Genomic DNA, 113,565 nt, shown 5'->3' on the forward strand with positions numbered 1-113,565 from the left:
TGACCACAAGTCTCTCCCCCTGGTTAGTGTATGGATTATAAAGTGCTTCATAGTTTGACTTCCAGGGGAAACTGGATGTAATTTCATCTGGAACTCATTCTGTTCGCTGGTCCAACTATTCATTTTTTTCCTTATTTTTGGATACAGAAACATAATGGCAATAAGTTCATATCTTTCAGTACTCTGTCTAAATATCAATGGACTAAATTCTCCAATCAAAAGACACAGAGTAACAGAATGGATAAGAAAACAAGATCCATCTATATGCTATTTACAGGAGACCCATTTTAGACTGAAAGACACCTTCAGATTGAAAGTTAGGGGATGGAGAACCATCTGCCATGTTAATGGTTGCCAAAAGAAAGCCTGAGTAGCCATACTATATCAGACAATCTATATTTTAAAATAAGGACTATAACAAGAGAGGATGAAGGGCATTATAGCATAATTAAGGAACCTATCCACAAAGATCTAACAATTTTAAACACTTATGCCCCCAACATGGGGAACCCAAGTATATAAATCAATAATCACAAACATAAACTCATTAATAATGATATCATAATAGTAGGTGATTTCAACACCCCACTTATATCAATGGATAGACAATCTAAACAGAAAATCAACAAGGAAACAATGGCTTTGAATGACTCACTGGACCAGATGGAATTAACAGATATATTCAGAACATTTCATCCTAAAGCAGCGGAGTATACATTCTTCTCCAGTGCACATGGAATTTTCTCTAGAATAGCTCACATACTGGGTCACAAATCAGCCCTCAACAAGTACAAAATATCAAGATCATGCCATGCATATTTTCATACCACAACACTATGAAATTCTAAATCAATCATAAGGAAAAAAATTGGAAAGACAACAAATGCTTGGAAACCAAAGAACATCCTACTAAAGAATCAATGGGTTAACCAAGAAGTTAAAGAGGAAATTAAGAAGTACGTGGAAGCCAATGAAAATGATAACACCACAGTGCAAAAACTCTGGGATCCAGAAAAGGGGGTCATAAGAGGGAAGTATATAGCAATCCAAGCCTTCCTACAGAAGGAAGAGAGGTCTCAGATACACAACCTAATCTTAAACCTTACAGGCTGAAAAAGAAAGGGAAATAAAATGCAAAACCAACAGAAGACAGGAAATAATAAAGATTAGAGCAGAAATCAATGCTATTGAAATGAAAAAAACAGTAAAACAGATCAATGAAACTAAGAGCTGGTTCTTTGAAAGAATTAATAAAATTGATAATCCCCTAGCCAGTTTGATCAAAAAGAAAAAGGAAAAGGACCCAAATAATTAGAATCAAGAATGAAAAAGCAGAGATCACAATCAACCCTGAAGAAATACAAACAATAATAAGAGAATATTATGAGCAATTATATGCCAATAAAAAGGGCAATCTGGATGAAATGGACAAATTCCTAGAAACATATAAACTACCAAAACTGAAACAGAAAATTTGAACAGGCCCATAACCAGTAAAGAAATTGGATCAGTAATCAAAAGTCTCCCAAGAAACAAAAGTCTAGGGCCAGATGACTTTCCAGGGGAATTCTATGAAACATTTAAAGAAGACTTAACACCTATTCTTTTGAAGCTGTTCCAAAAAATAGAAGTGGAAGGAAAACATCTAAACTCATTCTACAAGGTTAGCATTACCTTGATTCCAAAACCAGACAAAGACCCCACTAAAAAGGAGAACTACAGACCAGTTTTCCTGATAAACGTGGATGCAAAAATTCTCAAAAAGAATGGAACCAGAAAAGACCTCACATAGCCAAAGCAATCCTGAAACAGAAAACCAAAGCTAAAGGCATCACAATCCCGGACTTCAAGCTATATTACAAAGCTGTAATCATGAAGACAGTATGGTACCGGCACAAAAACAGACACTCAGACCAATGGAACAGAATAGAGAACCCAGAAATGGACCCACAAATGTATGGCCAACCAATCTTTGACAAAGCAGGAAAGAATATCCAATGGAATAAAGACAGTCTCTTCAGCAAGTGGTGCTGGGAAAACTGGACATGCAGAAGAATGAACTTGGACCACTTTCTTACAGCATACACAAAAATAAATTGAAAATGGATGAAAGACCTACATGTGAGTCAGGAAGCCATCAAAATCCTAGAGGAGAAAGCAGGGAAAAACCTCTTCGACCTTGGCCACAGCAACTTCTTACTCAACATGTCTCCAAAGGCAAGGGAAATTAAAGCAAAAATGAACTATTGGGACCTCATCAAGATAAAAACCTTCTGCACAGTGAAGGAAACAGTCAGCCAAACTAAAGGCAACCATCAGAATGGGAGAAGATATTTGCAAATGACATATCAGATAAAGGGTTAGTATCCAAAATCTATAAAGACCTTATCAAACTCAACACTCAAAAAACAAATAATCCAGAGAAGCAATGGGCAAAAGACATGAATTGAATAGACACTTTTCCAAAGAAGATATCCAGATGGCTAACAGACTCGTGAAAAAATGCTCAACATCACTCATCATCAGGGAAATACAAATCAAAACCATGAGAAACCACCTCACCCAAGTCAGAATGGCTAACATTAACAACTCAGGCAAAAACAGATGTTGGTGAGGATGCAGAGAAAGGGGAAGAGTCTTGCACTGCTGGTGAGAATGCAAACTAGTGCAGCTACTCTGGAAAACAGTATGGAGATTCCTCAAAAGGTTAAAAGTAGAACTACCCTATGACCCAGCAATTATACTACTAGGTATTTATTCAAAGGATACCAAAATGCTGATTCAAAGAGACACACACACCAATGTTTATAGCAGCACTATCAACAATAGCCAAATTACAAACAGAGCCCAAATGTCCATCGACAGACGCATAGATAAAGAAGATGTGATATATACACAATGGAGTGCCACTTGGCAATCAAAAAGAATAAATCTTGCCATTTGCAACAACATGGATGGAACTGGAGGCTGTTATTCTAAGCAAAATTAGTCAGAGAAAGACAAATATCATATGACTTCACTCATGTAAAATTTAAGATACAAAATAAATGGACATAAAAGAAGAGAAGCAAAAATAATATAAAAAAAGGAAGGGGACAAAACATAAGAGACTTTTAAATATAGAGAACAAACTGAGGGTTGCTGGAGAGGTTCTGGGTGGGGGGATGGCTAAATGGGCAAGGGGCATGAAGGAAGATACCTGTTGGGATGAACACTGGGTGTTATACGTAGGGGATGAATCACTGGATTCTACACCTGAAATCATTATTGCACTATATGCTAACTAACTTGATGTAAATTTATATATATATATATATATATATATATATATATATATATATATATAATATGCACACACTTTGATAATAAAAAATGAAAAGGAAAAAGAACTTTAAATGAAAGAAAAGAATATTAAAAAGAAACTGGCTTTGAGAAAAAAAGTTGAGAAATGTTGCCTTTGAATTGGGTGAATCACAGTGGTTGCTAACCTTCACCACACATTAAAATGGAAGAACCCAGGCTGCAATTTAGACTGACTTAAATAGAAATCTCTGAGGAGAGTATCCAAGCCCCGGTATCATTATAACTCTGCAGGTGATGTCACATAAAAATAATAAATACGGAGAGTAGTTACACAGACTAGGGACCTATACGGATTGGAAAACTGAGGCCAACAGCGTTGAAGTAAGCTGCCGCGTCTTTCACCCTGCCAGCTGCAACCCATCAGGCCTTTGCTTGCGGGCAGTCTGACTACAGCCAGCACTTTTACATTGGTGCTAATACCATATAACCTTTGAGAATGATGTTTACAAGGCTCTTTGATGCTAGTGATACAATACCAAGTGGAAAACAGCATAATAAATAAGAATGAACCCAACTGTGTAAATAAAACATACAAGAATCACTGGATCGCATGACTGTGGTTGATTTTTTGCTGATTTCTGAAATGTTTTTTCCATATTTATTTCAAAAGCATTCATGATAAGCATGTATTCATTTATTTAGTTCCCCCCCAAATATTGTTTTTAGAATCATAAAAGGGGATATAATAAAAATCAGAAAAGGGCGTATAATAAACATAACATAAAAATAAGAAAAGGGCAATTCTATTACAAGATAGAATTGGAAGAATTCCCTGCATGAACTTTAAGATGCCCACCTAAAACTTTCCTTAGCATGGGAAGCAGATGAGATTAGCAGACTGTAGCTATTATCTATTTCTTCAAAACAACACACATTTCAAGACACATCATGGCCCTTATGGGTCCTCTTCCATGAAGTAACAATGAGAACATGTAACAACTTCCCTGTTTTAAATCCTTTTGGTTTCAACATTTTTCTTATGTACTTGTTGCTATATAAATATATAAAAGCAAGAGAAACCTGGCTTATCATTCCCAAATGAGATAAAAGAAGGCTATAATGGAATATTATATGGTCTATTAATTTCTGTCTTGCTAGAACAACAAAAGAGATCAGAATATTGTATTTTTAAAAGTTATTTTTTTAATGTTTATTTATTTTTGAGACTGAGGGAGACAGAGTGTGAGTGGGGGAGGGGCAGAGAGAGAGGGAGACACAGAATCTGAAGCAAGCTCCAGGCTCTGAGCTGTCAGCACAGAGCCTGATGCGAGGCTCTAGCCCAGGAACCGTGAGATAATGACCTGAGCCGAAGTTGGACTCTTAACCGACTGAGCTACCCAGGCGCCCCTAAAAGTTATTTATTTAAACTCAAGTTAGTTAACATACAGTGTAGTGGAGACTCTGGATCTAGAGTTCTTTCTTGTTTAGCAAGAAAGCGGGACACAGGAATAAAATGCGAGAGATTGCTAATGTTGGGAAGAAGACAAGAGCCCCGGTTAAAGGTCCTTGCTCCATTTTTATTAGGATCAGAAGGCTTACAAACAAGGTGATGGACATACACAAAGGGACAATGAATCTGTGAACGTTAACTCATGGATGTAAGGAAAAGGAGGGTTTGAAGATACTCCGTGTTAGGGATTTGGGTCAATATAAAACAAAATCCTGGCACAGGGCAGATGGTTGTTAACAGATGTGAAGTGCCATGTCTGTTTATCTTAGCCAGACTAGGGGATAAGACAGAGCATGTGACCTCAAGGTCAACAAGGCACCTTTCTTTTGTTAATTAGCTCCTCTCTGGGCAACTTCACCCTGCAGCGGCCTATAGCCCTATTTACCTGCTTATGTAATCTGTTCCTTCCTTCCGGTGAAAGCAGCTTTCTGCTATAATACTAAATTGGGGGGCGATTTCCACCCTGAATACCTAATCTTGTTTACCTCATATACCTTTGTTCTATATTGGGTATATTGGGGGCTTTGCCCCACCCTTTCTATACCTATTTACCTAATCTTGTTTACCCAAACTTGGGTGTGAGCATCCTGTGGCTTTGTAATTCTTTATGCCTTGTTAACCCATCAGTGTAGGCCCAGGGAATTCCTAAACTTATTCCCCACAGTGTAGTACTGGGTTCAAGAGTAGAATCCAGTGATACATCCCTTATATATAACACACAGTGCTCATCCCAACACGTGCCCTCAATGCCCATCTCCCAGTTAGCTCATCCCCCTGCCAACCTCCCATCTAGCAAACCTCAGCTTCTCGGTATTTAAGAGTCTCTTATGGTTTGCCTCCCTCTCTGTTTTTATCTTAGTTTTCCTTCCCTTCCCTCATGTTCATCTCATTTGTTTCTTAAATTCCACATATGAGTGAAGTCATATGATATTTGTCTTTCTCTGACTGACTTATTTCACTTAGCATAACACCCTCTGGTTCCATCCACATAGTTGCAAATGGCAAGATTTCATTCCCTTTGATTGCCAAGTAATATTCCATTGTGCATATATACCACATCTTCTTTATCCATTCATCCATCGATGGACATTTGGGGTCTTTCCATACTTTGGCTATGGTTGATAGTGCTGCTATAAACATGGGGGTGCATGTGTCTTTTCGAAATAGCATACCTGTATCCCTTGGATAAATACCTAGTAGTGCAATTTCTGGGTTGTAGGGTAGCTCTATTTTTAACTTTTTGAGGAAACTTCATACTGTTTTCCAGAGTGGCTGCACCAGTTTGCATTCCCACCAACAGTGCAAAAGGGTTCCTCTTTCTCTACATCCTTGCCAACATCTTTGTTTCCTGTGTTGTTAATTTTATCCATTCAGACTGGTGTGAGGTGGTATCTTGTGGTTTTGATTTGTATTTCCCTGATGATGAGGGATGTTGAACATGTTTTCATCTGTATGTTAGCCATTTGGATGTCTTCTTTTGAAAAATGTCTATTCATGTCTTCTACACATTTCACTTGATTTTTATTTTTGGGTGTTGAGCTTGATAAGTTCTTTATAGATTTTGGGTACTAACCCTTTATCTGATATGTCATTTGCAAATATCTTCTCCCATTCTGCTGGTTGCCTTTTAGTTTTGCTGACTGTTTCCTTGACTGTGCAGAAGCTTTTTATCTTGATGAGGTCCCAACAGTTTATTTTTGCTTTTATTTCCTTTGCCTCCAGAGTCATGTCTAGTAAAAAGTTGCTGCAGCTAAGGTCAAAGAGGTTGCTGCCTGTTTTCTTCTGTAGGATTTTGATTGTGTTTTGTCTCACATTTAGATCGTTCATCTATTTTGAATTTATTTTTGCATATGGTGTATGAAAGTGGTCCCAGTTCATTTTTCTGCATGTCACTGTCCAGTTTTCCCAACGCAATTTGCTAAAGAGACTATCTTTTTTCCATTGGATACTGTATCCTGCTTTGTCAAAGAGTAGTTGGCTATATAATTGTGGGTCTATCTCTGCATTCTCAGTTCTGTTGCATTGATCTGAGTGTCTGTTTTTGTGCCAGTATCATACTGTCTTGATGATTACAGCTTTGTAAAAGAGCTTGAAGTCTGGAATTGTGATGCCTCTAGCTTTGGTTTTCTTTTTCAAGATTGCTTTGCCTATTTGGGGTCTTTCCTGCTCCCATACAAATTTTAGAATTGTTTGCTCTAGCTCTGTAAAGAATGCTGGTGTTATTTTGATAGGAATTGTATTGAATATGTAGATTGCTTTGGATAGTATCGATATTTTAACAATATTTGTTCTTCCAATCCATGAGCATGGAATGTTTTTCCATTTGTGTGTCCTCTTCAATTTCTTTCATGCATGTTCTATAGTTTTCAGTGTACCGATATTTTACCTCTTTGGTTAGGTTTATTCCTTGATATCTTACAGTTTTTGTTGTAATTGTAAATGAGATTGATTCCTTGATTTCTCTTTCTGATTCTTCATTGTTGGTGTATAGAAATGCAATTGGTTTCTGTACATTGATTTTATATCCTGTGATTTTGCCAAATTCACATATCAGTTGTAGCCATTTTTTGATGGAGTCCTTTGGGTTTTCCAAGTATAGTATCGTGTCATCTGTGAAGAGTGAAAGTTTGACTTCTCCATTGCTAATTTGGATGTTTTATTTCTTTTTGTCTGATCACTGAGGCTAGGACTTCTAGTACCATGTTGAACAACTGTGGTAAGAGTGAACATCCCTGTCGTGCTCCTGACCTTAGTAAGAAAGCTGTCAGGTTTTCCTCATTGAGGATGAGATTAGCTGTGGGTATTTCATACATGGCCTTTATGATGTTGAGGTATGTTCCTTCTATCCCTACTTTCTTTAAGGTTTTTATAAAGAAAGGATGCTGTATTTTGTCAAATGCTCCTTTCTTTTATTAATGTGGTGTATCATGTTCATTGGTTTGTATATACTGAACCCTGCAGCCCAGGAATAAATCCCACTTGATCATGGTGAATAATTATTTTAGTGTACTATTGAATTCGATTTGCTAGTATCTTGTTGAGAATTTTTGCACCCAGGTTCATCAGGGATATTGACCTGTAATTCTTCTTTTTAGTGGGGTCTCTGTCTGGTTTTGAAATCTAGGTATTGCTGGCTTCATAAAACGTGTTTGGAAGCTTTCCTTACATTTCTACCTTTTGGAACAGTTTGAGAAGAATAGGTATTAATTCTTCTTTAAGTGTCTGGTAGAATTCCCCCATGGAAACCATCTGGCCCAGGACTCTTATTTGTTGGGAGATTTTTTGATAACTGATTCAATTTCTTTGTTGGTTATGGGTCTGTTCAAATTTTGTATTTCTTCCTGTTTCAGTTTTGGTAGTGTGTGAGTTTCTAGGAATTTGTCCATTTCTTGCAGATTATCCAGTTTGTTGGCATATAATTTTTCATAATACAGTAAAACCTTGGATTGCAAGTAACTTGTTCTGTCAGTGTTCCACAAGATGAGCAAATATTTCTAATAAATTTTAACTTGTTAAAAAAGCAATGTCTTGCAATATGAATAGTATGTGATGCTGAACATCACATGATCACAGCTGAACCAATGTTTCTTTTCTCTCTTTCTCTGCGGGATTGTGGATCATCTCCTATGCTCAGAGGCTTGATATCAGGCCCTGGTGTTTGGCAGCAGTCAGTGTTTTTTCAGCATATTGGAAGGTGCCCACAACTGGCACTGGTGTATTTTTTGTTACTTCAAAGCACCTATGGACAGTCCTTTGCTTTTCTGTACAAGTTAAGCTTAGGAATGCATTGCCTCATTTTAGGTCAGGTTGCCCGCAGATATATACCTTTTTGTCTGCTGCCTTATTGCCAACTACATTAAATACAGTATATGACAAGAATTTGTTAATACTGTACTGTAGTCAACATTTGTGCGAGCATATACAATGGCCCCCATGCAGAAAAATGTTGACAAGAAAGGCAGTAAGAAGAAGGAGATGATTACAGTGGAAGTTAAGGAGGGAATTGTTGAGAAGTATGAATGAGGTATGCAAGTGGCCATAATTGCAAGATTTTATAAGAAGTCTACGTCTGCATCTTGCCTACAGAGGAGAAGGAGAAAAAGGCAGAGGAATCCCCTCACTTCAAATGAGATTAGGAAGACGTATAAAATATGGGAAACAGAGCAAAATTTTGAAGAAAAGCATCACCCAAATAAGGCTGTAGCAGTGTGAGCAATGAATCTGTTTAACAACAATGCAGTATCACATTTCCACGAAATTGTTAAAAGAAGGCAAAAGCAAGTGTTATTGGATAGGTTTCTTGTTAAAGTTGCACAAAAAGAAAAAGATTCCATTGAGCCAATAGATAGCAGTGATTCCTTTAGTGATAGTGAAAGTCGTCCTACACACCATCCCTCCTCTCTCTTGTCTCTCACACCAGCCACGAAGGTTTTCAAAGGTAAGTGCAGGTTAATTTATTTGTCTTTCTATTTTTATTTTTTTATTATTTTGTATTACAGTATTTTAACCATTTTTATATGAATATTTTTGGATTGTGGAATGAAATCTGAGTTTCCATAATTTATTATGGGGAAATTCACTTTGATATACAAGTGCTTTGGATTACAAACATGTTTCCAGAATGAATTCTGCTCGCAAACCAAGGTTTTACAATATTCTGTTATAATTGTATTTCTGTGGTGTTGGTTGTGATTTCTCCTCTTTCATTCATGACTTTATCTATTTGAGTCCTCTGTCTCTCTTTTTTTTTTTTTTTTTTTTTTGAGAAGTGGCTAGGGGGTTATCGATTTTGTTTATTCTTTCAATAAACAGTTCTTAGTTTCATTGATCTATTCTACTGTTTTTTAAAATTATTATTCTATATCGTTTATTTCTGCTCTAATCTTTATTATTTCCCTTCTGCTGGTTTTGGGCTTTATTTGTTGTTCATTTTCTAGCTCCTTTAGGTATAAGATTAGGTTGTGTATTTGGGACCTTTCTATCTTTCTTGCTCTTGAGATAGGCCTGAATTGCAATGTATTTTCCTCTCAGGACTGCTTTTTCTGCCTCCCAAAGGGTTCAGACTGTCATGTTTTCATTTTCATTTGCTTCCATGTATTTTTAAATTTCTTCTACAGTTTCCTGGTTAACCTATTCATTCTTTAGTAGGATGTTCTTTAATCTCCATGTATTGGAGGGTTTTCCACATTTTTTCTCCTGGTTAATTTCAAGTTTCATAGCATTGTGATCTGAAAATATACATGGTATGATCGTGATTTTTTTGTACTTGTTTGGGGATGATTTGTGAACCGGTATGTGATCTATTCTGGAGAATGTTCCATGTGTACTCGAGAAGAATGTGTATTCCACTGCTTTAGGATGAAATGTTCTGAATAGATATGTTAAGTCCATCTGGTCCAGTGTGTCATTCAAAGCCATTGTTTCCTTGTTGACTTTCTGCTTACATGATCTTTCCATTGCTGTAAGTGGAGCATTTAAATCTCCTACCAGAAGCACCTGGTGACTCCGTCAGTTGTGTCCAATTTGTGGTTTCAGCTCAGGTCATGATCTCACAGTTTATGACTTTGAGCCCGGTGTTGGGCTCCGAGCTGACAGTGCAGAGCCTGCTTGAGATTCTCTCTGTCTCCCTCTTTCCCTGCCCCTGCTTGTGCTCTCTCTCTCTCTCTCTAAATAAATCAATAAAATTTTTAAAAAGTAAAATAAAGTCTCTTACTATTATGGTATTATTATCACTGAGTTTCTTTGTGTTTGTTATTAATTAATTGATTCATATATTTGGGTTCTTCAAGTTAGGGCCATAAATATTTACAATTGTTAGATCTTTTTAATGGATAGGCTCTCTAATTATGACATAATGCCCTTCCTCATCTCTTATTAAAGTCTTTCTTTTAAAATCTAGTTTGTCTGATATGCATATGGCTACTCCAGCTTTCTTTTGACCTCCATGAGCATGATAGTTTGCCCTCCATCCCCTCATTTTCAACCTACAGTTGTCTTTAGGTCTAAAATGAGTCTCTTGTAGACAGAACATAAATAGATCTTGTTTTTTTATCCACTCTGATACCCTATGTCTTTTGATTGGAGCATTTAATTCATTTACATTCAGAGTGGTTATTGAACAATATGAATTTATTGCCATTGTGTTACCTGTAGAGTTGATGTTTCTGGTGATGTTGTCTGCTCCTTTGTAGTTTTTGTTGCCTTGGTCTTTGTTTTTTGGGTTTTTTTTTTTTTCCTTTACACTCAGAGTCTCCCAGAAAATTTCTTATTTTAGTGGTTTAGTGGTCATGAACTCCTCCAGTTTTTGTTTGTCTGGGAAACTCTTTATTTCTCCTTCTATTCTGAATGACTGCATTGCTAGATAAAGAATTTTTGGCTGCATATTTTTCCCATTCAACACATTGAAAATTTCCTGCCACTCCTCTCTGGTCTGCCAAGTTTCAGTGGACAGGTTTGCTGCTAACCTTATGTGTCTACCCTTGTAAGGTTAAGAACCTTTTGTCCCTAGCAGCTTTCAGAATTCTCTTTATCTTTGTATTTTGCAAGTTTCACTATGATATGTTATGGTATTGAGCTGTTTTTGTTGGTTTTGGGGAGAGTTCTCTGTGCTTCTTGGACTTGTATGTCTGTTTCCTTCCCCAGATTAGGGAAGTTCTCAGCTATAATTGGTTCAAATAAACCTTCTGCTCCTTTTTCTTGTTCTTCTTCTTCTGGGACTCCTATGATACAGATATTGTTTTATTTCATGGAATCACTTAGTTCTCTGATATAATAATTTCCTTCCCTCTTTTTTTTCAGCTTAATATTTTCCATAATTTTATCTTCTCTTTTACCTATTCTCTCCTCTGCTTTTTCAATCCTTGTTGCCCCATATCCAGTTTGTTTTGCATCTCAGTAATAGTATTTTTTATTTCATCTTGATGAGTTTGTAAGTCTTTGATCTCTGCAATAAGTGTTTCTCTGGTGTCTTCTATGCTTTTTTCAAGTCCAGCTAGTAGTCTTATGAATGTTGTTCTAAATTATTTTCAGATAAATTGCTTATATCTGTTTTGATCAAGTCCCTGTCTGTGATTTCTTCTTGACCTTTCTTTCTTTTTTATTTTTACTTTTTGCAGAGAGAGACAGAAACAGAGAGAGAGAGAGTGAACACTAGTGGGGGAGGAGCAGAGAGAGAGGGAGACAGATAATCCCAAGCAGGCTCTATACTGTCATCAGGGTAGATCCCAATGCAGGGCTCCAAGTCATAAACCATGAGATCATGACCTGAGCAAAAATCAAGAGTCAGACACCCAACTGGCTGAGTCACACAGGCACCCCACTTCTTGACCTTTCTTTTGGGGAGAATTCTTCTGTCTTATCATTTTGGCTAAGTTTCTGTCTTTTCCATGTTTTAAAAGCTCATTGTGTCCTACACCTGAGAATACTGCTATATTAAAAAGGGCTTATACGCTGTCCAAGGCCTGACACTTCAAGAAGTGTTTCTGGTGTATGCTGTGTGCATTGTGCTTTGTGTTTTGGCTGTTTTTTCCCTCTTGTCAGTCCTCTGCAGAACTCCTCCTTGCTTGAAATGGTTGTGTGTTTGGACCTTTAATTAGGTGTGCTTTGATTTGTTTGTTGAAGTAACCCTGGAAAAAGTGGGGGGGAGGGGAACCTGATCCAAAAAAAAAAAAAGAGTAAAGAAAAGGAAACAAAAACCAAACAGAGAATAAAAAGACTATAAGGCTGTTTCCAAAGAAAAAGAAAGGAGGGAAAAAATAAGAAAATAAAAAAATAAGGAAAAAGAAGAGAAAAAAAAAAGCCTGATCCAAAAAAAGAGAAAAGGAAATGAAACAAAACAAAACAAAACAAACAGAAAGGAACTATGAGCCTGATTCCAAAAGAAAAAAGAAGAAGAAAGAAACAAAAAAAGCCTTTAGGTGTCATTTTGATGCCCTGGATTTCCAGTGCACTTGGTGCATTGGGGATGTTGGCTGTGCTGGTCTTCTGGAGGAGAGGTCCACTGCTTTGGCTTAGAGTCAGTCTTGCCCCAGTAAATAAGCAGTTGCCAGGAACGTAGGGTAGGGTTTGGTGTCAGCGGTCCTGCCTCCGCTGGACACTGCTGTTGCTCTCTGAAGTCCCATTGTGTTGGTGTTGGGGGAGGAATGGTGCCACCCCAATCTCTCAGCCCCAGACCAGGAAGCTCACACACCCACCATTCAGGCAGCTCTCACAGAATAATGAGGACAGTCAACTCACCCTGCACCACAGCTCTCCTGAGTTTTATCTTTGGTGCGTGGCTGGGATTCAAAACCCAAGGTCCCAAAGAACCTGGTACCATGTGGATCTGCTCCTCTCCTCCAGAGTAGAGCCTCTCCACACTAAGTGAAGTCCTCTGTCCCTGAGAAACAGTCCCACGCCTGCAGTGTATGGCATCTATGGTGTAGCACCACTAAAAGCAGCAAAGGCTATATTCCCTCTGGGTGCACCTCTGTCCCCCAGCAATGAAAGGCCTTTTGCTGGCACCTGTAGGGCCTTTTGTCCTTAGGTGGCAATAAATCCTCTTCCAAAAGTATTCCCAGTGTGCGCCATAGATCACTACACCACAGTATGCACCCCAGGGCCAGCTTCCTCCTCCCCAGGAGTGAGAGACACAGCTCCAGTCTGGAGAAAGTTGCACAACTCCAAAATCTTAAAGTTTGAGCTCCAAACATTGTTTGAAAAACAAACAAACAAACAAAAACAAAAACTGGGACAGTCAGTACTTCTCACTCCCCCAGTCCATGGTCCAGAGAGGTTTTCATTCTGTATGAACTCAGTGCAGCACTTTCTTAACCCCTCTCTCTTTCTCTCCCTTTTGTCTTTCCATAGAAAGGGTTTCATCCCCTCCAAGGCACCATCGTTTTTCTCTCCCCCAATTCACTTTCATGCACCTCACACCTGCCAAGCTGTCTCCCTCTCAACTGTGGACATCCTTCTGTCACTCTAAAGATCTATTTCCTTGGTTTTCAATGTGATCTGATCTCAATACAGCTGTGTTTGAGAAAAAAGGAAAGCCTGGGGTCCCCCCCACTTCTCTGCCATCTTAAGTTCTCCAGAGATCAGAATATTCTGACCCCATCCCACTTCCCACTTTGGAATAGCTGCCAGGACATGCTTCCAGAGGCTCAGATAAGTTGAGGGTAAACCCCTCAGTTGTCCATCCCCAGAACTAAGTAACCTGCACCATTTGGTAGTCCCATTGACTGATTAGATGAAAACTGCTTTTAGTCAGTTGGGTAGATTCAGGGTGAATAACAGCTGAATAGTGCTTTGCATTTGGAGTGAACACAGGATGACACTGGCTAGTCTCTATCACTTGGAGTTGTACCTTTTCTATCATCTTTAAAATGAAAGCATCATAGAAAGGGAAAGCTTTCTTAAATTTGGTGGACCCTAAGATATCACTAGAAATAATTAAGGAGAAATCTGAGCTTCTTTCTTCTTCTTCTTCCTCTTTTTTTTTCCTAAGAAAAACCAAGAAGGCCAATCGTACAATCCTATGATCCTGTGAAGGCTTTGCCAAGTCATAAGAGCTGAAATCAGATGGTTTGTGAGAAACAACAAAATGGATTTGAATTCCAGTGTGTCTAATATCACTTTTCTTACCAAAACGGTTTCCAGCACATGGGTGGGTTTTCTCAGAATTACATTTATGACTAGTTCTGAAGATCTCCCTGAAATCATTCTAATACTGTCTTTGATCTGCACAGTTGGAGGTAGGTGTAACTATTTCTTTGAGTTTGTTCTATGGATATATCTTGTAAATGTCGCCATATAGAATTGAGGACAGTAGCAGTGATAGAATATTAGAATTTTGTTCCTAAATTTATACTTTTAACCCAAGATTACCAACCAAATGAATCCAATGATAATCTGTCCCTGAGAAGAGACATGCAGAGTCTGATTCATTGTCTTCATCCTCTTTGGGTTCAAAGTGTTCATGTCTTTTTACTTGGTAGGTCATGGTTAGATTTAAATGATTGAAAGAATTGAAGCAGATAATCAAAAACTCAAGGGTTGGTGTATTTTTCTTGTTATCTGCTTTATCATAAACTATTCACATATTAAAGCTAGTCGTGTACTGCTTTGTTCACTTGAACAAAGAATTTTTGGGTCTTCTGAATGTGTCAGTTACTTTTTAAGCACTTGGTAGGGTGTCCCATAGGTTTTGTTCAAATGATAAATTATATCTAGCCTTTATAAGAAGAAAAGAATACTATAGAAATCAAAAGATTTTTTTTTGCATTCTTTGACTGATTAGAAATTATATTACAAAAAAGTGGAAAAAAGAAAACATTAAACTGAAGGAAATGCGATGATATTGCTTATTGTACTTTGATAGAAATTCATTATAGGCTGCCTAATGCATAGTAGATAACCAGTAATAGGAAGCTAGTTTTTCTCATTGGGCAAATTATTATACCTAGTTCCTCATATATTCCTCAAAAATTCCTATAAGTGTTTAGTAATAACCCAAGAGCCAGTGATTGCTAGCAATATTTACTAAAGATTCTAAGGAAATGAGATATTTCATACAAGAGGTAAATACAGAATCCAGCAGATTAGCAATTACACTGATTCAGTGTGCTTAAGTATGAGAGAGGGTTTTAATTACTGGAATTAAATAAGTAAAAAGTGGAACAGTATTTCATTGTCCTCAGCATTAAGAAAGTATATCAAATTAAAGTTCTGTAAGTGTCATATTTCATTGCCTCTCAGTAAAAATGTATTTTTCTGCAGCATTTTTGAACCTGCACTTAAAAGACTTTCCAATTCCTCTCCCTGTGATATTATTTTTAATTGGATGCAGTTTTGAAATATTAAGTTTTACATCTGACAAGGTGTGTATAGTAAATATTTTGTGTTATGCCTCAAATTCATACAAATTCAAAGATGGAATTTTAAGGAAATTTGTAAAAAAATACTTGCCAATTCACTGTTCTGCCAGTTGATAGATGCTTGTGATATGGATACTATCAGATCAGATATGTGAAAAAAGGAACCAGGCATGGAAGAGCTGAGATCCAGCTAAACACAGTCAAAACAGAGCCACTGTCTGGAAGGGGGTGGGCAGCTCAGAGAATGAGTACACATACAGCTACTGAGAGTGTGAGCAGCTAATGAGAGTTTAAGCAGAATTCAAAAGTTTAGACAAGAATTGGTACATAAGATAGAAGCGCAGAGAGGGGGTGCCTGGGTGGCTCAGTTGGTTAAGTGTCCGACTTTGGTTCAGGTTATAAATCTTGTGGCTTGTGGGTTCGAGCTCTGTGTTGGGCTCTGTGCTGACAGCTCAGAGCCTGGAGCCTGCTTTCAATTCTGTCTCCCTCTCTCTCTGCCCCTCCCCTGCTCATGCCCTGTCTCTGTCTCTGTCTCTCTCTCTCTCTCAAAAATAAATAAAAACATTAAAAAATTTTTTTAAAAAGAAGAAGAAGAAGAAGAAGAAGAAGAAGAAGAAGAAGAAGGAGGAGGAGAAGAAGTCCAGAGAGATTAAGCTGCTAGTACAGGTCTCTTGTAGCAAGATAATTCTGACATTGAACCAATCTATTGCTTCAGTTAGGAATATTTTACAAGATTCCTATTACAATAGAGGCTAGTCTTTAAGTGTGTATGGCTTACAAGATTTCAAGAAACAGATGTTGGACCACTTACCTGGAGTTGGAAGTAAGGAGGAAGGCAAACTGTAGATATAGTCATGGCAGCTGCAGTGTTACAAAAAGTTGAGAACTGGAATCAGGTAGAGGAGAGAGACTATCTTACAATAAGAGACGTAGAATGCATTATTGGCACATTAAATAGTTCTCTAGCCTCGGGGTTGGCAGCAAACTTTTTCTATAGAAGACCATCTAGTAAATATTTTAGATTATACAGGCCATATGAGCTCTGTCACAATTACTCAACTCTGCCATTATAATTCAAAAGCAACCGTAGACAATATGTAAGAAGTGGCATGGCTGTGCTCCAGTAAGACTTTACAAAAACAGTCATTGAGTCGGATTTGGCCCAGGGCCATAATTTTCCATCACCTGCTCTAGTCAATCAGAACATGAATGAGAACAAACAAACAGGAGATGTGATATTAACAAACATTATGGGAAACATGTACTCGTATAAGAGCCAGAAGTATTCTTACTTCATTTGTTATGAGCACATTATTGCTATGAACATGTTATGTAACCGTACGATTTTGACTTATATGCCATATTAAGTACTTCTATAAACTTTTATATTTGTCAGTAACCTTTTAGAAGAAGAGAACATAAGTCAAGAACTGTGAAGGGCCTAAGATTTTACTCTGCCTGCAAGTAATAAGTTAGCCTGTCACAGTTTCATGGTCCTGGCAAAAGACAAGGGACTTCTGGGCCCGAGACAAAGGACTTTAGTACTGACAGTAATAGCAGAAACCAGACTATCAGCATCTTCTTGGGCCTGTTCCATGAGCCCCAGGAGCCGCAGGGAGAAGCCAAGAGGGTCCAGTGAAACCCACATACACAATGGATTGCATTATAAGAGAAGAAACCTTAGTTTAAAGAACTTGGATATTTTGTGATGGGCAGTAAGCTCATCCTACCTCTTGCCCTAGAGAGAGACACTATCTTTATTGCACTGTACAGTATAGTAAACCAATTCTTTTCTCTAGAAGGAGACACTTGGCTCTCTCTTCCAAAGCTGTTAGCCATACAAATATTTTTGAAAGATAGTCTGGAAGAAAAGCAATCAATGCCTCCACTCATAAGATATGGGGAAACACGAGAGACCCAGGCAGAATCATCTCCCAAAGGCAAAGATATCACCTCACACGGCAAGTAATCAGTGTTTCCTTAATAAACAAATGTTGAGTGGATGCCCATAAGAGGATTTATCAACTAAATATTTTATGACAAACACCATTAATTAATCATTTCATTAACAGCATAACTTCTGAGTTTTTATTCCTACTATTCTTCCATGCACATTTTCCATATAAGCCATGGTTAATTATTTGTAGTTTCTGAAATGCGATATGATTGTTTATTCATTTGTACACATCGTGCATGATAATCCATATACCTGAAACCTGTCTTCCTCTTGGATGCCTGAAAATCTCCTACACATTCTTTTGTACCCATATCAATGTACTTTCTATAGCCGCTATTTAAAAAATAAAATGGGCATGGAGATGTGCATTAACGTTCCTCTGTTACTGGTAATAATCTGATGGAAAATTATGAAAATGCAGTAGAGTTAAGACTTTAGCACCTATTACGTTGTGATATATCTTTTTCTCTTTTGCTAGAGAGAGGAATCTCTATTGCTCTCTCTAATAGGAGATGCTAACTCCATTAGCATGTGTTGTATGCTAATAGGAGGATGGATAAGTGAGAAATGATGTATTTTTATATTATTAGGTGCAAAGATACACAGATGCCATACAATGGATGAGTCCAAAATTATTTTTTAATATATTTACACCAATAATTATCTTTAACGTTGCATTCGACATGGATGTTTACATGCTCCAAAAGTTATTTTGGCAGGTAAGAAGTAATCTTTTCCAATAATATCATTCACTCATGAACTACTATATGTTATCTATGCTCCAAATTTTTAAAATTTTGCTCTAAATTATAAAACAAAGAAGACAAGGAAAAAGTACAAAGTGTGGGAGAAGTAAATTTAGCTTTATATTTTAGTGAATAAACCATATCTTAGCGACTGACCAGCATATTGAGGGCTCAGGAAAAAAAAAAATTACAGAGGAAAAAAAAGTAATTCTGAGAATCTGATTTGCAGGGCTTAATGCCAGTTATAATTTTAACTCTGAGATGCTATTAGAGAGCTATTATGAAAACATTTGGTCCAGTTTTTTAATTATTTTTTATAAAAGTCTTTTTTAAAATACCCACCTTCTAAAACTTCCCTTACTCACATGAACAAAAACAGAGAATACTCATAGAAACACCTATAACTTTAAATCACAAACCATTATGTTACCCTAATCATGTGATATTTGAACCCCATCAAGGAAAGAGCTTGAAGAAAAAATACTCCAAATCTTAAGCAAGGTATACATTTCTTCCAAAGTAATTAAAACAGCTTTGTAAATATAAGGCCATTACCTAAATTACATTAGAAGCAAAACTATTAAAATAAGCTACACTTTCTATACATATACATATATATTGCTTTTTTTATTTAATATTGGTAGTAAGAGCATTTTTCCACATCATTACAAAATTTTTATAATTTTAAAAAATTTTTTAGTTGAGATATAATTGACATACAACATTATATTAGTTTCAGGTATACAGCATAATGATTTGATACTTGTTGTATTTTGAAATGATCACCGGGGTGCCTGGGTGGCTCAGTCAGTTAAGCGTCGGACTTCGGCTTAGGTCATGATCTCACGGTTCTTGAGTTCAAGCCCCACATCGGGCTCTGTGCTGACAGCTCAGAGCCTGGAGCCTGCCTCAGATTCTGTGTCTCCCTCTCTCTCTGGCCCTTCCCCTCTTGAGCTCTGTCTCTCTCTCTCTGTCTCTCAAAAATAAATAAACATTAAAAAAAATTTTGAAATGATCACCAAAATAAATCTAGTTAACATCCATCACCACAGTATTATAAAAATTTTTTATCATAATTTTAAGATCTACTCTCTTAACAACTTTTAAATATACAGTACAGTATCATTCACTACAGTCACCATGCTGTACATTGAATCCCATGACTTATTTATTTTACAATTGGAAGATTGTACCTTTTGACCCCCTTCATCCCTTTTCCCAACCTCCTGAGTCCTCACTTCTGGCTATTGACAATCTGTTCTTTGTATCAATGAGCTCAGGGTTTTTTTTTTGTTGTTGTTGTTGTTGTTGTTTTAAGATTCCACATATAAGTTAGGTCATATGACATTTGTCTTTTTCTATCTGACTTATCTCATGTAGCATAATGCCTTCAGGTTTCATCTATGCTGTCCCAAATAGCAAGATTTCCTTCTATTTTATGATTAAGTAATATTCCATTGCATATACAATACATTTTCTTTATCCACTCATCTATAGATAGACACTTAGGTTGCTTCCATGTCTTATTATTGCAAATAAGTATTGTAAATAGTGTAAATTCACATTATTGTAAATAATGTTACAATGAACACAGAGGTACAGTTCTGAATTCTTATAGGTAGCTTCAGGCACAGTCACATTTTTCCAAGACCATCTGGCAATGAAATCTTACTACATAGCTGCCACTGATAGAATAAAAGAAAGTAGAAGGCAATGGTGGGAAGGCAGAAGGCCAGGTTCCAGTTCTAGAATAATAGAATTTTTCTTCCCATCTTTTCTATAGTCCTCTGCCAATTCTCTACATTCTTTCTATTTTATTTTCTCCTCCTTTTCCTCTTTTGTAACTTCTTTGTAAACTTGTGTTCTTTTTCTCTCTGTTAATAGGCTAGGTTTCAGTTTTATGCATAGTTAAATGTGTATATATAAGTGTGAGTATATATGGTGTGTATGCATATACCTTTACACATACATATTTATATTCAATGACCTTATCAAGAAATTTAAAAGTTCCCTTTTAATTATATGCTATTTCTTACAAGTGCTGTGTCATAGGTCCTAAGAATCTCATTGCAATATTTGCCTCTTATTTCCAGACTTGCAAGCACATATTTGTTAAATAAGATAATTTAAAATTTCCCTTTGATGGATTCAGTGTGATTCTGTATCTCTAATAATCCTGATAATCTGCTTTTCAAAATAGGATAAAAAGGCAATCTGATTTTTCTATACATAAAATTTCTTTGCAGATAATTTTAATTACAATTCCTGGCTTTTTTATGAATTATACATTAATTCTTTGGTATCTGGCATCTGTGAATAAATTACTTTTGAAAACCACTCCATGGTTATTATTTGCAACTATCCTCATGAGTTCAGATCCCATGCTGACTGCAGCTGCTATAAGAGACCTTGGTAGGTATATGTTTTCCTCTTTTTCTACATTTAAAATATCATATTCTGCATTTAATGTGTCTAGTGTTAAGATCTTTTGCTCACTGTAGCTTCTCACTATATGAAATGAGGTTCTGGGCATTGAGAATTAAGCATAGAGATTCAGGTTGCTGATGCTTAGAACAAAATGAAATGCTAGTGATGGGCTTACCTAGTATATATATTTTTAAAATCTTTCATCCCCTTGTGGAATAAGACAGGGGATTATTTGGAATCCTTGACTTTATACATGCTTCTACCTTAAACCAAAAGTTCTGAGGGTGAACAATTTGCATATACATTGTGATGACATTTCTATTGTCAAATACTGCTTTTCCTTTGAAAATACTTTAATTAGGATAATGCCATCTGTAAAAAAACAAAAAACAAAAAAATTTGGAGTCATCACCATTAAGACCAAAAAATGCAGAAAGTCAAAAACAGTAAAGTCACTAATCTTACAGTGTTTTCAGAGTGTAGTATTTTAGGAGAAATAAATCTATATTTAAAATTAAGTACCAAGTCAGGGTGCCTGGGTGGCTCAGAGGCTCGGACTGTGGCCTCAGTCATGATCTCGCTGTTCCCAAGTTCCAGCCCCATGTCAGGCTCTGTGCTGATAGCTCAGAGCCTGGAACCCTGTATCTCAGACTCTTTATCTACCTTTTTGCCCGTCCCCCACTCACACTCTGTCTCTCTCTCTCAAAAATAAATAAACATTAAAAATTTTTTAAATAAATAAAGTACCAAGTTGATGTAACACACACACGCGCACGCGCGCGCGCGCGCACACACACACACACACACACACACACACACACATACACACTTCTCATTTTATGACCATTATAGTGGGAGAAGCTACTGGAGGGAAGTAGAAATAGAATAGAGGAAACACATCAGTCTACCTAAATGAATAAAGGAAAGCCAATTCTCAAATCAAAGAGATTAAGATTGTGAGGTAAGAGTTTTGGTGCCTGGGTGGCTTAGTCGGTTAAGCGTCAGACTTCGGCTCAGGTCATAATCTCAAAGTTGGCCAGGCTCTGTGCTGACAGTTCAGAGCCTGGAGCCTCCCTCGGATTCTGTGTCTCCCTCTCTTTCTCCCCCTCCCCCACTCATCCTCTGTTTCTGTCTCTCTCTCAAGAATAAATAAACATTAAACAAAATGGTTTAATTAAAAAAGAAAAACAGAAAGGAGAGGAGGCCCCAGCGTCTATCCCCCAGCCCTGCCTCTATGGGACTCTGTCAGTGCCCGCCCCTTTTCCACTCACGGGACTTAGTGAAGTTTTGTGCTACCTGACAGCATTACATACTTCTTTCAACTTTATAATCTTATAATCTGGTTAGTAATCCAGTGATGGCCTGACCTATCATTGTTGAATGTAAATCATTGGGTTATCTTCCAAAGTTATGCTCCTACGTTTTGGCCATCTTGCCGTGACTTTTGGAATATTGTTTTTCTCCTCACTTTGTAGTTTTTAAAAAAATAAAAATAAAGTACTTTTCTCTTGGCAACATTTTTGCCTGAGTTGACAAAGCAAGATTTTTATATTTGTTTTCTTTTACTCCCACACACCTACAAAATCTGCCTATGCTTATGAGTGCATGAGTACCTTCACACCGTCTCGAGCTTTCGATGGCCTGTTGACTCTTATGCCCCCATGTCAGTTGTGTATTTTCACATATTTACAATTTGTTATAGTTCTATTTTCCAAGTTGGAATAATTATATAACAGCACCAGTTAGTTTTTTCTCAGTAAAGAACAACTCTGAGTTTCAACAACTGAGTAAGAAAAAACACAGTGGCTTCAAACAACAGTTATTTATTATTTTTCGTGTGTCTGGCAGTTGTGATGATACGGCCTGGGCTCACTAATGAATCTACAGTCAGATGGAAGATCATCCAGGGCCTAAGTGATCTAGGATGGACCCTTGGAGAAATCCACCTTTCTTCCACATATTTTCACAATCCTCCAGTAGCACAGCCAGGGGACATTATAGTGGTGGTGGCAGAGGTACCCGAGATAGGAAGCAAAAATCCTTCCCAAGCCTCTGCTTGCATCAAGTCTCATAACAGGGGGCGCCTGGATGGCTCAGTCGGTTAAGCCGCCGACTTCGGCTCAGGTCATGATCTCGTGGTCCATGAGTTCAAGCCCCATGTTGGGCTCTGTGCTGACAGCTCAGAGCCTGGAGCCTGTTTCAGATTCTGTGTCTCCCTCTCTCTGACCCTCTCCCGTTCATGCTCTGTCTCTCTCTGTCTCAAAAATAAATAAACGTTAAAAAAAAAATTTGAAAAAAATAGTCTCATAACAGAACAGACTGGATCTCTTAGAGGAGAGAAACTGTAGTTTTACAGGAAAGGGCTTGGATGCATAACGAGGTGAAGAATTAGACCATCAGTGCACTTCCCCTCCACAAGAACACACTGCCTTGACTTGACTTGTCTTGCAACAGCATACTTAGTGTGTTAGGTTGTGATCATAGAATGGTTGGGTCATGAAATAACATTTCCTTCCTACAGACATCTAGAAAGTCATTAAAGATGCTCAAAGTTACAGTTTTGCTGCTACAGGCATATTTAATAGAGAAAAATGATCATTGATCGCTAAACTTAGAGTATCGCCACAAGTGGAGGGAAATTAGGATGGGAGTACATAATATGAGGTGCTTTCCATTTCTTAGAGCTTAATCTCTAAAACCTTTGACAGGAATGTATGGAAAAGTCAGAGAATTTCTAATCATAGTGAGATTATCTTGACAATTGCATGAATACTTTGCTTAGGTACCATGTTATAAAGCTTGGCTTATGAATTTCCTTTATCCCTCTGTCATTGTTCCTTATCTTGCCTTAAATATATAATGTGTATTTATATTGACTAAATCACCAAATTAAAAAAAATAATGAACTTCATGTTTTCATCTGGGCTTTAAAAACAAGCAATAACAGCTCTAGCTTATTATCTTAGTTAAATAAACCATACTCAACCACAATAAATTTGGTTCCTAATTATAGAAGTCTAGACTTAACTTAAAGTTGATATATAATTAAATTTCCTTGAAGGGAGTTTTCAAATATGACTAAAGTCTATTTAAGTATATGGGAAAAGTATGTGATATAAATCTATAGATAAGAATATACTTCTACTTGCTAATAAAAGTTTAATCTTTAATATTGATGATTTTCTTTAGTGAAACAAAATATTTTCTTTTCCATAGGTCTTTCTAGAAGCCTCACCAATTTAATTAATGGAGAAAGTCTGATGACCTCTATAATGTCTTTGATTATGTTTAATAGTATTGAAGATATTAATGGCAACCTACAAAAGGGGAACAATTCATTAGGTAAGAACCTATTTTTTCCCTAAATTTCTTAAAATTAGAATCTTGTATTTTCTAAAAGCTGATATGGATATTGTAATCTTTTACCGTAATTTATGCTTGTACAAATATAATCGTGAGCATTAGTATAATGATTTACCCTTTACAAAGCACTACCACATATCTCTTATTTAATATTTCTTGTGGTTTTATTGTGAGACTCGGTTGAGACTTTTCATGAGGACGCTTATAGGGGAAGCATTCTACAGACCTAGGCTGAGTCCAAATGCTCAACAACAAGAACATGAGAGATGTTGTTTTCTATGAGTTGAAGATGAACTCGGAAGACAAGCTAGGCAGTGCACCTGCTGGTGGTGAGAGGGATACAGCCGTTGCCCTTGGCTTCACTGGGGCAACAGGGAAAGCTGTCAGCTTAAAGAGCAAGTATGAGTGACATGGCCATCTTCAGGGCCTGAGAACAGGGCTTTAAGCAGAGAGATTGCAAGGCCTTCATGAGTTCATTTACCACATTCAGAAAACCCTGAACCTAAGTATCGTTGATTACTTTATCATATGTCTGTGTATTTTATATATATAATGAATGATACATGCACACTATGATGAATGATTATAAAATATATAGATGTGTAATTATCACTCAGGACAAGAAATATAGTGTCACCAGCAATCCCAGAACCATCTTATATGCCCCTCCCTGATCAAAACCCCATACCCTCTTCCTGCAACAGTGGTTCTCAGAGGATAGTCACTACCTTGGGCAGGGCGGCAGGAGAGGGTGTCCACAGGACCCTTTAAGGATGTCTATGAAGTCAAATATTTTCAAAGTAATATTAAGAAGTTATTTACTTTTTTTAGTGTGCTGCTATTTGCACCGATTTTGGAAAAGTGATGATTAGAGGCTCCTGGAGAAAATTCTTGACGTATACTATTCCACTCACTGGATGTCTTTTGTGCCCTAAGGCCTTCTGTGGCATTATCTCATTTCACCCTTCTATCGTCCTGAAAAAAGAGCATTTAAGGGGTGCTTCCAGACTACATTCTAGTGCATCAAAGGGGTCTTTAAGATGACAAATAATATGTTATATTGGAGCCAGATCCTTCTACTACCCCCTTTCCCCAGCAATTAAGTATATCTCAAATTACTTTTCTAATCACTCAGGAAGAGGAAGTTTTAGCTATATGTAGTGGCTTTCATGGTCCCTGGAAACTACCTCGCTGTTGGGCAGCCAATGTTCCTGTTTACCTCTCTTCTGACCCATCTTTGCCTTACATCTTTATAGTCAATGCCTAAAACTAAGAATTAAAGATTAGTTTTTCTGAAGAACACACATTCTAGGGATCATCACCCCTCTCATGTCTTCCTCAAGGGAGCTCATCCACATGGTGGACAGTTACCCTACTTGGGCATCAGGAGAACCCACCTTTAGCCTTGCTCTATATCCAGTTAGCTTACCCAGGCCATGGCAACTTGGAACATCTGTGGTGAACCTGGAAACCCAATTTAGCACAGGAAGGTACATCTTCTTGAAGTGCTTCATATATTCCATCTGTGGTATGTGAGAAAGTCTAACCACCATAGACATTCAACCTCTTCCAAAATCCAGACCACACAAGCAAGTGATACAATATGTCACTCAGAGAGTTTTTACCATAAGACCTCCTGCACATAGGGCTTTCCTGAAGAAGACCAGGGTGAGCAACACAGAGAGGTCTATGTTCAGAAACATCTTAAAAACTCAAGGACCACTCTTGGGGGAAACTGAAAAATGCAGAGAGGTATCATCATACGCGCTGGTTGGAAGGATCCATGCCCAGGCCCAAACTTGGTCCAATATTCTACTAAGCTCCATTTAAGATAGTAAATATTGACCACAGAATGTCAGAGAACCTTATCAGAGTTGACATCTACAGTCTAATCGAGAGAACATTTTTTATATTCACTGGCAAGTCAAAAGAATATAGGGGGGTACTGATATGGAAATTCATTCATTAACCCATTCATTCATTCATTAATACAACAATTATTTATTGATATGTACTATGTGACAGTTACTATTCTAGGCCTTAGTGCTTCAACCATGAACATAGTAGTCCCTGCTTTCACAGAGTTTGCTTCATAATTTTGATAATAATTAATGGAATAGAATTTTGTGTTTAGGTTCCAGAGGAGTAAATACTATAAGTAGTCACTCTACAATAATAAAAACTCTGCTGAAGGAGGAAGAGAACAGTGAACTTATCCCCTCAGCCCTTAGGAGTTTCTCTGAATTTTTTTTTTTTTCTGTGAAGAAGAACATGACACAAGGAAGGAGTTTCTCTGAATTTTTAACAGCTTTGAAAGAAAACTTTCCTTTAAGAAAAAAGATGTATGACAAGATTTGCTGATATTTCATTTATACCAATTGACACAATAGTGAATCAATAATTTTTGGATAACTCAGATAATAATTATTACCTTTAAAAACTCATGCAATTATTTAAACAGTGTTGCTCTGTCTTTTGAAGTTAGCGCATATTTCATAAAGAGAAAAATTAAGAAGCGTTACTGTACTTAGAGGTCTGTCTTTTCCAATTTGCGTGTTAGGAGTTTAAAAAAGTTGTAAGAAATATTGGATTTGCTTTGAGGTTTTTCCCAGTCTAATAATTCCATTCAGTAAATATTTTCCTGATTAGAAACTATTTTCCTTTCTTAAAAAACAAACTGGGGTGCTTGGGTGGCTCAGTCAGTTAGTCATCTGACTTCAGCTCAGGTCATGATCTCACAGGTAGGTTCTTGAGTTCAAGCCATGCTTCAGGCTCTGTGCTGACAGCTCAGAGCCTAGAGCCTGCTTCAGATTCTGTGTCTCCATCGCTCTCTTCCCCTCCCCCACTCACACTCTGTCTGTCTCTCTCTCTCTGTCTCAGAAATAAACATTAAAAAGAGAAGAAGAAAGCAACTTTCTTCTTTTTTGTTTATTTATTTTATTTTGAGAGAGAGTGCGAACATGTACCTGCATGCCTGTGGGTGCAAGTGGGGGAGGGGCAGAGAGAGAGGGAAACAAATAATCCCAAACAGGATCCAAGCTGTCAGCGCAGAACCTGACATGGGGCTCGAACTCTTGAACCATGAGATCATGACCTGAGCCCAAATCAAAAGTCGGACACTTAACTGACCGAATCACCCAGGCACCCCAAAAAAGAAAGCAACCTTCAAATTGGGTCTTCTAACTCCCATTCCCTGCATCCTTCTGAAACCAGAGTCAACCTCCATTCTTTGTTTCAGTTGCAGGAGGTACTAGACTCCCCAGATTGCCATTACGGGTAACCCCATGCCTTGAACAGGTATGACCTAGAAGGCCACTCCTGAAACTCCCCTTCCATGTTCATACTATCCCTACAGATGCTACATCTTTCCACTTAGCAGACCTAGAAACATGGGCACAGGACTAGGTAAGAAGGAATCTAAATTGTCTCAGCACTCTGAGCAGTGTCCTGTCCCACAGTGGACGTTTATAAATGGGACTCATAAAAGATTTTTTTCTCTTTCATTTTGCCATCTCAGAACACAGTTCAAGATTTACTTATTCTCAAATTTAGTCTCGCTTTTTGTTGTGGTTGCTCTGACTATTTTCTGTTGGCCATTCTTTGTTTTCATTTCGTTCTTGCTCTCCACCTATTCTGTTGCAGTTGACACTTCTGCTTTCCTGACCCCAGAACCTGCTTTTATCTGTGATTCAAATTCTATTCCTCTGTTCCTCACCCTGTAAAAGTGGGGGGATTTCCTCACCCACTGGCATGCCTGATTCCAGCAACCAAGGCCATCAAGGGCTTAGGCTTCCTGTTTCCCTGGGAAGGATGTCATAACGATTGTGGAAAGAAATTTGGCAAAATATGACAATATCAGTAAAGGAGCAACTATTCTTTAGTGCAAATTCCACTTCTGGAGCCTAAGGAAGTAATCAGAGAAGTACAAAAAACCATGTGCAGAAATATACACAATATACAATGCAGCATTTTATCAGGGAAAAAACTGGAAGCAAATGAAATACTCAACAATAAGGAACCAATCAGTTGCTTTGACAAGCCACAACAATACAGGAGATTCACTAAGCTGGGACCCAGAGGCATTCCTTTTCTGTATTTCCTGTGTGTATCATGTTAGATATAGAATATAAGTTCTAAGAGTTTGGGGACTTTCTACTTCTTATTCATTACTGTATCTCCAAAATTTATTACACTGTTTGGCACTGAATAAATGTATATTTCTTACTGGGGATCGAAAGAAGCTCTTTAATGAAACTGACTGAATTTTGCCAACTTCTATGGCTCTCAGCGTTTGAATAGAAACTCTTTCAATGTAGGAATAAGAAAATGCCATACATCTACCCCAATGGCTAGTTTTAAAGATAGGAACAAAAAGAAAAGTTGACCCAGATTATCACTTAAAATTAAGATAAAGTAAGCTCTATTAACTATTTTCTGTTTGTTCCCCTTTCTTTCAGTTTTTGACATCCTATTTGAACTTTGGTCTTATTTTCTAGCAAGTTTCTTGTTTGGAATTCTGAGTTCAAAACTGATCCAATTGTGGATGGCTACTGTTTTTGGTGATGATGTCAATCACATAAGTCTCAGCTTGTCAATTCTGTACCTCATCTTTTTTATTTGTAAGTCTGGGGCCTATGCCTAAAATTAAATGACACAAAAAAACTCAATACAAAGATACGGGAAGATACATACCAGGCAAAGTTGGTAAAATAAACCATTCAATTTATCTGGAGGAATGTTTTTTTTAAATAACCTATCAGAAGAGATAAAAATATTAGTATATATACAACAGAAATCAATGTGTCAAGATATATAAAGTAAATGCCATTATAAAAGACAAAGGAATTTGACAAAATCACAATTTCAATGAGATACTTTATCATGCCTTTCCCAGATAATTTCATAACCAATTGAACAAAAAATAATTATGGCTATAAAAAGATATAAATAAACACTTAAGTGTTTGGTTTATAAGATATACAGTCTTATCTCCCCAAACCAAATACATATCCTTTACATATATACCTGTAGACCATTTACGGAAATGAACTAGACTCAAAGAGCATTTTAATAAAATCCCAAATATTGTTCAATCACAATGCAATTATAATTTACTAATTACAAAAGGAGGGTCTTTAAAAATAGTCATTCTAACAGCCTGAAATTAAATATACTTTTCTGGACAGCTTTTAGATCAAAAAGGAAATCAAAATAGAAGTTTCATATCAAGTAAGTCTAAATATTAGAAAATCTATCAATATTATTAATCCCTTTGCCACCATTTCTTCCTCACAGGAGTATGGTAGTTATTAATCATTCATCATATTATTGTTTTCTGATGCAGCCTCAGAATCTCATTCAACCCTGCTCTTCAAGACAGCCCTGCAAAGGACTTGGAGTTAGCATGTGCAGTAAATATAGTAAAACCTTGGTTTGTGAACATAATTCCTTCCAGAAACATGCTTGTAATCCACAGCACTTTGTTTATCAAAGTGAATTTCAAGAACCATTCGCCCAGTTGTGATCACATGGTGTTTGGTGTTGCATACTACTTGTATGGCAAGACATCACTTGTTTATCAAGTTAAAATTTATTAGAAATGTTTGCTCATTTTGTGGGACACTCACAGAACAAGTTATTCGCAATCCAAGGTTTTACTCTAATACCTAGTTTTCTAGTTACCAACTTATACTGTGCACTTTCATTTACATTTAGGAGTAAAACAGTTGCCTATTCTCATATTGATGATTTAAAGTAGCTCTGGAAGCTTTAGCTAATGAAATAAGAAAAAAAAAAAAAAGAAAGACATTTATCCATAATTTTAAAAGAGAAAATGATTTCATTAGTGACAACATTTTAAATTACATAGAAAACTCAAAAGAATTAATTAGTAAACTAAGCCCAAAAGGCTTTTTAATAGCTTGATATAAGATAAATATACAAAAAAAATCATGTTCTTATAAGCCAGCAGTAGTTAGTTAGAAAATATAATGAAAATTTGATACTCGTTACATTGGCAAAAAGTTATAAAATATAAAGGAATAAACTTAAGAAGTTTGAGTCTAAACATGGAAAATTATAAGAGTTTACTGAGAAATATAAAATTGGAATAAACTGAAACAGAGAAAATCTTTTTAGAATTGCTAGACTAACAAGAGTCCTTATTTTCATGTCTGAGGAAGGAAAGGTAGAATATAGGATCTTGAGGCTTCCTAACTAATCAGGAGATTAAAGCCAATTATAACAAGTGAGTTTATAGAATCAAGTTAATGAATTAATAGACATCTAGGGAACAGCCAGTACAGATACATTCATCATGTACTACTTTAATTGTGGATACCTAAAATTTCTACAAAAATATATTCCAGAAAATATAATTTTTCTCTAACATTAATTAGTAAGTGAGCATAGCCTCAAGGTTAAGGGTTATACCCCCCAAAATAATTATAAACTTTTAGAGTTAAAATGTCTCTATAAATATTTTAGAAAGAAAACTTCTAGGACAGAATTTCCTGAAAACAAGGTACAGAGGAAATATAAATCTAATGTAAAAGGACTTTCACTCCGACCTGGCTAAATGTTCATATTATTAGTATCTTCAAGATATTCCCTATAAATATTTTCCAGGTGTCACTGTTACCTAATAAATTACAATGACTAGTCCAGGACTTGATCTCCTCAAAGTGCCTATGTCCACATTTTCCTCTTCTTTTATAATTCAAAACTAACCAAAGTGTTAGTTCCTGGCTTAAGGTACCATTTCTAGCCAGGACTAAACTAAAGAATATAAAACTTGTAATTTTCCATCTCTGGAAGGGAAAGACTCGGTAGTGTGATAATGATACCAATTTCTTAAAATAAAATGTATTACAGTCCGAATTAAATAATAGAAATTTGAGGGGGGGGGGGTTGAAATTTTACAAAACAATTTGAAATATCATCTGGAAATACTAAATGTGAGAATAGACAAGATAGCTTAAAAAAAAAAGTGGAGAACTTTCTCTACTAGGTAGGTATTAAATATTTAACAAGCCACCAGTAATTAAAATACAACTGTTGTAACAAAGCAATGTAAAGTAAGCCAAAGAGATGGAAGGGAAAATAACTGATCCAAATACACCTGGCAATTGACAAGTAATGGCAATATGATAAAGGTGGATTAGCCACAATACTCTTTACTATTAAAACAAATTTTAATTTTAATTTTTATTTTTATTTATTAGCTAGAACAGAGTCTGCTAAACAGTAAGTGGAAAAAAGAAACTAGTTACAGAACTCTATTACTGTACAATCTCATTATAGCTTTTTTTACTGTGTGACTTTGTGTGCATGTATGCTTGATGTATGCCATGGTGAGTGTTCACTGGGAACTCACTCCCCTGCTCTCAAAGATCTTGATCCAATTATCTTAAATTCCCAGTTCTTTAGCCTCTGAGCACCCAAAGATCTATCTCCTCATGATTTCTGAAAAATTTTGTAGGTTAGCTCCTCATGATCTCTGCTACCTCCTTTTAAATATATAGATGTTTTTGGTTCTTAGTAAATTTTACTGAAGACGGGGACAAGGAAGCTCATAAGGGAAGTTACATTATGTAATTCATGATTTCATAAAACCTGATAGCTACCTTTAATCTCACTTTTCCATGTTTCCTGCTTAATTTTTACCACTTGTGTCCAGTATTGTAATTCAGCAAGTATCCTTTAATACTTGAAGCTCCTTTTTGGGTCTCATTCTCTATTCTCAACTAGCTTATCAAATTATTTCTTCTGAGAAAATGTAGTCCTCTCCATTATAGAAATTCCAATAAATTTTTTGTTAAAATTATACCTATCCTGCTTGACTTAGAGTGGGCCTATGTGTTAATAAACCCATCGTAAGTTGAAAATTTCTTAAGTCAAAAATGCATTTAGTGGGGCGCCTGGGTGGCGCAGTCGGTTAAGCGTCCGACTTCAGCCAGGTCATGATCTCACGGTCCGTGAGTTCGAGCCCTGCGTCGGGCTCTGGGCTGATGGCTCAGAGCCTGGAGCCTGTTTCCGATTCTGTGTCTCCCTCTCTCTCTGCCCCTCCCCCGTTCATGCTCTGTCTCTCTCTGTCCCAAAAATAAATAAACGTTGAAAAAAAAAATTTAAAAAAAAATGCATTTAGTATATCTAACCTACTGAACATCATAGCTTAGCCCAGTCTACCTTAAACCTGCTCAGAACATTTACATTAGTCTACAGTTGGGCAAATCATCTCACACAAAGTCTATTTTATGATAAAGTAGATCTCAAGTAATTTATTGAGTGCTGACTCAGAGAGAAAACCAGAATGGTTGTAAGTGTATTGGTTGTTCACCTTCATGATCACCTGGCTGATTGGGAGCTGCGGCTCACTGCCACTGCCCAGCATCACAAGAGGTTATGTTCCCGCATATTGCTAGACTGAGAAAAAAAAATCAACATTCAAAATTTGAAGTACCATTTCTACTGGATGCATACTGCTTTCACACCATTGTCAAGTCAAAAAATTAGAAGTCAAACTTGCATAAGTTGGGGATGATCTGGACCTGAAGCCTGGGTCATTGAATTATGGGTCCTCTTTAAAAAAATAAAAATTAAAAAATTTATACACACACACACACACACACACACACACACACACACACATATATATATATATATAATCTCTATACTGTACCATATTATTTGGATTTTTTACATTGATAATATGCTACTTTCATATTGCAAGAGGGAATATAACTCTACTACAGCTACTTTTAAGAATATTCCAGTTTTTCATGCTTTTCATTCTCATACAGTAAATGCACCCAAACAAAATTAAACTGGGGAAGTATATCCTTATTGGGTTTCTACCAGTTTGACTCCCTTAGTCCTGCCACAAAGTCAAACCATTTCTATCTCCTACTGTCTCCCAAGAAAGAAAGCATATGAAGTGGGCTAGTCCAAAGAACTCATTTGCTCACTTCCATTTTATCCCTCCAGAGCCCCTCTAAAAACATGACTCCTGTAGAGGGTGCTTTGGCTGCACGAGAACACAGTAAAAGAGTTTTATGAGCTTCAAATTGTTGGCAATGATCTGAAGCCAAAACTGTGCAAGAATGTTAGACGCCACCATACAGTTGGGTGTGAATCTGAGGAGGAAGAAGGACAATAGGTGGTGGTAATAACCTGCAATATAATCCAGTTGAAACCAAGTAGGGTAGCCTCTCTATAAAGTTACTATACTATCAAGATATCTGATATTTTCATCTTGAGCAAAATTTGTACCACTGTTGATCTTAAATTAATACTTTATATTTATTTCTTTTTAAAATAGGTGAACTAGTTGGAATGTCTGGAATATTTACCCTGGCCATTATGGGACTTTTTTTAAATTCTACCAGTTTTAAACCAGGAGTTGAAGCACTTCTTCTAGAGTGAGTAGCTAGCATATTTTCATATTTTTTCATGCATTGGCCGCTATAATATTGTAATAATAGCTATATCTATATCTACATATCTATCAAAGTAAGATATTGACTTGAAAACTACTCAATAAAAGCCTTTCCTAGAAACTCTATTGCTTGTGTCTTCTAATCCTCTAATTTTAGGCAAAATTTGTAACCTTACCTGAGTTCATGTTGGCTCTATTTTCCCCCTAATTCTCTCAAGTCTCTGACCATCTATTCGGTAATTCCCAGTATAATCCCACTAGACAAGGCGAGGACTAAGGTAAGGCAAGCGAGACACTCATCACAGGCACAAAATTTAAGAAGGTGCCAAAAGACTCAGTAATCAAGATAAATAATCTTTTAATGCAATACTTTTTGGGGGCGCCTGGGTGGCTCAGTCAGTTAAGCGTCTTTCTTCGGCTCAAGTCATGATCTCAAAGTTCATGGGTCTGAGCCCTGCGTCTGATCTGTGCTGACAGCTCAGAGCCTGGAGCCTGCTTCAGATTCTGTGTCCCCCTCTCTCTCTGCCCCTCCCCTGCTCACAATCTGTCTCTCTTTCTCAAAAATAAATAAACATTTTTTTAAAATTTTAATTAAATTTTAATGCATTATTTTTGAAAAAAAAAAGAAATTAATGCAAAAAACCCCTGGTGAAAATGTAAACATTTTAAAGAAATATTAGAACAAGACTACTGATAGTTCCTTTTGCTTCGAGCTCCAATATGGCTCAGCCTGGCGCTGCTGCTAGAAGACCAATATTTTAAGGACAATGAAGAGATGGCATGCAAAGCAAATTAAAAGACAAAGCTAGGGCATTTGAAGAGGATTGGCAGTGTTATAAAAGAAAATATGGCCATATGTACAAATTTACAAATTGTGCCCTGCTCAAGGGCATCCAGCTTAGGGGAGAGTAGAATTTGTGCCAGCCTGCTAGAAGGATGCTTTCTGTAATGATACAACACACAGGCTGAGAACTTGACTTAACTTGCACAATGACAACATAGAGTAGCAGAGGCCCTGAACATAATCAATGATTTTTGGAGTTTTGCAGAATGTTATAGAAGATAGAATAAACTCAGAAGTTTGAAAGTATAGAATCTTACTAGAGTTTTGGAACTCTTTACTAAAATTTCATGTCAATTACAAAGGAAGCCAATTGTACCAACACCTAGGCAGAATTACTTGGGCCACAATTAAAGGAAGAAATAAAAATGTTACATGTTTTAAATCTGATTTTGGGAAGTGATTCTGAAGTCTCCCTTCACCTTTTTGCTCTAACTAAATGCTGGATCTCCCCTGAAGGCATTTACTCCCTTGCTTTCTTTAGAAGTTGTTTTTCTCACCCACATCCTGGGTACTACTAAGCCTAGAGTTGAGGCTGGTGATCTTTCTATACCTTAAAGTCATTTCTAGATCATACTTTCTCATTCTTCCCAAGAAGAACCCAGTCTTGAAGCTCATGCCATCAGATTTTCCTATCTGCCACTCTCTTGACTGTAGTTATGTCTAGATCCCTGAATCACACTCTCCATTTCGTGAAGATATTGACCGTCCTCTCACTGTGACTCTCCAGCACCATTACCCTATCACCATTCTCAGTGATTTCGGTTAATACCCACACAGTTGATCCTTCTATTCCACCTTTCAGTTCCTGGACCTCCTCTCTTCCTATGAGCCTATTCAGCCCCCTGCTTCAGCCACCCACGTACATGGTCATATAAATGAGCACATCATAATCTCAATGTTAAGAATCTTACTGTCAAAAATATGACATGTGTCAGGTCCTACTCTCCAAGACCGTAAAAACCTAAGATGACAATAGCAAATCCTCCTATATTCTACAACAATCTGCTGCAGGGCCTTGCGACTCTCCAAGACAAGAGGAACATCATCTCCCATGTTTTCAGCTTACAGCCTCTAGGACCCAGATTTGAACAGTTCTGCAAATATGCTGACACTACACTGTGTCAATCTTATGACCTTTTACTGATCTTCATCCACCTCACTTCCTTCTTACCCAAATCATTTCTTTTGTTTAAAACCACCCAATAACTTCTCATCTCTTTTGGTAACAGGTAAAATCTTTTTAAAAATTTTTTTATTTGTTTTTTTTACCTTTTTTAAATTAATTTTCAAAATTTAAATCCCAGTTAGTTAACATGTAGTGTAATAATGGTTTCAGGAGTAGAATTTAGTGATTCATCACTTACATATAACACCCAGTGCTCATCCCAACAAGTGCCCTTCTTAGTATCCATCACCCATTTAGCCCATTCCCCTACCCAACACTTGAGAGCAACCCTCAGTTTGTTCTCTGTACTTAAGAGTCTTTAATGGTTTGTCTCTCTCTCTGTTTTAATCTTATTTTTGCTTTTCTTCCCCTATGTTCATCTATTTTGTTTCTTAAATTCCCCATATGAATAAAATCATATTTTTATTTGTCTTTCTCTGACTGACTTCTTTCACTTAACATTATACACTCTAGTTCCATCCACATTGTTGCAAATGGCAAGATTTCATTATTTTTGATGGCTGAGTAATATTCCATTGGACATATATACCACTATTTCTTTGTCCGTTCATCAGTAGATGGACATTTGGGCTCTTTCTACAATTTGACTATTGTTGATAGTACTGCTGTAAACATTGGGGTGCATGTGCCCCTTTGAATAAGCATTTTTATATCCTTTGGATAAATACCTAGTAGTATACTTGTTGGTTTGTTGGATAGTTCTACTTTTAATTTTTGAGGAATCTCCATACTGTTTTCCAGGATGGCTACAACAGTTTGCATTCCATGAACAGTGGTAGAATAGGTGGATAAAGGTGTCCTCTTTATCCACATCCTTGCCAACATCTGTTGCTGCCTGAGTTAATTTTAGCCATTCTGACAGGTGTGAGGTAGTATCTCATCGTGGTTTTGATTTCTATTTGTCTGCTGATGAAGGATGAGCATTTTTTCATGTGTCTGTTAGCTATCTGGATGTCTTCTTTGGAAAAGTGTTTATTCATATCTTATGCCCATTTCTTCTCTGGGTTATTTGGCTTTTTGGGTGTTGAGTTTGATAAGTTCTTTATAGATTTTGGATACTAACCCTTTATCTGATATGTCATTTGAAAATATCTTCTCTCATTCTCTTGGTTGCCTCTTAGTTTTGCTGATTGTTTCCTTCACTGTGCAAAAGCTTTTTATCTTTTTTTTTTTTTCAACGTTTTTTATTTATTTTTGGGACAGAGAGAGACAGAGCATGAACGGGGGAGGGGCAGAGAGAGAGGGAGACACAGAATCGGAAACAGGCTCCAGGCTCTGAGCCATCAGCCCAGAGCCTGACGCGGGGCTCGAACTCACGGACCGCCAGATCGTGACCTGGCTGAAGTCGGACGCTTAACCGACTGCACCACCCAGGCGCCCCAAAAGCTTTTTATCTTGATGAGGTTCCAATAATTCATTTTTGCTTTTGTTTCCCTTGCCTCCAGAGACATGTCAAGTAAGAAGTTGCTGCAGCTAAGGTCAAAAAGGTTCTTATCTGCTTTCTCCTCTAAGATTTTGATGGCTTCTTGTCCTATGTTTAGGTCTTTCATCCATTTTGAGTTTATTTTTGTGTCTGGTGTGAGAAAGTACTCCAGGTTCATTCTTCTGCATGGAGCTGTCCAGTTTTCACAACACTGTTTGCTGAAGAGATTGTCTTTTATCCATTGGATATTATTTCCAGCTTTGTCAAAGATTAGTTGGCAATACATCTGTGGGTCTATTTCTGGGTCCTCTATTCTGTTCCATTGATCTGAGTGTCTGTTTTTTAGCCAGTGCCATACTGTCTTGATGATTACAGTTTTGTAATACAGCTTGAGTCCAGAATTGTGATGCCTCCAGCTTTGGCTTTCTTTTTCAACATTACTTTGGCTATCTGGGGTCTTTTCTGGTTCCATACAAATTTTAGAATTGTTTGTTCTAGCTCTGTGAAGAATGCTGGTGTTATTTTGATAGGGATTGCTTTGAATACATAAGTTGCTTTGGATAGTATCGATATTTTAACAATATTTGTTCTTCCAATCCATGAGCATTGAATATTTTTCCATTTCTTTGTGTCTTCTTCAATTTCTTTCATAAGCTTTCTATAGTTTCAGTGTATAGATTTTTTACCTCTTTGGTTGGATTTATTCCTAGGTATTTTATGGCTTTTGGTGCAATTGTAAATGGGATTGATCCCTGATTTCTCTTTCTGCTGTTTCATTAATTGGTGTATAGAAATGCAACCGATTTCTGTATGTTAATTTTATATCCTGTGACTTTGCTGAATTCAGGTATCAGTTCTATCAGTTTCTTGATGGAGTCTTTTGGGTTTTCCACGTAAAGTATCATGTCATCTGCAAAGAGTGAAAATTTGACTTCCTCCTTGGTGATTTGAATGCTGGTCACAGCCTAGAGTAATTAGCCTAAATTCAGTCATAAAGAAAGTATTTTGAATGTTTTGACTTAACATTTCCTAATATAGGATGTTTTATATTGAATTTTTCTCTAATAATGCCTAGGTATTTGTGGTTCTTAAATATAGTTCAAAACTGAAAATTCTTATTTTTTTTAAGTTTATTTATTTATTTTGAGAGAGAAAGAGAGAGTAGAAGGGGCAGAGAGAGAGGGGGAGAGAGAGAGAAAATCCCAAGCAGGCTTTGCACCATCAGTGCAAAGCCCAGTGTGGGGCTTGAATTCACAAACCGTGAGATCATGATCTGAGCTGAAGTCAGACGCTTAACTGACTGAGCCACCCAGGCACCCCTGAAAATTCTTATTAATGTAACAGGGAAAGATTTAATTTTTATACTGAATTTGTTTTTTGGCCAATCAGGAGTCCTGGAGAAAAAATAATCATTATCTTTAAAGGGTAACATATGGTTAAACCAAGCTACCTTCATCTCATAAAATGGTATTCATGTACCCTTCTAATCTTTTCAATTTATTTTTTTATGAATATAATATTTTGACATTGAATACATAAAATTCATAGAATGTACACATGCTCACAAATCCCTAGTGGAAAATCTACAAAGGGCACTCATTAGAATAAAGGATTAATTTACATCTTCTAAGGACTAGCTAGATTTTAGGACAAGCCTTCATCCTATCATTGTGTAAAGCAGACTGGCAGTTTAGTATTCCTTTTAAAGATAAATGATTTTAGCTCTTTCCAATGATACAAGGAGTTCACAATCAGTATTCTCAAGCTACATGAAACATAATGCCCGAATAAATTCTGTCAAATAGTACAACTACAACCAAAACATGTTTTCAAAATCAATCCAAAAGAAAGACACTAATTTACCTGTCGTGTAAACTGATTAAAGTTGCTTTAGAATTATTTATTTACTTGTCTGAGTGCTCCTCTCTTCCCAGTTAAATTATAAGCCCCTTGAGTGTGTAGGTAAATGCGTTAATTACCTTTATTTTCTTCTTCTTCTTCTTCTTCTTCTTCTTCTTCTTCTTCTTCTTCTTCTTCTTATTTTAATGTTTCATTTATTTTTGAGGGGGTGCAGACAGAGGGGAGGGAGGATCTGAATCGGGCTCTGCACTGACAGCAGTGAGCCCAATAGAGGGCTCAAGCTCACAAGCCATGAGATCATGACTTGAACCAAAATTGGACGTTCAACTGACTGAGCCACCCAGGTGCCCTGTCTTTATGTTTTTGACTAGGCCTAGCACAATGCCTCACATAGATAAGCCTTGTGATAAATGTGTTAGATTAGTTAACTATAATTAACTACATTTTTCTTCTGAAAATGCAGATTCTGGAATTGTCTATCATTTGTTGCTTTTCTTATGGTGTTTACCTTCACTGGACTTCTAATTCCTGCACATACATATTTATATATATCATTTTCTGATATATATTATTCATTAAATATCTATTTCACACTTATTGTTTTAAGGTAAGAATTTCATTTGAATTTTTCTATTTATAAGGCATTGACTAAACCCAAAGAGATATTTTAAATAGAAATGTTTCATTCCTTGGCATGAATATGAAGAATTGCCTTTTAAACTTGCCAAGGAATCACTAGCAAATTAGTGTTTTAGTGTTTTTTGTAACTGTATTAATTCCGGTTTTAACTGAATTTCAAAGCAATCTAAGTACTTTATAAAATTTTTGATAATTAGAAGGAAAAAAAACCTTTCATAATTTCACTACCTAGAGACAACTGCTATTAACATTTGGTATATTTCATCCAATGTTATCTTTCCAATGAGATTTCATAAAGTTCAACACTGATCTTAAATAGAAATTCTATGTTGCTTTAGTTTGCCTAATATTATATAACAAATAATTTCCTGTTGTGATTAAATTATAGTTAGAAATAGCTTTTTAACAATCATAAGAATATCTTCTTTGTAAATGTCCTTTTTGCCTAAATAATTTTTGTAGCTCTATTTCAATGATAAGAGGTGGGAAAGAGTCTGCCCTTGCCCTTGTAAGGGAAGAGGAGGTGACACAGAGGAGGAACAACCACCATCACTGCAGTCTCAGGATTCTTCAGTCTCCATCACTAGTGTTGTTAACATGCTGCTTCCATCTAGGAAAATTAATAGGGAGTTGACATCAGTTGGCTAGTGCCAAATAAATACAAATGAGTCCGAAATTATGAGATACAACTAGTGTAAAATGTAGGAGATGTGCGATTAAAAGAAAAAAATAAAAATGAATTGGCCAATATTAGATAGATTCAACAAGATTAAAATCTACAAAGGAAAAAAAAAAAGGAGGGCACTTTTTCCCTTCACTTCTCACTCATTAGATTTGCTTTTATTTCTTTTTGGGATCTAGAATAAAATATATCAACAAAGCATCTCTAACTTTTTCTTTTCTACCACAAGAAACGCCACTCAAGGGTGATGTGGAATTAACCTTCTACAAACCTAACAGAAATAAATGAAGAGAATAATGCCATACCCTTGTATCTCTCCATGAAATGCCCTTCTGCCTTTTTTTTTTTTTTTTTTTTTTTTTGGTGCCATGCTAACAGTGTGTGAAATATGGCTCATTTGTTTGAGAGTTGGTATTCCACAGGGAATATATTGGGGTAGAATAGAATGAAATGGGGGTAGTGGTGAAAATATCTATGGCAACAATAACTTTTAAAAATCTCTTTTGTCTTCTAGACTTCTGGTTTTTCTATTAATGAGCCCTCTTTTGTCTCGACTTGGTCATGGGTTCAACTGGCGTTGGGCGTTCATAATGATCTGGAGTGAAATGAAAGGAACACCTAATATAAACATGGCTCTTCTCCTTGCCTACTCTGACCTTTCTCTTGGAACTGAGAGGGAAAAATCTCAAGTAAAGATAAATGATTTGGTTTTTTTGAACATATTATGAATACTGTTGCTGTGTACTTAAAATATATTTTAGTAGTGAGGTAGCTCATGCCACTTGGACTATGGGAGTGATTTAGCCAGGATGCCAAGATTGGATAGAGGAAGAACACCTGGCAACATTCCTCTTCCTGGGGAACATTCTGGCTTAGGAATTCCTAAATCCTTTCATTACACTCTTAAAATAGGTTTATTACAAAGGTTAAAGGAATTAAAACTTATAAATAATTTAAGGCACACCTGGGGGCTCAGTTGATAAAGCATCTAACACTTAATTTTGGTTCAGGTCATGATCTCATGGTCATGGGATCAAGCCCTGTGTATGGCTCTGTACTCACAGCATGGAGCTTGCTTGAGATTCTCTCTTCCCGTCTCTCTGCCCCTTCCCCATGTGCACAAGCACACACGCTCTCTCTTGGTGTCTCTCCAATAAATAAATGAACCTAAAAAATACTTATAAATAATTTAAAATAGTACCTAAAACAGAGTATGTACTTAATAAGTGTTTTTATTTTTACTTACTCCTAATACCCATTTGAGAAAAGCAGAAACCTGCTTATTATTGGCTCTATTGCTTTCTGTAACTTTGTGAAGCCACATTTAGTAATGCTAGGAATCAGAACATTTTAATTGTCAAGTGAAGTTACCTTTTCACTTACAGTTACCCCAAACTCTACCTAACAGAACATAATGGGCTTGACTCTCCCTCTACCTTATTTCAAGGTAAGATCATTACAAGGAGCTCTGTAAGAAATTTCCTGTGCAGATATCACAAGCATCTAATACTTCCATTGTGGTGTTTTTTGTTTTTGTTTTCTTTTACACATAAATTCCAAATATAAAGGAAAGAGCATCCAGGGAATATTTGTGTGTCTAATTAGATAATAGTCCAAACATTAAAAAATTAAGCATTCAAACACTTCTTTTGAAACCAAAACTATCCACTATCCCATGACCTTCTCCTCCTTTTTAACCTATATACACATGCCTAAAGAATCAAGGTTAGTTCCTTACCATACATATTGACCAGTTCAATGGTAGACATCACGCACAGATCTGGGTTCTGAAATTTCTAGTTGACTGCTATTTGCTATGTCACCATCACCAAGTTATTTAATTCCTACCTCATTGCACATGTCCGTTTCATCATTCTAAAAGGGACTTAATACCAATGGTTGAGGCACGTGGGTGGCTCAGTCAGTTGGGTGTCCAACTTCGGCTCAGGTCACGATCTCACAGCTTTGTGAGTTCAAGCCCCGTATCGGGCTCTGTGCTGACAGCTCAGAGCCTGGAGCCTGCTTCGGATTCGATGTCCCTCTGTCACACTGCCCCCACCCCCCTCAAGAATAAATAAACATTAAAAAAATTAAAAGATAATAATACCAATGGCTGTTTTAGCAAATGTTTACAAATAACTTTTTTAGGGGTCAGAGGGAGTCCTAATTTGTAGTATTTGCCAATTTCCATTGTGTAATCACTCTCACTAAGAGAACATCAATCAGCTCAATAACTTCCTGAAAATTTAATGATCAGCTCTCATGAACTGGGAAAAACCAGCTCTAGCACACCACTATCTCAAAGGGTTAGTATGAGAAATAGAAAATGTACATAAAATGCTTAATACATTGTTTAGCATATAGTAAATGTACAATAAATATGAGCTATGTTGATGATTATAATGCTTTGAGATAAAACCTTAAATAAAATGCTTTGAGACCTTAAATAAAATGCCTAAATAAAATGCTTTGAAACCTTAAATATAATGCTTTGAGATAAAACCTTAAATAAAATCATTTAGTGAGATGCCCTCACTAGAGTAGTAACTAGTTGAAAAGAAAGTAACACTTCATTTAATTTGGCTGAACCCTATAGCTAACCTTTTAATACTTTTTAATACTCACAAAGCAGCACTAGAGTAAAGGTTAAAAATAACTTAATCTTGTGTCTACTACTCACAAGTTTATTGACCTTGGCTAAGTGACAGTGCCTAAGTTTCCCATCTGTGCAATTGGACAATATTGGTATTCACTTCACAGAACTGTTGTGAGGATTAAATAAGCCTGATATATCGTGCTCTATGCTTACTATATAGAAGTTAACTTTTATTACTATTAAATTAACAAACTTAGTGATCCTTAATTTTGGACGCACTTTAGAGTGCTTCAGGAACTTTTAGAAAATTATCAGTGCATGTGGAATTCTGGCCACGGCCATGATGAATAGTGGATATCAGACTTATTTCCTATAGTAAACAACTATAAAACTGGTTAAAATATATGAAGCGATCGAATACAGTTTTCAAATTTTCTACAATTTTATAATAAACGAAAAACAGCCTAATTTTTTAAAACAGGCAAAAGAGATAAACAGATACTTCACAGAGAAAGATATATCTACCACTAAGCACATTAAAAATGCTCAACATCACTTCTTTAGGGAAGTGCAAATTAAAACTACAATGAGAAACATAATGTTCAATTTACATGAAGGTTTTAGAATTGGTAGTTCTTATCTATAGAAGTAGAAATCAGACCTCCTGTGGAGTAGGGGATTGATTGGCAAGGAGAACTAGAGATATTTGGGGGGGGGGGGGGGGCGGGATATAAGAATATTTTACATCTTGATAGGATTGAGGGTTATGTGGGTGTATACAATGTCAAAATTTATCAAATGGTAAACAAGTACATTTCAATGTATGTACATTATACCTCAGTTTTTCTAATTACTAATGTGTGGGCTCCACCCTCGTATAAATCAGAATATTCAGTGGGAGCATCTTGGGCACCAGTATTTTAAAGTTTCCCCATGATTCTAATATGCCACCTGGAGAGTCTCTGGTGTGGTTTCACGCTCTGTCTCTAACCTCCATCTGTAGCCACAAAAAAAGGAAAGGCTGGGGGTATGACATAAGTTCTGGAAATTAGAGTTATATAAGTCAACATAGATTGAAAAGTCTTAGATTGAAAAGTATTGTTCCAACTGGGAGTATAAGCAGAGAAAAAAAATCAAGTGGCACCAGAGATATTAATTGCCCCTCCCTCCTGACAATGAAGGGATGGCAGAGAGGCAAAACATGAGGTAAGCAAACATAGCAAGACCCCCGAGCTCTTCTCTTACCCCAGATGAGGAGAATTATTTGATACAGAGGTGCCTGGTAGTGTGGAACACAGAACTTCATGGTTATGCCCATGGTGGCGTGTGTAGTGAATAAGAACCGATAAAGTACAAGCATATTCCCAAGGCCCAAGAAGTGCAGCAGTGAAATTTAAGGACAAGCTTTTTATGTTCCCAATGTCTCCATTAGTATTTGTTTACTTGTCAGATCATGTGTCCTGAGTATTGATTTGGTTCCAAAAGCATGAATAAAATCTATGCAGGGAGATAGAGAATACCCAGAGTACTTTCATCATGCCTGACATTCATATTCTTCTCTACTATGAGCATTTATTGACTTAATACAGCCTGGTTTAACTTACATTAGCAAATATAGAATATAGTGCATGAAATTGTCATGATTACTTACTTTGTATTTTTCTTTCTACTCTAGGTATTATTTCATGGAGTGTCAGTTTGCTTAGTTACCTTGATTGTCAATAGATTTATTTTGCCAATGGCAGTTAGTAAACTAGGTAAGCCCTACTAATTACTATTCTGAGTGAAGAGAAACATTTTCTAATAACATTTTTAAAAATGTTTATTTGTTTTGAAAGAGACTTCAAGTAGGGGAAGGGAAGTCAGAAAGAGAGAGAGAGAGAGAGGGAGAGAGAAAGGAGGGGAGGGAGAGGGAGGGGGAGCGAATCCCAAGCAGGCTCCACACTGTCAGCAAAAGGAATTTCTTGGCTGGTTTTAAGCAAGTAAGTGTAATTATATGGTTAACTCTACTTCTGTGGATAACTGATTGTGGGATGAAGAGCATTAAAGCAGAAATAGCAATTTTAGGAAGCAACTGCATTATGCAATATGTCCGTTTTCATCCCCTACTTTTTAACAATTGAAAAGTTGAGATCTAGAGAGTTAAAAATTCATGTGGCAGTTGAAAACCTAGAAAAAAAAATGGCCCTGATGTTTTAATCCATTATATTCTCAACTGCTCTATCACCCTTCCCTTTGTACACAGCGTTTTCACTCTAATGGCAATTCATTTTTTAATTTAAGAGAGAGAGAGGAAGGAAGAGAGGGAGAGGGAGAGGGAGAGAGAGACAGAGAGACAGAGAAAGACAGAGAGAATGAGTGAGGGACAGGCAGACAGAGAGGGAGAGAGAGAATCCCAAGAAGGTTCCGTGCTATCAGCACAGAGCCGAGCACAGGACTCCAACTCATGAAACTGTGAGATCATGACCTAAGCCAAGGCTTAACCGACTGAGCCACCCAGGTGCCCCTCTAATGGCATTTTTAATCAATCTGAGAGTCCATCTTTATGAATGGTATTTCATTACCCAATCTGCATTCCTTCCTTGTATTTGTAACAAAATCTTTTCTCTTTACTTTTTTAAATTCTCTGAGCCTTAACATAGTAAATTGGGAAGAAAAGATTAAAGAGGGAAAGTTTTGCAAAGAGCATCATATGTTCTACTTAGTAGCTAAATAAACTTAAAATTCTTATTGTGGAGTATGTTTACTTGCACTAAGAGCAGTAAACATTTGCTTACAGAACATCATTGCTTTCCAAGGAAACGTCTATGGCTCATAAAAAGGAATTTGTGCTTAATATTGAGAGTCCTTCAAACCTTAATGAGGTCTGGAGACAAATACATATCAAACACTTATCATATAAATATATACAATATTATATTTAGTAGGGTAGATGTGTATATGTATATATACTCTGTATATATATGTATATATCTATATCAATACCTCCTACATGTGTATCTCTTGCATATATGTATATTTACATATATTCTGTATATTTGTACATATGTACATATATATGAGATGTATATGTCAGGATGTATATGTCAGAAGTACAGACATATGAATGTGTAGATATATATCTCCTATATCTCACATATATATGTATATGTCATCTATTCTGTATATGATATTATATGTATATATCATATATTTATAAAGAGATTTACAATAAGAAGTTGGCTCACATGATTATGGAAGCTGAGAAGCCCCAAGATCTACAGTCCAAAGGTCTGAGAACCAGGAAAACTAATAGTGTAAGTTCCTGTCCAAATTGTGAAGGCAGGAAAGGACTGAGTCCCAACTCAAAGACTATGAGGCAGAGAGAATGAATTTTCTTTTGTTCTGTTCAGGCCTCCAATGGTTTTGATGAGGCCTGCCTGCATTGAAGAGGTCAATCGGCTTTGCTCAAGTCTACCAAGTTAAATATTATTCTTATCCAGAAACACCTTCACAGACACACCAAATATCTGGTTATCTTGTAACCCAGTCAAGTTGACACATAAAATTAATCATCACACCTCTTTTCTTCTGTCTCCTCATCTATCAAACTGGGAAAAGGGACTTACCTTAAAAGGTGGGTAAGGTAATCAGAGACAATACATTCAAGGTGCTGAGATGTGTTTTTCAGCATATGTTAAGCACTCGATAATTATTAACTATTACTGTTACCATTATGTACCTCAGTGTTTTTGAGGAGTATGAAAGTAGAAAAGCTTAAAATTGTCAGGGTTCCCATTATTAAACAATATATGCTGAGTCTTTAACTTAAATCAAAAATACAAAGGGAAACTTATAATCCATATTCAAAATGGTGGCATCTTGGGGCGCCTGGGTGGCGCAGTCGGTTGAGCGTCCGACTTCAGCCAGGTCACGATCTCGCGCTCCGTGAGTTCGAGCCCCGCGTCGGGCTCTGGGCTGATGGCTCAGAGCCTGGAGCCTGTTTCCGATTCTGTGTCTCCCTCTCTCTGCCCCTCCCCCGTTCATGCTCTGTCTCTCTCTGTCTCAAAAATAAATAAATGTTGAAAAAAAAAAATTTAAAAAAAAATGGTGGCATCTTTATTATTGATAAAACATGTTCTTTGTATCAAAGGTCTTCATGACGTCACATCAACAAAATATAAATCTCTTTATTGTACATTTCAACACTTTCAAGAGCTAACCAAATCTGCAGCTTCTGCACTCAAATTTGACAAAGATCTTGCTAATGCAGATTGGAATATGGTTGAGAAAGCAATTGTCCTTCAAAACCCATATGCTGTAAGCAAATAGTATCTTTTGTTGATTCTTTCAAAGCAGATATAACTAATTATCTTAAGTATAAATGTTGTAAATATTAATTCACAATTTTTAATACTTGTAATACAGAAGTTGTACTGGGGGCTCACTGTCATAATAGTAAGAAGGGGATCTTAGGGAATTTTGTGATCATTGTGGGGCAGCATAGAAGTGACAACCTCTTTGAGTAGGTAGAAAATAAGTGGTGTAAAATTCAAAAGAAGGAGTGATGAATTGGAGCTCCCTTTAAAAGTTACCATAAAAAGAGGAGAGTGAGTCTTAGAAAATGGCTAGTTTTTTGCTAGATTGACGGTGGACAGGTGCCTTTGTTCAGCATTTATTTACACTACTGTATTTGCCAAGCACTTGCTAGCCCCTAACTTATGATTAATATTATTTTTTGATATAAAACAGAATTCAAAGCCAGTGTCATAAGTTTAGGTGTGAGTGAGATGTCACCTCCTGCTTCTGAGATATGCTTTAGAATATCTGTGGTTGAAGCATATGTAACTCACCAATCAGTAATGGTTGCCATAAGAAGAAATAATAAAAGTTGTTCTGGAATCTTCTCAATGTTACTGCTGTTTTGCTATCTCCTATGTCATGTCCAGTTCTCAATGCAGTGTTTTAATGCATATTGTATGATGCAGTTTTTGCAGTGTTTTTCTGCATCATACAATATGAGGAGCCAAATTCTAGGAGTATAGCCATAAAATAATTGGTTTCTATAAAGTAGGATTCCTCAAAATCCATTTCATATCCACTAACCAGTACTTGATGCTCTAGATGGGGATCCAGAACCAAGCCCCCCATCTATAGGAATACTGCCAGGAATTTCCGGGTAAGACAAGCACCAAATCAAATTCAATTATTTTCTATAATAGCTCCCAATTTCTGATTGTGGCCTTTTGCTAACCTGGCTGCATCAGAATCTTCTAGAAAGTTTATTAAAATATGGCTTTATTTCCCAGCCCCTCCCCCGGAAATTCTGATGCAAGTGGCCTGAAGAGGGTCCTAAGAATATGTATTTTTATTCCATTTACCCAGCTGATTCTACTTCAGAGTCAACGTTGAGGCCCCCACTCTGATACCTTATCTGTTTCAGATAGCAGGTGACCAAACAACTGCTTTCTCCTCTTTACAGTGCAGACAAGGGGGACTATAACAGTATAACAGATAGAGCACTGGCCTTGGACTCAGAAAATCTGGGTTCGTATCCTAGCTTTGTCACTTTAATAAATAGCTTTGTGATCTTGAGCAAATGTTTTATTTTCTCTAAGCTTCAGCTTTTCTCATATGTAAAATGAAATTATCCATAACTCCCATCTCTCAAGGCCAAGTTCATTTTGTATTCTACCTTAATCGATAAGGTTAAAGCAGTGATTGTCAAACTCTAACTGCAGCAAGAATCATGGGATGGGTTTGTAAAATCACAGATTTCTGCCCTGTTCCCCCAGACGTGAATTTGCATTTCTAACAATTTTCAGGTGATTCTGAGGCTGCTGGGGGACCACACTTTCAGAACCATTGGCTTAAATTGAGATTATATACATGGTAGCTTTATAAACTCTCAATAATTCCATGTAAAGGTAAAAATATGATATAACTCCTTTTCCCAAAAACTGGCAATTATTTTACCTTCTAGATAACTGTGAAATGATGACAAAACTCATCTGAACATTTTTTCTGTATCTAGCAGATTTTCTATAATTTTCAAACCAAATTGTTATGTGAATTGCTTGAGGGTTATGCTAAACAATATATTAATATTCATGTATTACTTTTTTGTTATTTCTTTCTACTTAGTTGAGCCAAGGAGAAACAACAGAACATCAAAAGGTGAAATGTCTAGCCTGTAACAAGGAAATAGATGAGACCCTTAACATTGAAGCAATGGAGTTGGCCAACAGGCGTCTCTTGTCAGCACAAATAGTTAGTACTTGATTATACACTTTTAAAATGATATTTGTGGGGGCTTCTGGGTGGCTGAGTTGGCTGAGCGTCCAACTCTTGATTTTGACTCTGGTCTTGATCCTAGGGTCCTGAGATTCAGCCCTGCATCAGGCTCTGCACTGACAGCATGGGGCGTGCTTGGGATTCTCCCTCTCTCTCTCTCTCCCCCTCTGCCTCTCTCTTCCACTTGAGCTCTATCTCTCTCTAAAATAAAAAAAAATATATATATATTTTGGCCTAAAATTATACTGAAAGCTTTCTCCCTTGCTAAAGACATCTAGATTTTGCTTACCTGCTGAACTGAATAGATTGTTATAAAGGCAAAGGGAAGTTTGGCATTGTCTTAGGAATCTGCTTGATTGCCAAAAGAGAGAAAAGAAAAATGGATCCATCCAAATTGGCCTAAGTAAAAGGTGTTTTATTAAGAGGATTTGGGAATCTCACAGATCCCAATGGCAGGAATTACAGTTGAATTCAACCTTCACACGTGTTATGTGGTCATTTCGATGACACCATCCACCTCCAGTTCCACGCCAGGTTTTCGTGAAAGATACCACCAAGCCTGTAATAACTGCAAATAGAGAGTAGTAGCTTCCAGATCAAATCTTGAATAAAAATTAGAGAAATTCTGTGACACAGCCACAGAGCACACTCTGTGGGAAATTGCTAATAGCTTATTTACTATTGTTCATGTTGGGCCTTCCTCATTGCATATGGAACTGTCATGCATGTCTCATCTATTCTAGCCATACAGGATTCCAAGCATTCTATATGTTCAATCTAACTTGGGAAATGGAAGGTTTGTAGGGTATAATTGTTCTCTCTTCAGCAGTAGTCCTGGCAGACAGGTTGAATCTCAAAGGCAGCTTTTCCAAGGACCTGAATAAATTTCATTAAGCAATTGTGGCAGTGCCATTAAGGATGAACTTATGCCTATATGGTGCTTTGCTCCACCAGCAGATTTTATGACATCATGTCTTTGAGTCACTTCCAGATTTTCAATTTATTTCAGGAAAATATGTATTCAAGATCTCTCAAAATCAATACAGGACATTCCATTTTGGATCTTGCTTTTCATTAATAATATGATGTATGTCTTAGGATTTATTCTTTTTCAGTCTTTATTCTCTCCATTCATAAAATAGGAAAATGCTAACTACAGGAACTCTTGGATTCTTTCCATATATGATATTCTACATTTTCTGCAACATATCCACCATGAATCTTTTTGGTTTCTTTCCCTAAATGTTTGTTTTCTACCATTATATCTTTGTTGATTTTTGTGCTACGTGTTGGGTCTGAATCAGGAAATACTTTTGTTTGTTTGTTTTTGTTGTTGTTTATTTTTGAGAAAGAGCATGGGAGCACAAGTGAGGGGGGCAGAGACTGTGAGACAGAGGAAGACAGAGGCTCTATGCTAGCAGTGTAGAGCTCAGTGCAGGTCTCAATTCCAAGAACCATGGGATCACAACCTGAAACAAAATCAAGAGTCAGACGCTCAGCCTACTGAGCCACCCAGGTCCCCCAGGAAATCCTTATTTTTTAAAGTAAGTTGGATCTTTCTGCTCTGTTCTCCAGCTCTTTATCTCGCCTCACATCTTTTTAGCCCTTCTTTGTTCTAGAAATATTTTCACGCTTACCTTGGTTAGTTGATTTGGTTTCTACAATGTCAATTCTAATGCTCACTGCTCCAACCATAATATTAATTGGTCTATTACAGTTTTTAAAGCTTTGATAGTTTTTATTTAAATCTCAGTCACTGTGCTGACAGCACAACGCCTGCTTGGGATTCTCTCTCTCTCCTGCTCCCACTTGCACTCTCTCTCTCTATTATAAATAAATAAACATTAAAAAAAATAAATCTCAGCCATTTACTGTTTTTTTGTTTTGTTTTGTTTTAAGATTTTATTTATTTATTTTGAGAGAGAGAGAGAGGGTCAGAGAGAGACCGGGGTGGGGGAGGGGGAAAGGAGAGAATCCCAAGCAGGCTATGGGCTCGACATTGGTCTCAATCTCACGAACTGTGATATCATGACCTGAACCAAAATCAAGAGCTGGACACTTAACTGACTGGGCCACCCAGGCGCTCCTCAGTCAGGTATTGTTCACTGGGACAATATCTTCTCTACTATTGTACATTAGAAGAGGAAGCACAGCATGGTGAGACAGTGGTATAGAAGAGGCAACATCCCCCAACCATAATGGGGGGAAGAGGAGACAGGTTTTAAATTCAGAGAGAACTGGGTTTCTAATGTGATCTTGGGAAAATGACTTAATTCTCTGAGCCTCAGCTTTCTCATCTATGAAATACAGCTTAAAATATCTTCCCCATAAGTTTCCTGCAAGAATTAAATAATTCTGCATAAAACATGTCAGTTAATGTAATAGTATGGTAGGGAGATCAATAAATGGTGGTTATTTTAAGGAATCAACCATTCTCTAAATTCTTCTTACATTTTGGTGTGAATGATCACTTAAGAATTAACATATTTCTGTATCTTAACTGCGTTGTCATTTTTGTTGCTAAGCTTTCATGAGTTCCATATTACTTTCAGTTTCCTTAGTTTTCTACATACTATGGTGTTTACTTTTGAGGATATTGAAAATATGTTTATCTCACATTATTTTATAAATATTTTAATGAAGCTTAAGTAGACTGTTGAATTCCTGTATCATGGACGAACAACCTTTTGTTCCCTCATTCTTTAAATTAGTTCTATCCCTTTCTGGCATCCCCCAAGAACAAAAATGCATTTTAATATCCATATCCTGTACAGACAGGACATGTTCTATGAAAGCAGAAGTCTTTAGTTACATCATGCATTCCAATTTAGAAAGTTGGTTCATACAGAGATTTTTAACAGTGTCAGCACTCTGAGGCCAGGGCAGTGTCGGACAATGGTTTCTTCAGCATCAAAAGTAGTGCCTGAAGCAAAGTGGTCTCTCAGTATACAGACTGAATAAACAAATGAATATTTTCTGTACACAGTGGCAATTCACTTCATACTTATAATAGATTGGAGAAAACAAGAGTTCTGTTGTCAAAACATTTGGAAAAATTAAAGATATAAACCAGGATCCTCTACTACAGGATTTCTCAGAGCCTTTAAATTTCTAAGATGCATTATAAGCTTTTAAGATAGGGATATACTAGCACATTTATTGGGCCCCAGAACTCCACTTATTCTTGAAAGTCTAGTTCACATCTAGCAGGAACCTAGTTTCCCATAGAACCAGTTTGATTCCACCCAAAGCACAGACAGACCTCCTACACTGATCTCAAGATCTGGACTTTACAGAAACATTCTTTTTATAACGATACTAGATTATTTAGGGATTTTGACTTTTTTTCTCACAGACTGTTTTTCCATAAAGGGAATACTAATTTGTTATCATTAACCATGCTACATAACAATTGGACTGCACGTTTCTTTTAGGCAAGCTACCAGAGACAGTACACGAATGAGACTCTGTCCCAGAGTGCGGCCCAGGTGCTGGTGGGTGCAGTGGGAAGCTTCGGTGAAAAGAAGGGAGAGTAAGTATATTGGCAAGAGAACACCGCCATCCTCAGCCACTGCATTTAGGGAATCGGGCAAATGAGTTTTCTCGCTCTTTCTGAGACTTTGGGATCATCCCATATTATGTGTGAAAGCCACTGACTGCTCTACACCCCCAAATCAGGCCAAATGACCCACTTTTAATTTCCCAACTTGCTCTACTTTTTCACACTTCTGTAAATTTGAACAAGGCGCTTCTTCTGACTGAGATTTTCTTCCCTTTCTCCTTTTGCCTCCAAAGCTGAGCTGTGGTAAAAGACTCTTGTAGACTACTTGAATGCCTCAGTAAGGTCAAAGACTTCCTTAATTCCTCCAGGCACATCTTTTAATGAGTATTCTCTCTTTTTTTAATTTTAATTTTTGTTTTTAAAGTAGGCTCCATGCCTTACTGTGGAGCCCAATGCAGGGCTTGAACTCATGACCCTGAGATCAAGACCTGAGCTGAAACCAAGAGTCGGATGCTCAACTGACTGAGCCATCCAGGTGCCCCTATATGTTCTCTCTTAATCCTCAGCATGTTCTTGTAATAGTTACTTTTGCTGTAAGCCTCTGTAGTACACAGCAAGTTCCTTAAAGTCAGCACATTAAGAATAGCCTCAGATCTCCTTGGAAGGACGCAAGATATTTGAGCGGGCAAAGGGACGAGTTAAACTGTCATGCAGGTACATGATGGCCACCCAAAGCTCGGACATATACCTTCTTATTCTAGACCACACCCCTGGTGCTAAGGACCCCAATAATCTGCTCAGATGGTCCTCAGCTCATTTGTAAGGCCCTCTTGGGACTTTTCCTCTGGGCCATTATCTCACAAGCAAACTGGGCCTTTGGTGTGCACACCCTGAGAGCCAAGAGAAGTGCCAGCATGGTGTCCACTCACATGTACTGGCCTGTGGCACAGAGAGGGATAAAGCTGTGTGTTGGAGGAGAATCAGCCAGACTGGAGTCTCATCGCAGCAGTCTCATTGCAGTTCAAGTACAGATGTTGAAGAGTATAAGAGATTCCATTTCAAGCCTAGCCATACAAATAATTATAACATTATATTGTCAAGGTAGGAAGATAAAATATATCTTACTTAAAATTTTGTTTTCTTAATGAGTATAAGTACAAGGGCCTCCATTCCCCGCCCCACCAGCTCGAGGCCGTTCAAATGCCTATGGGACCTCAGTGGTGTTAGGGGACTGGGGAAGAGGGCTGGGCAAATGTGATCACTTTAAAACAATATGATGAACACTTTTTTTTTTTAGTTTTTTAAAAACAGCTTTATTGGTGTATAATTGATATACAAAGCACTGCGCATATTTAGTGAATACAATTTGATGAGTTTCCCCATATGCAAACACCCATGATGCCATTACCACAGTCAAGGTAATAGGCATATCCAACACATCCCAAATTTCCTTATGTCCTCCCCCGACCCTCCTTTTTCATAAGAACCCTTAACATGAGATCTACCCTCTTTATTTTTATTTTTTTATTTGTAAAAGTGATATTCTTTATTCAGCTTTTTTTTTTATCAGACTGACACGCTGCCTGCTGAGCTAAGATGGCACCTATTCAGTTTTTTTTTAATTTAATTTACTTTTTTTAATTTACATCCAAGTTAGTTAGCATATAGTGCAACAATGATTTCAGGAATAGATTCCTTAATGCCCCTTACCCATTTAGCCCATCCCCCCTCCCACAGCCCCTCCAGTAACCCTCAGTTTGTTCTCCATATTTAAGAGTCTCTTCTGTTTTGTCCCCCTCCCTGTTTTTATATTCTTTTTGCTTACCTTCCCTTATGTTCATCTGTTTTGTCTCTTAAAGTCCTCATACGAGTGAAGTCATATGATATTTGTCTTTCTCTGACTGACTGATTTCACTAGAGGTAGTATAATACCCTCTAGTTCCATCCACATAGTTGTAAATGGCAAGATTTCATTCTTTGTGATTGCCGATTAATACTCCATTGTATATATATACCACATCTTCTTTATCCATTCATAGTGCTGCTATAAACATGGGGGTGCATGTGCCCCTTTGAAACAGCACTCCTGTATCCTTTGGATAAATACCTAGTGGTGCAATTGCTGGGTCGTAAGGTAGTTCTATTTTTAGTTTTTTGAGGAACCTCTATACTGTTTTCCAAAGTGGCTGCACCAGTTTGCATTCCCACCAGCATTGCAAAAGAGATCCTCTTTCTCCACATCCTTGCCAACATTTGTTGTTGCCTGAGTTGTTAATGTTAGCCATTCTAACAGATATGAGGTGGTATCTCATTGTGGTTTTGATTTGTATTTCCTTGATGATGAGTGATGTTGAGTATTTTTTCATGTGTCGGTTGGCCATCTGGATGTCTTCTTTGGAGAAGTGTCTATTCATGTCTTTTGCCCATTTCTTCACTGGATTATTTGTTTTTGGGGTGTTGAGTTTGATAAATTCGTTATAGATTTTGGATACTAACCCTTTATCTGATATGTCATTTGCCAGTATCTTCTCCCATTCCATCGGTTGCCTTTAGTGTTGCTGATTGTTTCCTTCGCTGTGCAGAAGCTTTTTATTTTGATGAGGTCCCAGTAGTTCATTTTTGCTTTTTTTTTTCCCCCTTGCCTCCAGAGACGTGTTGAGTAAGAAGTTGCTGCGGCCAAGGTTAAAGAGGTTTTTGCCTGCTTTCTCCTTGAGGATTTTGATGGCTTTCTGTCTTACCTTGAGGTCTTTCATCCATTTTGAGTTTATTTTTGTGTATGGTGTAGGAAAGTGGTTGAGGTTCATTTTTCTGCATGTCACTGTCCAGTTTTCCCAGCACCACTTGCTGAAGAGACTGTCTTTATTCCATTGGATATTCTTCCCTGCTTTGTCAAAGATTAATTGGCTATACATTTGTGGGTCCATTTCTGGGTTCTCTATTCTGTTCCATTGATCTGAGTATCTGTCTTTGTGCCAGTACCATACTGTCTTGATGATTACACCTTTGTAATACAACTCAAAGTCCGGGATTGTGATACCTCCTACTTTAGTTTTCCTTTTCAATATTGCTTTGGCCATTTGGGGTCTTTTCTGGTTCCATACAAATTTTAGGATTGTTTGTTCTCACTCTGTGAAGAGCGCTGATGTTATTTTGATAGGTATTGCATTGAATATGTAGATCGCTTTGGGTAGTATTGACATTTTAACAATATTTGTTCTTCCTATCCAGGAGCATGGAATATTTTTCCATTTTGTGTGTGTGTGTGTGTGTCTTATTCAATTTCTTTCATAAGCTTTCTATAGTTTTCAGTGTACAGATGTTTCATTTCTTTGGTTAGATTTATTCCTAGCTGTTTTATGGGTTTTGGTGCAATTGGAAAGGGGATCGATTCCTTGATATCTCTTTCTGTTGCTTAATTATTGGTGTATAGGAATGCAACTGATTTCAGTGCATTGATTTTATATCCTGTAACTTTGCTGAAATCATGGATCAGTTCTAGCAGGTTTTTGGTAGAACCTTTTGGATTTTCCATATAGAGTATCGAGTATGATGAACACTTAAAGAAGACAGATGTACAGTGGAAGTTTATAAAAGAATGAATATAACATGCTTAAAAGCATTATTGCTGCATTGTTCAGGCAAGGTTAATATAAAAAAAAGGAACATTGAGCAATTCAACCCAATGCCTGGATTTTTCCTCTTTAAATCCTCCAGGAAGGCAGAAGCAATATATGCCTATGATGACCCAAAACCAGGAGGCCAACAGTGGGAGAAGGGGGTCAAACTGTTGAACGGACTCATAGTGGACAACAAAGGCAAATTTTAGAATATACAATTTTTTAGTCACACATGAAGTAGATAAATATGAAATAGTAATATGTGCAAAGGTGTATGCCAAGTACTGTGGGGAATAGCAAGATAAGTGGAATGGTGTTCCAATCCCCAGAGAGCTTCCTGTTAATTACACTTATATTCAGTACTTGCTTCTTTGCTGGGCTGCCTTGGCATTTACTTTGCCATTTGCTGGTCGTTCCTACCAGTAGCCTGTGTGTTGGTGTGTCCTGTGGCAAGAAAACAAGTCTAAGGAGATAAAGAGTTGGGGATTTAAACAGGTCCTGTGCTAACTGCCTGTGTCATTGCCTAAGAAAGAATTCTTTGAATAGAGAGCTTCTATTTATTAAGTGCTGTGCCAAGCATAGTTTTAAACATGTTACATGTACTACCAATTTAATGTTCTAAGAGTCCTGTGAAGTAAGTGCTATTATCTTCATTTTGCAGATGAGAAACGAAGAGGCACTAAGAGATTATAAACAATTTACCCCATGTCACTTGAATAATAGATTACAGAGCTCCCATTCAAAGTTTAAGCTGCCTCACTATCCAACCAAAGAGATATAACTGTTTTCCTAAATCAGGTCTAAGCAGTGAATGTGTTGGTAAAAAATAAGAATTCAGGAGCTTGAATTATTTAGTTGTTTGGGCTGTAAAATACCACAGAATTACTGGTATCACAGAATTCTAGGATTGGTAGGAACTAATCAAATGACCAGATCTTAGTTGAGTCATTAATTCCTTCAGGAAGGTTTCCTGATTCCCCAAGACTATATTAAATGCCCCCCCATTTGATGGATCCAAAGTGCCCTACTGTTTATCATCTCCCCAGCAACACTTACTGCCCTTCACTACAATTGTTATTTTCATGTTTTACTCCATTTATCTGCTGGATCCTTAAGGGCAGAGATCCGTATTCGTTTATGGTTTCTCCCCAGCTTTTAGCAAACATAATACGTTCAATAAATATTTTTAAGATTAGGAACAAATCAAGTCCTATATATGTTGGTGATTTTCCATGTAATTGCTACATTATTTTACTGAATCACAAAGAATTCAGTGACTTTCTTCTTTTCAATTATGTCCGTATCCTTGCAGCAGAGAAATTGCTCAAATTTCAGAGTAAGAACAGTATAATCAAGAGGAAGGACAAGGTACACCTTTGAATGCAAGTCACCAATGCCCTTCTATTTAAGGCATATTTTAAAGTGGGGCTTCAGACCCAAAGACAAAACCCTATCCTCTTTCTGATGAAGATAATGAAAACCAAGGGACTTGCCTAAGCAAGACCAAATCACAGCATATAGATCTGAGCTGCCTCAATAAAAAGCCAGAAGAAACCTAGAGACAATGGGATACATGCTACCAAATTGTCTTTTGGGGTTTTATGACCACTGATTTTCCTAAGTACCCATAACTCTTTACCCACCACGTGTATATTCCCCCTAAGTTTCCCAACTACCTGCCCAGAAGGTAAAATCAAAGGAATAAGAGGATGTGTGAGACAGGCTGGATGTTTTATATCTACTTTCTCATTTAATTATCCCTGACTGGCATGAATATTTTTACATCTATTTTATAGAGCAAACAGGTTAGTGAGGTAATTTGTTTATTGCTTCACTAGGTAATGGGGGATCCAACATGAAAGCCTGGATGTATTTGAATTCCAAATATTTAAATCGTGTTATTCTTTCCTTCCCCGAACCTTGACCTCTCCATTATAAACCATGTTTCTCTGGGTTTTTTATACTCTAATGACTGAGCCCCACAATCTAAATTCATGATTATATATCTACTTGTATCTACAACTTTGTGACTTGGACCTATGCTCATGAGAGTGCCCTAATCCCAGTTATCGATTGACAAAATTGTCTTGCTACTTTCTGATAATACTACATTATATCTATCCCCCAAATTTTAAAGCATATTTAATGATTGTTTCCCCCCCCCCCAGATATATGAGTCCTGAGACAATAAAGACTTATTCTGAAAGCAAAAAACTTCTTGCCTTTATTAGAAAAGTATTGCTCAATTGGGTGTACAATACTAAAAAGGAAAAAGGGATCCCATCAAGGTAAGTGATTTTAAACCTTACTAGAAGTGCTATTATATTGATTTTAAATTCCCTTTTAATTTTTTAAATTTATATCCTGGGAGCGCCTGGCTGACTCAGTCCATAGAGCATGTGACTCTTTATCTCAGGGTTATAAGTTCAAGACCCACATTGGGTATGGAGATTACTTAAAAATAAAATATTTTACAAACTTTTTTAAATTATATCCTGAATAAATTGGAAAATATTTGGGGGTAGTTTATAAATAAATTACTTATATACATACAAAAAATTACTTGAAGAAAAAAAGAAACAGTATAACAACTTTTTTTATTATGGAAGTAAACTTCACATAACAAGATTAAACATTTTTAAGTGTATCATTCAGTGTTATTTAGTACATTCACAATGTTTTGGAACCATCATCTCTATCAAATTCCATGACATTTTTATTGCATCCAGTGTAAATTCAGCACTCATTAGTTACTCCCCAATCTCCCTGCTCCCCAGCTCCTGCATAGTACAAGTCTGCTTTGTCTCTATGAATTTACCTGTTCTAAATGTTTCATATAATTATAATCATACAATACATAGATTTTTGTTTCTGGCTTCTTTCACTCAGCACAATGTTTTCATCCACATGGTAGAATGTATCAGTAACATGAGTTTCATCCACTTTGTAGCATGTATCAAGACTTTATTCCTTCCTATGGCTTAATTGTACAGATATATCATTTTCTTTATCTACTCATCATTGATGAACATTTGGGTTGTTTTCACCTTTTGGTTATTGTGAACAGTGCTGCTACGAACATTTATGTACAAGTATTTGAATACCTGCTTTCCGTCTTTTGGGTGTGCACGTAGGAATGAAATTGCTGGAGCATATCATAATTTTATGTTTAATTTATTGAGGAACCACCAAATTGCTCCATAGCTGTTATACAATTTCAAGATCAGGAAATATAAATCTATCAAATTTACTCTCTTTTTCAAGATTGGCGTAATGATGTAGGTAGTTCCATATAAATTTTACGATGTGCTTAGTTCTGCAAAAAACAAAATCAAATGGCATTGAGACTTTCATACGGATTTTGCACTGAATCTGCAGTATTGCCATCTTAACAATATGAAGGTTTCCAAATCATGAACTTGAGGTGACTTTTCATTTATTTAGGTCTTTAATTTCTTTCAGGAATATCCTGTAGTTTTTGGCAAATAAATCTTTGGTTAAAATTAATCCTACATATTTTTTTTCTTTTTGATGCTATTATAAATGAAACTTTTCTCTTTTTTTTAATTTTAAGTTATTTATTTACTTTATTTATTTATTTTGAGAGAGAGAAAGAGGGCATGAGCAGGGGAGGAGCAGAGAGAGGGAGAGAGAGAGAATACCAAGCACATTCCACACTGTCAGCGCAGAGCCCTATGTGGGGCTCAGACTCACAAACTGCAATATTATGACCTGAGCCAAAGCCAGGAGCTGGATGCTTAACTGACTAAGCCACCCAGGTGCCCTGAAACTGTTAATTTCATTTTTGGATTGTCCATTCCTAGTATATGATTTTTGTATATTAACTTTGCATCCTGAGGCTTTGCTGAATTCATTGATTAGCTCTTCTGCTTTTTTGTGAATTTGCTAGGATTTTCTATATACGAGACTATGTCATCTATGAATAGAGATCATTTTGCTTCCTCTTTTCCAATTTGGATGCCTTTTATTTCTTTTCTTAGATGTAACTGGAAGAAATATAGACCCCTCTTCTCAATAAGAGTATCAAAGGTTATATGGCTCTCTTTAATCTACCATACTCAATAAATACTAGAAAGATATTTTCATATTATAGTTTTTTAAGCCTTAAATACTGACTAAAGCTACAACTTTCTGAGTAATTATTTTTGATGATGAAACTTGAAAGAGAGATTTTAAAAACTATAATTGATAGTGTACCCTGTAGGCTGTCTCTAAATATCATTCATCTCAAAGAAGTGCAGATTCTGGAGTCCCAATGGCTTGGTTTAGAATCTCAGTCTCTGCCATTTATTATCTGAATGAGCTTTTCAGTTCTCAACATCTGTGTCATATTCTAGAGGCTGATATGTAAGGCCTCTGACAAGGTAACTGACCCACAATGGGTACCAAAGTATGCCAGTTGGGTTCTCCTCTGTTCCTCCTGGGACTGTGGAAAAGAATGTATAGTGTGTTTATAAGCACCTAGTCCAGGGACTAGCACTGGGTAAGTACTTACCAGATAGGAGCATTTATTACTAAGTGCTGAATAACATTCCAATAATGTAAATATGTAAAAAATATGTGATGGAATCACAAACGTGAACAAGTCCAATCACCGAAAGAAACTGGATACAAAAACACACATAATTCTTAAAATTAAAAATTCAACTTTAATGATTCCGAATCGAACAAAAAGTGGGTATAGTGTATCTGTTTTAAGGGGACGCAACTAGAGCTGCACGAAGAAGAAGAAATGCCTAGAGCAATGACAAGGCTTCTGTGTCAGTATGAGGGCTCTGAGAGAAAAAGGTCAGGACACTGAGATCTAAAGTGATAACACTTGGATGGATAGAGCTGAGGATCTTGAACCCCCACATGCTTGTGTATACGCTAACCTGGCAGAGGAGCCATCTTTTTTCCTGCTAGAGAATAGTAGCCTTCTGTCACCTTCAGTGCCCACAAATATATCACAAGGTAAAGCTTTTCTTTGTTTCCAGGTTATTCTCTACCACCTTTCATTGCTTCTAAGGTAATTTCCCGGGTCAGATCTCAACACGGTCAGAGGGGAAAATATAGTGCCTTCTTTAGGAGACTATAACTCATCTACTGAAGGAATTACAGGGCCTGACTAATACTACCAAATACTAGTAGAACATATAAGAGAATGGGTCTTGAGGGTATTGGACCACAAGGTTACAACATAAGGCCAGATTGGGGAGAATTTATTGGCATAGTGGTCTTATCCATGATGATTCAGGGTTCAACATTCTGCCCAAGGACACTTGGAGCCGGTACTATTATACTCTTGGGATGGTTCTTTGAAGCTTGACCAGGCCAATAAATTACAGTAAATGAAGTGCAGATGATAAAAATTGGAATATTTAACTAGATCATTATATGAGAATGAAGGACCCACCACATGACTTTGCTCCCTGGAAAGGACCAGAGGACATTTAGTTTCACGAGGCAACACTGAGAAACTCAATGATAGATGTCTTCTGCAAGGCATGGTTCACAGTAGTGGGGGCTGCCATGGAATTCATCTTACCAGTATCGAAAGGATTTGGGAATAGCAGAAGACAAATGGCAGCACTTAAGTGTCAGAAGCAAGGTGAGCATACTTTCTTTGGTGGACAGCAAACCTGGAGTAGCGGTCAGAGTACCTTGACCTGGGAATGGTTAACAAATAATGTGTGTCAAAGGGCAATATAGACAAATAGTTAACTACATTTTACTTGACTTTTCTAAAGATAGAGAACTGGTGAGCAAAGGGATCAGATCAACTACTACAAAGGAAGATCATGATTCCCCACCCTTTCCTTCTGAGTCAGTTCTCAGAACCAGAGCCCTTGAGAAAGATCTACAGCAATACCACAAATACATGGGATAAATATTGCCTCAATCTTTTCTCAGATCGACCTTTAAGTCACTTTACCAGAGTTACTTTGCATTGAGAAAAAGAAAATACCCTGGGGAGCCTGGGTGGCTCAGTTGGTTAAGTGTTCAACTTCGGCTCAGGTCATGATCTCTCGGTCCACGAGTTCGAGCCCTGCATCGGGCTCTGTGCTGACAGCTCAGAGCCTGGAGCCCGTTTCAGATTCTGTGTCTCCCTCTCTGTCTGACCCTCCCCCGTTCATGCTCTGTCTCTCTCTGTCTCGAAAATAAATAAACGTTAAAAAAATTAAAAAAAAAAAAATACCCAGACTTTTTTAAAGACCATGGGATATGGCATTAGAAATGGTACTGATACCAAAGGCTTGAAATGTTGTTATAGCTCTCAAGTTAGACAGGAAGCTTTTAGGCCAGATAATATATGGGAGTCTCTGACCCAGTCTGTTTCATAATAATCCAGCAAGTCCACTGTGTGGTCATTTCCCTGAATCCCCGAGTGTATAGATGGGATGAGTATATCAATGATATACAATGAGGGAATTAGTCTTTTCAGTAAATGACATTGGGAAAACTGGACAGCTACATGCAAAATAATGAAGCTAGACCACTATCTGACACCATACACAAAAATAATCTTGAAATGGACTAAAGTCTTGAATGTAAGACATGAAACCGTAAAACTCCCAGAGGAAAACATGGGAGATACACTCCATGCTAGCAGTCTTGGCAATGACTTTTTGGATTTGACACCAAAAACAAAGTCAACAAAAGCAAAAGTAAACAAGTGGTACTACATCAAACTAAAAAGTTTCTGCACATGGTCTCCTGGGTGGCTCAGTTGGGTAAGCATCTGACTCTTGATTTTGGCTCAGGCCACAATGATCTCACAGTCAGGGGATAGGCGTGGAGTCTGCTTAAGATTCTCCCTCGCTCTCCCTCTCTCTCTACTCCTCTCCCACTCATGTGTGTGCATGTGCTCTCTCTCTCTCTCTCTCAAAAATAAATAAATAGGGACACCTGGGTAGCTCAGTCAGTTGAGCATCTGACTTCGGCTTAGGTCATGATCTCATGGCTCGTGGATTTGAGCCCCATGTCAGGCTCTGTGCTGACAGCTTAGAGCCTAGAATCCACTTTGGATTCTGTGTCTCCCTCTCTCTCTACTACCTTGCCCCCGCTCATACTCTGTCTCTCCTTCAAAAATAAATAAACATTAAAAAATATTTTTTAATTAAAAAATAAATAAAACAAGTGATCTTAAAATTAAAATAAAAAATAAAAACCTTCTGCACAGAAAAAAACAAAATTAAAAACTATGGAGTGGGAGAAAATATTTGCAAATCATATATCTGATAAGGGGTTAGTAACTGATAGGTGTAAAGAACTCATACAATTCAATAACAACAACAATAAAAAAGCAAAACAACACCCTATTAAATAATGCTCAGAGGAAATAAACAGATACTTTTCCAAAGAAGACATACAAATGGTAAAAAAAAAAAATACCTGAAAATGTGCTTAATATCACTACTCCTCAGGGGAATGCAAATCAAAATGCAATGAAGTATCACCTCACACCTGTTAGAATGCCTATCATCAAAAAGACAAGAGATAGTACATGTTGGCAAAGATGTGGAAAAAAAGGAACCCTTGTACACTGTTGATAAGTATGTAAACTGATGCAGCCACTATGGAAAGCAGCTTGGAGATTCCTCAAAATAATCAAAATAGAACTACTATATGATCTAACAATCCAGTGAAAACTCCTTTCATATCCAAGGGAAATAAAAACAAGATATCAAAGAGATCTGCACTCCCACGTTCAATGCAACATTATTCACAGTAGCTAAGATATGAAAATAACCTAATTGTCCATCAGTGTATGATTGATTGAAGAAAATAAGGGATATGAGAATATTATTTGCCATGAGAAAGAAGGAAATCCTTCCCTTTGCAACAATACAGATGGATGTCAAGGGCATTATGATAAGTGAAAATAAGCCCGAAAAAGACAAATACTGCATGATATCACTAATGTGTTGAGTATACAAAAGAAAAAAATGAAAAAAATCAACTCATAGAAATAGAGAATAGCAAAGTGGTTACCTGGTTACCAGCTGAGGGGTTGAAGAAATAAAGGATGGTAAAAGGTTACAAACTTTCAGCTAGAAGATGAATCAGGTCTGAGAATCTGATATAAGACACGGTGACTATAGCTGAAAACACTCAATAGTATAGTTGAAATTTGTTAAAGGAGTAGAACCTGAAAGGTCTCATCCCCCACAGAAGGTAATCATAGGACATGATGGATATGTTAATTCATTAGTGTGGGGACTCTTTTCACAATGTATACATTAAATCACCACAATGTACACTTTAAATATCTACAATTTTATATCTAATTATACCTCAATACAGCTGAAAGTTTAAAAAAGGTAAAAATAGCATTCTGGAGATAGAACTGAGATGGGCAGAATTTGACAAGGCTTCGCTTATACTCTGGTTTCTCTTCAAATCATATAAATAGTGCGCCTTTTAACAAGGCTTCACTCTATGGCTCCTCCCTCACACAGTCACTGCCAAAGGCTTTAGAGGTCCCTGGGAATGTGAAGACAGGATCATAATTTATTCCCAATGTCATCTTCAGGGTCCCAAATTGTAAAAGTTTCAGGTCCTGAGTAATACAGATCCACCTCTGAGAGTAGGGAGATCCACTACTTACCTATTCTGAATTCAGCAGCTGATTAATCACGTCACTTGAGTTTTAACAATATAATGCATTATTATATTACTTGAAAAATGAAAAAATAAAAATACATAAGTAAATCCTTGTATCCACAGTTCCACTCCCTGGCATACTTGGTACAGAAACTTTTTTTTTTAATGTTTATTTATTTTTGAGACAGAGAGAGACAGAGCATGAACGGGGGAGGAGCAGAGAGAGAGGGAGACACAGAATTGGAAGCAGGCTCCAGGCTCTGAGCCATCAGCCCAGAGCCCGACGCGGGGCTCGAACTTACGGACCGCGAGATCATGACCTGAGCTGAAGTCGGACGCTTAACCGACTGAGCCACCCAGGTGCCCCCAGAAACTATTTTTCAAAACATATGCATGAATTTACATTTGTTGGTGAAGTGTGGATGTATACTATTCCACTACCACACCTCCTGGGATTTTTTTTCCTCAGATTTTATGCCTTGACAAAGAAAGATGCTCATGACACATTGTTATGAGAAAAGAAAAAAAATTACAGAACAAAACGTATAATTTCTTTTGTGTTTATAGGTAATGATTACATTTAGAACAGTATTCAAACTATTAATCATAGTCATCTCCGGAAGGTGGAAGGGATTAACTTTGTTTAATGATTTTTTTTTAATGTTTGTTTATTTATTTGTCTGTTTATTTTTAATGTTTATTTCTTTTTAAGAGAAAGAGACAGAGCACGAGTGGGGGAGGGGCAGAGACAGAAGGAGACAATCCAAGCAGGCTCCAGATTCCAAGCTGTCAGCACAGAGCCCTATGCAGGGCTGGAACCCACACACCATGAGATCATGACCTGAGCCGAAGTCGGGGGCTTAACTGACTGAGCCCCCCAGGCGCCCCAATGTTTATTTATTTTTGACAGAGAGACAGAGGCCGCGGTGGGGGGGGGGTGGGGGTGGGGAGGGCACTGAGAGAGGGAGACACAGAATCTGGAGCAGGGTCCAGGCTCTGAGCTGTCAGCACAGAGCCCAATGCAGGACTCAAATTCACAAACTATGAGATCATGACCTGATCTGAAGTCGGAGGCTTGACTGACTGAGCCACCCAGGTGCCCCTGTTTTATGATTTTTTTAAATACTTTCAGTTTGCATTATTCCCATCTGTGACCAAAAGTATTTCTATTAAAAGTAAAAGTGAATGAAAGTTGACGAAGGTGGGGGAAAAAGAAAGGAAATCAGCCTGAAGACATTTGGCAGAGGAGGAAATTAAAAGGACAGCATCTGAAGTGGGATGCCAGAAAGTGTTAGGGAGTGACTGTTCTTACCCAGAACTAAGCTGGCTTCTGTGCTATAGATGATTAGAACATAGCTGAGCATATAATGAAAATAATTCCGTATAATTATTTTATCAGATAAAACTTATTTTTTTTTTTTTTGCAGACATTGCTTTCTTCAGTCATGCCATAAAATCGTATTTACTAATGAATTTGAGTATGTTGGATATCTTGTGATAATGATGAATATGTTTCCGATTACAATTTCTTGGATACCTGAATTAAATGATATCTATGAGCATGAATTAAAATATTCTAACTACCTTTTTCTTACGGTTTATATCATGGAGGCCCTACTTAAGGTAATCCAAAATTGTGTGTGTATTTGTGTGTGTATGTGCATGAACATGCTATATGTCTCACAAAGAGATTCCCTAACTTCATTTTTCAGCATTAGCTACACACAATTTTCTAAAGGAGTATGTGAAATTCTCTTTCACTTCTCAAACAAATAAACTTTAATTTTTAAAGGTAAATTTTTGGGGCGCCTGGGTGGTTCAGTTGGTTTAGCATCCGACTTCAGCTCAGGTCATGATCTCACCGTCCATGGGTGTGAGTCCCGCATCAGGCTCTGTGCTGACAGCTCAGAGTCTGGAGCCCGCTTCAGATTCTGTGTCTCCCTCTCCCTCTGCCCCTCCCCTGCTCGCGCTCTATCTCTCAAAAATAAATAAAACGTTAAAGGTAAGTTAATTTTTAAGGCAACTCAATAGCCAACATCCATACTTTAAGAACTGATTTTGTATTTGCAAAAATAAATTTCAAAATGGTGTGTGTTGAAGGGAGTTTCAAAGGTGTTGGCAGTGTTCTTAAACTTAGCAGGGTAGTAGTGTTCATTTTATTTTTTTAATACTAGATAGATAAACAGATAGGTAGAGTGATACATATCCCTGTAAACTTGAAAAACATTTCATGATTTGATTTTTAAATCAAATATAAAGGTAGTTGTAAAATGAGGAAATAAACCCCCACAAATTGATTATAGTGTTGTGTCACATGGATCGAAAAGTGGAGGTTGAGTATGTGAGTACATAGCTTGATGAACAAAAATAAGGGAAAAGTCAGAAGCAACACTAGGACGCCCACAAGAAACATCACTCCCAGTGACTGGAGCTTAGGGATGGGTTGGTCAGCATGGAGATTGGAAAGGTGTTAGATCTGCATGAAGGATATGGAATATGAGATAGGAAATGTGGACATAAAGGATAAAGAGCTTCACACACCATGCCTATCTCATTCACTTCCCTGGCATCAACTACCATTTATAGTCTAATGACTTGCCAATTCAGTTCCCTGCTCAGATTTTATCAAGAACCTCAGATCATATAGACAACTGATGACTGGATCTCCCCAACGAAATACTGTGCAAACATCTCAAACAGCATATTCTTAACAAATTTATCTTCTGTAAGCCTACTCTCCCTTCAAAATTCCACTGGAAATCCAATTTCCCAGGCTTGAATCCAGTCATTTTTAATACTTCCCATTCTTTTAGCTATAGTAGGTTTTCTGAAACAAAGAAGGAATGAAAGAATGAACTGTCACAAAATAGTAGGGAATTTTGAGTATTTTCCCCCTTTGAATGGATGCTTCAATATTCCAACCATTTTAATTTCAAGTTAATATGATTATTTACTAGTATTTCAGACAAGTAGTCTTAAGGTAGATCAGAGAAAAAAACCTAATGAGTGATATTTCAGTTATTGTAGAAAATGTTGCAGTAAAAGCCAAAACAAACAAGATAATGTGTTGTTGTTTTTTTTTAAATCAACAGATGGCTGCAATGAGGAAGGAATATTTTTCACATACCTGGAATCTATTTGAGTTGACAATTACATTGGTTGGCATCATAGATGTAATTCTTATTGAGACAAATTACATTACTTATACTTTTGAATTTATTCAAACTGTAATCTTTTTAAAAATTGTTCGATTTCTTCGCATACTACGTATTTTAAAGGTAAAGAACTATAAAATCATTCATTTTCAAATTCTAATGACTGCTTCATGAAATATGGACTAAAGTTTACTAGTTTTATGGCTTCTACTTTCTATTGGAATGATGTTTATATTTCAAATGTTATATCCCTTTCACAAATTAAATTTTGTAACAGTGTTTTATGAGTATCCAAATTATATTTGTAGTTTACTTAGCATATGAAAGTATAGAAATGTTCATCACAGCTTTTCCAAATTATATTTGTAGTTTACTTAGCATATGAAAGTATAGAAATGTTCATCACAGCTTTTCCTTGAATAGAGAGTACATGACAAATTCCGTATTAATGTAAATATAAACTAACCCCAAAATTATGTATATTTTTATAGATACCTGGTATAGATACCTGGTATAAAATCAACAAAACAACCATGCAAACCATTCACAGTGACAAAACAAATAGTAGAAATTCATACACAACACGAAACCAAAAATTGCACATTTCATGTTATATAAATTCATAGTAATATAAAATCACAGCATCAAAATGACCTTTGATTGTCTAATACACCTTTCTATGACAAGTATGATATTTTTTCTATACAGTTATTTCAATGACATGAAACTCACTCATCACAAAGCATATGAAGTGTGTATATGGATACAGATATACTCTCCCTCTCTCTCACCGCCTCTCTCTCTCTTCATACACAAATAAGGTACATACACATACAAGCACTGTGAGAGATACAAGGCTAAGTAAAACATAGTTCATCTAGAAATAAAACTAATAGGTTAGAATCTTTACATTTAAAGTTTTCTTACATATGCTTAAAAAATAATTATGCTACCAAGAGAAATAACTAGGTCTAAAAGTATGCAACTCGTAGCTTTTCCAGTTTTACTACTAAATGAGACCGTAAGTAATGCTAGTGTGCAATTTGACCTAAGGAAGGCAAGTAAAGTGTATTCAGTGACTACTTAATTCTTTCTGATGGGAAGATACGCAGAGTCTACCAAATATTTTAAATGAAAAAAACTGGTAAACAACTTAAGAAAAGTTTGTATATATATTCAGGAAACTCTGAACTCTTATGTCAGATGATAGTCCTTGGAACATGAAGACAAATTATCTGTACTCTCTACCCCCAGAGAACTCATTGTAGAAGGGAAATGATATGTCATCTAGATGTTCCAATGTTATAGTGTAGAATATACAAGTGCAAAACAGAGACTGTACACAACGCTAATGAGATTTAAAAAAAAAAAAAAGACTTCCTTTATTAGGTGATACTTGTGATACTTGAACTGAATCTTGAAAGATGAACATAAACTAGCTCTTCTAGGATTAATGGCAGGTGGTTGGAAGGCAGACTATGGAGGTTATGGAGCATAGACAGGACACCAGAAATAGCCAACTTACTGAAGTGAGGGGATGGCTCAGTGGTAAGAGATAATCTGGAAATGTAAACCTCAGCAAAGAAACAACGAGAAGTTAATGGTGGGGTCACACAAGAAGCATAATTGTGGTGGGTTCTAACCCCCAAATAAACCTTCTAGCAAGAAGATTAGTAGGAGATTTTGCAGGTAAAATAGCAATACTTTATAGACACTTTTTGACTTAAGCCCAAAAGATTAATTGCTTTGTTTTCCAAGAAGTTAAGCCAGTTGAAAATACCATCCAGTTCTCTATAAGGGACATAAGTAAAGAGTAAAGTCATCACTTCACATAGGTGCCCAACGTTATTAGTTACTAGGAAATAGCTGTAGTCATGAAGTTATAAAGTTATCATGAATAAAATAACTAAGAACCTCGACAGGTTACTATAGTTACCATTGAAAGAATGTTATTTCTTAGCATTATCTACTTTAGGTAAACTAATAGACATATAATTAACTAAATGTATACAATTTATGTTAAATAGTAGTTCTGCTTTTTTCAGCTCATAACCCCCAAGTTGCTGCAAATAATAGATAAAAAGATGAGTCATCAGCTATCCTTTAAATATGCTATACTAAAAGGTTATATCCAAGGTGAAGCAGACATAATGACTATAATTGATCAAATTTCAAGTTCTAAGCAAGTTAAACAGGTGAGAAAAACTTTAAATACTAAGGAGAGGGTTTATTCCTCCAGTCCCTCTGTTGCCCCACCCATTATGTTCTCTGTCTCTATGTGTAGGTGTGGTCCCTGACTCCTGATTCCCTGAGTATTTCTGTAAAAACTTAAACTAGTCTACAGCTGTATTACTCAAATGCCTCCTTACTGAAATGTCTGTGCCACAGTAGCAAGTCATGAGGCTTTTGCAACCCACCTTTTCATTCTTGTGGAAGCTCTTGTGAAGCCTGTGTGCAGTGGGTAGTTCCCTCCTGATCCAAGTTGCAGGATCTTTCAGCTATAGCTGTGCTCAACAGGAAACACTGGAAGATGAGACATGATGGCAGTGTTGATCAACTAGAACTTCCTCATAGTTCCCAAAGGCTCCCCTCCTGTCTATATGCCTCATTTCCCCACGGTAAATAGAAGCAAAGGATGGGGATCTGGAAACGGGGAAGAGTAATAATAACTCATCTAGAAGGAAACCTTGTCTAATTCTTTCATTACACAGTTAAGGGGGGTGGGGAGCCAAGAGAGGTTGAATGATTATGCTCAAAGTCACATAGGTAGTAAACAGCAAAGAGAATTCTAGGGCCTAAGTTCTAGATTTTAGTTTTCTGTTTTCTTTCTTTTCTTTTTCCTTTTCTTTTTTTTTCTTTCCTTTTTTTTTTTTTTTTTTTTTTGTGAGCTCTACACCCAATGTGTGACTCCAACAGTTGCATGCTCTACTGACTGAGCCAGCCAGACACCCCCTAGATTTTGTTTTTTACTGTTTTGACTGAGACAGACTAACACTATGTTCTCACAAGTTTGTCAACTATGTGAAACATTTACCTTTCAAGGCAATTTAGAACATCTAAATTCTGTGCAATGTACCCAAATCTCGATAGTCAGGAAAATTGAACTGATGATATGTAGTAGAACACAAAAGTATCTTTCCTTTCTTTATCGCCTGGAACTTTAAAACTGTTTTCTTGGCGGTGCCTGGGTGGTTCAGTCGGTTGAACGTCCGACTCTTGGTTTCTACTCAGGTCATGATCTCATGGTTCATGGGTTCGAGACCCACATCAGGCTCTGAGCTGACAATGAGGAGCTTGCTTGGGATTCTCTCTCTCCCTCTCTCTCTGACCCTCCCCTGCTCATGCTGTCTCTGTCTCTCTCAAAATAAATAAACATAAAAAAAAAATAAATAAATCAAACTGTTTTCCTGAATTTTGTTACCTTTTCTAACCTGAAAAAAGGATATTTAGCCCTGGAATTTGAGAATACACAGTAGGAAATATAAAAGGACCTGAATCTCTAAGATGTTGTCTGCTTTTAGTCCCTACTGCTCTCACACAGCTTGGCCAAACATTTTACCTCACTTAAGATTGAAAGCTTCCCCTGTATCTCCAATTTAGAGGCTTTAATAACATTGAAGAGGAAAATATCTACCATGTGTGTGTTTTTCAGAATCAATAGTAACCTAAAGCAAGTTACTTTTAGAGAAAAAAAATATGACTTGCCTTCAGGCTTCTCAAAATCAACCTGTTATGCCACTTTTTACTCTCTCTACCACTCTTCCTGGAGCAAATTAAGGTTATTGCACAAAACTCAGTTCTAATCCCTAAAAAGCTCCCCATCATATTTTTCTTTCAAGTTATTAGTTAGGTTAAAAATCCATCAGCTGCAAATGTAAAGACATTTTATAACAGCTTGTTTTCCAATGGGGATAATGCTTCTTTTATTTCATAGATATTATTAAGGAGGATAATGAAGAACACAGGACATGCTCTGAAAGAGCTAGGTAGGTAACCCTCATTCTAAAGATTAAGCACAACCATCTCTTATTATCATTACTTCTGAAAGGCGGTTGTTTTGACAACTAAACCTATTGTTAAGGCAACCTATTTATTACTAATAATAAAGTGAGTAACTTCAACAATCAACATGATCATATCTTTGGCTGCATGGGTTTAGTGTAATATTACCTCTCCACGCTTGTTCTTTCTGTCCTATACCCCAATGAAGACCTTTTAATTCCTCTTTAAAGGAAACACATTAGTACTGCATGTTTATACACACTATTATCACCTTATAAATTCTATTTTCTTCCAAACCAAAAGTACACACATACCTTCCTGAGCAATACAGGGGAAAAAGTTACTTTTTCTTTCCACTTGCCATACAGTTGCCATGTGAAGATTTAGTTTTATAAGTTGAAATCACAACCGAGCTTCACAGATCTCTGATATGTCTCCTGGAAGGCTCTATGCCTAAACATGGCACCAGCTTATTCCCTGAGTCATGCCACATCATGCTCCTAGTAGAGGATTAATACTGGAAGTGGGACAGACACACTCCTATAGTATAGTGTTCATGTGTGAGGAGAAGGAGGGGGTTTGATACCAGATGGTGGGCAGTAAAAGGGTACAGCAAGCATGAGAATGGAACTGGACTTGAGAGATCTTGCACGGCAGATAGTCATCAAGCCAGACAAGAAGGCATCACCAAGGAAAAGCCCAAATGTAGAATCTAAGTGAATGAAACTCTGTGGGCATTTAGGAATCCAGATAAGACAGGCAGAAGACATAGATGGATGAGTCATCTAGACGCACAGGCACGCTGGGTGGGCAATGACCCAGGATGAATGAGAGGACTTAATCAGAAGCCATATCTAAGTGCACAGTTTGTAGTCAAAAATCCTAATTCAAACAGAATGGAAAAGTGGGACATAAACCCCAGACCTAGAAACCAGAAGAGCCTCTCAGTGTTCCATGCAAGTGGATCAGTGTAATTGCTAATCCTACGACTGGGGCTGTCTGTCCTTCCTCGTGGGCATAGGTGTAAGCACAAGCCGACAAGAAAATGGTAAACAGAACTATGCTGCTGCTGGTGAATTATGATTGATTGCAGAGGACTCATCAGGGAGAGATATATTTCTCTGTGTTGAGGGTTGTACTCCATGGATTTAGAGCAAAAATATTGAGCTTATTGTCCACATGAAATATTTAAATAATGTTCTTATTTTTCTGAAAATATTGTGTTATTTTTCAGGCTACTTAGAGTATGATCACCCGGAAATTGCTATTACTATGAAAACAAAGGAGGAGATTAATGTCATGCTCAATTTGGCTAGAGAAATTGTTAAGGTTTTTAGGTCAAAAGGGATTATTCATAAAATCGAAGGTTCTGAAATTAATAAGGTAAAGTAGCATATTTTAAAAACAAATATACTTTCTTGATATATAGATCTTCAAACCTACTTTTGGTTTTCCATTACAGACCATCTCTAGTATATGAATATCCACATTAAAATAATTGTCTAAAGAAAAGCACATACCATAAAGCATTTCCTTCTTGAATTCCAGTGGTCAGCTTTTCTTTCCATTTCTTGCCAAAGTGAGGGACCATCTCTTTCTGTGCTTTGCTCCCAAATCAGGGGTATGATAAAACTACTCCTCACTAGGCTAGAGTGGGTATCAATATTTTCCTGGGAATTATCTGTGCCACCGAAACAGCTTTTCCCATAGAATTCCATGATTTATAAGAACACCCAACTATAGGGTGAAAAATAACTACATTTCCTTTCTCTAAGTTATTTATTAGTACCATGACATATAAAAATATAGAGGGTCCCACTAATTCCATAAGTAGAAAATTTATTCCCCAAATTGGGAACCTATAAAAAAAAATCCAAAAGCTATTATGCTTGTGAATACATATACAAAACTTTTAAACATAATAGTAGCTAATTGAATCTTGTAACATATTAAAAGTTTAGTAAGTATATATTATTAGTAAGTAATATATTAGTAAGTAATATATATCATATATTAAATATATATTAGTAAGTAATATACTATGACTAAGAAGGTTTTAGCTCATAAAATAGCTATAGAACTTATTCAAAGATTTAAAAAGAAGAAAAAACATTTGACAAAATTCATTGTTCAAAATATTTTTAAAAATTCTTGCAAGACTAATAAATAGCATCTTTAACCCAATAAAGAGTTTCTACTAAAAATTTAAAACAAACATAGTATTAGATGTCAAAACACTTATAAGTATACCATTTAAAGTCAGGAAAAAGAAGTCTTAGCCAGGTCAAGAAAAAAAAAAAAGGAAATCGAGATATAAAATTTTTGGGAAAAGGAAAAGACAGTTATTATATGTTGATGGTTTAATTTAAAATCCTAGAGAATTAATAGGCTTAATAATATAGGCTTAATAAGATAAATTATAGAATATTCAGAAATACTATCAACATTCAAAATTCTTCCCCAACTAAAGAAAATATAGAAAAATATTCTATTCACAGTATTAATTAAAAACTAAATCCTTAAGTGTGAACCTAACATTAAATATATAACACTTATGTGGCAAGAACTGAAAGGCATATTTGAACATGTAGAAAAAAAATCAGTCACATTGAAGACAAAACAATGGGAATTATCATATTTGCGGAACAGAAAGAAAAAGATTAAAGAAAAGTGAACAAAATCTAAGGGACTTGTGCGATCCAACATATGCACTGTGGGAATCTCACAAGGAGAGAGAGAGATAGGGACAGAGGAAATATTTGAAGAAATAATGGCTGAAAACTTCCCAAATTAGATGAAAGACATAAATATTAACATTCAAGAAGGTCAATACATTCCAAGTTGGATGAACTCAAAAAAACCCACACCAAGACACATTGTAATCAAGCTGTCAAAAGACAAAGTGAAAATTTTTATATCAGCCACAGAGAAGCAACTCATCACACATGAGCAATCCTCAATACAATTATTATCAGATTTCTCATCAGAAACTTCAGAGATCGGAAAGAAGCAGGCTGATATATTCAAAGTGCTAAAAGAAAAAAAAAACTATCCAATCAAAAATCCTATATTCAGCAAAACTGTCCTGCAGAAGTGAGGGAGAAATTAAGACATTCCCAGATGAACAAAAGTGGAGGGAGTTTATTTTGACTAGATCTTCCCTGAAAGAAATGTTAAAAGGAGCCCTACAGATTGAAAGGGCAAAAGACAATAACTGGAACCCATATGAAGAAATAAAGATCTTAATAAAGATAACTACATGGGCAATCATAAAAGATAATATTATTGTAATAATTTTTTTGCAACTCCACTTTTTTTTTGTTTTCTACATGATTAAGAGACTAGAACATTTGAAACAATTATTAGTCTAAAAGCTAACATTATGATAATGTTGGCTTGTAAGTCTATATGTTGTTTCCTACATCATATAAGAGACTATGCATTTAAAAACATATATATTTTGGACACACAACGTATAAAGATATAAATTTGTAACAACAGAAAGGAGTGTGGATGGAACTATTAAAGGAGCAGAGTTTTATATGTCATGAAAGTTAAGCTGATATACATTTAAATTAGAGTACTACACTATAGGGTGTTAAATGTAATCATCATGGAAATTAAAAGGTAAATAACAAAGAATATACCCAAAAAATAAATGAGAAAGGAATTTAAGTGTTTCACTCCAAAAACAAAAAACAAAAAACAAAACAAAACAAAAACAAACAAAACAAAACAAAACAAAAAACCCTACGTGCAAAAGAAGCCAGTATGTAGGAAATAAAGGGCAAAAAGCTATATGTAGGAAAAATAGTAAAATAATGGAAGTAACTGTTCCCTTATAAGTAATTACTTTAAATATAAATGGATTTGACTCTCCAAACAAAATACAAAGATTGGCAAAATAGACAAAAAACATGATCCAACTATATGACGTTCCTGGGAAACCTGGATATCCTCATGCAAAAGAATGAAGTTGCACCCCTACATGACACCATTTATAAAAATTAACTCAAAATGAACCCATGACCTAATGTAAGACCTAACACTGTCAAACTCTTAGAAGAAAATAGAGGGCAAAATTTCATGATACTGTATTTGACAATAAGTTATTAAAATGACACCAAAGGCACGGGCAACAAAAGAAAAAAAATAGAAAAAGTGGACTTCATGAAAATCAGAAAATTTGAAAAAAATGTACATTATGACCTTCATGTGCATCAAAAGGCACTATCACCAAAATAAAAATGCAACAAACAGAATAGGAGAAAATATTTGCAAATCATGTATTGGATAAGGAATTAATATACAGAATATATAGAGAACTCTTGAAAGTCAACAACAAAAACCAAGCAGCTCAATTCAAAAATAGACAAAGGACTTGGATAGATATTTTTTTCAAAAAAGATACACAAATAACCAATAAACACACGAAAAGATGCTTAACACCATTAATTATTAAGGAAATGCAAATCAAAACTACAATGAAATCTTCATACCAATTAGGATGAGTATCATCAAAGAAACCAAAACCAAAAACCATGTACATCATTGGTGGGGATGTAAAATGGTAGAGCCACTGTGAAAAACAGTATGGCACTTAAGAAGAATTTCCCTAAGTTTTAGCAATTCCACTTCTGAGAATATACTTTAAAAAACTGAGAGTAGGATCTCAAAGAGATCCCAGCTGCATTCCTTTGTTTTTGTTTTTGTTTTTATTCTCAAGTTAGCTAACATACAGTGTAGTCTTGGCTTCAAGAGTAGAACCCAATGATTCATCTCTCACATATGACACCCAGTGTTCATCCCAAAAAGTGCTCCTTAATGCCTGTCACCCACTTAACCCACCCCCTACCCACATCCTCCCCATCAACCCTCAGTTTGTTCTCTGTATTCTCATAAGAGTGTCTTATGGCTTGTCTCCCTCTTTGTTTTTATCTTATTTTTCCTTCCCTTGCCCTATGTTCATCTGTTAAGTTTCTCAAATTCCACATATGAGTTAAATCATATATCTCTCTGATTTATTTCACTTAGCATAATACCCTCTAGTTCCATCCACGTTGTTGCAAATGGCAAGATTTCATTCTTTTTCATACCAAGTAGTATTCCATTGTATATGTATATACCACATCTTCTCAACCAATTCATCAACTGATGGACATTTGGGCTCTCTCCATAATTTGGCTATTGTTGATACCACTCCAGCAGCATTGTTTACACTAGCTAAGAAAAAGAAGCAATCGAAGTGTCCACTGATGGATGAATGGGTAAGCAAAATGTGGTATATACTCAGAATGTAATACTATTCAGCCTTTTAAAAAAGAAGAAAATTCTGGGGCGCCTGGGTGGCTCAGTCGGTTAAGCGTCCGACTTCAGCTCAGGTCACAATCTCGCGGTCTGTGAGTTCGAGCCCCGCGTCAGGCTCGGCTGATGGCTCAGAGCCTGGAGGCTGCTTCTGATTCTGTGTCTCCCTTTCTCTCTGCTCCTCCCCCATTCATGCTCTGTCTCTCTCTGTCTCAAAAATAAATAAACGTTAAAAAAAATTAAAAAAGAAAAAAAAAGAAGAAAATTCTGACATGTGCCACAACATGGATGAACCTCAAGGACAGTCTAAATGATATAAGATAGTCACAAAAACACAAATACAATATGATTCCACTTCTGTATAGAGTCAAAATCTTAACAGACAGAAAGTAGAATGGTGGTGGCACTGGGCTGGCTCAGTCAGAAAAGCATGTGATTCTTGATCTTGGGGTCATGAGTTCAAGCCCACATTGGGTGTAGAGATTACTTAAATGAATGAATAAATAAAAAGTTAAAAAAAAAAAAAAAGAAAGAAAGAAAGTAGAGAGGTGATTTCCAGGAGCTGAGGAGAGAGAAGAATAAGGAATTATTGTTTGATGGGCATAGATTTCAGTTTTGCTAGATGAAAAGAGTTCTGCAAATGAATAGTGCTATGATTCCACAGTATGAATGTACACTTAAAATAGAACTGTACACTTAAAAATACTCAAGACAGGGGTGCCTGGGTGGCTCAGTTGGTTAAGCAACTGACTTCAGCTCAGGTCATGATCTTGCAGTCTGTGGGTTCAAGCCCCGCGCCGGGCTCTGTGCTGATGCCTCAGAGCCTAGAGACTGCTTCGGATTCTGTGTCTCCCTCTGTCTCTGCCCCTCCCCAGCTGGCACTCTCTCTCTGTCTCTCTCAAAAATAAATAAACATTAAAAACTTTTTTCTTAATTACACACAAAGTAGTGATAGCAATAATGCCTAAAAAGTTCCCACAAATCAATGACAAAGAATCCTATAGAAAGTGAGAGAAGAATATGAAACAGGCATTTCACAGGCAAAAAGAAAAGTTGTTAATGAATGTTTGAAAAGATATTTGACATCTCTAGTAACTAAGGAAATAGAAACTGAATTATTAATACAAACTACATTTTGCCCATTAAATCAGCAATAATGGGGTTGGCGGGGAGTCAGTGTTCAATGCTAATGAGGTTATGAGAAAATGGATTTAAATAGAGCAGAATGATGAAGCACCTGGGTGTCTCAGTCAGTTAAGCATTTGACTTTAGCTCAGGTAATGATTTCATGGTTTGTGAGTTCAAGCTCCAAATTGGGTGAACTCAAACTCCACTTCTGGTGAGCATGAGCCCCGCTTTGAGCGAGCCCTGTCTCTCTCTCTCTCTCTCTCTCTCTCTCACTCACTCTCTCTCTCTCTCTCTGTCTCTCTATCTCTCTGCCCCTCATGGGATTCTCTCCCCATCTCTCTCTGCTTCTCACTCACACCCTTTCTCTCTCTAAAAAAAACAACAACTAAGACTGGGGTCACCTGGGTAGCTCAGTCAGTTAAGTGTCAGACTCTTGATTTCGGCTCAGGGAATGATCTCATCATCCTTAGTCCAAGACCCGCATCAGGCTCTCTCTCTCTCTCCCTCTCTCTCTCAAAATAAATAAATAAACAAGAAAAAAAAAAAAAAACCACTAAGACCAATATACCTGATTATGGGAAAAGTTTACTCTGTAGAAAATAGAAATAATAACCCAAACCAATATTTTTGATTGATTGATTGATTGAGCAAAAAAATCATACCAGTTTATTAGGGGATTTTAACATTAAGGGTTTTCTCTCTCTCTTTCAAATTTTTTTAAAAAAATTTTTTAACATGTCTTTATTTTCGAGAGAGAGAGAGCGCACGCGAGCGATAGCATGAGTGGGGGAGGAGCAAAGAGATGGAAACAGAATCTGAAGCAGGCTCCAGCCTCTGAGCTGTCAGCACAGAGCCTGATGCAGGACTTGAACCCACGAACTGTAAGATCATGACCTGAGCCGAAGTTGGATGCTTAACCCACTGAGCCACCCAGACACCCCTCATATTTTTATTTAAATTCTAGTTCATTAACCTATCATGTAACATTGGTTTCAGGAGTAGAATTTAGTGATTCATCACTTACATATAACACCCACTGCTCAACACAAGTGCCCTCCTTAATACCTATCACCCATTTAGCCCATCACCCCACCCACATCCCTCCATCAACCCTCAGTTTATTCTCTACTGTTAAGGGTGTCTAGAATGCCTTACATAACAATGCTAAGTTAAAATTAACATTTTTTCCAGGGCGCCTGGGTGGCTCAGTTGGTTGAGCGCCCAACTTCAGCTCAGGTCATGATCTCACGGTTCGTGAGTTCAAGCCCCATGTCAGGCTCTGTGCTGACAGCTCAGAGCCTGGAGCCTGCTTCTGATTCTGTGTCTCCCTCTCTCTCTAGCCCTCCCCCACTCACACTCCTCTCTTTCTCTTAAAAAAATAATTAACATTTTGTTCCTATATGGGTAATCAATTGACTCAACCTCATTTATAGAAATGATTATCATACCCTATTAAACTTCAGTGGAGTATTTCATGAATTAAATGACTGTATGCGTTGATGAGTTTCTGGATTCTTGTTTCATCATTTTATTTATCTGCCATTGAATCTTTCTCAGTGTATATCACACCATCTTACACTGGAACTTAATAATAAATCTTCATATCTGATTTTATGTATTTTCCAGCTTTTGCTCTTTTCTTCAAGATTATTTTGACTTGTTTTGGCATTTTGTATTTTCAAATAAACATTAGAATCAACTTGTCAATTTCCATTAAATAATCTAATGAACTTTCCATTGGGATTCCAAGAAGCCTGTATGTCAATTTAGAGACAACTGACATCTTAGTAATATTGACAATCTATTAACGTATCTCTCCACTTTAGTTTTAACTTTGGCTCAGTAGTTCTTGTGTTTTTCTGTTCTTCAACCTATTTCATTCATGAACCTGAACTCTTATCTCACACCACACACGAAAAAAATCAATTTTAGATGGATCGTACATAACTGTAAGAGGTAAAACAATAAACTTCTAGAAGGTAATATAAGATAATTTGTATGATATTGGCATAGGCAAAGATTTCTTAAACATGATAGAAAACTGGATTTCAGTAACACAAAAATTGAGAACTTCTTTTTATTACGAAAACAAGAGAATTAAAAGACAAGCCACAAAAAGGTAGGGTATATTTTCAAAACAAATATATCCAACAAAGGGCTTATGTCCAGAATACTTGATGGTTTTTAACTGGCAATACCAACTGTAGGCCATCATGTGGAACAACTGGAACATCAGAGTGAGAGTGTAAAGTAACGAAACACTGGAAAATTGGTAGGCAGAAGCTTCTAAATTTGAACATATATATATGACACAGCAATTGGATTACAGAACCATATAGTCACAGAAATGTGCACATATGTACAGCAAGCAAATACAGCAGCATTACAAAAGCCCAGGACTGGAGCACCCCAAATGTTGATGAATAGTAGATCAATAGTAGACAAACCAGACACAAACAAGTACATACTCATTGATTTCATGCAGATAAAGCTCAAAACCAAACAAAGCTAAACTCTGGTGATAGAAGAGTGGTTGTCTTTGGATACAAAAAATGACTGGAAGAGAATATAAGAGAGGATTTTAGGGTGCAGTAAATGTTTTATTTCTTAATCTGGGTGCTGGTTACCCAGATCTTTTCATATTGTAAATCTTCTTTCCGTGGACATTTATAATTTGTGCACTTTTGAGGTCAACACTAAACCATCCTGCACACCTAGAAAACTGATTTGAGGATTAACACAACAATGTGCACAACCTGAACCACAGAACTCAGCAGGTACACAGTGCAGAGAGGTGAACTGGGGGAGAGAGAAACCACGGAGGGCAGGGAGCTGTTTTTGCTTGCAGAGAGAGGACAGAGACTGGGGTTGGGGGGGGAGTACGGGAAAAGCACTCCTCCCCAAAAGCAGCTGGAGAGAAAGTGGAAAAGTGGAAAGAGCCGCAGGGACTGAACAAAAAAGGGAGAAAGAAGAAAGGAGAGGGTTTAAGTCCCATTTAAACTCCATTAGACTCTATAATTTGTGTGTTTTTTGTTTATCTGCTATAGTTCAGTAAAAAGGTTTAGTTTTAAGTGTTTAATCTATGATTTCAGAATAATGATACCAGAAAAAGGGTATCAGTGGGGAGAGGTTGAAGGGTTCCATAGAAGAACAAAATCTCAGAAGAGCAAGAAAAGGAAATAGTACAAAGTCATATTTTTTAAACATTCTGTGAACACAATTTTATTCATCCTTTTTCTTAAATTTTATGGTTTTAGTTAATAATGGCCAAAAAAAGAGAGATACTTGATTTTCAACCTGTTATCAAACCACTTACTGTTGAAGAAGCACTCTACAATATTCCATGGCTAGATAAAGAAAAAGATCATATAAGCTTCATTCAGGTAATATTTTTATTTCCTGGTAATACCATTTTTAATCTACCAACAAATGATTTTCTAAAAAGAGACTATGATACTCTCCAGCTTAAAAGTCTTTAAATGTCATTGATCGCCTGTAGGATAAAATCCCAAAAATCCCTTTAAATGACATGCAAAGTCTATCCACAGTCTGTCTCTTGCCTCCCTTTCCATTTTAATCTTCTGTTGCCTATTCATCATATACCTCATACTGAACCTTGCATGGTGCCCCAAGCCCTTTAACACTATTTTCTAATTTCATTCTTCTGGGGGTGCTAATTTTCTTCAAATGCCCTTTGTTTTTACTTTTTTTTTTTTTTTTTTCAAATCTTGCTTCTCTGGAAACATCCTTACAAAATACTCAGAAAAGTAGGCTTTGGAGGCAAATATCCCACCAATAGAAGATCAACCTGTGATCCTTTCTGAGTTTGGAGGACCAAAGGTGTCAGCGTTGTATCCATTATATACTTTCATTATAGCATTAAGTACATTGCATTACAATTACCTTTACATCTCTCTTCTGTACTATACTCTTTTTTTAATGTTTATTTAGAGAGAGAGAGAGACAGAGTGTGAGTAGGGAGGGGGAGGGGGGCAAAGAGAGAGGGAGACACAGAATCTGAAGCAGGCTCCAGGCTCTGAGCTGTCAGCACAGAGCCCTACGCAGGGCTCAAAGTCATGAACCATGAGATCATGACCTGAGCCAAAGTCGGATGCTTAACCAACTGAGCCACCCAGGCGCCCCTGTACTATACTCTTTAGCTCATCCATATTTTGTATACCCAAACCCTAGCACTCTGCATATTACACAGAGAGTGCTCAAAGAGTGTTTGTTGAATACAGAAATAAATAGGTCTAACTTGTTCTAATAACATTCTCTTTTTGTATCTACTTGGTGCCAAAGGACCAATTATATTTATCCACCTGCTTAATATATTTTGAATGAATGAATTTTTTTATTTACTTTATCTGTTGTTTACAGTATAACTATGTAAGACACATATATATGACATTAGCCTGCATCTGTTCTCATTATTGTCCATCCAGATTAAATATTTTTTTCTTTCCCTTACATTCTTATTCTTAGATTAAATTATTTCTGTTCTAATCCATGTATAAATACCCCATTTATGAAGTTATATAGATCTATGAATATCCACTTTCTTTCTTTGATATTCATAATCCCTATCTTCTCTTATAAATTTACTAACACAACATATCAGATCTTATTGAGTGGTATTTTAAAATGCAAAAAATTTGTTAAAATATAAATTTCAACATCACCAACTACTGCTAAAATAGTATTTATATCTTATATATTTGGTGATATTTTTAAGGAAAGAGCCAGAGTGGTAACATTTGATTGTGGAAATGATATATTTGAAGAAGGTGATGAGCCCAAAGGAATTTATATAATAATATCAGGTATGGTGAAGGTAAGTCAGAGTTATTCATAAATGCATTTGTGAACATTAGTTAAAAACTCTATAAAATTGAGAATTCATAGTTTTCCATGTTAAGAACTGCATTATTCCTTTATTTAGGACAATAGCTTCCATTCAATTTTCTTATTCAAACATAACGGTTAGCATTATGTATCACCTTTTAAGTGATACTTTCCCATAGATAGTAAGAAACCATCCAAAGGATCATCTTTATGATGGAATATTATCGTATAAGTTGTTTTCTTCTTATGTTTATCTGAATCAGGTATTTAGCCATCCTAAAGCAGGTATAGGTTAGTTGAGTAGTAGAAGAAATCAGAAAGACTGCAGTATCTAAGAATTCTTTTCTTTCTAAGTTATTGCTAATTTAATAAATTTGATTTAAAAGTTACAAGTAATAAATATCCTCAAAATAATATGTACATATTAAAATTGTTAAAACCAAAAGAAAAAAGTCAAAATTTAGACAGTTTGGGTAATTGACATATGTTTTTTTATCTTTCTTTGTTCTGAACAGCTTCAAAGATCAAAACCTGGCTTGGGAATTGACCAAATGCTCTGGGAGTCAGAGGAGAATGATGATCAGATAACTTACACAGACTTTGTGATCAGTGGGGAAATAATAGGAGAGTTAAACTGCTTAACGAATAAACCCATGATATGTTCTGCTACCTGCAAAACTGTAGTGGAGGTCAGAAAACATCACATTGTGTCTTACTGTTGTATCTCATTCAATATCTAGTATCAAATTTAAGGTTGTTTCTGTACGTAGCATATGTTTGCTGTCTGATGATAATTTTAAAAAACATAGGAATAGTAAGGGAGCAAGACTTGTTACCAAATTACACTTACCCAGTATAATGCCCTGGCAAAATGGCTTATAAATATTGCTCTGCCATGTTGAAAAAAAGATTTTAACCAGAAAAACTGATTAAATGAGGTCTCTCGTGGGGTAATTAGAGGAGATATTTTAACTGTAAACACCATAATTTGGGGGACTAAGTAAGGAAAAAAGTCAGAGAACTAATAGCTATTAATAAAAAAGTTGAACAAAGTAGATGGAAGTTTCCCTAGACACAATGAGGACAAAATTCTCAAAACAACAGGGGCTCTCACTGGCCTAATTTGAACTATAAAAGAACAATGACTGCAAACAATTGAACCCCACAATATATAAAAATCCATAAGTTGATAATGATACCAAAATTCATTTAATTTCCAATAAGGTTTTTGGAATATCAACTTACTATTCTAAACATGGATTGTTCTTTTAAAAAATAGAAAGAATTAAACATTTATCCTGCCTTTCCTCTATGAACTTTTTCAAGGTAACAACAACAAAAAATGAAGTAGTATTCTTCTATACAGAATTTCAGCTAACAAATATAGAAGCAGAGACCTAGCATATTTCATTTTGCCATCTGAAATGAAATAATGTAAATAGGCAACAACTATCAACTGATGCTGAAACTACTAAGTGCAATGTTAATGGGAAACATCATAATGAAAGGACCAGGCTTGCACCACCTAAAAACAACTGTAGCATCACTAAAAGTTGGACAATTGGGCATCACGTACCTCATGATGTGATGCAGCAGAAGTACTGGCACCACCATGAAGTCTTCTTGAATGAGAAAAAACTAAAAGCCTATATATATAGATATATGTGTGTGTGTGTGTGTGTGTGTATACATATATATACATATATATATATATATATATATATATATATACACACATATATATATACATATATACATATTTGTGGGTTGTTTTTTTTGAGAGAGAGAGAGAGCATGCCTGTGGGAGTCAGGGAGAGTCAGAGAGAGGGAGAGAGATAATCCCAAACAGACTCCATGATGTCAGCACGGAGTCTGACACAGGGCTCAAACTCATGAACCATGAGATCATCACCTGAACCAAAACCAAGAGATGGATGTTAACCAACTGAGTCACCCAGGTGCCCCCTTTCTTTAATTAAAAAAAAATTGAGAGAGTAAAAACATATAGATCTAACCAGTTTATAGAAAATTCAGGAAGGAGAGAAACAAGTTAATTGACATCAGAAGGGAATAACTAGCTAAATCCAAAGATGTGGGAGGTCCACAGAATGAATGATCCATTTTTTTTCTCAACACACCAATGACATATAAAGAGGAATGGGAGAAGGAAGAGGGTAAGGGAAAATGTTATGTGTCTATTATTCAGTGATGGATATTAGAATATTTACAAGTAAAAATATATGATACCTGAGATTTTCATAAACATATTATAGCCTTCTGTTTCTGGTTACAGAATAACAATATTGAATTACTAAACAAACAAACATGATAATGTGGTCTATAGTGTGAAAAAAGTGCACAATGGATAGAAAACAACATTGAAATTGTCCAAAATATGGATTAGGCACTAAATAATTATTAATAATAGATTTGAAGAACTATGTTCTTTGAAATATGTTCAAAAAATTAAAGGAAAATATATCCTTAATGAGAAACGAGATAGAAAATATCAGGATATTGTGGAAATATAGAAAAGAGTCAAATGGAAATTTTAGAGCTAAAAACACCTAATTGGAGATAGCAATAAAAAAGAGTCAAGGGTGCCTGGGTGGCTCAGTTGGTTAAGTGTCAGACAGCTTGGGGCTTGTGAGTTCAAGCTCCAAGTGGGGCTCTGTGCTGACAGCTCAGAGCCTGGAGCCTGCTTTGGATTCTGTGTCCCTCTCTCACTCTGCCCCTCCCTCACTCATGCTCTGTCTTTGTCTCTCTCAAGAATAAATAAAACATTACAGAAAACATTTTAAGAGTCAAAGAACTAGAAGACAAATAATAGAAATAATAAGGAAAGAATAGGTGAAATAGAAGATAAAATAATTGGGGCACCTGGGTGACTCAGTCAGTTGAGCATCCGACTTCGGCTCAGGTCATGATCTCGCAGCTCGTGGGTTCGAGCCCCTGTGTTGGACTCTGTGCTGACAGCTCAGAGCCTGGAGCCTGCTTTGGATTCTGTGCCTCCCTCTCTCTCTGCCCCAACCCACTTGCATTCTGTCTCTGTCTCTCTCAAAAATAAATAAACATAAAAAAAATTAGAAGATAAAATTATTGAAAATGATGAAACTGAAAAAAGGAGGGAACAGAAATTACTAGATTACCGGGGAGAATTAGAGAGCTAAGTGATTCCATAAAACGAAACAATATCTGGGAGCATCTGGGTGGCCCAGTCAGGGAGGCATCCAACTTCTGCCACTTAGGTCATGATCTCACAGTTCATGTGTTCGGGCCTTGCCCTGGGTCTAGCTCCCCTCCAAGCCAGGTGCCCACAATGGCCAGCCCTGGTCTGGAGAAAGTTGTGCGTTTTTGAAACCTCCAAGTTTCAAAAGGCGTGTTGCAAAATAGAAACTGGTTCTCTCCATATTTCTCATTTGCTAGTCCATGGTCTGGAGAGGTTTTCCTCTTGTGCTAACTCAATACCGCAATTTCACAGCCCCTCTTTTCTTTTTCTCCTTTTGTCTCTCCAGAGAAGGGGTTCCATACCCTCTGTGCCTATGCCATTTTATCTCCCCAATTCACATACATGCACCTCAATCCCACCAAGCTGTCTCCCTCCACCTGTGGAGATCCTTCTGCCACTCCACAGATTGATTTTCTGGGTGTTCCAAGTGATTTGACTTCAATTCAGATGTGTTTGAGGGACAAGGGAAATCCTGGTCCCCCTACTTTTCTGCCATCTTAACTCCTCTCCCCTCCCCGCAGCCTAATCTGATGAAAGAAATTAAGATGTTCCATGCTCTTGGCTTGGAGCAACAAATATTGTTACAGTGTCTGTACTACCCAAAGTAATCTACAGATTTAATGTAACCCCTATCAAAATACCAACAGCATTTTTTCACGGAACTAGAACAAACAATCCTAAAATATGAATGAAACCACAAAAGAATCCAAACAGTGAAAGCAATCTTGAAAAACAAAGCTGTAGGTATTGCAATTCCAGATTTCACATTACAATACAAAGTTGTAGTAATCAAAACAGTATGGTACTGGCACAAAAAGAAACACATAGATCAATGGGATAGAATAAAAAATCCAGAAATAAACCCACAATTATATGGTCATTTGACAAAGGAGACAAGAATAATAAATGGGGGGAAAACAACAGTATCTTCAAAAAATGGTGTTGGGAACACAGGACAGCTACATGCAAAAAAGTAAAGTAGACCACTTTTTTACACCATACACAAAAGTAAACTCAAAATGGATTAAGGACCTAAATGTGAGACTTGAAACTATAAAAATCCTAGAATAGAGGTGCCTGACTGTCTCAGTCAGTAGAGCATGTGACTCTTGATCTCACGGTCATGAGTTTAAACCCATGTTGGGCATAGAGTTGACTTAAATAAATAAATAAATAATAAAATTTTAGAACAGAGAACAGGTGGTAATTTCTCTGACATTGGCTGTAACAGTATCTTTCTAATTATGTCTCCTGAAGCAAGGGAAATAAAAACAAAAATTAACTAGTTGAGACTACATGACAATAACAACCTTCTGCACAGCGAAGGAAACAACCAACAAAACTAAAAGATAACCAGGTTTCTGGGTGGCTCAGTCGGTTAAACATCTAAATTTGACTCAGGTTATGATCTCATAGTTCATGAGTTCAAGTCCCACTTTGGGTGAGCTCAAACCCCACTTTGGGTCCACATGAGCCCCACTTCAGGTGAGCCCCACTTTTCTCTCTCTTTCCCTCTCTCTCTCTCTCTCTCTCTCTCTCTGCCCCTCATAGAATTTTCTCTCCCTCTCCCTCCCTCTCACTTTCTGCCCTTCCCTCACTTGTACCCTTTCTCTCTACCTCTCTCTCAAAACAAAACAAAACAAAACACTAAAAGATAACCTACTGAATGGGAGAAGATATTTGCAAATGACATATTTGATAAAGAGTTAGTATCCAAAATATAAATATATAATAATCCAATTTTAAAATGGGCAAAACATATAAATAGACATTTCTTAAGAAGACATACAGATGGCCAACAGACACATCACTCATTATAAGGGAAATGAAAATCAAAACTACAATGAGATATCTCCTCACACCTGTCAGAATGGCTAAAGTCAAAAACTCAAGGAAAAAAAAGTGTTCACAAAGATGTGGAGAAAAAGGACCTCTTGTGCACTATTGGTGGGAATGCAAATTAACGCAGCCACGGTGGAAACAGTATGGAGTTTCCTCAAAGAAATTAAGAATAGAACTACCCTAAGATACACTAATTGCACTGGGTATTTGCCCAAAGAATTTGAAAACACTAATTTGAAGGGATATATAGTCAATACTCAAATTGCAATAGTCAATTTATGGAAGCAGCCCAAGCATCCATCAATAGATGCATGGATAAACAGAATGGGTAAACAAGATCTAGTATATATGTATATACAATGGAATATTATTCAGCCATTAAAAAAGAATGAAATCTTGCCATCTGCATCAACATGGATGGATCTAGAGAGCATAATGCTAAATGAAATAAGTCAGTCAGAGAAAGACAAATGCCATACGATTTCATTGGAATTTAAAAAACAAACAAACAAACAAACAAAGGGGGGAAAGAGAGAGAGAGAAACTGAAAAACAGACTCTTAACTTTAGAGAATAAACGAGTGGTCACCAGAGGGGAGGAAGATGGGGGGATGGGTGAAATAGGTGAAGAGAATTTAGAGTACACTTACCTTTTTTTTTTTTAAATGTGTTTATTTTTGAGAGAGAGACAGAGACAGAGAGCAAGCAGGGGAGGAGCAAAGGGAAAGGAAGACACAGAATCTGAAGCAGCTCCAGGCTCCAAGCTGTTAGCACAGAGCCCGATGAGGGGCTCAAACTTATGGACCATGAGATCATGACCTGAGCTAAAGTTGGATGCTTAACCAACTGAGCCACCCAGGAGCCCCAAGAGTACACTTATCTTGATGAGCACTGACTAATATATGGAATTGTTGAGTTACTATATTACACACCTGAAATTAATATAACACTGTATATTACATACACGTGAATTAAAACTTATAAAAGAATAATGTTAGACAAACTATACTATCTAACTTAAAGCCTTATTATAGATCCTTATAATCAAAACCATGTGGAATTAGCTTAAGATTAAGACAATATAGATCAGTGGAATAAGGAAGAAAATCCAGAAACAGATTCATATATACACAGTCAATTGATCTTTAACAATAATATCATTTTCAACAAACGATCCTGAAAATTCCAAGTATCCACATGGAAGCTATGAGCCGTGGCCCCACACACTATGCACAAAAATTGATTTGGAATGATTGTAGACTTAAACATAAAAATTAGAGCTATAAAAATTCTAAAGGGACACAAAGATCTTGATGTAGGCAAAGATTTCTTAGCCAGGACACAAAAAACACTAACCATAAAAGGAAATACTGATAAATGGAATGTCACTAGTATTAAAATCTTCTTCTGTTTTAAAGGACACCATAAAGAATATGGAACACAGACGGTGGGGAATTTTTCACAATATCTATCTGAAAAATTACTTGACAATGGAACTTATAAAGAATTCTTACAACTCAAAAATGAGAAGACAAATCACCAAATCAAAAATTGGGCAAAATGGGGTGCCTATGTGGCTCAGTTGGCTAAGTGCCCTCCAACTCTTGGTTTCAGCTCAGGTCATGATCTTGAGTTCGAGCCCTGCATCAGTCTCTGCGCTGGCAGCACAAAACCTGCTTTGGATTCTCTCTCTCCGTCTTTCTCTCTGCCCTTCCCTTACTCAAGCTGTCTCTGTCTCTCTCAAAATAAATAAATAAACTTAAAAAAATTGTTTTTAATTACACAAAGGATTTGAACAAACATTTCACAAAAGAATAAGCACATAGAGAAGATGCTTGATATCATTAGCTCTCAGAGAAATTCAGATCAAAAGTCGTGATGAGGTATCGCTACATACCCACTACTTTGGCTAAAAATAAAGATAATGAGTACCACGTATTGGCAAGGACGTAAAGCAACTAAAATTCCCACCCATGGCTGAGGAGACTGTAAAATGTCTCAACCCTTTCTTATAAAGTTTAACACACAATTACCGTATTACCCAGCAACACCACTCGTACATACTTACCCATGAGAAATAAAAAGCAACATACACAGTGTCTTGTATATTCTTAATAGCTTATTCCTGATAGCCAATATTCTGATCATTGCTAGCATTGGCATTTTACTGTTAGTTAAAAAGTTTACTTCTCTAAAATAATGTATTTTTAGAAATATTCATATCTTTAGTTAAAGTTTAAATAATTTTTTATACTTTATTTTCTTTTTTTTTCCAGAATCTATAACAATAATAAAGAATATCTCATTGGAGCATGTAGCCTTTTAATATTTAATTTATGACAAGATCACACCAATAGTTACTACTGTACACATCTTATCAGATTTCCAGGCAACAACATGAATGTTACATCATTTAAATTCTTAGTTTTAATGTTATACGTAAATGAGAAAACTTTATATCCTTAAACTATAGGTGTACAGAATGAAATATTAAATTTGTATCCTCCTTTTTTCAGACATGTTTTATTCCCAAAAGTCACTTGTATGAAGCTTTTGAGCAATGTTGTCCTCACATTGAATATAAAATGTGGCTAAAACTTGGTCTTTCTATTACTGCCAAAAAAATCAGGGAACGTTTATCTTATAAGGTAAGAAGTGTTTGTATAAACTCACTCTTCTCTCTGAATGGAGTTTTATTAAAGTACTGCTATTAATTAACTATTTAGGAATTTATATTAAACCTTATAAACCATAGGTTATGAAACTGTGTTTTCCTTGTAGGATTGGAACTACAAGATGCAATTAAAACTCTGTAATGTCTGCATAAAAGACATACCAAAGAACACCAAAACTGATATCTATGATGAAACTGTAATCTATGTCATCCTCATACATGGAGCTGTAGAAGATTGTCAGTTACGGAAAGCTTATAAGGCACCTTCTTTAATTCCTATCACATGCTATCAGGTAGGGAAATGTTGATTCATGTCTTCGGGTCAATATGCCATATGTCCAACAATGTGTTAACATTACAAAAATTGCCACTTTTCCACCTTTCCATCCTCTCCCTTTCCCTTACCACTCCAGAAGCACACATACACAGCACACACACCCCAAGTTCGCTGATACCTTTGGCAATGGGTAACCCAAACACCAAGATATCCCTGTTCAATGTTAATGAGGCTGGCCAAGTTGTACCTCTTGGCTATAGTTAGATTTTGGTGCTGTTGTAAATAACAAAAGAGGGTCTATTAAGTTCATTTACACAATGCAGAAGGACCACTTTCTCTGGACTGCATCAACAGTACTCTAGAAAGGCTCTGCCAGGCCCATGCTGATCTGAGTATCAGTGGTATTTCCTCAGCTACTTTTCAAGTGAATATAGAAGTGAAAGACTCCTCATATTTAAGCTCTGTGTATGTGTGTGTGTGTGTGTGTGTGTGTGTGTGTGTGTGTGTGTGTGTTGGGTAGCATAAGAGAGACACATGTCAGGAGGAATCAGGGGACATACAAAATATAGCTACAGAAAGTAAATTGAAAGAGGTACCTAGAGTCAATTAAATTAGGCATATATTTTTAAGCAATTAATATATGACAGAAACAGTGCTAGACGCTAAAGTGATCAAGACAAATGAGATCTGCAGCTTGCCCTCAAAAAATCTGCCAACTAAGTGAAAAGAAAAACATATAAATATATTAAGAAAACATGTGCAGCTATGATAGAAGTACTTACAGGGTAGATTTGAGACACAAGAAAAACATGAGGTGGGGATAAGAGGAATCCCAAGGTGAGAAGGGGTCACAAGAAAAAATTTTCTGAGTGGACGCCACCAGCACCAACGTGATAGCCACATGAGAGGAAGTAAGACATTACTCTTAACTGTGGTGCTCCTTATCTCTATGCTTGAATACATAATAACAGAGTTTGGGTGTGGGTGCTGGTTGGGAATTTAGATGGCCAACTAAGAGATTCTCAAGGCAGCCTAAAACCTACCCAAGTCTGTCTACTCTCCTAGACAGAAAGCCCCACTTACTGTAGATTTGAGTACCAATGTGATTCAAAAAATACCAAAACCACCCACAGGTTGAAGGATTTCTTGAAATCCACTATTTTAAAAAAATTGTTTAATGTTTATTTAGTTTTGAAAGAAAGAGAGACAAAGCGTGCGCAGGGAGGGGCAGAGAGAGAGGGAGACACAGAATCAGAAGCAGGCTCTAGGCTCTGAGCTGCAGCACAGAGCTGTGAGATCATGACCTGAGCCCAATTAGGACACTTAAGTAGGACACGACTAAGCCACACAGGCACCCTGAAATCCACTATTTTTTAAACTTTCTTTTCACCACATAGAAAATCTCTCTGGGTGATGTTTTAAAGGACCGTTAATGATTAACTCTTAATCATTTTTCTCATTTGTAAGAGAAATGAGCGAAACTTTAAAAATCAGTGAAAGTATATGGAATATTGAGTTTCAAAAAGCCAACACATCCAGGTATTTTAAGGTAGCTGTCTCATATTTATGTTTACTTTTCAGCCCAGATATTTAGAGAGGTCTTGAGATAGTTAGGAGCTTACCAGAGAAACATTTAATTGTATGATATATACTCATTTATTACCTTATATTCTGTCAAACTTCAGGTGCAAGGCACTGAAGATTTCACAAAGGTAATGATTGTTCAAACTTTCGTTGATGTGAAAAAATTCAGATGGAACACTAGAAAGTATGTACCTTCACGTAAAGCATCTCTTCCAACAACACCAACATGTGAGTTAGATTTCTTTGAGTAACTGAGAACTCTTACTTTCCATTTATAAAATACCCATAGATGTATTTGGGAACTATTGTATGAATTCTATCTAGAGCATTGAGAAATAATTTTAATTGCCATATTTGATATCCAATGGGTGAATTCAGACTGAGAATATCCATGTTATGGTAGAAATTATTCTATATTTCAACTATAAGAATAAACATGTATAATCATATAATCAAAATAATATGGGGAAAAAGTTTAGAGAATTTTAGCTCTTCCCCCAAATTAAAATATTTTATATAGTAGTAATAATGACAGTAGTGTTGCACTGCGTGACTGTTCCAATTACCAGTGGGCCCGGCATTCATTCTCAACACACATTAACATAAATGTGTTTGAGACGATAGAACAACAGGTAATTTCTTCTCTTTCCAAACTTTGTTTGTTACATAATCTTTTTAAAAATGTATTTATTTATCTATTTTCAGAGAAAGAGAGAAAGAGCAAGCAGGGGAGGGGCAGGGAGAGGGAGAGAGAGAGACAATCTCAAGCAAGCTCTGTGCTATCAGCACAGAGCCAGATGCAGGGCTTGAACTCATGAACCATGAGAGCATGACCTGAGCCAAAATCAAGAGTGGGACACTTAACCAACTGACTCACCCAGGTGTCACTACATAATGTTTATAATAAAAGACTTTTAAGCCTTTTTTGAAAAAAGTGACCCTTCTTCCCACCAATTGAGTTTACCACCAATTTCAAATCACAGGCCCTGAGTGTGAATGATTAAACCTGGTCTAATGTGATAGTTGGATTAATTGAAATAGTCCTTTGTTTCAGTGTTTGAACTAACACAGTCTTTTTTGAACCAGCTACAAGCAGACTATATAAAGATCTTCAATGCGAAACAAAGAGTGAGGTAAGTTAAAACAGTACTTTTAAAAGCTTTATTTTGGGGAAAAAGAGTGTCTGGAATTTAAACTCTTAATTGGGAGGAGTTTACCTGCTAATCATTTTACAGATTTCGATATGAGCACTGTCTCTTAGACTAGGGTACAGTGGAAATTGTATTTATATTTTTAGCTAAATATTAAATGACAAAAAGAAAGAAAGTTCAGAAGATACCAGAATGTTCCTTTTGAATCACATTAGCAACCACGTACTACTGGGGTGGCAAGGGTTGTCATGTACACGAGCTCCTCCCATGTTTCCACCTGGGGCTGAAATTTTGACTGGTCTGAAGCCTTCATTGCTACCTTGGCTTTGCATCCAGGAGCTCCCAACCTGAAGACAGTTTGCCCGATTATCCACAAGGCCTGTCACAAAGCACTAATTTAATCTACCCCAGGCTAACCTAAGTTCTTCAGAAAATCCCCTAAATATTAATTTTACACTCTGCTATGAACTTGGATAGGTCATTTGGGGATCTTGGGATCTTCAAAATCCTGGGCCAACTTTACAGCAAGATCCCAAGTTATGAAACACTGTAGGGCCCTGGAAATGAAACTGGGGCAGAGGAATAAAATGGAAGTACCTCACTACATCTACACCAGCATGCCTGTAGACTGAATCTTTGAGAGTTCCAGATAGGGTAGAGAATTTATTTTTAAATCTAGTTTGTGCCAAGCTGTTTGTATTACTCCAGGAGATGCTGATTATAATACCCAGAATCTGAGAGATGTCTGCTAAAAATATACAAGCCAGAAAATTGTGTATTTGGTTATTAAAAATAGGTTTTACATCAAGTCCATTTTGCCCATTAGCACTGCATATGTAACTCTGAGAACGCATGCTCCTTCTCCCCTGAATCTCTACTCACAAATGTATGTTGAATGAAAGGTGATTACAGGTTCTGTGGGGGAAGCTGAAGGTGTTTCTCTTGTGTCTCTCTGATCTTCAAGGGGCCAACACTTCTCTTAAGTACTCATTGCCCATCCCCTGCATAAAAGCAGGAAGTTCACTCCATCCCTTAATATTTTGGGGTCTTTCTGGGGTACCTGGGTGGGTCAGTCAGATAAGCATCTGACTTTGGCTCAGGTCATGATCTCGTGGTTGAGAGTTTGAGCCCCGCGTGGGGCTCTGTGCTGACAGCTCAGAGCCTGGAGCCTGCTTCAGATTCTTTGTCTCCCTCTGTCTCTGACCCTAGCCCGTTCAATGCTCTGTCTCACTCTGTCTCGAAAATAAATATATCATCTAATCAAAAATCAACAAGGAAACAATGGCTTTGAATGACACATTGGACCAGATGGACATAACAGATACATTCAGAACATTCCATCCTAAATCAGCATAATATACAGTCTTCTCCAGTGTAAATGGAACATTCTCCAGAATAGACCATATACTGTCACACAAATCAGCCCTAAGTAAGTACAAAAAGATCGAGATCATACCGTGCATATTTTCAGACCACAACGCTATGAAACTCGAAATCAACCACAAGAAAAAATTTGGAAAGGTAACAAATACTTGGAAACTGAAGAACATCCTACTACAGAATTAATGGGCTACCAAGCACTTAAAAAGGAAATTAAAAAGTATATGGAAGTCAATCAAAATGATAACACCCAAACTGAAAACCTCTGGGATGCAGCAAAGGCAGTCATAAGAGGAAAGTATATAGCAATCCAGGCCATCCTAAAGAAGGAAGAAAGATCTCAGATACACAACCTAACTTACACCTTAAGAAGTTGGGGAAAGAACAGCAAATAAAACCCAAAACCAGCAGAAGACAGGAAATTAAAGACTAGAGCAGAAATTAATGCTATTGAAACCAAAACAAACAAACAAACAAACAAAAAACAGTAGAACAGATCAATGAAACCAGAAGCTGGTTCTCTAAAAGAATTAAAAAAATTGATAAACCACTAGCCAGTTTGATCAAAAAGAAACAGGAAAGGATCCAAATAAATAAAATCAAGAATGAAAGAGGAGAGATCACAACCAACACAACAGAAATAAAGACAATAAAAGAGAATATTATGAGCAACTATATGCCAATAAAATGGGCAATCTGGAAGAAATGGACAAATTCATAGAAACATATACACTAGCAAAACTGAAACAGGAAGAAATAGAAAATTTGAACAGACCCATAACCAGTAAGGAAATGGAAGTAGTAATCAAAACTCTCCCAAAAAACAAGAGTCCAGGGCCAGATGACATTCCAGGGGAATTCTACCAAACATTTAAGGAAGAGTTAACACCTATTCTCTTGAAACTATTCCAAAAAATAGAAATGGAAGGAAGACTTCCAAACTATTTCTATGAAGCCGGCATTACCTTCATTCCAAAACCAGAGACCCCACTAAAAAGGAAAACTATGGACCAGTTTCCCTGATGAACATGGATGCAAAAATCCTCAACAAGATATTAGCCACCCAATCCAACAATCCATTGAAAAAATTATTCACCACGACCAAGTGGGATTTGTACCTGGGATGCAGGGCTGGTTCAATATCCACAAAACATTAACATGATTCATCACATCAATAAAGGAAAGGACAAGAACCATATGATCCTCTCAACAGATGCAGAGAAAGCATTTGACAAAATACAGCATCCTTTCTGGATAAAAACTCTCAAGAAAGTAGGGATAGAAGGAGCGTACCTTGAGATCATGAAAACCATATACGAATGACCCAACGCTAATATCATCCTCAGTGGGGAAAAACTGAGAGCTTTCCCCCTAAGGTCAAGAACAAGACAGGGATGTCCACTCTCACCACTGTTATTCAACATAGTACTGGAAGTCTTAGCCTCTGCAATCAGGCAACACAAAGAAATAAAAGGCATCCAAATCAGCCAGGAGGAGGTCAAACTTTCACTCTTCTCAGATGACATGATACTTTATATGGAAAACCCAAAAGGTTCCACCAAAAAACTGCTAGAACTGAATCATCAATTCAGCAAAGTTGCAGGATATAAAATCAACACACAGAAATAGATTGCATTCCTATACACCAACAATGAAGTGACAGAAAGAGAAATCAAGGAATCGATCCCATTTACAGTTGCACCAAAAACCATAAAATACCTAGGAATAAATCTAACCAAAGAGGTGAAAAATCTATACACTGAAAACTGTAGAAAGCTTATGAAAGAAATTGAAGAAGACACAAAAAAATAGAAAAAGATTCCATGCTCCTGGATAGGAAGAACAAATATTGTTAAAATGTCAATACTACCCAAAGCAATCTACATATTCAGTGCAATCCCTATCACTGTAACACCAGCATTCTTCACAGAGTTAAAGCAAACAATTCTAAAATTTGTATGGAACCAGAAAAGATCCCAAATAGCCAAAACAATCTTGAAAAAGAAAACCAAAGCAGGAGGCATCATAATCTCAGACTTCAAACTCAACTATAAAGCTGTAATTATCAAGGCAGTATGGTCCTGGCACAAGAACAGACATTCAGATCAATGGAACAAAATAGAGAACCCAGAAATGGACCCACAAACGTATGGCCAGCTAATCTTTGACAAAGCAGGAAAGAATATCCAATGGAATAAAGACAGTCTCTTCAGCAAGTGGTGCTGAGAAAACTGGACAGCAACATGCAGAAGAATGAACCTGGACCACTTTCTTACACCATACACAAAAATAAACTCAAAATGGATGAAAGACCTAAATGTAGGACAGGAAGCCATCAAAATCCTCGAGAAGAAAGCAGGCAAAAATCTCTTTGATCTTGGCTGCAGCAACTTCTTATTCAACACATCTCCAGAGGCAAGGGAAACAAAAGCAAAAATGAACTACTGGGATCTCATCAAAATAAAAATCTTCTGCACAGCGAAGGAAAAAATCAGCAAAACTCAAAGGCAACCAAAAGAATGGGAGAAGATATTTGCAAATGACATACCAGATAAAGGGTTAGTATCCAAAATCTACAAAGAACTTATCAAACTCAACACCCAAAAAACAAAGAATCCAGTGAAGAAATGGGCAAAAGACATGAACAGACACTTCTCCAAAGAAGACATCCAGATGGCCAACCGACACATGAAAAAATGCTCAACATCACTCATCATCAGGGAAATACAAATCAAAACCACCTCACACCTGTCAGAATGGCTAACATTAACAACTCAGGCAACAACAGATGTTGGCCAGGATGCAGAGAAAGAGGATCTCTTTGGCATTGTTGGTGGAGATGAAAGCTGGTGCAGCCACTCTGGAAAACAGTATGGAGGTTCCTCAAAAAACTAAAAATAGAACTACCCTACCACTCAGCAATTGCACTACTAGGCATTTATCCAAGGGATACCAGTGTGCTGTTTCGAAGGGACACATGCACCCCCATGTTTATAGCAGCATTATCAACAATAGCCAAAGTATGGAAAGAGCCCAAATGTCCATCGATGGATGAATGGAAAAAATGGATAAAGTATAACTTGGCAATCAAAAAGAATGAAATTTTGCCATTTGCAACTATGTGGATGGAACTGGAGGGTATTATGCTAAGTGAAATCAGTCAGAGAAAGACAAAAATCTTATGACTTCACTCATATGAGGACTTTAAGAGACAAGACAGATGAACATAAGGGAAGGGAAACAAAAAGAATATAAAAACGGGAGGGGGACAAAACAGAAGAGACTCATAAATATGGAGAACAAACAGGGTTACTGGAAGGGTTGTGAGAGGGGGGATGGGCTAAATGGGTAAGGGGCACTAAGGAATTTACTCCTGAAATCATTGTAGCACTATATGCTAACTAATTTGGATGTAAATTTAAAAAAATAAAAAGTAAAATTAAAAAAATTTTAATAAAAAAATAAATACAAACATTAAAAAAATTTTTTTTTATATTTTGGGGTCTTTCTGGGGAATCTTTTCCTCAAACATTTCCTGGTTGTTACTCAGTGCCTGGAACTGTAGACCGAATAACATAGGAGCTGAGAATATAGGCTTTGGCATGAGATTCCTGGTTTGCTTCCTGGTTCCATCACTTATTAGCCACGTGACCTTGGACAGTTTTCTTAACCTGTTTAAGCATCACTTCCTGCATCTATACAACAGGAATGATAACCATACATATCTCGTGTAGTGCTGCCATGCAGATTAAAGAAATGGAAAATACACTGCATAGCGTTTGGCACATAACAAGCAATCTGTACCCATTAATTTCTGTTACTCTCTGCTAACCCCTTCTTAACATGGTAGACTACTCCAAACTTCTTGTGCCCTCCAGGTACTAAATTTCTAAAACAATAGGGATACAGTCATCTCCTCTAATTCTCCCAAACATGGCTGCTGCTGAAGACTAGGAAATAACAAAGGGAAATTACAATTTCAAGAATGAAGAAGATGAGGAGAACACTTAAGACAAAATGTTAGATTGCCGGAGTCCAACTCCAGCAGGTACAGGGGCTCCCGAAGGATGAATGACATCGGTGAAAAAGGGAAAAAAATAAAATAAAATAAAAATAAAAATGGACTGGCTGCTTTATTGTGTTGAACTGGCTGCTTTATTGTGGCAAACGTGGCATTATATATTTGTTAGCAATTTCCTTGTAGCATGCGTCATCTATGTTTTCTAGCATTACCTAATTCTAAAAATGTTCCTATGGGTAATCACCCTTTAAGGAATAACATGGTTATTTTCTCGTAACGTTCCTTCCTGCCCTTTGCTTATTGATTAATTTCTTACGTTATTTTCATTATGTATCTACATTTATCTATAATCTGTAGAGCATTTGCTTTGCTGTTTTCATGACAGGTCATCTATCTCTCAACACCTGAAGTGGAACAGTTACAGGGACATGACCTCTTAGTTGTTTCCCTGAACCATTTGTGGCTTGAGGAACAAAAATGTTCCCCTTGGTGTGAGATGCCAGGAGGAGGCCAGGAGGGCCTTAGGAACCACACCTCATACATTCTCAGAGAGGCAATGCACCTAGGAACTAATGGACCATTCTGTACTTTAACCGACTAGGTTCAGTCATCATCTGGAATGCCTCCTGGGGGCCAAGTGCACCTAGGAGTTGGAGTAACTTGTGCCCATAGATACACTCCTCTGTTGCCGGTGTGGGGCTTTCAAATCCATTTGCCCCTCCTTGGCTGGGAAATATATGGGGCTATCCTTCCTTCAGGTAGAGGAGTCTTTATAGGGGGTGGCAAGGGCTAAACGTAGGGCCGCACAATTTCCTTGCGGAACCTTATTTCTTTCCCCAATAGTTCTTTTCCCAGGGGGCCTGTCTAGGGCAATTCCCCAACAGACAATTCCCCAGGTACTTTTATTAAGGCCAAATTACATAAAAGCAGGAGTACAAGAAGCTTCACTGTCTATGGGCCGCCCTGCAGTCCTGATCCATCCACTGCCTGGGGCCCTGCCATCAGGCTGGTTGGATAGCTCGACTTCCAGAATTAGATGGTACCTGGAGGCCACTGGTTAGCCTTTCTTTCTCCTTAGCCTGGGCAGGCTGCCTCACTCGTAGGAGTCAGCTTAATAGTAGATATTGAAGAACTGAGTGAGAAGCCAGGGAAGCTAATGATCTCGCTGTACAGATTCCCCCAAAGTGCTCCATTTTCATAATTTAAAAAAAAAAAAAAAAACTGATTGCGTGAGGCGGTTAATATAGAGAAAATAGTGTGGAAGTGAGAGACAGTTTATTAAATGGTAAAAACATCACCGAGTGAGTCTTATGGAGACAATTGTCAACTTGTGTTATTTAGTAAATGCTTTTTCTCCCTGATGTTAGATCCTGGTTATGGGTGTTTCTGGGCCAGTTCCCTTCCTCCTCCCCCAACCCCTCCTCCCACCACACCCTAGAACTGTGGCTATACCTTTACATAATAAAAAGTCCCATGCCCCAAATCCAGCAGCTCCTTACAAAGTGTTCTGGCGTCCAGGATGGAGCACACAGCGCTGCCAATGCCAGAAGTTCTAATTCTCAGTCCCCTGCTCTGTAGACCAGATTTGACATCTGTCCTGCTTTATAAATCTCTTTTTTTTTTTTTTTTTTTTTTAATTTTTTTTTTCAACTTTTATTTATTTTTGGGACACAGAGAGACAGAGCATGAACGGGGGAGGGGCAGAGAGAGAGGGAGACACAGAATCGGAAACAGGCTCCAGGCTCCGAGCCATCAGCCCAGAGCCTGGTGCGAGCCTGACGCGGGGCTCGAACTCACGGACCGCGAGATCGTGACCTGGCTGAAGTCGGACGCTTAACCGACTGCGCCACCCAGGTGCCCCTATAAATCTGACTCTTATTAATAGTCTCAGAATTTGACTCCTATCTCCTATCTCCATTTCTAGATTCAAGAATCTACAGGGCTATTGGATAGTATCAAGGAGGAAATGGACGTCTATGAGGTCATCTAGAATAAAACTAAATGAAAATCTGGTAAGCTGCCTCAGTTTCCTCAATGTGATCCAGATCATGCTTGTCTCTGGAGATACAGGCTAAAGCCATGTTCATGTGGCTCTTTTGTGACCGTGTGAATTTTATCACTTTCCACTAGCCATTATTTGCAATATGGTCACTTTCCAATAGCCAGTTCATTCTTCTAATGACACTATTTCCAAATTCTAGCTTGGAAAATTAACTTTAAAATAAGATTCCTTGATCTAGATTTCTGAAAACTTTATAGACTCATGGTCTCCTCTCTACATTCTACTACTTAATTGTACATGCAAAACTGCCTGCCCCCCAATCCAGGAGGTCATTTTTCAGGCTGCCATGTATAATGGAAGATATAAACGGGTAATTCGTGATGACTTTAATTTTCAAGTTTCTGTTCTAGTTAAGGAAGCAAAACTGATTAGAAGGCAGTTATATAACAACACAAGATACACTGTGGAGAGTGGCAGCTTAAACTCAAAGGAATCCAAAGAGAAATAAACACAGCCTTTGTTGAGAAGGGAAGAGGATGTTTAGAAAAGGGACACAAGACAGCAAGACGTTTAGGGAGTAGACCAGTCTGGCTGTTGGTTGTTCAAAATGCAGCACCAATGGGGAAATATACACACACACACACACACACACACACACACACACACACACACACATATATATATGTGTGTATATATACATATGTATGTATATGTATATATGTATACACATATGTATACACATATGTATATATGTATATATGTATACATATATATACATATAGTGTGTGTGTGTGTGCGTGCTCGCGTGTGCATGCTTTATATGATTCTAATCTACATAAAGCATATCTCTGGGTTAAAAAATGACCTTCAGATAAATCTTTGTATCTCCATTTAAAAACTTCTAATTCTTAGATGCTACTTCCTGTGACAAAGACCGTTTTAAAAATAGATTAAGGGCAACTGGGTGACTCAGTTGGTTGAGTGTCTGACTCTTGATTTTGACTCAGGTCATGATCCCACAGTTGTGGGATCAAACTCCATGTCTGGTTCTGAGCTGAGCCTAGAGCCTATTTGGGATTCTCTCTCTCTTGCACTCTCTACCCCTCTCCCACTAGCGGTTTGCTCCCTCACTCTCTCTCAAAAATAAATATGTGGTTTATATATACAATAAAATACTACTTGGCAATGAGAAAGAATGAAATCATGCCATTCACAGCAACGTGGACCTGGAAGGTATGATGCTGAGTGAAATAAGGCAGCCAGAGAAAGACACATACCATGTTTTCACTCATATGTGGATCTTGAGAAACTGAACGGAACACCATGGGGGAAGGGAAGGGGAAAAAAATAGTTACAAATAGAGAGGGAGGGAGGCAAACCACAAGAGACTTTTAAATATGGAGAACAATCTGAGGGTGGATGTGGGAGGTGGGGGACAGGGGAAAATGGGTGATGGGCATTGAGGACAACACTTGTTGGGATGAGCACTGGGTGTTGTATGTCAACCAATTTGACAATAAATTATATTCATGAAAAACTATTTGCAAGAATTATTTGTATTATGATCAATATCATTACCTGGGAAAAGTATATGCAAAATGATCAGGAAAACACCATGACTCCAATAGACAAATTTAAGAACAGCCACTTCAGGAAAAAGACAATACCCAGACTATAGAGAAAATAAGAAGTACGAAATAAAATAACGAAGCATCGACATTTGCTTTTTCAAATTAACAAATTTTATTCCATGGTAACATCTATTTCCTTTGAAATAGAGTTGATGAAATAGAAATGAAAATACTTGTTTTCTTATATTTTGCTGGTGGATGAGTAAAAGGAATTTGAAACAAAAGTCATAAAAATGTTCATATACTTTGACTCCATGAATTTGCTTTTGGGAACCAATCCAAAGAGAATAATCCAAAGTAGTGAAGTAGACATATGTACAAACTGTCCAGTGCACCAGTATTTCTAATGCCAAAAAATTAAAAAGAGTCCCAAGTGTCCAATAGTAAGAAAGTATTTAATTTCGCTACAGAACATCCATTAGAGGAAGTATCATCCAACCATTAAAAAGATTGGTTGTATACAGTACAATGTAAAATATGAAAAGGAAGACAAACCCATACATACAGCTTTTTTAACATGAAAAGAATCCAGAAGAGATATACCCAAATGTTTCAATTAGGTGTTAGAAAGGTAAGAGTAGGGATGGGTGTGCTCACTTCTCTTATTTTACATAGTTTTATTGGCCTTGTAATGAACAACATGATTGTAAAACTACTAAGCATTATTCCAATATACATGATCTGAAAGTTGTCACCCTTTACACTTGGCACTGGGGGCGATCCCAGTGCTGTGAGAAGGAGTGGTAACAGCCAGAGCCAAGACTCAGTGTTTCCCACAATGACACATCATGCTCCTGACAGTCCATAAACTGTCCCTGTCCAGTTCAGCAAGCCCCAGTGGCTTCCTGGACTCTGACTCCCAGTTTATACCACACTACCACCACTTTGTGAATCAGGAGTAACTCACATTTCACCCAACGTCCTTCCTCACGTTTAGCAATAATGACCAGGAGGTATTTCCTGCGGGAATGAAACTGACCCTCTAGTATATCCTGTTTGGGGTTGTAAGTCAATGTTGAAAGACTAAAAGTTCTTTTACATGTGGTTTTTTTTTTTTTTTTTTTTCCCTTCCTACTCTGTTAGGAATGGTTGACAATACTATTTTGAAAACTGACGCACGTAACGGCGCTGTTGTCACAAGATGCCTCCTGTTTTGAATGTGTTTTGAAACACATTTCCCTGCATCAGAAGGGAGTAAGTTCAAGCTGGATCCTGTGTGGATGATCCTATTGCCACATGGAAAGATGTATGCACCTTGCAACCGTTCCATCTAAAACATATTTCTTGGAAAATTTTCTTCATTTAAAATATCTATTAATTTAAGTATCTAGAACATCTCAGAAAATCATAGAACAAGTTTTAGTTTTAGAGCCAGAAAATAAGCTTAGGCCACCTAGATAGTTTGCATAATGCTCTTAGAGTAAAAATGGTTTGACTCACTTTGTGAAAAACAGAACACTATTAAAATGCAGTTTAAATGTTGATCTTAAACAAGTATTGATTTCTGTCATTCATTGTACTTCACTTATTTGGGGAGCGCTCAGTGAATTAAAATAGTAAAGAATGGAAACTGATTTAGACTTACACAATGTAACTCAGTCCTAAATGAAACTTCCAGTGTCCATTTTGTTCATCATTTCACTACAACAACGAGCCCGATGCCTGGCATCCTTTTAAAAAATAATCCCAACCAGTTAAGAGCTGTTGCATGCTTTCTATATGCTAGGTGTTTAACAAATGCTTATGTAATCCTCACAACAAGCATGAGAGGTAGGTACTATTATTTCCAATTTACAAATGTGTAAACTGAAAGGGTGAGTGTAATTTGCCGAAAATCTCACAGATTTGAAAATGAGCCCGTGATTAGCTCTTATACCACATGTGCCTCCTGTACAGTACATCCTAAATAAATATCTGAAGAATTAATAAGCATTTACATCTATGTCTTCAGGACCATGCTTCTACCCGGGGTTGGAAACCTGAATGCTAAATGCTGTCTTCTACAGCTGGTGGTAGACACATTTTCAGAGGCCAAGAGTAAAGACTCCATTCATAAAACGTCCTTGCAGAGAAGACAGTTTGGTTTGTTTCTGTTGGGAAAGTCAAATCAAACTACTATCACTTCTCTATAAAACTGAACTCAACAGCTTTTTTCCCCCCAATGATAGTTAACTAGCAGCTCCGATAGTGTTTGAAGGAACCCTGTTAATGAGTGCCCTTCTTCTGCTGAGTGTTGAACCAAATGAAACTTAAAAGAAAAGATTAAGGCCTTTAGAGACTAAACCACACACACACACACACACACACACACACACACACATGCATACACCTTCATTAGTGATGGAACTGACATGAAGAACATGGTTGCCTTCTGACCCCCAAAACTGGTGGATTGACCATTGTAGGTAGATATCATTAAGCTTACTGCCTAGCTGAGAATAATAGAAAATGTAAGATTTGTAAGGTCAAATTCATTCTCAAATCAGAAAGAAGGGGCTGGACAAAGAATGTCGAGATTCTGCTTCCAGATTCATCAACCTGATAAGCCACTCCACCTCAGCAGAATGAATGAGATGGTGACAGGCCATGAGTGTCAGGGCAACAGAGAGTAAAGCCCTCCATCCTGAACAAGACGCCAGGTGGGGAAGGAGCTCTCCACCAGTAGAAGCTTGTCACAGCAAGCTCAGTAAGCCCCGGACTCTCAGGCAATCCTCACAGAAACTGTAGGAAGTGGGTTCTATCATTGCCTCATTTTACAGAGAAAATAATGGAACTTAGGGAATTCAGGCAAATTACTCAGTCACACAGATGTAATGACACTGGGCCTTAAATCCTGCAAGCACATTCAGTATAATTTGTGACGCTTTTTAAATTCCCTAGACTTTATCTTGGATATCTGAGCCATTGGAGAAGAGGATACACTCCATAAATATCAGTCGTGGTCAGTGTCTGATCATGTTTGTGTCCTGGGGTGTAAACGTTTTCACGTGGGGAAAAAACCCTGAACAAAGCACTGAGATATGAAATAATCCCAGCACCATGTATAACAGATACCCACCCCCTATCAACAGGATATTGGTGTCTGTGTGCCCAGAACTGTCCCCTCATCTGAAAGAATGCAATACACAGACTTTGACCTGAGAAGGGTGCTTAGAGTTCACTTCCATTTGACTCTTCAGAGGAAACCCACTTATTTGCTTACAAAGCCCAGAATGTCTGCTTTTAACTTTCTTAGATAAAAGGCTTTCCTTGGTCCTTTGGTTCTTGGATTTTTTAATTTAGTTTTTAACGTTCACAGTGCTGAAACCTAGTTTGTCACTTTTTCCCCCAGACACTTCATTTTAATCTTCTGTGTTCTATATTAGTGTTACTAATGAGAGACAGGAAACTTTGCAAATGAACATTCTTCCCAAGGGTCGTTTGTGGCTCGAACAGTGACAGGGAAGTGCTATACAATCCACCTGTCATTAGATTTATAAGAGCCCTTTCAGTAAGCTGGACAAATTCCCATTTTGTCACCAAATGGTCCTCTTACCATCAAAAATTACCCTCTGTGTTACGGTTCCTGGCAAGTCAGTGGAGCTATATGAGAATATCCCAGCCCCAAAGTTCACTTCGGGAGGTACTGAAACTCCTGTTTCAAACCAAATGCACATTAATGGGGAATACCAGCAACAAATAGCCACAGTTTCAAATACATAACTAACTCTCCGACATTAGCCAGGACTCCTAATCAGCTCATACTCTGCACCACAAAGTAAGCAGTTGGAAAATTATCCTCAGGAATACCTCTCAATACTATCACACCATGCAGTCTTGACCCTCCCTTTAAGACCTTTGGGAAGGAAGCAGACCAGGGAAATCTTAGCTAAGCTGTTAGATTCCTGACTCTACAAGAATTCCTAAGTTAACCAGGTCTTTTCCTAGCATACAATGATCCATAAAGGTTTTCCTTACAGATAAATATCTCTCCCAGCTCCCTTCTCTAACCAGAAGAGTCTACAAAGGAGTAGGCTAGAGCTAGATCTATCGCATCCAATTCTTTGAGACTGAAGAAGCTTAAAGAATCACTCTTCACTGAAAGGTCTCTAACCTGCCTTGGCAGTTGAACCAGCCAGGCGTTTGAAAGCTACCCAGGAACTGGGAAGCACAACACACTCCAAATACCTGGCATGTTTCAGTCTTTCCAGACACATCGGAATGATACAGACCAGAATTCAAAGCCAAGTTCCTCTTTTCACAAGTACTAATTGAATAGGACAGTGAATAGATAAGGTCCACACTCTTTTTTTGGACTTCTTTCCAGCTCTCTTGTTTATTATGGGGTGTCCTTGAGCAAGCCACTTTAATGTGGGAAACAAAGGCAGAAGGAAATGGCAGATATAATTAAATTTCCTTAGAACCTGCAGCCCATTGACAAATACTTGAGGCAGGCAGAGTATCACATTTCTCCTGGAACTCCCTACTGTCTTAATGTTAATGCTTTGCTAGAGGGGAAAACAACCTTCACTTGATAATAGCTAGGCCTCCAGGATCCTGTGAGTCTTCTTTAGCATATGAAAATCCCTTTGGAAAGCTTTCTTTTGACATTATCTCCCCCAACTCCCAAGTATATCAGTCTATCCATCCTGTACTGGGGCAGCTCTTTCTGCCTATGAGTCCTTTTCCCGCACTTTACTAAAATCACCTTTTTGCACCAAAGACATCTCAGGAATTCTTTCTTGGCCATCGGCTCTAGACCCCACTGATGAGGGAACATAAGGCAAGCTGAGGGCAAAACACAAGCTAGTACAACCTGCCCACTCCCCCCCCCCCCAGGGGAGATATATGTAATATTCCTCAGCACTTCTGGCTACCCAAGAACAAAGGAAATGTCAGAAAACAAATGGTTAAACTGATGAGTGTCCATCAGTTTGCAAATACCTTAGTACAATTTAAAAAAAAAAAAAAAAGGCAATCTTATCAATAGCCTAAAGTCCAGGAACTCCCTACTGTCTTAATGTTAGTGCTTTGCTATAAAGAAAAACAACCTTAGCTTGACAATGGCTAGGCCTCCAGTAATCTCTGAGTCTTCTTTAGCATATGGAAATCCCTTTAAGAAATTTCTTCTTGACTTTACCTCCCCCAACTCCACTGTATATAACCAGTCACTCTTCACAACCCCAGTACAGCTTTTTCTGCCCACAGGTCCTGTCCCCTTGCTTTTAATAAAATCACCTTTTTGCACCAATGATGTCTTCAAGAATTCTTTCTTGGCCGTCGGCTCCAAACCCCTATCATCCCAGAACTTCATCACCACCACCACTCCAAAAACCCCATTAACTTTCTTCTATGAGCCTGGATGTCCTCATCTATAAAATAGAGGAAATAGTATTTACTCATAGAATGCTCGCATGAGCAAATGAGAAGTTATATCTAAAAACATTTAAGTTTTATTTATTTATTTTGAGAGAGAGAAAGGAGGAGGAGGAGGGGCAGAGAGAGAGGAATCCTAAATAGGCTCCAACACCGTCAGTGCAGAGCTCCATGTGGAGCTCGATCTCACCAACCACAAGATCATGACCTGAGCCAAAATCAAGAGCCAGGCGTTTAACCGACTGAGCCACCCAGATGCTTCTATATTTAAAAACATATAACACGGTGCATGGATCATAGGAAGCTCTCAACAAATAATTATTTTTATTATATTAGCCTATGATCTTGAGATACAGCAAAACAGTCTTTGCATGGGTCACCAATTGTCTACAGTAATGCCAAAGGATAGAAGAGTAAATTTGAAGATTTCAACTCAACTTTCCTCTGATTTCACCATCATCTGCTTAACAAGACCCAGGCTTTTGTTTCCAACTCAATTCCTATAGTTCTCATGTAGTAGGCACTGGGGTCAGAACAGAGAAGGATAAAGAGAATGGTCTGATTCTAAGTTTCGTTATTTTGGCTTCTTTTTGTGGGATGTGGGCTGCTCTACTTTCATTTGTGAAGTGGGGGTAGATTATTTAGTCCAGAGTCGTTTTCATTGCAATAAATGTGTGTATTATAAATGTCCCGCTCTTTCCTGCTACCTCACACAACCATAGGAAATTTTTGCGAGCGTGGCTAACACGTTCACTCAGCTCAACTTCTCCATCTAGTGGCCCGAGTAAAAGTGAAACTGAAAAGTTAAGGAGTGATTCCCAGCAATGGCAGATTGATTTCCAGCCCTCATCCCTGTGACGTTGACTGCACTCAAGGAAGCCTTTGTTCTACATTGGAATGAATCTAGCAACCCATGGGGCAATGTCCAGCCTGTTTGCTCAAACCGCTCTACCCCAAATCTGGGATATCTTAATTCATACTGATGAGTCAGTAATAGTCTTACTCACTGGCTAAACGTCCTGGGCCATTTTGTCTTCGTGATGCTGAAAATTTCTGGTTCCCTGCTGCTGACCTCTAGGCAGTGTGAAAGATACAGAAACCATTGAGGAGAGGGACTTTTAGATTGCATTGAATTTTTTTTTCATTGTTTCCTGAAGGTAATGGGGAAGAGAAAGGTTAATTCTAAGTTATAACAATGTGTCAAGACTACTTCATATCCTCTTTCTCTCTCTCTCTCTCTCTCACACACACTCACAAACACCCACCACTTTTTTCATACACGGAATGGCAGACCGCTGTTATCCCAGATTTCCTATACATAAAAAAGAAGGCTTTAGATAACTTGGAAGATATTTCCTAAAATTTATTGTAGTTATCCAGCCTGGACAAGGAAGTGGTTTTGACAGAAGAGAATGGGAGAAACAGATTAGTGCAGCTCTAGATTTCTTTGACCTGTATTCAGTGGACACAGCTAATTTTTAATATATGCTTTGTTAAGAATTTTCTTTCTTAGGGGCACCTGGGTGGCTCAGTCAGTTAAGCACCTGACTCTTGGTTTCCACTCAGGTTATGATCTGGCTGTTCTGTGAGTTTGAGCCCCACGTCAGGCTCTGCATTGGCAGCATGGAGCTTGCTTCAGATTCTCTCTCTCCCTCTCTCTGTTCCCCCCCCCCCGCCCCCCACCCCACCCCCCCCCTCGCCACACACACACATCTGTGCTGTCTTCAACTTTAAAAAAAAAGACTTTTCTTTCTTACTTCATTGTTTCATTTAATTTACTGAGGACAGCATTTCCTGAATTTCAGATATTTCCAAGATAAGAAAATCTGCCACCTAACATGTTTCCTAGAGTTGATTACCTGAAGGTTAATGATAATTTGAATGGAGGTACTGTTAGAGAAATACAGTGAAAAACAAAATCCCCTGCTGCCCCAGAAAATCTTTCTACAAAAGTAGAAAGTTTCATTATTGAATAAGCACTAAACTGGGCTGTGAGGCAAACCACAGGTAATTCACTAAGGAGACTGCAAAAACAGAAGAATCTTGCCCTTTTATGGAACCAAGCAGATACAATCCATTGTATACATTTTCTCAAGACTAACAATGACTAGTCCTCAAACAAGAGAATTAACTGTACCACTTGCCACACATAATCCATCCTAAATTAATTTGGTAATGTATTTGCCAAATGTCCTTCAAAGAGAACATTTCCTCTTTTTAATTGGAAGTAGGCTTGCAATTTGGAGCCAGGTGCCCACTCAATTTCTGTGGCTATTCCCCAGGGGGAAACTGGGAGACTGCGTGTATATTCCTTGGTGATTACATTTCAAAGAGATAGCCTGCAGATCCTGATGGAAACATTCCTCAGCTGTTTACTCAGCATTTCCAGAATTTATGTGCCTTTCAAATACATTAAGAACTTAAAAGTTTTCTAATGTAAAAGCTCTAAAAAGGGGGAGGGGGGACGGAGAATGTCTGCCCCCTCATTTTTAATGGAGAGAATTAGGCTTCTTATTTTTTAATTTGTATTTGCCCTTATAGTACTAAGATGTTGGAAATAATCATGTATTTTGCTTTGTGCATCAAGCCCCCCTAGATTGGCATTGCTCTCCTTTCTCTTACAGACCCTCCTCACTTCAGAATGTTTTCTCCTCCTAGGCAAGGATTATTGTCTTTCTTCCAGTTGGTAGTAATGCCATCCTGGAAATGCTCCACGGAGTCCCACTGAAGCCTGGGGAGCAGCTACAAGGGCACAGTGATGTGTGGTGGCTCTGGTGTCACACAACTAGTCCCCTCCTTGTGCTGCTCCTGACTATTGCAAGTGCGACCTCTGCATTACCAAGGATGAGCAATAAAGCATTTTGCATTATTTCATTTCAAGGAGCTCCACGAGGGCAAGCCTGTATCTGCTTTGCTCGACATTGAACCCGCCTAGCATAGGTGCTTAACACACACTTGTTGAAAAAATGAAGAAACAAATGAGTGCCCAAGCTGGAACCGACCATCAAATATAAGCATAATACCAAATATCCAAGTTCATTTCTCTCTTTTTTTAACCTCTTGATTTTTTCTATTGAGACATAACTTACATACAGTAAAATGCACCCTTTTTGGTATAGAGCTATTTTAATTATGAGAAATGCATGCAGTCTGTTGCCACCACCACAAAACACAGAAGAACAACAGAAAAATTCCCTCCTACCCCTTGAAGGTCAATCCCTCCCCCACCCCTTGCTCCTGGCCACTGCTGAAGTGTTTTCTGTCCCTACCATTTTGCCTTGTGCTGAATGTCATTAAAGGTAGGCTTTAAGTCTGGCTTCTCTCACTTCATATAACACACTCAAGATTCATTCGTGTTGTTGTATAGATTTGTAGGCTATTCTTTTTTATTGCTGGGCAGTATTGGATGGTTGTGACAATGTTTGTCTCGCCATTCACCCCTTGAGGATCATTTGGGTTATTTCCAGGGTTTGAGGGGCAATTCTAAGTAAAGCCGCTATAAACATTTGCAAACACGTTCTTAGAAATCTTATTTTTTATTTCACTTAGATTACTGCCTATGAGTGGGATTGCTAGGCTGTATAATGCTGCTATGCTTATGTTTATAAGAAAGTACCATGCTGTTTTCCAAAAAGGTTGAATCATTTGGCATTCCCATCAGCAATACGTGAGACCTCTCAAAGCCCTGCATCCTTTGTCAGCACTTGGTATTATCAATTTTTCTGGGTTTTTTTCAAAGGTAGAAATTCTAATAGGTGTTAGCAAGAAAACCACAGACCCAAAATGTCATTACCTGAGTAATTACCAAGTCACCAAACAGAGACTTAATACCTAACTGCAGGTTCAACCTCCTCCAGAAATGTACATCTTAACTGGTAAATCAGGAATTTTCTGATCAACATCAGTGAAGTAATCTCTACCTCGGGCCCTCTTTATCCCTGAAAAATTGAGATAATCCACCGAATGAGACTCCCTGTCTTCCCCCTAAGGGATAGTGATCTTGCCTGAAACACTTCCTTCTCCTCTTTTGCTAATAACGTGCCTGCCCCACCCTCCTTCTATAAAAACCTTCCATTTTGCACAGCTCCTCAGAGCGTCTCTCTACTCTCTGGATGGGATTCTGCCCAATTCATGAATCGCTTATAAAGCCAATTAAATCTTCAGACTCACTTGTTTGAGCCTCTTTTTTTTTTTTTTTTTTAAAGTTTATGTATTTTGAGAGAGAGAGAGAGAGAGCAGGGGAGGGGCAGAGAGAGGGAGAGGGAGACAAAGAATCCGAAGCAGTGTTAGTGGGGAGCACGATTCGCACAGAGGCCAACACGGGGCTCAAACTCACAAACCATGAGATCATGACCTGAGCCAAAAATCAAGACTGTTAACCGACTGAGCCTCCCAGGTGCCCCAATTGACTTCCGTTTTTTAACATAAGTGTGTAAAAGTACCGCGTTGTGGTTTGATTTACAGTTCCCTAGTGACTATGGTATTGAGCATTTTTTCATGTATGTATTTGCCATCTGTGTATTTTCTTTGGTGAAATTGTCTGTTCAAGTATTTTGGCCATTTTGTTATTGGGTGTTTGTTTTCTTAGTGAATTTTGAGAGTTCTGTGTAAGTTCTGGATAAATTCTTTTTATCAGATATATGTTTCGTTAATATTTTCTATTGGTCCATGGGGTGACTTAGTTTGTTTTAAACTTTTCTTGCTTTAAAACAAAGTTCCCTTTGATTTTTTTTCCAAGACTACAAAGTGGTTTAATAAATTTAGGAATCTGAAGTGAAAAATTCCCATGGCCTGACCGTAATTGCAGACAGGGCTTCCACAGAGCTCAGTTGCTCTCATTGACCAATGGCTTCTGGTGAAGGCCAGTAGCCCAATTCCTTCAGAAGAATTTATCCTCGATTCTGACTGGCCTAAGAATTAAATTGACACGAGACAAATTAACGGGAGAAAAACAAAATTGAACAACATGTATATCTCCCATATACAAGGTAGAGACCCAGAGAAACTAAGTAACTTCCCCAAATGACTGGAGCCATAACCTTAAATACCATTTTCAGATAAAGACAAAAGAAAATGTTGGGGTAGAGAGTCCAAGCAGGAGGAAAATGCACAGTAAACTAGGGTAATGCTGCTATGCAGATTTAATTGCCTTCTGCCTT

The 113,565-nt window shown here is 37.2% G+C and overlaps 1 protein-coding gene across 2 annotated transcripts; it reads left to right on the plus strand.

The window, feature by feature from the left end:
* Positions 1 to 14,321: 14,321 nt before the first annotated feature.
* On the plus strand, positions 14,322 to 104,543 carry SLC9C1 (solute carrier family 9 member C1). 2 transcript variants are annotated; one of them, XM_025913379.2, is made up of 28 exons: positions 14,322 to 14,547; positions 15,572 to 15,672; positions 18,217 to 18,345; positions 20,619 to 20,784; positions 24,016 to 24,141; positions 28,620 to 28,781; positions 33,482 to 33,581; positions 39,375 to 39,518; positions 40,747 to 40,921; positions 44,504 to 44,585; positions 46,961 to 47,127; positions 48,952 to 49,077; positions 52,536 to 52,633; positions 58,389 to 58,508; positions 66,255 to 66,450; positions 67,920 to 68,105; positions 70,028 to 70,177; positions 71,917 to 71,968; positions 73,219 to 73,367; positions 81,674 to 81,799; positions 83,152 to 83,250; positions 83,777 to 83,950; positions 90,848 to 90,979; positions 91,113 to 91,298; positions 92,968 to 93,094; positions 93,953 to 93,999; positions 101,343 to 101,430; positions 104,135 to 104,543. In XM_025913379.2, the coding sequence occupies exons 1-27, from the start codon at positions 14,397 to 14,399 to the stop codon at positions 101,406 to 101,408; spliced, it is 3,537 nt and encodes a 1,178-aa protein (XP_025769164.1). In that variant the 5' UTR covers positions 14,322 to 14,396; the 3' UTR covers positions 101,409 to 101,430; positions 104,135 to 104,543. The 2 variants fall into 2 exon arrangements, with proteins under 2 accessions (XP_025769164.1, XP_086531579.1); XM_086675453.1 differs by lacking the exon at positions 15,572 to 15,672 and having other exon boundaries at positions 14,428 to 14,547.
* Positions 104,544 to 113,565: the final 9,022 nt, after the last annotated feature.

The sequence above is a fragment of the Puma concolor genome, chromosome C2, assembly GCF_028749965.1.
Source record: "Puma concolor isolate L17-30 chromosome C2, mPumCon1.1.hap2, whole genome shotgun sequence".
Taxonomy (NCBI): Eukaryota; Metazoa; Chordata; class Mammalia; order Carnivora; family Felidae; genus Puma; species Puma concolor.

What these genes read in the sequence shown, in the direction of transcription:
- SLC9C1 (XM_025913379.2), top strand. Translation starts at nt 14,397, where the DNA reads ATGGATTTGAATTCCAGTGTGTCTAATATCACTTTTCTTACCAAAACG. An exon ending in TCCAAAAGTTATTTTGGCAG is followed by an intron (nt 18,346 to 20,618) that starts GTAAGAAGTAAT and finishes ATTTCTTTGCAG; the next exon opens with ATAATTTTAATTACAATTCC. An exon ending in TCATGGAGGCCCTACTTAAG is followed by an intron (nt 66,451 to 67,919) that starts GTAATCCAAAAT and finishes TTAAATCAACAG; the next exon opens with ATGGCTGCAATGAGGAAGGA.